The 144179-nt window shown below is 36.7% G+C and overlaps 6 protein-coding genes, 1 non-coding gene and 1 pseudogene across 7 annotated transcripts in view; 5 read left to right on the forward strand and 3 right to left on the reverse strand.

Annotated features, from left to right (window-relative positions):
• Positions 1-390: 390 nt before the first annotated feature.
• LOC115417511 (fibronectin type III domain-containing protein 7-like) lies at positions 391-14332 on the reverse strand. Its single transcript, XM_030131468.1, has 14 exons — positions 14212-14332; positions 14049-14064; positions 13642-13902; positions 12769-13029; positions 10863-11123; positions 10505-10768; positions 9010-9264; positions 8663-8920; positions 5072-5326; positions 3450-3704; positions 2150-2410; positions 1910-1939; positions 1423-1460; positions 391-1139 (listed from the first exon to the last, which is right to left on the reverse strand). Exons 1-13 carry the CDS (start codon positions 14263-14265, stop codon positions 1429-1431), a joined length of 2463 nt encoding a protein of 820 aa, XP_029987328.1. The 5' UTR covers positions 14266-14332; the 3' UTR covers positions 391-1139; positions 1423-1428.
• Positions 14333-16069: 1737 nt separating this feature from the next.
• Positions 16070-31777, forward strand: stxbp3 (syntaxin binding protein 3). Its single transcript, XM_030132672.1, has 19 exons — positions 16070-16163; positions 17555-17604; positions 17764-17845; positions 17957-18033; positions 18143-18215; positions 18338-18438; positions 19677-19822; positions 20312-20405; positions 21480-21604; positions 22427-22525; positions 22614-22671; positions 22752-22817; positions 24043-24123; positions 24242-24377; positions 25585-25691; positions 25896-25994; positions 27502-27587; positions 29678-29826; positions 30792-31777. Exons 1-19 carry the CDS (start codon positions 16118-16120, stop codon positions 30893-30895), a joined length of 1779 nt encoding a protein of 592 aa, XP_029988532.1. The 5' UTR covers positions 16070-16117; the 3' UTR covers positions 30896-31777.
• A 4003-nt stretch (positions 31778-35780) lies between these two features.
• LOC115418301 (ankyrin repeat and MYND domain-containing protein 1-like) lies at positions 35781-48177 on the forward strand. Its single transcript, XM_030132718.1, is given in 20 exon segments — positions 35781-36008; positions 37408-37554; positions 37845-38039; positions 38281-38325; positions 39488-39720; positions 39813-40029; positions 40268-40429; positions 40516-40649; positions 41485-41950; positions 42037-42215; positions 42333-42504; positions 44000-44196; positions 44267-44321; positions 44433-44540; positions 44947-45069; positions 45183-45284; positions 45718-45868; positions 45993-46032; positions 46136-46413; positions 47984-48177. Coding segments are annotated over 20 exon segments (3426 nt in total).
• A 3851-nt stretch (positions 48178-52028) lies between these two features.
• On the forward strand, positions 52029-60389 carry LOC115418264 (E3 ubiquitin-protein ligase RNF14-like). The gene is made up of 7 exons (XM_030132673.1): positions 52029-52354; positions 53097-53227; positions 53355-54155; positions 55958-56036; positions 56445-56657; positions 57995-58167; positions 59182-60389. Exons 1-7 carry the CDS (start codon positions 52201-52203, stop codon positions 59320-59322), a joined length of 1692 nt encoding a protein of 563 aa, XP_029988533.1. The 5' UTR covers positions 52029-52200; the 3' UTR covers positions 59323-60389.
• A 13060-nt stretch (positions 60390-73449) lies between these two features.
• On the reverse strand, positions 73450-96226 carry LOC115418346 (zinc finger matrin-type protein 3-like). Its single transcript, XM_030132772.1, has 6 exons — positions 96057-96226; positions 83619-84361; positions 82450-82590; positions 78656-78822; positions 77330-77433; positions 73450-74108 (listed from the first exon to the last, which is right to left on the reverse strand). Exons 1-6 carry the CDS (start codon positions 96178-96180, stop codon positions 73900-73902), a joined length of 1488 nt encoding a protein of 495 aa, XP_029988632.1. The 5' UTR covers positions 96181-96226; the 3' UTR covers positions 73450-73899.
• trnak-cuu (transfer RNA lysine (anticodon CUU)) lies at positions 91750-91822 on the forward strand. Its single transcript has one exon. It is a non-coding gene; the product is annotated as a tRNA-Lys (tRNA).
• A 6478-nt stretch (positions 96227-102704) lies between the features above and the next one.
• Positions 102705-126708, forward strand: LOC115418423 (phosphatidylinositol 4,5-bisphosphate 3-kinase catalytic subunit alpha isoform-like; annotated as a pseudogene).
• A 151-nt stretch (positions 126709-126859) lies between these two features.
• The window catches only part of LOC115418302 (kininogen-1-like), a 20307-nt gene continuing 2987 nt past the window's right edge, over positions 126860-144179 (reverse strand). The window contains exons 3-9 of the mRNA XM_030132719.1: positions 142343-142456; positions 140917-140992; positions 139955-140124; positions 138622-138732; positions 138433-138528; positions 131357-131680; positions 126860-126997 (exon numbers count right to left, since the gene is read on the reverse strand). Of these exons, the coding sequence (XP_029988579.1) occupies positions 126860-126997; positions 131357-131680; positions 138433-138528; positions 138622-138732; positions 139955-140124; positions 140917-140992; positions 142343-142456 (1029 nt within the window). The remainder of the gene's footprint in view (positions 126998-131356; positions 131681-138432; positions 138529-138621; positions 138733-139954; positions 140125-140916; positions 140993-142342; positions 142457-144179) is intronic.

A 144179-nucleotide genomic window follows, 5' to 3' on the forward strand; every position in this document is an offset into this window, starting at 1 on the left:
CACATGAGAATGTATATATGGCTCACACTGGGTTGAAAAACTGTAAATCTGAGAAGTAAATGAAGTTGTCAGACAAATGTTGAAGAGTAAAAAGTAATATTTGCCTCTGGGGTGTACTGGAAAATTTGTACTTAACTGTATTCATGTGCAACACTTGAAACTACTTAGTTACATCCTATCACTATCAGAGTCTACAGGGAGTGAACTGTGTTTTTTTCCACTCATTTCTTTTACTCTGTGTTATCCTGTATTATCATTATTATTATTATTATTATTATTATTATTATTATTATTATTATTTTCACTTTATTTCATCATTACAAAATGATAATAACAATTGTAACTAATCAGTGAATATTCATGTGCAAGAGGAATCACACCACACAAACATGATGCTGGGAAGTCTTTAATAGAGAAATATGTGTGAGGTTTACACAACCACAGTGACATATATTCCAATCATATTTAACATCATCCTGAAATTACAGCAACAGGAAACTGTATGACTGCCATTTATTTTCAGGAGGTTTCTAACTTGGGGAAGAGCTACATAAGTCATTTTACTTTAGCACTTGTCAATTTAATATTTCAAGTAAAGGGGCAAAATGTTTCACAATGAATTTAAAGTTACTGTTATTGAATTAGTTGCCAATCAGGTTTAATTTGTCCAATAACTCAGGCAGCTAATTCTGTAATTAGACAGCCACAACAATTTATTTATGTTTTTAGTCTTTTTGTGAATCATATATTTTATCATATGAGGCCTCTCAAATCTATAGAGTTTATTTTTTGTTTGAGAGGAGTGAACACTGAAAATACTCGTGTTGTTAATGTGCTTAATCACAGCTCGTAGATGGCTTTGTGCAGCCGTGTTACACAAGCACGAGTTAAACCAGGTTTAACACAATTTCTTATACATTATTTTTCTCTTTTGTCACACATTTTTCATACTGTGATCATCTCGCAAGAATGTTAGACATAAGTTAACAATTTATTTCCAACTGGAAGGCATTTTGGTTACGTGATGTTCTTGTATTTATTAAAGATTATGAAGTTTCATTCCGGTAGAGCAGAGGTGATGAAAGTAGAAGAGGAAGACGTTGATGAAGAATCTTTCTGGTGCATCTGTGAAGAGGACGCTGTGAAAGAAAGATATCACAGGTTTATTCAGAGTCAAGGTTTTTCTGGTCATTTTCAGCAGACCTTCCGTTTAAGATGACAATAATATTCTATTCAGAACAAAAAGAGGGAGATGTGGTTTTTTTGGGGAAATACAGCCATGTTTACCCAGACTAAGAAATCAAAAGTCTATGATGTATTCATGTCAAAACCTCTTACTCTGTGTTTCATCAGTTTCTCTCAAAGGGATTTAGATAAACTTCTTAACACTTCTCTTTCATTAAATACAACATATTTACTCACCAGATGCTACTCCACACTTCTCTTTCCTCTGTAAATCACTGGAAAACAATGAAAATTTGGACATTAGAGAAATGATCCATTACCTGTGTGTTAATTAAATAACAAGTATGTGTGTATGTGTGTGCAAAGGGTCTTAACTATGGATTTTAATGTATGTTTTAGCGACTCTCTGATTTCATTGGATGTTAGTTTTTTCTAGATGTTTGTTTTTATTGGATATTCTGATTTTATTGGATGTTTTAATTCTATTGTCTTATTTATTGTAATTCATCATTTTAATTTGTGGCACTGAAGAGGGTAAGCTCTACCCAGTTTTGTTGTATAGCCATTGTACAATGACATACACTTATTCTGTTCTATTACTCTTCTACAGGGTTTGCATAATTTTCTTTAGGAAAAGTTAATGCTGCAGGTTTCAGTTATGATCATTTAATCACAATAGTGTATGTAATAAGATGGAAAACTCCGGGTGTAAACGTGTACTCACCTGAACCAACAACGCTATCTAAACAAGTGACTGAAAGAAAAGAAAGACACAGTCAGACGTCATATTTTCCCAACACATTTCTCAACATTCTGCTTCTTAAATTCTCCAATGAGGTTCCAAAAAATGACTGAAATAGAAGTAATAGTGCACAACTGCTGCGAACAGTTTCACTTTTACACCATGCATTATTAAACAAAGGAACACCTGAAAGGAAAATTACATAAGATCTGTCTGTGATACCTGAATACATTCTCTGAGCACAGAATGGGACTACGGTGCCCTCTGGTGTGACCGGAGCCACAACTACACGATAAACGTCCCCACACTGGACGATGTCGATGTCACAGCTGCTGTGTCCTGCATTTGCTTGGCAGGTGTAGTTGCGGTTGGCGCCCATCAACTCGACATTGTAGTTATGCATGCTGCCGGAAGAGCGCCAGAAAACCCGCAGAGAGTTATTGGACAATTTGTAGAGCCTCACACCTGATGGACAGCAGATACCTACAAGACAGACAGAAATACAATGAGTTGGCATTTTATTATGTAATAAAAACAAAAAGTCATGATAAGACAGGACATCCCAACAAATATAAAGTCATTGAACTACGACAGCTACTTTATTAATATATTGCACTGGTCTTCTCAGAAACTGTTGTTTAACCCTGTAAAGCCTGAATCATTAAATCATTGGCAGAAAATTCCAGTTCTTTGAAACTAGAGCCTTTTTTGGTCTTTCTAAACAACCAAAAAAAAAAATAAAAAATTAAATATCAATTTCTATGTATGAGTTTCAGTTTTGTATCATATTTGATACATCGTATCATACCTGAGACAGTAATAAAATAAGACAAAAATATATATGAAATAATAAAACAAATTGTCCTCAATTCTTCTGAAACATCGTATTTAATTGTTGACCCATCTGAATTAGCAGTGAGAATATGTTGTATTCAAAATAAATACGGAAATAAAAGAACTACATCTGATATGATTTTTAACCCATTGCATAATATATTGTCCTTTTTTCTCACTTGTGTATTTACTTATACTTCTATTATTTTGTTACCTGCCAAGATGCTATGGGTGTAAATTAGCAATCTCTGGTCTAATTCAACTTGTTTACATCTTCTACTGCTCTAATATAGATGTTTATTAGTCTGAAATGTCTCTATTAAATTAACAAATGAAGTAAATATTAGGAATTTGGAAGACCTGAATGGATTCGGATGCATTTAAGGAGTACAGCCTAAACTGTTTGGGTAGATACTAATACTATTAATTGGGACTGATACTGGATTTTTTTCATAAACCTATAAAAACAAATCTTTCAGACAGTAGAGGAAGTGGAAAACATGGACCATTACTTCATTTTGTAGATGAAAATAAAAGCTGTCAGTGCCCTCTAGTGGGAAATATATGGAACAACACTTTTGTATAACAATGTCTTTTATGTCTGACGTAATTATGTTTTGATTGTTTGTGTGTCAGGGGAGAATTAAACACTGTAAAATGAACTATAGGCAACTCTGGCCTCACTCACTGGATGAAAAGCCCTGGTAGGTGCAGTTGGACATGCGCCCACTCTGGCTGTACGCCTTCATGGTGACAGTATAATTGGTGCCACATGTGATGCATCCCATGAGGCAGTGGGAGTCCTCTGTGTGGCAGCGGGCGTGGCCACGCGACGATGTGAGCGATGTGATGAATGAATAAGCCCCTTTGGCGTGAGACCAGGACACGTTGGTCATGGCCTGAGTTACCTGGTCCACACTGAGACTGTCTGGACAGCAGGGTTCTGGGAAGAAAAGGTCACAGCTGCATGAAAGAGAGGAACCACCAGCAAGATTACATGTTCAGTTATCATTTAAATCATACATATGTTTAGAGTTTCAGCAAGGAAAAAAACACATTAACGCTGAGGGTTTTAGTACATATTGCATATGAGGATGCTTTTCTACATTAACCCTCAAAGATGTAAACATCAACCCAAAACATCTACTAATCAAACAGTTCAATAACTTTCCAGCCACTAATACTATTGATAAATTTGAAACTAGAAAAGCACTCGGAGAGCGCAGACTTCCACCAAGGCAGATCAGTGCCACCCCTGATCACCACCAAAACTTTATAATTTTTTCCTTGTGCCAGAATCAACATTTCCTGAAATTTTCATCCAAATCTGCCCATAACTTTTTGAGTTATCTTGCACACGAACACACAGACAAATCAGCGCTGGCAAAAACATAACCTCCTTGGCGGAGGTAATAATTCAGTTAAAATGCAATTTCTCAGCTTTTCACTAACATTACATATAACCCATTTGGACATTCAGAGGCTCCATAGTGAACGTGGAAACATCACTATCTTCTGCAGCATTGATTCACCAATAAAACTCATGTAATCTGACAATTTGACCAAAAAAAGTGTGTATAGACATTTTTGAGCTCAATAAATGGTAAATAGTTAATGATTAAGAGGCAAGAGACAGAGTCAGATGGAAGCAGATGTTTGCAGTGGTGACCCCTAATGGCAGCAGCCGAAAGTAGTGGTAGTAGTAGTAGTAGTAGTGTATGATTTTATTGGTCTGTTTTGATTCTTTGAAAGGCACCATCAAATAAAATATTGTTATTATTAGTAGTAGTAGTAGAAGTAGTATTGTTGTTGTTTTTAGTATTACTTTTTAACATAACTTAGGCAAAGAATGATTATATAACAACTTAAAAAAACACTTGAAACACTTTTGGAGATGTACAGGATGATGAATTGTGGTTTCAAATAGGACAGTGATCTTATGTTACTGATGTTATTATTATTTTTGAAATTTTGTTAGTTGTTGGAGAGTCACCTGCATGTAATGTAACTGTATAAAAAAAGGATTAACATAAAGGCATTCATTTGAATTATTTAGTATCATATAGGTTTATTTCTCTTCTTTCTTCCTTTAGGACATGGAATATTATGGGTAGATAGAGAGATTAAAAAACAAGGTAAGCTAAATCATTAATGGAAGTGTTAACAACTCCTACATGTCTGAATTGTGAGCAGATTACAAACTGGTTTATTCTTAACATAAAGTGACTGAAGCTGTCGAATGTAATGTAATAAGAAAACACTATATTTCCCTGTGGAGCTGTTTTTCTCTGACTTTGTCTGTTTTCTCACCTGTTTCCACTGAATGAGAGAAGCTGGGTAAGCTTTGTCCTGCTGTGCTGTTTGCCTTGACGCTGACCTCGAAGGTGCATCCGCAGGGAAGGCCAGTGATGTCACAGCTGCTTCCAGGGTCACTGCAGGTGTAAACATCACCATCTCCAACTGCACTCACTGTGTAAGTAGCTGCACGGTTGGTCCCTGTCCAGCTGACAGTGAGTGAGGAATCGCTTTGTTGATTCACTGTCACATCTTCTGGTGTACAGGGCGCTGCAGAGAAGAAGGAACAGAATTAGTCATTTATCTGTTACTGTATAATGTACATTCATATTGACGTGTGTCGCTTTGATTATGATGTAGTATTATTTTTACAGGAATATAATAATAAACATATAGTAAAGTATAATAGTAATATACAGTAATAGAAAAAAGTTTTCGGATATCCTTATTATGTTATACAATCTTATATATTATCGTGAAATATTTGTGGAAAAATCTGTTTTGTGTTCATTTATACAGGAATATAATAATAAAAAACATATAATAAAATATAATAATAATATATAGTAATGGAAAAAAGTTTTCGGATACCCTTATTATGTTACACAATCTTATATATTATCGTGAAATATTTGTGGAAAAATCTGTTTTGTGTTTATTTATACAGGAATATAATAATAAACATATAATAAAATATAATAATATATAGTAATGGAAAAAAGTTCTTGGATACCCTTATTATGTTATACAATCTTATATATTATCATGAAATATTTGTGGAAAAAGCTGTTTTGTGTTTATTTATACAGGAATATAATAATAAACATATAATAAAATATAATAATAAATATAGTAATGGAAAAAAGTTTTCGGATACCCTTATTATGTTATACAATGTTATATATTATCATGAAATATTTGTGGAAAAATCTGTTTTGTGTTTATTTATACAGGAATATAATAATAAAGCATATAATAAAATATAATAATAATATATAGTAATGGAAAAGTTTTCAGATACCCTTATTATGTTACACAATCTTATATATTATCATGAAATATTTGCGGAAAAATCTGTTTTGTGTTTATTTATTCAGGAATATAATAATAAACATATAATAAAATATAATAATAATTTATAGTAATGGAAAAAAGTTTTCGGATACCCTTATTATGTTATACAATCTTATATATTATTGTGAAATATTTGTGGAAAAATCTGTTTTGTGTTTATTTATACAGGAATATAATAATAAAACATATAATAAAATATAATAGTAATATATAGTAATGGAAAAAAGTTTTTGGGCCTCTTTGTTATGTTACACAATCTCATATTTTATCATGAAATATTTGTCGAATATTTGGTTTGTTTTTCAAAAGTTGTGGCTGCATCAGATGGGCACAAAAACAAATGCAAATGGCTTTCTTGTGTGCATGTGTGTTTATCGTTAACAAGAAAAAAATAACGACTAAATTCTTGACCGTCATGCCCTGGATGTGTTTCAAGAAGCATTATCTTACTGAAACATCCAGTTTTGACCTCAAACGGACTAATGCATGTGCGGAAGGGTTTGGAGTTCAGTGACTTAAGAGTGATTCTAAACGCAAATGCATGGGGTATCCAAAAACTTTTTTCCACCACTGTACATTTAGACTGACTCCGGGTTCACTCTGCTGTCAAAGGCCACTTTCACTCACACTGTTACATGTGATAACAATGTAAGATGAAATTAAAGTAATCCTAAATACAGAGATGGAAAGTAACGAAATACATCTACTCACATTACTGTAATTGAATAGCTTTTTTGTGTACTTTGTAATTTTTGAAGTACTTTTTGAAAGTGGTAATTTTACTTTTACTCAATACATTCAGAAATAAGCATTGTATTTCACTACATTTGAAATCCCTCCTATTACTGAATAAAACATGAAATAAAATAAAATAAAATGATGTGACCTAAAATGATATGAACGAAAGGAAATTGTGTGCGGATTCCCACTGCCGCATTGGATGATGAACTTAAGGCAGGCTGCAGGAGATGGATAGAGGAGTGTGTGTCAAGGGACGATTTGAGTCTTGGGATGATGTGAGTCACGCATGCGTAGAAGCATTTATCTCTGTCGGCCATCGTTTATGACAGTGGTGTCAAACTCCGGTCCTCGAGGGCCGGTATCCTGCATGTTTTAGAAATTTCCTTCTTCCAGCACACCTGGTTCAATTAATGATCAGCTCATCATCATGCTCTGCAGAAGCCTGATAATGACGTAATGGCTTCCAGGTGTGATGGAAGGGTATGGGATGGGAAATATCTAAACATGCAGGACACCGGCCCTCGAGGACTGGAGTTTGACACCCCTGGTTTACAAGTATCAGCAAGATCGCTAGGACAAATCATACCCTCCACCGCTCCCTAGATCCCCTAGATTTAAATTACGTTTGTCAGATGGATAGGCTCTCAGCTGTGAAAGAAACCGAAAGTAGGCATATACATTGATTCTCCAAATCACTTCTGATTGCTACAAAACTACTCCTTGAAGCCAAATTCTCTGTACTTTTACATTACTTGACTCATATTACAGTGATTTGTCCAACCGAGGTTGCCGTAGAGAGCCGTAAAAGATGGCCGACAGAGATGCTTGCTTCTACGCATGCGCAACTCAACCATTCAGAGACAAATCGTCTGTAGACATATTTCACCAGATTAGTGTCGGTGATGATGATGACATGGAAGCAGAGGCATCGACCTCTCGGCAAGTCGAAAGTAAAGCAAACCCTTGGCCACATATTAACAAGCGTTTTGCTTTCAAATATAAAAGAGGTAATAGCTTTATTATGTATTGTAAGCTCTGCCTGTCTCGCCGAACAGAACTTTCTGCTTTTAAAAAACTTAAAATCTGCAAAAGTATGTGAAGGTAAGTAGAGCCTTCGCAAATGCACCTCAAACTATGTAGTCTAATTAAAACTGTCTTTCATAAAGCAAAATGTGTCTTTAAGGATATCATAATGTTGGCTAGTAGCCTACTAGCACCTACCCTGCACCTATAGACGGTTTGAATCTCCTAACCCCACATTTACGTATTGGTTTTTATCAGAGGATAATAAAATGTTTTAAAAAAATCGTTTTTTTGTTTTTTTTTTTTACATAACCTTCATTAAGTTGCTAAAAGTAACTAAGTAAATTTTACTTTAAGTACATTTTAAATCAACTTTTTAATTTTACTTCAAATTTTTAGGTGGGTAGCTTTACTTGTACTTAAAATATAATTTAATAAAAGTAAAGGATTTACTTTAGTTGCATATTTCAGTACTTTTTCCACCTGCCTAAATATTTACTCAATTTAAGCCAGGGGTCAGCAACCCTGGTCCTAGAGAGCCACTATCCTGCATGTATCCCTCTTCCAACACACCTGATTCAAATGATAAGCCTATCATCAAGCTCTGCAGAAGCCTGATAATGACCATCAGGTGTGCTGGAAGAGGGAAACATCTAAAACATGCAGGATAGGGGCTCTTTAGGACCAGGGTTGCTGACCCCTGGTTTAAGGAATCAAACACAGTATGTACTCTGTAGTGATCTACAATACCCAGGGTGCATTTTCTACCTGTGTCTTTGGTGTGAGCTCCACAATTATGGTTGCAGCCGCTGACGTCATTGCAGGGTATCACCACCACGCTGTATGACCTGTCACAGGTGAGGTCAGAGAGAGCGCAGACAGGTGCTGTGTCGTTACACCGGATGTCCTCTAAATTATCTGCAGCCCGAGTCTCATAGAGGTCAGCCCCACGTGAGGCCTCCCACATGATCTCCAAAGTGTCGGTGCTCACCAGGGAGACACTGACATCCTCTGGACAACAGGGTACTGCAGGACAAAAAGAGAACCAAATGTAAGAAACAATCACAACAAGAACAACAGTTTATCATCCTCCCCTGTCATCTGCTGCGTCTTACCGGTGGTGTAGTTGAGGGTCATTCCTTTGGGACTTTCTCCAGCCTGGTTGATTGCTGTGACCATCATCAGGTATTGGTAGCCACATTCACAGTGGAAGGTACAGTTGTTGCCGGTGGTGTTGCATATCTCCTCCTCTCCAGCACCATTTTTGAAGTAGGCCCTGTAGCTGTCAGCATATTCCACTGAGTCCCATGACAGAGTGCAGTTTTCTGGTGCAGTCTCCTGTATGGCCAGAGACTCTGGTGGACAAGGGACTGCAAAAAGAAGACAGAAACCATCTTAATACTATCACATTGTGGCAGTTTAGTGCTTTCAGAGACAGAAAATGACAAAAGCACCTTGTAATTAAAGTATTTAGTGGCTGCAAAACATCAGTAGGTAGAAAAAACAGATGTTATGCACAAAAAGACAAACACTTAAACATTCAAAAGCCCAGTCATTGTAAAGTTATTGTGAAATTCATCACTGTAAATGAGAATTGGTTCTCAATTGACTTGCCTGATCAAATAAAGATCAAATACAATGAAAAAAATATATTATAATTGATATATGTGTTAGATGTACCTCATGTAAGAGATTAAATAATCCAGAGCTGCTTTTTTTTTTTTTTCTACCAAAGTAGAGCCTGATAAAGTAATAGGAATAATTTGCTCTAAATTCTTTTAATATTAAAACTGAAGTGGAGGATCTATGGAGCATATAATATTCATAATTGTTTTTTAATTTTTATTTAAGCACCTAAAAATAGTTGGGTTTTTTTGTGATTGATGCTGCCGCTAATAGGAACCCTTTATGCTTCCCTCCTTGGAAGGGTAGTAGTTGGTTGGTTGTAATGTATAAATTCACCACTAGATGGTGCTAATTACTATACAAGCCAGCATTAGCTTAAAAAAACCATGGCTGATTGTGCCCACTGTTTCAGTCAATTCGACTCAGTTTTCTTGAGAGGAAAACTTGAACTTTCAGGCATTTTTTTTTTTTTTTTACAGTGTATAAAAAGTAATCTTTATGAATAATGTCACTTTGTAATAACTCTACAAACCTTTAAATAAATAACTGATAATCAGTTTTTTGCTTTATATTTCCAAAACGTTATATTTTCTTTACACATATCCTCTTCTTTGTAAGTTAGCCTGTTTTTAAGACTTCTTTTATTACCAAATGAAGGCTTTAGCTGTTAATTAGAATACAATTTAGGCTTACAATAAACCGGTCTTTACTTCTGTGATCTAATTTGTGTTAGATTTCTCTAAGTGCAAAACTGTTTGTGGTATAATACTATGAATCTGTCTAAAACACCTGTATGAAACCTGTCTCTCATTGATTTTCCACAATGGCCCAGCACATCAAGAAAAAAATAGAGAAATATTTTTAACAGAAATTTTATGAGCCTTATCATCTTTGTGCTGTGTCTATTTTTTTGTCATGTTTCAACTCTATTTGATTCAACTTTAGCATTTATAGACTGATCCTAGGTGAGGGTCTTATACTCACAGGTGATAAACACAGTTGGGCTGGATGGGTAGCTGGGCCCAGCATCATTTGAGGCAGTGACCTGAATGCTGTGAACCTCTCCACAGCCCACTGGAGACAGGATGCAGGAGTCAGATGAGGAGTTACACATTAGGTTGTGGTCACTCATCACATGGTAGTCGATGACTCCATAAACCTCCCGATCAAGACTCCAGGACACCAAGAGTCCAGCCTGACCCTGGTTGTGTGTGACAGATACGGTGACATCGACCGGTGTTGGAGGTCCTGTTGAAATAAAAAGACAAGTTGTAAGACATAAAACCTACTGCCACTGTAACTGCACACATTTATATATTAAAATGTTAAAGAAATTCCTCACGTGTTGTCTGGTTGACGTATGAACTGGGCTCTCCCTTTCTGTCCTCAGGGTCCCAGGCACAACCTTTTATCATATAGAGTGAACCAGGCTCCAGGTCGTAGACAGTCAGGTTGGTGTTTGAAGTGTTGCGTTTGATGATCTCGTCTGAGCCCAACAGGTGTAAGTACACACTGTACTGGACAGCATGGGGAATTGGGTCCCAGGAAACAATGATGCTGCTATTACTGGGAGAGGAGGTTTCGAGCACAGGAGGAGGCAACACTGTCGAGGAAAGAAAACATTTGAAGGATTGTTAACCACCTGAGGGATGAACAGTCCACCTGGATAACAACAGACCAACGAGGCCTCACGTTGAAATTTTCATAGTCCAGGATGCAGTTTTGTAAAACACAGATATATAGTTAAATTACAAAACAAATGCAACTGTAATCCATAGTTAAATCACAATTACTGGTCAAAATTTGGTGATTAAAAGGGTTCAGCTGAGTGCACAGGCTGTGGCCACATCCTTGGACAAGAGCAACTTCCAATTCTGCAAATTCAGTAATATTTTTTTTTTTTTTTTTTTTAATGAGAAAATTCCTCTACCAGCTCTGTTCAGTGTTGTGAATTTATGTTCTCGGGACTTTCAGATTAATTGAGCAACATTTCTAAGAAAAATAATATGAAAGTAAGTAAATACTATAGTATATTAAACTGTACTATGCTATACTATACTGTACTGAGTTGCATTACTTTTGTTTGAATAATATTTTTTACATTTTACACAGAGTAATTTAGTAATCTGTAATATGCTATGCTGAAAAAATAACCACCCCATTTCTGTGTATTATAGCAGGTAAGATATCTAAATCAAAGAAGTATTTTGTTTTCACAATTTACAGTTGTCTAAAGTTTGACTGGGAATGTTTTACCTGCATTTTACCTCCGCACAGTCCAATTTCCTCTTAGTGTAACTTTTAGGTACAACTAACTGTTTTAATGTCACAGTCTCCTTCACCACTTATAATCACAACAGCTTCTGTTTATCATATAAGACAGTTATGTATTAATTTTTTGTCACTATTTATCATTTAGTGATTATTTATTATACAATTTTCATATTTGTGGAACATAAGTAGGATATTGACAAGTAAAATTTGCATCTATCACCTCACCTTACCTCACCTCACTTCCACATATTTGTCAAAGTAAGAAGATAAAGGCTTGGAAAAATGTTGTGTTTTTGCAACTATATAGACACATCGAAAATTATGCCTGTGATTGGAAGATAACCTGTTTATAGTTTTACATATATAAAAAAATTTGTTTTTATAAAAATGCGTATAAGACTTAAGCAATTTTTTTTTTTTAAATGTCAGCATCTTATTATGAGTCCATATCAAATCTAACAAAAAATGTGCCAAATTGTAACAAAATAGGTGTGATTCTGTCTTTTGGATCACTGGGGTTAGATTTTACCCTGGAGGTCAGGGTGGGGGTGACAGGTGACAGTTCTGTTCTCAGGGTAAGGTCAACTCTTTGTGTTTTACAAAGAAGGATCAGATACAATTACCACTGTGTCAGCAGAGGTCCTTAGGGGTGCTGATAGATTTCTGAGGTAAAACAAACCTGGATTTACACAAACACTGAAACTGGGTTCTGAATGTGGATTATACAGTATATAATATCTGCAATAATGGGACAATGAGATAGATCAAGTGACTTCTGCAGGGCACAAGGATTAATCAGAATAGTGCTTGGTCTCCCTGGGGGAACGTGACTCATTTCTAGACATAAACCATTCCTCAGAAGTATTCCCCTATGAATTCATCACTTTGGTAGTGTGTTAGGATCTGTTTAACAGTTCTTTTAGTGGAAATAAATCTAATGTGTCGCATAAAGTACAATCATTGCATTACAGTACCTGTCTTTCCTGTAACAGAAAGTGAAGGCTGGCTGCGACCACCGCTGTTCACGGCCATGATGCTGAAACTGTAGCTGGTGAATGGAGTCAGGTTCTCGATCTCAGCAGGGCTCATGAGCACTGTGTCTTCCCTGAAGAAGCCGTCATTGTTCTGGACTCGCACAATGTATTCAGATGCTCCGGTGCTTGGGGTGAACTCCACAATCATGGTTGTGCTGTCCTTTGGCTTCACATTCTCAATGGGGTCCATCACCTCAGGGGCTAAAACAGTCACAGTTAATTCAGATCAAATGACAATGCTGTAATAAAAATAAGTTTTACTTTTGGTAGGATAATTTTTGCTTTGGGTGCAACAGGCAGTGTAATTTCCCAGTTTGGGATCAATAAAATACATCCATCATAACTGACTGGCAGAAACAAATCTTTGCAAATATAAAATAGTTGCATCGGTCCATTATGAACTAAATAGATGTCATAACACCCACTAATGTATGTATCATTCACTCACTCTCAGCAAAGTTTAAGTTTTGATTCTTGTGACTGATTTTCTTTCAGTTGATAAAAATACTAATGACCACATTTTCAGGAGTAAGATTACAGATTTCCCCTCAGTCACATAATGCATTTATTTAACATTCCATGCAATGTTTTCATTACAAATATATTTTTTAACAACTTGAAGTGGAACACTGACTTTCTTATGGTTTTCTGCTCAGTTTATCTTGGCATCTTCTCAAGCAAAAATTTCATGCATTGTACATTCACAACTGATGAACTTCAATCTAAAAGTCTAAAACAACCAAACAAATCACTGAAGAGATTTTGATGATCAAATTTGAACTGCCAAAAAGGAGGGACAAAAATGAACCTCACCTGTTGTATGTTGTCCGGTTCCACTGTCCACCACTGTCATGCTACCGTCCAGCGCTTCAACTGTGTAGACATAGATGTTGTTTGGGGAGAGACCGTTGAGAGAGCCCATCACTGTGTTCTCACCAAAGGTGGCAAAAGAAACAGCGGTGCTTGGTGAGCTTTGGAGGGCGATGGTGACCTTGTATGAACTGGCTCCGGTGACTCTTTGCCATCTCACAATGATAGTCTTGGACGTTGCAGAGAACACACTCACTGGGATACCTGATGAAAAATCGTTATACCACATTTATTAATCTGAAGCATGGATTTGTAGGTTGCACAATAATTTATCTGTAAATGGTTGGGTGATCCTTGACCCCTTTTGATTACACAAAAGTTATAAGTGTGGAAAAAAGTAATCACAGTACCTGATGCGTCTGCTGTCTGCAAATGGAAAAGGGGAAAAAATAATTAAGTGTGATTTTATAAAATCCATTTAGTATTGACTCTAATCCACCAATATAATTGACAAATAAGTTAATATTTGTCTTGCCTGTTCACATAATAGCAAATTTTATTTTATTACTTTACCTGTGAACCTATGTCCAGTAAGAAGAAAATCACGAGCCACTTCATCACACCCATTTTTACGTATGTCTCATGAAACACTTTTCTTGCTCTTTGTAACTCTCAGCTTAAGTTTAGATTTTTCTCTGACTGGTTTTCCTTTTCTTCTGCTAGTCCGTGTGGGTAAAAATACTTGCATCTGATCCCACCCCCTTTGAACAATGATCCAATCACAGCCAAGCCAGGAACACACCTTTAGGTAGGTACAAGCTGAGCAGCAGGAGAAGGAAACACCTGAGTAGCTATAGGCGAGATATTCTATATTCAAGGATGCAGTTGCTCAAGACACTGAAATGGAGCTTCAGGGTTTTGGTAAAAAGATGGGTTTTCCCGAAACTAGAAGCATTACATTTCTTTTGTGGTAGGATTAATACCTTTACATATTTCTGTATATGATATTAAACAGACATACAAAGTGATAGAGGTTAATAAGCTATAGGTTACAAAACCTGGAAAATAACATAATAGTTATAACAGAGGCCTGATTCAGAGTAAGTAATGGATAAATTTGATATTTCTTCCATCACAGCAGTGATGGAAGCAAAAATGTCAATTTACAATTGTACAATTCCTACATGTTTCCGAACCTGATAATTACTTCCTGTCTATAAACAAGTATTGTCCGTAAGATTATGCAATACAGTTATGTAATATTCTTATATGACTCATAATTTGTAATTGTAATTGATCATCCTTACAAAAACGTATCATATTAACACTAACGGTGTTTTATTTTGAGATGAGGATTTTCTTCAACACTATGAGATACCTGATAATACTGAAAAGTGTGTCACATTGTCTTCAATGCTGCAATCTAGTGTGTCAATGCTATTTAATATATTAATTTCAAAATGTACTGATTTAGTTGAGTGACTCACCATGTAGAAAAGTATGTTTTAGCCCATGTAGCTATAAGAACAACTTTAAAGCCATACTCTTGCTGCATTTTCATTACATGGAACCTGCTCACTTTGACTGCTGGGATATTGTGTTTGTTGTACCTGAAATTACCTTTGGTGATGTTTTTTTTTTTTTTAATGATTTAGATTTCAGCTTTGCCTCCTGTGATGAGATTGGTTGGAATGGTTTTGTCATTTTCTTGTCAAGTAAAACCTTGACTGAGTTGAGATAATTGTCAAAAGCAAAACAAACACACACACACACACACACACACACACACAAGCTGAAAGGAAATGAGACTGTACTCCCATTTTAATGTTTTCACATCATAGCTTTCACTTCAAGTTACTTTCTCTTTGTGTTGACATCTGGCATCTTTATTTGTTTGTTTGTTTAGGACAGGTCTCCATAACTTGTGCAATAACATAAGAGACTCACAATCATATGCCTCCTTCAAATCACAACTTAAACATTGGATGAAGGAAAACCAAGCCTGTGACCATCAGTAGATCATCCTCACTGTGTTGTTCTGTGTGTTTTTAGGATGTTTTGCATTTCTGTCTACTGTCTTTTTATGATGTCTTTTACAATATTTTGCCTTTTTTGTCAACTGTCTTTCTCGTCACCTGCCAAGGGACTACAGATGGAAATTAGCACTGCTGCTACAATCTGGCATATTTACAGCTGCAGTTGTTGTAAATGTTCATTAATATGCACTGTCCCTATTAAATTAAATAAATAAAAATAATTTCTATTATTATATACACAAGCATATATGTCATTTTATAGTTCAAAATGTACATTTTCAAATAAAAAGGAAACAAAAGTCAAACGTTAAAATAAATGCAAAAATAAATAATTAAAAAAAAAAAAAACTACAACAAATTTCAGTCGCACACTTGTTGACGCAGATGACGTCAGAGTCCAGGGACACGGGACCGGAAGAGGCGCAGAAGAAAAAAGAAACAAGATGGCAACGGGTTCCGAACACGGACTGAAAAAATTAGTTTGGAAAAGTAAGTTTAACCCACTGGTGAATGATAACTATAAGAGTAGAGCAGTGTAGTGTACCCCATTCGTAACTGAGACTCTTTTCGCCGTTGTTATTAATATGTGTGTTTTCTGGTGTGACTCTTCATCTTGTAATGTCAGTGAACTTTAAGTTTCACTCTGTTATTTCTGCATAGTTTATGATAGATCGATATAAAAATAAGAGGGTCCTAAAGCTGGACTAACTAACTGCCACTGTTTTGGCCGTAATTTTGGCAAGTTCGTCTTTTCTAGTCACTTTTTTTGAATGAGTAGTCGGGACGAGGTCACTTTATTTCCCTTCAGCCCCGCCTTATGTCTGACTTGAGAATTATTAACGTCAACAAAATAATGACAGTGTTTACATAACAATAAGTTCAACTAGTTTGATGGTTTGAAACCCGAAGACACAAAAGATAGAAAAACACTTAAAAACAATGTCTAAGTCTTCTTACCCTTCGTCTAATGTTACTGTTTCCTGTCGCGTTGCTCTGTGGTTGAGGATAAGTTGTCGTTGAAATGTAGACATCCTGTTGTGGTAGTGAATATAGTTAAATGAAGTAAAATAAAGTGTTAAGATAGCAAATAATATCAATTACAAAGAGAATGTTTCGTTTTACTAACTCACATAAGTTGGAAGCCGTTGATCATCACATTTATAATGCTCCGACTTTAAATATAGGTTTGAAATGGAAAAAAAATTATCATGTGATTTTTGTTGTCATGTATGTTGTAACACTTATTTCTTTAACATGGATAAGGTATATTGCTTATATTGCCATTTCATTTTTTTTTAAAGTTAGTTTGTTAGTTTTTCAGTTGTTTGCAATAGTTGAGACTGCCAGCTTATGAGACAGATGTGTTGCCAGTGCCGCCTGAGGTTTCTCGGACTGAATATCTGTTAAATATCCAACTTCATACTGGCTTCACAACAGTGATTGTGGTTAAGAGTTTGTGTTGTGACTTAAAATAAGAGGAAATGATTTTACTATCATTGAAGGTTTCAGGGGTGCATTGTGAAATTTGACATGTTAATTCAACTTTATGCAAAAGTGGTTTAATGTAACAAACATCACATAGAAGTAAGGAAAAATAAGGCTTGAAAATAAGGATTAAAGTTATAATCAGTTGATTCTCTGTCTTATTCTCTTTCTTCAGCTCTAAAATCATAAGATGTGACTCCTCAGTCAGCCTTACACAAACCATTAAACAATTTAGCCAGAACTTAAGAACCTTAACCCTTTCAAGATAGGTTTCCAGACCCTTTCACCAAAGAAAGTGATCAAAGACAAACAATGTTTCAAAAATTTAATCCTGAATTCTAACTTTTTTCTGGATGTATTCATGTTCATTATGGTATTTTCTGTGTCTTTTGCAGGAATAAAAGAAACAATTATTACAGACTGCAGAAAGTCTGAAGTATGGAAGGTATGTCAGTCATCATTTACCCAACACAGCTACAAACCTTGATCACATATACGACAACTTCGAAATGACAGCTGTGCTCCTGGTCATGTAAAGCTGCAAAGCATTATGCAAGTTTAATGTGTCATTTGATTGACAGCTACACATCTGTTTTGCTCACAGATATTAATTCTGGACCCGTTCACCACCAAACTCCTGTCATCATGCTGCAAAATGTCAGATCTGATGTCAGAGAAAATAACAAGTAGGCTTTATTTCCGCAACAGTAATGACTACCAGAAACTATGCTGATTTTAATTAACTTGAGTCAGTATGTTTGTAGCCAATCTTCACATCAATATCTTTGCTTTTGTAGTTGTGGAGGATCTTTACAAAAGCCGAGAGCCTGTTCTAGAAATGAAGGCCATCTACTTCATGTCACCAACATCTAAGGTTTGTCATGATGACTCTATATCTATCATTGTACATTTGACAATGAATTATTGCTTCATTCAGATGTTTTTTTTTTCTGCTGAAATTAAAGTTCTGTTTTATATAACAGTGTGTGGATGCCTTCATCGCTGACTTTAAGCCTAAACCCAAGTACAAAGCAGCATATGTTTATTTTACAGACTGTAAGTAACATAAATCACTGCTGAAATACACTGAACCAGCAGAATGAGTCTTGTTTATTTTTTTATTTCATTTTTTTTTACATTGTTGTAATTGTCAAACTAAAAGCTTTTTGTTCCCACAGACTGCCCTGATGAGCTGTTCAACAAAATGAAGCTGTATTGTGCAAAGTACATACGAGTCTGTAAAGAAATAAACATGTCCTTTATGCCACAAGAGGCACAAGTAAGTTTTTGCAGAGTTTGTAAATGTATGGGTTATATGTAATGTCCACTTCCTCTTTTTATGCAGACTACAGACAGGTTTTTTTGTGCACTCGAAGTTATTTTTCTGCTCTGACGATGAAAAGGAAAAGTGTATATTTTATGATTAAAGTTTTTAGCCATGATGCAGTCATTTGTTTTAATAGTGTTAGTTACTGGTTGTCTTAGGAAAGAGTAAACCGTTATAGTTTACTTAAATGTTTGATTTAAAAACTAAGAACACAGTTTTATTCTAGATTTAGCTCTACTTTAGGAATGTTATGTGAATTTGCTAAACTACCTTTTTAAATGTTACATGAAGTCATACATAATTGCTCCTTGATGTTATAGTAATTGTCATTAAAGCAATAGTGTTATAATAATAAAGCTATGATGTGATGATTATTTTTCGCCTTGTGCTTATCCAATTGAATAAATAACCATAATATTAGCTGCTGCCCCTAAACATTAGAATTCTGCAGCAAAAGAGAAGATTAAATAAAATAATTCTAGGCTAAGGGCCAGATTGACTAATGCTTTGTGCCAGCGCAAATCCCCATTTGGTGCCAAAAACTACTGTCAAAATTTACTACAGGGGTGCTGCGCAAAATTAGAGCTGGCAAGACATGGGCACAGGTACTTTTTGCATGTGCATTGCATATATATTTGTGGGTGTTCCTGTTTCAAAGCACACATTTTGGGGAAGAGAGTATTAAAATGAGTCACACAATGTGATTTACTGAGGTTTGTGGCTGTTGATTTACTGTTGAAGAGAAAAAGGTTTCTCTACTTGTTTTGATTTATTTGGAAAGACAGTGGAAGACCTAGTTAGAATACATCGACTACATACAGTTTCATTTGAGTTGTTTCTGAGATCATTATTGGAGTGCTATGATAAAACGCTACCTAATTAACAGGAGGCTCAACAAGTCAAATAGGGGTTTTCAGACGAAATACTGAAATATAATGAACTATTCAGCTTGATAACTGTCTCATTTCTACATGTATCTGGCTGTGTCTGTGTTCACCATTTTGCCAGTTAGTAGTAAATGGCCTCTCCCATAGATGCTTTTTTTTTTGATTGCGCCCATGCTATTTTGGACTGCGTCATTAAATCTGGCCGATAAAGTCTTTCCGTCCCATGTTGTGCTGTATTCTCTGAACCTAAGTTTAATGCACAAGAAATACACAAATTTCAAGCTTTTTTCCGCTGGTTTTCAGGTCTTCACATGTGATAATCCAGGAGCCTTCAAGAGCATCTACAGCCCCAACAGTCCGGATAAAAAGGCAACGATGGATACACTCGCAGATCAGCTCGTCACCCTATGTGCCACGTTGGACGAGTATCCAGGGGTCCGATACAAGAAGTAAGTCAGAGAGGAGCTGTGTTCTCAGCTTACAGGATACATCAGCCCCCCAAGCACTGACCTGTTTAAGACAGGATCCTGAAGTGACACCATTGAATGTGAATGTGTTACTTAACTGTGACCCATATTGCAGCTCGAATTCTCACTTTTCCAACAGATGACTGACATACAATGGTTACGTGTGTCACTGTGTTTTACTGCATAACAGTTTTTAAAAATGCGAAACAATACACTTTTTAGTTTTCTATCTTTTCTTTTCTTCCCCTGAATGATGTGAATTTCCCCTCAGGGATTAAAACAGTTTATCTGTGTCTGTATTGTACTCTAGCTGTACATAACGTCGCAGATTTGACATAACACTTTTTCAGTTGGAATCTACTAAAACAGAACATTTAAGTCACTGATATATGAAGGTACTGATTTGTTCTCCTCTGTTTCTGTGTACCTGATCGCAGAAGATGTAATGTTGGTTTGATCAAACTCTTTTAGAGACAGCAACATGGAGAATGCCAAGATCCTTGCAGAGCTGGTGGACGCCAAGCTGGCCAAGCACTACGAGATGGACGACAGCGGAAAGAAAAAGGTCAGGAACAAAGAATGTTGATACAGTAAACACAGCAACATGGTATTATCCCCAGGAGTTAAAGGGATCTCAAAAAGACTGGTATTTACTTCAACAGCTGAAGACATAACATGTGGTATATCATAAACCTCTGCTAATTTAAGCTCATGGTTGCCCCCGATCACATTTTTAATATTACCTGATCATGCACAAAGTGTCCACCCCTAACATGGGAGTAGATGCTCGGTTTTTATTGTAATTCAATCAAAAAATGTAGCTTCTTTAAGAGTAGAGGTGGCAAAAGTCCACACATTTTTTACTCTAGTAGCCAGACAGACACAGGTAAAGTTCACTGATTCAGCTTCTTTACTGCTTTGTATTCAAATTATAAATGTAAAATGTAGATCTTTGAAGATATTTCTACTGGTTGTTTGTGCAAATACAACTGAGCCTCATGTCATGTTAATATATAATGCACAATGAAACTATTTTGTAACTTTAAATCGAATAAAAAATATAATTGACTTAAAATATTGAGCTTTAAATTCACTCCAATATGCAAAAGGAATTTTCATTAGCTTTTAAATCAGTGTTGGACTTTTTGAAGGTGGACAGTAATGCTACATAAAAGTAAACCATAATTTCCCTCAAATGCATTAAAAGTAGTGAACTTGATTTAAAAATATAAGTAGAATGTAGAAGTGTTTGAAGAAGAAGTCAGTAGAGTAAGTAAATACTGAAGTAAAGTACAGATCCCTTATAAAAGTTTTTTTAATCACCCACCTTTGCTTTACAAAAAAAGTTCAAAAGCTTCTTTTTTTGTAATTCAGAACTAAAACAAATCAACATAAGTGAGGGACATTTTACTAAAACATGCATTTATTACAAATATCATTTCATATACATTATCAACAATACAGTGAAACAAAAAAAAAATGGAGTTTAGTCTTAATTTCAGTCTGTCCCCTCCCTTTAGATAACATTGAAATAATGTCAGAGATCCACAAATATATCGCTCTATGACAGTAACATTTCTGTTTTTACTTTAATGTTGTGTTACATTTGTGTTCTCTCTGTTTCCCACTCCGTCACTAGGGAAAGACCCAGGCCCAGCTGTTGATAGTTGAACGAGGCTTTGACCCCGTCAGCCCCATTCTGCATGAGCTGACCTACCAGGCCATGGCCTACGACCTAATCGATGTCCAGAACGACACCTACAAGTAACACACACATTCATTATTATATTTTCCTTTTTCATATTTATTTCTCAGACCAGAATTATTAAAGGTTTTGAAATTTTCATTTGTTTTCATTCATAGTTTTTGTTTTTTTATTTCATTATAGTTTATTTGTATTTGTTGTTTTATTTTTGAAGAATTAGCTTTACTAAAGCTATTTCTTCCTTCTAGTTAGTTTTAAAGTGTAATGAGGAAAGCTTTGATTTATAGAAGCTGAAAAAATTAGACTGAAAGAATGCATATCATCAAAAATGTTAAGAGAGAACTGTTTTTGTTAAAGATCTGATATTGTGCAAAGCCATTTTATTAAAATTATATAATGTTTTTCTATATTTTATTGAATTATTTAAAAAAGCCTTTTTATCACTATAACAACTGCAAGGGAAACAAATCTGCTTTTGCCCTCAGTTACATTTTGTTTTGGGTGTTTGTTTTTTCATTGTAAATTTCAATTGGTTTCCATATTTTTAAATTTTAGTCTATAAAACAATTTTTTCACCCATATATTTAGTTTTAGTCATCTGATGATGTAGAGTTATTGTCAACTATACCGTTGCTCGTAAAGTTTGGAATAAAATATTTGTACCTTTTGTCATAAAATGATTGTGATTCTTGGTAGATAAATTGTAATTGGCACTCAGTATGTAATCATTGCATTTGGTCAAAGTTGATTACTGATGTGTGTAAATAAGAATAAAAAGATTGTGTCTTAAAACTAAATAATTTCAACTTTATGAGCGTAAGATGTACCTGAAACAGAGCATTTTCAGCTGAAACAAGTAGCTGGGTTGTGTTTTGTGACAGGTACAAGTCTAAAGATGGTTCAGAGAAACAGGCTCAGCTGAATGAAGATGATATGCTCTGGGTCAAACTGAGGCACAAGCACATTGCAGAGGTTTCAGAGTAAGTTTTCAAGCACCTCAAAGTTACTAAAACCTGTAATGTCTGTATTTTCTCTTGTTTTACCTCATGCATTTTTTTCTTGCAACAGACAAATCCCAAAGATGGTCAAGGAAATATCTGCCAGCAAGAAACAGCCAGATGGAAAGGTGCAGTGTTGTGGTTTCTGCTTTTGTGCTACCTTGGAACCATGAACTCTGATCTGAATATTGACCCTTTTTATTAACAGATCACTATTAGCAATTTGGCCCAAATGATGAAGAAGATGCCTTCCTTCCGCAAACAGCTGACTGAGGTGGGTCTGTTTAAACTCTTTGTGGTGTGTTGGGTCTTGAGGTGACAATAAGGAAATAAAACACATAATTACGGTTATTTTAGACTTTTATTTTTTTCTTTTTATCAGTATCCTCAATTGGCACTTGCTTAAGTCTTTGCTATACTTCAGGGGATCCTCCACCTTCTTGTAAATACATGTGCACACCAGGGTTCCCACAGGGTCTTAAAAAGTCTTAAAAGTCTTGAATTTACAAATCTGCATTTAATACCTTAAAAAAAATCTTTAAAATGTATTAAATTTAATATGGTAGGTCTTAAGTTCTGTTGTCATAAACTTGTTGGCTGTATTGTGTTTAAATGTGTCTGGGAAATGTCCAAACTAGAAAGAAAGTAACGTTAGTCGACTCAGTTCCGCTCGTTCCAACACAACAATTTATAGTGAAATTAGGAGTCAGTTATCACTAACTTTGCAGCCTCCGGTGAAAAATGATCACAGAACATTCAGTCCATCATAGGTGCAGCCAATCGTTGCTCACGTCACCTGAGAAAGCTGACTTTGGGAAGTTTAAGGGACGCGACCCAAGTGAAAAGTAACCATGGGGAAGTGAAAATTTAATAATGCATGGTCGGAGAAAAGATCATTCTAGACCTGGTTGACATAAGTGGAGCAGAAAGGCTGTGAAAGAGCATTAAATTTAGTTATAAGTAGTCTTAAAGAGTCTTATATTTAACTTATAGAAACCTGTAGGAACCCTGACACATTTGTACATTTAACACATTAACATAACAAACAAGCATACACACATAATTCATACTGAAGTTCAAACAGAAGAGAATGAATACAGCAAGATTACATTTAAACCAACACATTAAATTAAAAAAAAAAATTCATATGAAACCTACATACACTATATAATCACTTTTACTAAATACCTTCATTATTTTCTCATTTTTCTTTTTCTTATGACATTATCAATGCTTAATGTGTAGGGCCTTTTTAGTGCTCAAAACCTTCCTATTTGCCTTCTAAATGTAGAGCTGAGTTGTTATTATGTTGTGGTTGGGTGTGGTGCCTCTGAAACCTGGCATCATGTGTGGATGACATCATTTTGTTAGAGGGAAGGCAGAATGGAAAGTCATCATTTGCAGCTTCTGGGATAAACTGTAACTTTGTAAATAATATGATCGATACTACGTTGCTACATTTGTGTCACTTTTGCTTTTTCTGTGTGTCTGAATCCTAGAAAACAGTTCATCTGCAGTTGGCCGAGGACTGTATGCAACATTTCTCCAACAACGTGGAGAGACTCTGCAAAGCTGAGCAGGTGTGTTCGTGCTGCCAAACATGTTTATCATGTACTATTGCGTGAACATGTCAAGGGGCGGGACAACAGGGACAAACATTCTGGATCTTCATCTAATAACACATCTGTTGCTATGTAGGACCTTGCTGTGGGGTCTGATGTGGAGGGAGTGAAGGTGAAAGACCCGATGAGGACACTGCTTCCTGTGCTGCTCCACCCATACAGCACCTATGACAAGATCAGAGCGGTGTTACTGTACATTTTCAGCCTTAATGGTACTAAAACTTCATCATCATCTCTATTTACTGTGAGATCATCGTCTGGGAAGTAGCTGCTTTCAGACTTTTATCGAAGTATTGCCATTTTTATGCTCACCTGTTTCCATTCAACACAGCTGGATGACTATATTAGAAATGTCACATTTCTGTTACTGTTTCTTTTCCATTGTTTTTGTCCCCCTCATCTGAAAATGGTTAACTTCAGCTATCAATAATTTCTTAGTACATTATTTGGCCCTTATAAACCCAATCAAAATTAGAAAAGTAATTGGATATTATATATTCTTATAGGTAGAATATTATGGAATTTCAGCTCATTTATTGGTATTTTTAAAATTTTTGTTCTGCTACACTATACCAAAAAAGTCAGATTTATTGCAGGGTCAGTATTGAAATCTTCCTGTGCTAAAGTGAACATTTTAGATATTGACAACATCTTCCCTCTGAGGAAAAACACTTCATTCATGCATGATGTGCATATCTGCAATTGTATTTAATTGTACTAATTAATTCTCAGTAGAAATAACTCTTTGAGAGCAGATTTTCCAAATGAAAATCATTCCAGGTGTCCGTAATGTAATGTCAGCAGAATTCTTCAAATGGATCTTTTTGTGGATATGACATTGCTCTTTTTCTTCATTGTAATTCCTGTTGCACTATTTACAATATATTTCAGATAATCAAACTTACATTAAGGACATCTGGATTTTTTTTAATGTACTGGTGAATTATGACTTTGAAGAAGTTGATGGTAGACATGTTAAATACATGTTAAATGGGTCTTTAGTAGTAAGAAATCTGATGTTATATCCCAAGTGAAACTAAATACACATTAATGGCAGAAGTGATATCAACTTAACCAGGAACAATTGAATCAAATTAAATGTTAAAATGGCCACAGTCAGCCAACATACGAACTGAGCATGCATTATCTTCTACTTAGAAATCCTGGCCAAATATGTTTTCTTTAGTTTTTGGCTTTAGAAAAGTGTCTTTTTTTTTTTGTTTTTGTTTTTTTGATGCCACCAAGAACGTAGAAATCAGTACGAATGATAACAGATAAAAGCTACAATAGCAAAAGCTATAATTCTACAATATGTAATCTCATTAGTTTATAGAGTGATTATAATTGCTTTGTAGATTAGTTGAGATGCATTGTCATTGGGATATATGGCCTTGATTTGTCTGTTTTTTTGGTTTGTAGGAACAACAGATGAAAATTTAAGCAAACTCATCCAACATGTAAAGATTGAGGATGACCGAGAGTTTATTCTGAACTGGAAAGAACTGGGGGTCCCTATAATCACTTCGGTAAGTGGTTAAAAACAAAACAAAACTCTCATTATATCATTTTACACCAGTTAAATGCACTAAAGTAAGTGCATTCACTGTTAACTAAAATAAAGAATTCAAAACACTAACTTGTACTTTCACTGGGCAGGTGTAGCTCATGTCACTTAGTGTATTTTACGTTTAAAATCCTATGTGTGTCGTGTCTTGTTTTGTTGTTTCCAGCCCAGTTTCTTCTCTCGTAAACCGACCAGACGGGATCGTTCCCAGGAACAGACCTACAACCTGTCCAGGTGGACTCCTGTCATAAAAGATGTTATGGAGGTCAGTGAGATGAAAAGTTCACGCTGTATCGTGTTTTCCATCAGCCCTCCTTCCATTTGTCTGTCACCATAATGTTTTCTCACTTTCACACTTCTGACAACTCTCTTTGCCTATGTTTGTTTCGTCTTAGTTTTACCTAACAGGAAAAACTGGGTGTTAGAGTGTCTGAATTATGTGGCATACCTTCACAGCAAAGCATGTAAGTGCAGCCAGGAGGCAGTGATTTCAAAGTAGGTCTCGATAGGAAGTAGGATAGGAAGAAAGACTAAAAGATGTGCCATTAACATAAATAATCAATCTGGGTTAGTGTGTTGCCCCAGTCCCAGTGAATGAACATTGTGGGAAAAATAATAAACGCAACTGTAGAGGAACGACAAAAGCAGGTTATCAGATTCAGGTCATAGGTGTCGTATATGTTTTTTTTCCATGGGGCTTTATCTGTTTGTGAATGGCATCATGTTAGCATCTATAATGCATCACATCTTCCCTGAGGCTTTTTACAGCATTTGTTTCTGGGCTTTAGAAATATAAGAAAAGATGGGCCCATGTGTGATCTCTAAATGCTTTTTTTGTTCATTTACTGTGGAGATTATAATAGTGAAGTGAGAGTACATGTGTTTTTTCATACTTTCTTGCTGTTCAGTTTAGGTGAGGATGTTTTCTTCCATCCTGTAAGCCACCAGAGAATTAAGGCATTAGGTCTGACAGTTTCTCAGATCTAATGCCTTAATCATCTGCTGTTGAGTTCAGTTCTCAGAAACCAACGGGGACGTAACAAGAGTAGTGTCTTTGCTGTAACTTAATTGAATACCAGTTCTGTAATTTTGCACTTTGACTAAATATGGCCCGAAATCTGGTAAACATGCAAAAACAGACTTTTCACAGATTCTGGTCATTATGTTTTTCACTTTTATTTTGTACCTGTTTCCTGTAAATAGTTGATAACTGTTTCCTCTCATAGTAGGATACAGAACAATGTGTGTAGGAAAACAATATGTAGTTGAAACTAGTTTACTACTTCAAAAATTGAGTGTCTACACTTCACATAGATGTGATTTTTTTTCAGTGGGGGTTGGCAATGACATTATGGAGGTCAGTGAGTTGTCACTGAGTACTTGATGTTGAAATTAAGTTAGTTTTAGTTTTTTTATGTTTCATCTAGTAAAATTCATATCATATAAATTCAGAGTAGATTCAAGTAGGTTTTAAAGTCAAGTTACACGAAGTTTGTAGCATTAGTTACACCAAGTTAGTTCTAGAGTGTTTTTTCTCCTACGTGTTCAGGTTTGGCCACATTTAAAGGTGATATGTTAAAATGGTTTCCTCTTGGAGGAGCATGCTCATGGACCCCCCAATCTTCCCCATCTTTTAACATTCCTGTGTAGTCTCCTCTGTTACTTCTGTATCTTTAACTGTTTACGATTTAGTCACAATTTACAGCTCCTTCAACAGATGGACAAATATTTGACCAGGGCTTTTGTAACACAACACAAACATGTCCTTTCAGGATGCCGTAGAGAACAAACTGGACACCAGAGAATGGCCACATCAGTCTGAGTGTCCTGCAGCCTGGAACGGCTCTGGGGCCGTCAGGTGGGTCATCAGAATGTCTTTTAACATACTGTACTTTGCAGATCACATACACATATTGCACAGATTCTTATGTCTAAATGCAGAATGAAAGGTCTCCCTCTAGTGCTGATTTTGACTCACTGCAGTCTCATCCAGTCTGTGATGCAGTTTTTTTCTTTTTGCAAGAGACTGTTGAAGACTTTACTTAAATATTTCCTCATCCTAGCCAAGATAAGTCCCCGTCTGCATTTAACCTAGCAAATCAGTAAGAGCCTTCCAATAACTGCAGTGATTAATATGTTGCAGCTGCAGCAACGTTTTTAACCCTAAGTGATGCAGTGAGTACCTTCTCATTTCATAAACAACCATCAGTTTAATAGAGAGGATATAGATTAGGCCGTTTCAACATGGTCATAAGATCTTTAACCAAAACTGATCTGGTGAATGATTTTTAAGCTTGTTTGATAAACAACTGTCAGTTTTGCTTAACACTTTCAGTGCCATGGGCCGATTAAATCGGCTTTACGAAAACAACCTGTAAAGTGCCACGGGCCGATCAGATCGGCTTTGGAGAACACGCCATATTTGTGTACAAACAAACCATCCACCCCCATTTCTTTCTCACATTTCGATGACATTCTTTCTGTGTCCCCCTTTTGAGACCAAGCAGACGGGAATTTGAGGTCACGCGACCAAATAATATTTTTATATCTTTTTAATGTTTCTAATTCTCCGGTGTTTCATCAGAGGGAGCCCTCCATGCCGGGGGGCGGCTGTGGACTCCGGGGGCTGTGGCGCCTTCTCTCACTGGGGTCCGCTCCTTTCTGGTGGGTGGGGGTCCCAGTTGGCCCTCTCCCACTAGTTGGGATGCGGGGCTGTGTTGCTGGTGCCTGGTCGCCGGGGTCGGCGGCTGCCTCCTGGTGCGGATGGCTCCCTGAGACAGCGCCTCCTAAATTGATGTTTTACTTTTACTTGTACATTTTTGTTCTGGTCTACCCGTGCTCAGTCAGTCTTCTTAAGTATGTGTGAGCTTGTGGGTTTGCATGTATATGTGTGTGTGTGTGTGTGTGTGTGTGTGTGTGTGTGTGTGCGTGTGCGGGTGAGTGGGTGGGTGTGGGTGTGGGGCGGTACTGATTTTTAAACTGATATGTAAAGCACTTTGTGCTACAGTTTTTAATGTATGAAAAGTGCTATATAAATAAAGATTATTATTATTATTATTATTATTATTATTATTATTATTATTATAAATTATGCAAATTACGATCAATAATGAATCGGCTGCGTCCGGTGCGTTTTGACTCTAATCAGCAATCGGTCGGATGTTACCGAGCGGTTTCCTGCAGGATTCTTCAAATATTATATAATATAAAAACGACACGAAATACTGAAAAACGGCCAAATTCTGTGGCACTTTTAAGGGTTATTAGCCCCTTAACTGTCTGGCACTTAAAGAGTTAAAACATAAAGACTGTACGATGGATTCAGGATTCATCAGGATTTTGAAATAATGGTCTAGGGAGCATGAGACATCATTTTCACACATAGATTGGACACCACAGAGTCCAGACCTGAACCCCATTGAGAATATTTATGATGTGATAAAGATGACTTCACGCAACATTACCAATACAAGATCTCAGCAAAAACATGATGTAACTATGGATGTAAAAAGGGCTGTAACATTTATTGTGATTCTTTATAAGTGTTGTGGACATAAGAATGCCATGGTGAATGTGTCCTGTAATCAAAGCTAAAGAGGTCCAATGAAATATTGCATATGGGACTTTATTTTTGGCAGTGTGAATTTTTTTTGTTTTAATTTTTGTCTGTACTGCCGTAAGTAAAGTGCAGTAAAGGAGGAATGTCACTGTTTTTCTTGATGCCATTATGGTTGAATAGTTGTTATTGTGTTTTATTGTTAATTGTGTGTCATGTATGTGTTTTATGTTGTTTGGACTTTGTATGGCAGCTACCTTGGCCAGGTCTCCCTTGCAAAAGAGATTCCTAATCTCAATGGGACTTCCTGGTTAAATAAAGATTAAAATAAATAAATAAATAAATAAATAAATAAAATGTTATGTTTCCATGATTTTCCATCTCCCCCACAGCGCTCGTCAAAAACACAAACCCAGCGCTCAGGATGAACGGCGGTCTGGCTCCCGCCTCATCATCTTTGTCATAGGAGGAATCAGCTACTCAGAGATGCGCTGCGCCTACGAGGTCACCCAGGCCGTCAAATCCTGTGAAGTCATCATCGGTGGGTATTAACACAGCAGTAACGCAGTATTAAATATGATCAGTTTACAGTTCAACATGTTAGAGGATGGCTAAAGACGTGTTTAAAAGCTTTCAAATCAGGCATAAAGTGGATAAAAATCATTTAATGTCAACACATTTGATTCTGCATGAATGGAGGTTTGTTTAGGACTTGTAAAATGGCGTATTAGTCACATGTTGTCTTACTTAGACTTGTTGTCATTTCAGCTCATATAAAAAGTGCTCTTTTAATTCATAAATTTAAAAAGACATCACTATGTAGGTATTAAATCACTTCTATCATAAGGACTCAAGGACTTTTATTTGTCAGTGTTTTGCAATGAAACTTCATGCGCAACTCTCATAGCAATACACATACATGAAAAAGCTACAAGACTGAAGTTCAAGTATAAAAATATGAATGGAAAAATATACTCAAGGTGATTTAAAAAATGTACACAAGATGAATAAAGCATTTAAATAGAATTCATGTTTCTATGAGCCTGAAAAAGTATTTACAAAAGAAATAGAAACGCCTGGTAAACCTGTAGAAACAGACTCTTCACAGACTCTGATGGTTAACATAATTAAAATTATTTTACACCAACCACTTGAACGTATTTTTTGCGCTGTTGTACCTGTTTCATGCACATGTTATCTTACTGCACATCTAATTGCATGCATAGCTGCCATTATTGATCTAACACTTTGATTTCACAGTATTATACATGAGATATATCAGTGTATTCAAAGTTTTTCCATCTCTCTCTCTCCAAATCAGTTTTTTAGGAGATTTTCTGAGGTTCTTTGTAAATCCTTTTTGGAATTAAAATGTTTCTGTCAACTCTGTCGCTGCCTGTCTTTAAACCTTGTCAGTGTACTCCCCCTGCTGGAGCCAGTAAAAACTGAAGAATGGGTTCAATGCTTTGATTTGAGATCTTACTGTTCTTTGTACTTGGCTTCCAGGGTCTTCCCACATTTTGACCCCCACCAGTCTCCTCAATGACATCAAGGCCCTGAGCAAAGGCCCCATGGAGACTTTTACAATCGACGAGAGGAGCAACGCTTAATAAGTCTGGCCTTTCAACTAACAACCTCCCCAAACTGCCTTTATCTCATCTCACCAAGCACAGTGCACTCAACTCCTGTATGGAAACAAAGACCGAAGGGAATTGACCTTTTGCTCTTCTTTATGTTCTAGTACTATTTTAAAACATTCAAACAAGGATCACATTCACAGTAAGGTATGAGGGAAAATTTACTCTAGCTCGGACATTTCAAGAAGCAACATTTATTCTTGGAATGGGTTTCAATTAAGAATAATGCATTGTCGTAGCATTTATAGTTCAATTCTGATATTTGATCTTGTATAGCATTTTAAAGATCCAGTGTGTAAGATTTAGGGGAATTACTGAGAATCTAATTTCAGAAACGGAATATTAATTATACTGTTATTACATTATTGTGACATCATGTTTCTACAGGGGCTCTTAACCGACTTGCTTTGTCTCCCTTCTTCCATTTTATTGCAGATGATGCAACGTTTGAGTGTGCACTAGAGTGATTATTCTCACAACAGTAATAGGAAAGACTATAAATAGGGTTTTTAGTTTCTATGGCTACCATTGATAAGAAAAGGGAGTAACTTCACTGCTCAATGTGACTAAATATCACACACTGAACCTTTAAAAGTCATTTGACCTCAGCCTTATCCATAGCTCTGTAGGAAAAGTTGTCTAACTCACCTGTATGTGTTTACTTGTATCTTTAAAAAAAAAACCAAATAATCCCCTATAATAATTCATGAGTCAGAATGGTGGGGCTAATGTATATACTGTATGTAAGCACTGAATTCTTGTTTGGTCACTTTATATAATTTTGATGTGTGTTTCTAACCCAGTATTTACTTTTCTTGAGTTGAATTATTGACCAATAAAGTTGATGAAGTAATTGTAAATTTGCACGAGTTACATTTCCCAGCAACAACTAGAAGATCCCCACTGGGGTCGATAATAGTCTGTGAACTTTGCATATGTCTACAGGCCACTCTTGACTGTTCCCATGACAACGAAGGTCTTTACCCTGGTTTGTCAGTTAGCATTATCAATCAAATTTTATTTATATAGTGCCAAATCATAACAAAAGTTATCTTATGACACTTTACATATAGAGTTGGTCAAAACCAGACCCTAAGCTAATTTACAGAAACCCAACAGAATCCTCCAGGAGCAAACACTTATGAGTGGTGACAGTGGAAGGAAAAACTTCCCTTTAACAGGCAGAAACCTCGAGCAGACCCAGACTCCTGAAGGATGGCCGTCTGCCTTGACCAGCTGGGGTTAAAGAGAGAGAGTAAAGGAGCAGAAAAGAGATAAGAGAGAGACTGGGGGAGAGGGGGGAGGTAGGGGGAGACACATGGATGCAGTTGATGCACAGATAGCTGAACTAGAACATCTATGGAACTATATAATAAACACTATCATAACTATATGGATAAGTGAGTGATGACGATGAAGGAGGAGAGAGGCAGGACCACAGCAGCAGGTCCAGAGATGATCCAGGGAAAACCTGTGATGATCCACGGAAAACCTGTGAGGCGATAAAGCACAGAGACTCCAGCGAAGAAGTCAAGTCAGTAACATAGCATTACAGCATTACTGGTTGTTTTAAAGGGGTTATATTTGGCTAAACCCACTTTTATTAGTCTTTGGTACATTTATTTGTATTTTTGAGGACCGTAACAGTTCATAAAGTTGGCTTAATTTGTTACGTTTTATAACTTGTTACATCACGACATTTGCACATATAAGGTCAAGACTTCTGATGAACATTTCTCAGAGTACGCCATAATTGTTTGTCGGCCGCAGTAGCGGTTGTAGTAAACACTAAAAATATGTCCGAACTTAAAGCCAATTACCTAAAATGTTAAGTTGTTGGTTGTATTAACGAACACAAGTGGCTGAACGGGACAGAGCTGCACAACCAACAACCTGGAGGGGGCGGGGCATGAAGTGGCTCATTTGGATTTAAAGGGCCAGCGCTCAAAACAACCTTTCTCATATCATTAGTCAGAAATAGGGTTGAAGATGGACCTGTGGAGTTTAATTAATGACGAATTCAGACCCAAGCATAGCTTTACAGTTTATGTAGACCACAGGGAAATGTTTTGAAACGCATAATTCCATTTATAAAAGCTTTAAATGAACCCAAGTTGGGAAAAAAGCGCTTTTTTATGGAAATTTAACAGGTTCATCCTTAGTACATATCCTTCACTAAGTTACATAAAAATCAGTGCATTTGGCTTTTGTGCAAACCAAATGACAGACAAACAAACATGAACGATCATATAACCTCTGTGGTGAAGGTGCTGCCTTGTTTGTGCACAGGAGTGACGTTTGTTAGATACAATCACTTGTGCATCTTTGTGTCTAAACAATATAAAAATACAGTAAACAACAATATACTGTGAGGATATTGTTTCATGAATGTACAGGTTTCTGAGCAGATACCCAGTAAATAGCTGAAAAAGTGATATGAAAGCTCTTAAACGCCTTGTCCCTTCACAACGCCAGTAACTTAATATACCTCAGGACAAAACTCACCTGCACCCGGGGTCCATTGAGGCTGCACTTGTACCTTCTGGAACAGACAATAGATGAACAGAACAGAAGATATGAGGCGTCTGTCATAATATAGATCACATCTGCCCCATTTTTCTTCAGGTATTATACTTTAGTTACATAGCATTTACATAGTTAACTCCATATCCAAGACTGTGCACAATACACAAATGCATTCATCCAGTGTTTCCTGTATTTTTCGCAAGAGAAAATATGAGAAGGGTGTTGAATGATGATGAGGCTTTGTTGTGGAAGTTGATGGATCAAGACGTATAATAGGCTTTAATCCATCCAATTTAAAGAAAGTGAATAGACAGAATGAGATGTTAACACAAATCTTTGTAAACAACATTACTCGGTACTTAAAAGGTTCAATGAAACATGTGAAACTTATCTAAACACTGCTATTCATTATACCGGTTGTTTATGACAATGTAGGTAGTCTGCATGTCTAGAGCTGCATATCAGTTTAATCTGATTGGTGTCAAGTAAGAATAGATTTAAATTAAAACATATGATGTATATGGGTGCTTCTATGAAACTGGTCCCTAAAAATAGGACTTGGGAGCTAAAAATTCAAACCATTTGTAGACTAATGTTATGAAGCAAGTTTGGAAGCACTTTGGGTCTATTTTAAAAAATAAATACTTACTGAGATAAAAGACAAGCTATTTTTCAGATAAAACACATTTTATATTATTCTACATTATATTTGGTACAAAAATCTGTCTGTAACACGGTCAAAAGGACACAAAAAATATGTGCTACTATTTTTTTTAATATCTCTTTATTCTCTCACAGGTACATTTGGGGAATTGAACTAATCATGCCAGGCAGAGTGTTTCACAAAAATGATCGCTGTTGCAAAATCATTTGTGATTTATGTGTGTTTAAATGGGCAGGAACTACATGTAATGTGAGTGGACACGATGGGTTACATACAAAACCTGGAATGAAAAACCACTGAGATCATCAAATTTAACACAGTATCTTTATTTGTAGCGGTATATAAGAGCATTTCAAGTCATATGGTCCAGATCAAATACACTGACACCTATGTAGTTTTTTGTGTCTCAATTTTGGTCCTATTTTTGACCCCAGTATTTTATTAAAAAATCATTAATTTTGGGATGGCTCAGAGCAACAGTATAATTATTTAGCATTTATCTGAGGTCATCATTAGGTACATCCTGGGGGGAAATATGTCTAAATTTCTCTTTTATTATTGGGTCTAAAAAGCTGGCAAAGTGCCAGGTAACAAAATGTTTCCAGTTTCATAGAAGCACCCATATGTGTATATATTATAAAACCTGGCCTCTTTACATGTAGGTCCTTTCATTCATTCTGATCCCGTCGTTCAGTCATGCACTTGTGTTCTCAACATGGATGTAACTCAAGTGTTACAGGGTCAGTTACATGAAAAAGTGTCAGGTGACATGAACGGACATGCTCACAGGGTCGTCCTGCTTCATTACTCCTGTAGAGAGGGACACTTGCACTAATCAAAGATCATAATAGTGTGTGACAATGACCTACTTTCAGTTTCCATGCTCCTGTATATTTGAATAACCTACACTGTCCCCAGCCTGTTGAAGTAGGATGAAGGTTCTTGTCATGGTTCCATTAGAAGCCCCTCTCTTCATGCTATCCATAACTATGACCACCTCTAATTTGATCATAAATATAACTTATCCAAAACATTTAGTTTATCAATGTTTCTTTCCACAAAATACCAAAAGTCTGATTTACTGGAACATACCATTCAGGCTAATGTGAAACTTATCTACAACCAAGAATGAAATGTATATATTTAACCGTTCCTGTGTGGAATGACTGATTTCATTTAGATTGGAATGAATTAATAAAACGGGAGAAAAAAAAAGAAAATTCACCTTAATATGCAGTAAAACACAAAATGAAATTAATAATTCAGTACATGAATTGGTTTATTATTATTATTATTATTATTATTATTATTATTATTATTATACATGAATGTTATTCTGATCATGAGTATGTTGAGGTGAAGGCCTCACTTTAAAGGCCGGCAAATACATCTATACAATATAAAATACTGTCACAATAAATAGATGAAACATTATAAATTAATAATTGCAGCTGGAACTTATTTACTCCTCATGTCGTGTGTCTACGCATGCGTGAACCGCACGTTCACTTTCTATTGTTTCCATGACAACGGACTCTTAACAGGGAAGTAAAAACCCAAATCTGTTGCTAAAGTTTTATCTTCTAAATGAGGAGCTTTTTATTTTCCGTAAAGCACTCGGTTTTGACTGACATGTAATGGGTTTAGGTCGAGTGTCGCCGCGGGTAAATGTTGTCGACCTGCGAAGGAGCTGGGGAGGCGGAGGTGGAGGCGGAGGTCCCGGGGCGTGGAGCGGAGTCAGGGAGTCACGGTAACGGCCTCAGAGGTGCTCAGGTCGGCGCAGAGAGACGGCAGCAGCACGGCGTCCAGCAGTGGTCCGACGGATCCACATATGACGGAGAACTTTTAAATGGGCTTAAACACGGCAAAGGAAGGTACACCTGGAGCAACGGAGAGGTGAGAGCAGAATAAAGCCCAAAAAACAGCCTTTTCCAGGTCAGGTTAATTGTGTTTTGCTCTATTTGAGATAAAAATAAAGGGTTCATCTCACAAAATGTTTGTTTTGTTTTCCTCTCAGTTTATCAGAGAGTGGGATAAAACTGATAACCAACAGTGGAGTAGAGACTAAGTACATTTATTCAACAGCTGTGTTTAGTTACTTGTAATTCCAAGATTTACTGTAGCCTACATTTTAGACAACTTTATACTTATACTCCATTCCCACTCACAGGCAAATACGAGTGGGGGCTGAAAAGTTCACAGCCTGACTAAGAAGGAGTTATTCCACAGCAATGAAACTTGTCATACATTAAATTCAACCTCTCCTGATACTAACTGCATGGTTTCCTTCCAGATAAACCCACACTGAATAAATAATTTAGGACTTAGAAAAGTAGTACTACTGACATTTCATGAAAATGTTTGCTTTTCACCCCTCCCTCATTCTCCCTACCCCTCTTGAATTCAGCTTCCCAGTTTTGCACAGTTGATAAAGCTGGAGCAACATCCCCTATAGCAACCATGTCAGCATGAATGTCCTTGGGGGCTAACCCCTTTTTCTGCAGACATTTGATAAGACCACGGAGCCACGGATGGTTCACAAAATGTCTCTGGTACTACTTTTCAAAGTCCTAAATTATTTATCCAATGTGGGTTTATCTGGAAGGAAACCATCCAATTAATCAGGAGAGGTTGAATTTAATGTATGCCAAGTTTCATTGCTGTGGAATAACTCCTTCTTAGTCAGGCTATGAACTTTTCAGCCCCCCCTCGTATATTTATTTAAGCTCCATTTATACACAACTTTAATTAACTGACAACAGTAGTAGCCTATACTTGCTTGTCTCATTTTGTCTTTATTTTGTTTTATTTTATTCTATTTACAGCTTAATTTCTTTTACAGGATCACCAAACTTCATTTCATCTAATTTTTTGTATTAAGTACACTGTTGCCATGACATTGGAATAAAACATTTTTTACCTAGTCTCATGAAACATGTAACTGGGACTTAGTATGTAATCATTTCACCTGTTCAAGGGTGATTACTGATGTATATGAATAGGAATAAAAAGAGGAATGTGTCTGAAACCACAATTATTCCAACTTTATGGGTAACAGTAAATATAGTTTTGAAATGGGTGATTCTGTACTTTAACTTTTGTGGTTTTACTTTAGAAAAGTTTTGAATTCAGGACCTTACTTGTATTTTTATTGTATACTCTAGTGTTTTACATGGTGCTATCGGTGATTTTATTTAAGAAAAAAGAAATGTGTACATCCTTCACAACAGAGGAAGGATGGACAAGAGAAGACAGCATAACTGTCCTCTCTTAATCTCTGTTTTGCTGCATTTAGTACTATGAAGGCTCGTTCTACAAAGACTACAGGCATGGTGATGGAATGTACAGCTGGCCAACTGGCCATAAGTTTATTGGCAAGTTCTACCTCAACAGGAAAGAAGGGTATGGACGACAGCTGTTCCCTAATGGAGCTGACTTTCAGGTAACCTGGAAAGATGGATAGAATTTTCACTTTGCATATTTGGAAGTTCATGAAGTGAATGAATTTGATTTTATCATTTTACTCATGGCATTGTTGTAGTTTTATGTATTTATTTATTTATTGTTTTTAGTGTATTTCTTTTAATTATTAATTGTTTTATGATGTGCAGCACTTCGGAAACATTCTTGTTGTTTAAATGTGCTATATAAATAAAGTGGATTGGATTGGATCGGATTGGATTGGATTGGATGAATCTGTCTAAATCCACTGACATCTGCTCTCCTTTGTAGGGTCTGTACCATGCAGACCAGAGGCTTGGGCCTGGGGTAGTTACGTATCCTGATGGGCGTCAAGATGTGGGTCTGTGGCACAGGGAGCAACTAATAAAGCTCTGTACCACTGTTGAAGATGGTTTTAGCCTGGAGAATTTTCCTGAGTATGCTGCTTATGTGGACCCTGCTGCCAATGCAGATGATCTGACTCAGGTACATGAGGACCACTGTCTGAGGTCTTCATAAAACAAATCCTTACTGTAAGCTACAGTAATGGTCATCACAGTTGTGTTGGATTAACAAGTGTACCTTTACTTACAGCATAAATCTTTGGGGACATTGCTCAGACCTTAACAAATGTAGATTTACACAGATTAGTCATTCATACATCAATATATGACAAGGTTTGCATGTATTTTTCCTGTCCTCCTTCCACATTTCCTTTCTATTCCAGCCTCCTTCCTATCCAAGTGGCCTACAGACTGTAAAATCCTCTGAGGTAAATTATTTCCATATAAACTAGTGAATCACAATATCTTACTGATCAAATGCCATGAAAAATCTAAGCAGAAAATCCTCATTATTCATTTTCCAAACTGTTTAATTCTCTGAAGGGTTATTTGGGAGGCTGGAGCCTATCCCAGCTACCATCAGGTGAAGGCAGGGTGGATGGGGTTGACATATAAAGATGAATAACCATTTACTCTAACAGTTGCAGCTATGGCCAACAGTGACTAAAATGATCTAAAATGGATTTTTAAGAGACACTCAAATATACAGTGTCCTGGTAAAAATCAATCATTTCAGTATCAGATGTAAAGGTACATAAGTGATACAGGTAATAAAAAAATGAATAATATTTATTGTATTTACTTATTTCACTGTGTTACACCCTGGCCTAGGGGTTTATCAGGGCGAACATAATATGCTCTACTTTTGTCCCCTCCCAGCTCCCAAGCACACACGTCAGTCAAAAAAACTAAAGTTCACAGTATTTATTTTTTACAACTAAAGGAGGGTTAAGGGAAGGCGCGTCTAAAACAACAAACAAAATATCTTCTTCACTGTTCAAAACTAAACTACCTAATCCAAAATAAATTCAAGAAATAAAATACAGAAAACTAACCTAAACTCCCTAACCAAAAAAAGGAGAAAAGGTGAAAATAAAAGAGCCGACCTCCCCTACCAGAAAAAGGATAAAATTTACAAAAATACTATTTACAGCTATATACAATCTCGAATAAACACACGAAGACTGACAGTCACACACGCAGGAACACAGTTGGAAGCTGGCAGGAGGCAAGGGAGAGTGAACAGCTGAATCCAGGGCCATTTAAAGGGGCCGGGCAATCACGCTCCACCAATCAGCTTCCTGCAAAACAAACAGACACAAAAAGGGCACAGCACACCTACAGGACGGGGGAGAACGCACACACTAAACAGAAGCATATACATAAACACAAATAGCCAAATTATGACCCAGGGTCATAACACTTATTTCACTGAGGATAGGATCTATCTATCATTGGCATTGGAAGTGTCAGTATTTCATTATTAATCTGTACATCACTAATAGGAGCTGATTTTACTCAAAACAGAGCATGTTTTAGTTTTGATGACTTGTATTCTCCTGTGTTATTCTCTGTGCTCATTGCTCACAGGTGGATACTGTCCTGTTGTCAGATGACAATTTTATCCTTCCCCCTGGAATTGAGGGTTACTCAACTGATGGCGACCACTTGCCGCTGCCTCCTGGACGTAGAAAAGAATTGGATCGACTATTTTATGGCGATCTGTGGGAGCCAGATATTTCTCCTTACCAAGGGTTTGAGAGGGACCCATTGTCCACTCTGCCCCTACAGGCTCGCATGCAGGCTCTCATACACAAGCACAGGTCAGTCAGTAATCAAAAAATCTACTGTTTGCAAGTGAGACTCAATAATATGTATGTGCTAATATGCATGTTTTTACCTCTGTGTTACTTAGACTGCAGGTTTGCAGTGTGGGCTGGGATGTGGCAGCTGTTCTGTCTCTGAACCGCGACGGCTTCAGTCCTAAAGGGCCTTTGGAAATCAGCTCAGAGCTCTTGATCCAGCAGGCCTCTAGAGGAGAACAACCGGCTGTTTTGCAGATCTTACAGAGCGGTTTGGTGCACCCTGATGTAGCAGATTCCCAGGGACACACAGCACTGATTGCTGCCACAGTAACTCAGTTTTTTTGTCTATTATTTGTTGATGTACATTCTTACTTTTTTGCATTTTTTTAATGCAGCAAGCACTTTTTAAATCTACAGAGAGATGAAACATTGACCAATTGATCTAACATATGAGAAGGACAGGAAAATGGAAGGGGTTATCTTTTAGTTTTTAGTTTTCTTGATGATCGGTGCTTAATTGAATGTTCGTGTTTCACTGTCTTTTTGTGTTGCCTTTGCTTGTCAGGTTAATTGCCATGATGATGTAATCCAGCTGCTGTTGGATATGGGTGCAGACATTGACCAGCTGAACTGTGATGGCATGTCTGCCCTGGCTGTGTGCCACCTTCTTTACTACCCTTTTCAGTCTCTTCACACCACTCTGGTTGAGCCACTAGCCAAAACACAAGTAAGGTTCAAAAGTGTGTTTATTCGAAGACTATTGATATCATATATTGTACCATATGTTCATGTTTATGCGTCATGTGTTATCAGCTCTTGAGGTCACAGGTAATGTGTACGAGCAGTCCCCATATTGGCTCAATGGACTTCACTCCAGACACACCAAGACCTCAGACCAATGACACAGTCCTGAGCAGCCAGAACAACCACAACCACCTCTCTAATGGGTAGGAATCTAAACAATACTGTGCACTTAATGTGAAAAATGAAAATCTGAAAATACTGTGTAACATGTTCTGAAAGCTTGTCTTATATTTCGTATTTACTTAAAATTGTTTTCAACAAAGCAAACCCACCTCTAACAGTGATATAGTGATATATATGAGTAGTTTAGCATTTTTCAGTTTTTATTTCTAATTTGTTTTACCATTAACCATTTAGGCTTTAAATGACTTTTAAAGCAGATTTAAAAACCTTTAAAAACTTAAAAGAACTAAAAACCTGGAAAAACAAATCTCTGTTTATTTGAATGTGTTGTTTTTGTTCTTAGATTCAGTTTTGTTTTTCTCGTCTTAATTTCAATTAATTTTTAAAGGTTTTTGTAATATGGGGTATTTGTCAGGGATGAGTTTGAAAAAAGGTTTGTTTAGTAATCCCAAAGGAGCATCTTACTTTTGCTATTATTATGAAAGGCATAGACGAGCCATCTGCAGGTGAATAAGTGGCAACTCTGAAAAACTGAAAGGCCTGATATCCACCTAAAATGCTGAGCTCATGTTTGAAAAAATTACAATAATGCAAACTGGAGACATTTTCTTAAAATATAGTCTATTTTAGTTGTAAATACAACAAACAGTTTTGTTGTAAAGCCTTATTTTTGTTTCTGTCTCTGTTAATAAGAATGAATTTTCACACCTAGGTTTTGTTATGTCAATCTGTTTTAATACTAATAATCATATTAGCTACAGATTTGCCAAATGCAGATTACGTGAAGTGGATATCTACAAGAAGCCGGTGAATTTCATTTAGTTTCCTTGGGGTGTCCTGTTTGCACTTTTTCAGGACAACAGAAGATCTTACAGAACAAAGGTCACATCACAGCGGTAAAGTGTCCCGTAACAGTGAGCTCATTACTGAGCAGCAGGGCACCGACCTGAATGAACCTGAGACCCCAGTGGACACTAAACACCTTAAACAGCAGGAAACTGAGGAGAAAGGACGAGAAGACGAAGCGAGAGGCTGCAAGAAAAGTGATAGCAATGGAAACATTGGAAAGAATGAAGAAAGTAGCTGTAAGAAGAATATGGAGAACAAAGGGGAGGGATTACAGATGAAAGAGGGGTTTCAGTTTAGTGAAGAAGCTGAGAAAGATGTAGAGGAGATACCTGAAGATTTTCATGAGAGGGATGTAGGGCAGAAAGAGGAGGGCAGTAGGAGACAGAAAATTGGTGGGGTTGAGCGCTCCATTCAGGTGATGGATGGTCACATTCCATTGGGCAGCGTGCAGTGGAAGGAGTATGGTGTTAAGGTATGATAGTAAGGACTGAGAAATAAAAAGCACAGAGGAACCATAGTTTAAGTGGTTTGAGTAACACTTTTTTATGTTTCTTTCAGGTAAAAAACAAAGAATCTCAAAAGGCAGGCTTTGGCTCTGCACGGTCCATCAACAGTTACAATATTCATGTCACAGAGGAAGTGCTGCAGCGCTCAGCAGAAGCCTTGAGTCACACAGGGATTCTTCAGCACTCCGACACACAAGAGACTGCACGCAAAATGGCTGCCATGAAAATTGAGTCAGTTTTGATTGTCCTACCTTTTGTTCCAGTTCTGCTTTGACAATATTGATGCTGTTTGTGTACATATATTGCTCTGTGTCTGTGTGTATTTGATGTGTGTGGGTGTGTGGACAGGCATCGTATTCGGTTGACAACGCTGCATCTCTTATTATCACGGGGAGCTGACCCTAACGTATCCAGGATCCCAATGCCTGTGATCTTTTTGGCCATCATGGCGGCCGACGCTGAGGCCGTCCGCAGGCTTCTGCTGTGTGGAGCACGCACTGACATCCCTCTTCTGCACAAGGTATAAATTCAGTTTTGGACCATAGTTTTACATTTATTAAAGCCTTTTTTCTGTACATATTGATTAGTAGGCCTTGTATCACTGTATTGTAGGATTTACAGATAATTAAGAATATTTGAACAACAACAAACATGCAGTTACTTAGTCTGTATTCAGTGACTTGGCATCCTTCCATTTACATCATCCTACATGCACCATAGACCATTTTCAATAAAGACAGATGTATGGCAACATAGATGTAAATTAACACATCCTGTAAGCCATTTAAATGAAAAAAATATAATAATGATAATAGCTATTAACAAAAATGGTGAGGTCAAGAAACATTTTCCTTATGTAATAAAATGTGTTACAGATTAAAAAAAACTGAATGGATGGATGGGATGATGGTCATTATTTTCATGGATGGATGGATATTCTTTTTTTTTTTTTAACATAATTTTATATTTTACATATACTGTACAGGGTGGGGAAGCAAAATTTACAATATTTTGAGGCAGGGATTGAAAGACAGTGTATGACCAATTAGTTTATTGAAAGTCATGAGAATTTATTTGCCACAAGAAAATTGACATAATAGAAAATGTTTTTATTCTACAGTATGTGTCCTCATTCTTTCTCAGTAACTGCCTTCACACGCTTCCTGAAACTTGCGCAAGTGTTCCTCAAATATTCAGGTGACAACTTCTCCCATTCTTCTTTAATTATATCTTCCAGACTTTCTTGTAATAGTTTTGCTCATAGTCATTCTCTTCTTTCCATTATAAACAGTCTTTATGGACACTCCAACTATTTTTGAAATCTCCTTTGGTGTGACGAGTGCATTCAGCAAATCACACACTCTTTGACGTTTGCTTTCCTGATTACTCATATGGGCAAAAGTTTCTGAAAAGGTATGGATAATAGTGTTAGGTATGATTATGACATCAATATATGTTTAGTTTCAAAACAATTGACGTAGTGCCTGCTGAGAAAAAAACAACTAAATGTTCATTGTAAATTTTGCTTCCCCACCCTGTATATCCATACATATATATCAGCCAAAGACCTATTAATTTAACTCCATAAAATGGTGCTATTGTGACCTTATTTTTTTATATGGTTGTGTAAAATAATCACAATGACCAGCGAATAATTGTTTCATTTAGTTTTGATGAATGTCACACAAGAGTCCAGGCTGTAATTCTTTCTTTCAGAGGGTGAACTTTCTGCTGAGAGCCTTTGTTAAGAGTATTATGAACTTGCCAAAAGATTATTGAAGGAGGTCTAAATGTTTGAATTTTTGTGTAGTTACCATATGGGGATCGTTGTAGTGATCCTAACCCCATTGCTACAAATGTCATCAAAAGTCAATTTACTGAAAACTGGGCCTTCTGTATGAAAGCCGGTGGTGGTCTGCCTTAATAAATAGTTTTGTTGTTTTGCCAACACATCCGTCCACCAAACACCTGTCCACTGCTGATGCAGCCATTGTATCTGTGTGACGTTTTTGCAGATGAAAGGTGTGTATCCTTTGCATGTAGCTGCAGCTCTTCCAGGTCCAGTAGGTCCCAGAATCACAGAGCTGCTGCTGCACGCGCTCGCTGATCCAGATGCACGGGCATGTGACCAGGATGAGATCTATGAGCAGGATAAGGTGCATGTTTTCTCTGACAAATAATTACAGTTCATTTTAGTATTTGGAACTGGAAAGTCTGATTCTTTCACTGATTTTCCAGGAGGCCATTGAACTACAAAACACCAGTGGAAGATCAGATCCCAGAGAGGGAGGCAGAACAGCCCTGCATGTGGCCTCCCAGAGGGACGGCGACTACCTTGTCAGTACATAACATAGCCTAAGACTGTAGAAACTACTGTTTATTTCACAAAAAATACAAATCTGTGCAGACATATGTTTATAGATTTTGTCTGCATGTTGATGTTTCCAGAATGCAGGTAAAGTCACAGCCCTCCTTGTGTCACACAGAGCCAGGACAGATCTCCTCTGGAGTGGACACTCACCGCTCTCCCTGGCTATAGCAAGTGGAAATGAACTGGTAACTAGTTAATTAATCAAGTAGCTACTGAATTTTAAATTAATCAATAACTATTTAAATTAACAATAATCAGTTTAAGTGATTTTTAGGAAAAAATGTTCATATTTTCTGATTTGAGTAAATTACTTCTGGTTCAGTTTCTTCCTCTTTGACAATAAACTGAGTATCTTTGAGTTACACATCAAACAAGACATATGAAAACATCAAGCTGGATTTTGGGAAACACTGATTAACTTTTTTTTTTTAATTAAGATTTAATAAAGATTAATAACCAGATTAATGAACAATGAAAATAATCATTAGTAGCAGCCCCACTGGTGACCCAGTAGTCCATACATACTCCAAGATAGAGTGTGAAAACCTCTATTTATCCTTCATCTGTCATCGGTTCCTTTTCCCTCCTCAGGCAGTGGAGGAGCTGTTGAAAGGAGGTGCAGATCCCAACATCCTCCTGGGTAACACAGTGGGCTCCGCACTCTGTGCTCTTGCCAATATCAACTACCATTTATGTGGCGACAGAGTTAAACTGGTACAAACACACACATCCATAAAATGAAATATGTGTGTAAAGGATATCAAGTCTTCATAAAATGCTGGTTTTCATATGTATGAAACTGGTGTTCATGTGTGTGTCTTTGATAGTTGGACATGTTAGCCAAAGCTGGTGCCGATATCACGATGCCAGTTACTGTGGGAGATTTTGAGGGAACTGCAGTCGACTACGCACATTATTCCTTCAATCAGGTAACCAACAAAAGAGCACATGCATTCTATGTATTTACTGAATTAATGGTTTATTATTCTTCCTGTGCTCTTCATTGTGCAGTCTAAAATCCCTGAACAAAGTCATTATATTATTGAATTAGTTTGTTTTTCTGCACCATGTTGATCTGACCTTGGTGTTATATATTATATATTATATTTTGTACCTGACGTTTGCAAATATACGTGAATTCAATATACAACAACTTTAGACAAAATATGTTCATTATTCCCACATGCTCTTAATATTCTTGTCTTACAGTTCATTTACATTTTCATATATTTTTTGTTAAAATGCATTTCTTTGCGTCATTACTGCATACATTACTTTTAATTTTGTTGTACATATGTATAATGACAATAAAGGCATTCTATTCTATTCTATATATCTGTATGTTTTTACGTTGAAATGCAGGACTCACATATTGCCAACACGCCCTTCCATGCTCTGAACATGCGGGAGAGAGAAACATTCAAAACACGGCGCAAACTCCTTGGCATGATGGGAAATTTACTGAGACAAACAGCCATTCAGCGGGAGAGAGGAAAACACCTTACAGCTGATAGTCAGTGCAATGCTTGGGTTTGAGATTTAGTCTTTTCAAATGTTTGTCTTAATTCTATGATTTTTTTTAAAGTATTTTTATATATCAGAAAGAGGAACATGTTTCAATTGTGTTTTTTTCCAAGGTGCCAGTTCCCAAAAAGGACCCATACACAGTGATGAGAGGTACTAAACATGTAGACTGAACAAATATCCTGAAGATTAATCATGAGAAGAACAACAACGGGGGCACATTTTTAACCCTCCTTGATGTGCATCTCTTACCCAGGATGCACCAGTTTAAGTTCTGCTACCACTGTGGTCGTTCTGTATCTGTGAAGCTGACTGAATGCAGCCGCTGCCACAAGGTCTTCTTCTGCTCCAGGACTTGTAAACTGAAGGCTTGGAATGGAGGACACAAAGAGGAGTGTTCCCAGGTGTCAGGTAGGACTCAGGACTTCTCGTTTGAACAGTTACTATCCAGCAAACCCAACAAGCACCAGCCCCCCCAAACCCCACCCCACGAACAAGGAAGGTCAGACCAGATGAAGCACTTCAGTGTTGTGAGTGCGTGTTGTTTACAGAATGAAGAGGAATAATGGATTCGATTTCAATAGCGCTTTTCAAGGCACCCAAAGCGCTTTACATTATTGATCCATTATTCATTCGCTCTCACATTTGGGGCAGTCGGACAGAAGCGTGGCTGCCAGTCCATGGCAAACGGCCCCTTTGACCACCACCAAATATTCACACACATTCACACATTCATACACCAGTGTGAGTGACACCCTAGGCAAGGTGGGTGAAGTGGACACAACAGCACATGACTAGGACAGAGCAGGATTCAAACCGCCAACCCTTCAGTTATTGAACGACCCGCTCTACCTGCTGAGCCATGGCCGTCCTGAATGAAGTTAAGTTATAAGTGATGTTATATAAAGTAATAGGTAGTATTAATTAATTATTTTGCAAATAGTCAAATGGCAAAATTACAATTTACATCTATGTCCACACAAAAAATGTTTTATTTTATACTATATATAATAATAATCATACATCACACTTATATAGCACTTTTTGGACACCCAAAGACATATATATATATATATATATTGTACATCACTGTTGTCTCTACAGTGATGAGTGAATTAATCCACATCTGGATTCTCTGGAGTCTTCTAAACAGGAAATTGGGGTTTGATTTCCACATTTATTTTCAATCTTTTTTTTTTTTTTTAATTTAAGGATCAGAACTATTTATTCTAGCTGTGTCTGCGTGGGTTCTTTCTGGATACCTTAATAGGTTACCTGTTCAATCTAAATCATCTATAGGTGTGAATATTCAGCTGGTGAAATGTCCAGAGTGAGTGTACCCTGTCTTCACCCTTTTTTTAGCCAAGGCAGGTTTCATCATACCTGCCACCCTCCTGAGGATAAAGCAGTTCAGAAAATAAATGCATATTTGTTCTGTAGTTGCTCTTTTTTGACAAGCCCATTATATAACTATAAGGATAACTGTAACATCCTCATCAAGCAGCCTAAATATTCTGATAAGCTGCGTTACGTGTTGAAATGTAATGTATTTTCTTTTTTCCATCACTTGCCGATTCACCTCATTTTGCATTTTAAATGTATAAGTGCTTTGGATGAACTGTTTTTATTTTCGTCATCTCTCTTTTTGTTGAATGTATTCAGATTTATATAAACCATGAGATATAGATTTCTACTGATGGATATTAACAGACCTGTTCAGTGATAGTCGGGTGGGAGGGGTTTACATGTCAGGTAGAAGGGTTTGTGTAGGGCTATATCTTTTTGTATGTATGCAAACCATGAAACATGAAAAATTATTTGTTCTGGTTGAGGCACCAAAACTACTTGGTTAGGTTTAGGTACCAAAATATCTTTGGTCTGGGGTAAGAGTTCGGTTAATATACCATGTTTAAATAGACCATTTCACAAGCTTAACTACGTTTCCACTCAAGTTCAAATATCAGCAGTAACCTCAGAGTGTACAGTAAAGACCAAGTTTGGCCACGAGCCTAAATTGGTACAACATTATTATCAGTTGAAGGTTTTGGCCAAATGTTATGAATAGACTATGAAAATACTTCTGAATCTGTTTCTCTCAATACAGACACTGCTGATGGCATCCAGAAGAGAGTTGTGTTTAAATCCCAAAAGCCCTTGGGTGTCCTGTTAAAACCCAAAACAGTCCCTGAGCTTCTGAGTGTCAAGATGAAACCTCATATGGATCCCAAGCTCTTAAACGTGGCAGAGAACGTCTTGGAGAGCCAAGTCAACACGAAGGAAAACTACAGCTTCATCTGACAGATCCTGATATATCGCATGTTTAATAATTACAACACCTGAAGTACAATTTACCTACCTAATACTAAAATGCACCTGTTTTTATCACTTCTGTCTGAGTCCGAGTCTTTATATACGCTATTTGTGCTTAATAATGGTGGTAATGTTTTTTGTGCCATAGTAACAAACTTTATAAACTGTAAAATCCTGATACATACTGTATGTAAGTTTCCAGTCTACATCAATTACTCATGAATGTCTTTGTCTTGCTGTGGTGCCAAGAAAACACAGCCAGTTAATCCTGAGGTGACATATAAAGTAACATATGACTTCTTTGATATCTAATATCATGACTGACACTGTTACTGTTGTTTATACTTATTATCAAATTACAGACTTTTTTAAAAACCCAAATAAATTTTTCTTTTGCTTTTATCTTTCATAGAATTACTTAGAATGATGTCTTTCTGGCCTATAGTTACTGTTGTCCTGAGGATATACTATGAATTATGTCATAGAAAATAATATAAAGACTATTGGTCTAATTTACTTCGTTATTACTCTCGGTTTGTAAATAAACTCCTTATGACTGCAGTAACTTTGAGTTGCTCAACACATCAACTGAGCAGTGGTGGAATGTAACTAAGTACTTGTACTCAAAGACTGTACAAACTGACAACTGGATTTACTTTGCTGCTTTATTCTGTATTTCTACCCTTGACAAATGTTTCACATTATTCCACAACATTTACTGCAAGGAACGTATTACTCACCCTCAACTCTTAGCAGATTTATATTAATATAGAATAAATATTAGCCACTAAATTATTATGTAATAGTACTGAATGATAATTCATAGTATATTAGATCACACTACATAAGAATATATAGACTATAGTAAGCTGTTAGTTGTTTTTTTTTGCAGAACTCTAGTTGCAGCCTTCACTTACCACATGAACACAAGTGGCTGAATGGGACAGAGCAGCACAGCCAACAACCTGGAGGAAGTGGGGTGTGAAGTGGCTCATTTGCATGTAAAGGGCCAGTGCTCAAAATGACCTTTCTGGTGTCATTAGAAGTATTGTTGAAGATGGATGTGTGGAGTTGAATTAATGACGAATTCAGACCCAAACATAGCATTTACAGTTTATGTAGACCACAGGGAAATGTTTTAAAATGCATAATTCCATTTATAAAAGCAAAATATCACTCCTTTAACAGGCACATTCAGCTGCTTTCATATTTTTATGTGTGTTTTATCATTAGTTTTAGACCTTTTTATTCACCTTGTGTTTTATGTCATGTTATTTTTAGGTTTTGTGACTGGGATTTTCATTTCATTTGTTTTGTTCATGGTTGTGCATTTCATCAGCAAACATTCAATAATCATCAAGTAAACAAACATGTACACACCCATGCTCGAAAAGGAGCAGGATGAAGAAAATCTTATAATTTTCTGCCCCCTTCTAAATAATAATAACCTTAATGGTAAGCCATACACAACTAGCTATAAAATCATACTGTATAAAGTCAGATAAACCAAACTAAAAACATCCAAAACCAAGTGCAAAACCACATGTCCAGAAAGTACAAAACATAGGTAAATATATACCTGATGAAATGATGCAAAAAACATTATACCAGACTAAAATAAGTAAATAAATATGTCACAAGATGCAGTACAAATACAAAGCAAAATGTAAGTGAGGTTAACACCCACCACTGATGCACACATCTGCTTCAAAGTTGTCCGTGCACACTGGTGTTTGAAATGACCTTTCCTTCTATGCTCTTCATTCTCTGAAGTGAAGACAAACATTTCTTGTAATTTAGCTGGTAGTACTTTACTTTTGACCTTGTACATAGCAAGTAATGTCTGTATCTTAACTAACTCCTGCCATTTCAATAATCCAAAATTAATAAATAATGTATTAGTGTGTTCCTGATAATCTCCTTTATGGATAATCCTGATAGCTCTCTTCTGTAGGAGATACAATGGCTTTGTGTTACGTTTATATGTATTACCCCAGACTTCTACACAGTAGCTGATATATGGCAATATAAGTGCGCAATACAGTGTTTGCATTGCCCTGTAATCTAACAAATACTTTACCTTATTTAGAATGAAAATACTTTTAGACATCTTTTTCCTCACATGTGCAATATGGGATTTCCATGTCAGACCTTCATCCAGTATTACTCCCAAAAAGCGAAGTTCAGAGACCCTTTCAGTATTAATTACATCTATAGACAGTACTACATTTTCCTCCCTTCTTTTCTTACAAAAATCATAAACTTCTACTGCATAGACTTATGGGGCAATAGCTATAAAACTACTCTACACCCTCTCTTCATATTACAAAAACGTGCAATCAGAGTCTTACATAAAGTCGGCCATTTGGATTGTACTCCTTTATTATTCTTGCAGTCAAAACTATTAAAACTCAATGATTTGGTAAATTTGTACATAGCTCAACTTCTATATAAAGCCAATAAAAATCAACTACCAGCCAACATACAAAAACTATTTGCCCATAGAGAGAGGGGCTATAACCTGAGGGGATGTGGGAATTTCAAAGTCCCAGCAGTCAGGACATCCAGGAAAAGTTTGTGTGTATCAGTGTGTGGGGTCAAGCTTTGGAATGGGTTGGGGGTGGACCTCAAGCAGTGTCCAAATATTCAAAAATTCAAGAAAATGTACAAAGAAATGTTATTTTCACAATATCTGGCTCAAGGAAGGGTATGATCCTTATTTGGATTGTCAGGTTTATCTATTGTATGGTGTGTGTGTATATAAACATGGGGGTGCAGACGTGTGTGTACAGCGGTAGACAATAAACTGGTGTGTATGTAGATGTGCATGTGACTGTATGAGTGTATGTAGAAGTGTATGTAGATAATCCCAATCTTATGTTGTATATCAAGTGATTTTGCACTAACAGTCTGAGGACTGGAATTAGGGGGTAGGACTGGATAAGCAGTGGCTTCTTCCTACTCCCTTTCAGGCACAACAGTTGTTCTTTTTTTTTCTATTATTTGATTTTTTGTGTATTGTTTATCATTATTATTATTATTATTATTATTATTATTATTATTATTATTATTATTATTATTATTATATTGTTTGATTTTTTTGTTTGTGTATTGTGTATTGTTTATTATTTTTATTTTTGTTGCATATGTTTTGTATTATGTCTGTGTCTGAAATAAACTAAGCTAAACCTAAAACCTAAACCTAAACTTTGTTTATTTACATTTAGTGATAATTTATTGGCATCAAATCATCTCTTAAGTTTAACCATATCTTCTTCAATAATATTAACTAAAGCTTTTAAGTCATATCCGAAACTGTAAAAATTGGTATCATCCGCAAATAATACAAATTTCAATAACTTTGACACTTCACAGATATCGTTAACATATATGATAAACAATTTAGGTCCCAGCACCAAACCTTGTGGAATTCCACATTCAGTCCACATGCGTTCAGATGTATTGCCCCAATAGTCCACAAACTGTTCTCTGTTATTCAAATAGAATTTCTTTAACGGTCCTAAACTACTGGTATGTCCTTTCTTCTGTTTTTTTGTTTTTTTTTTTGTTTTAATGATAGTCTTTTAATAATGTATAAATGACTCAGCAGACTAATGTCTAGCACTGTGCAGCCTTTACCTTTATTGTTTTTGCAGGATTATAATGGGTGTGTGTCTTTATCTGTAACACACGCCCTTTGCAGCCCTGTAAACACACCAAAGCTGGACTGTAGTTGTTCCTGTTCTGTTTATTGCTGCACTACTGTGAGCCTGTGGTTGCTGTTTGGATCTGACGTTTTGCATCAGTCACAGATGAGTCAACAGAGGGACGGACCTGCCACAGAGGAGGAGCACATAAACACACTTCAGTCTTTATTTACACTGACTGAGCAAAAAAAAAAACACTGTGGAAACTACAAAACCGGAGACTGAAACTGCAAGCGTTTACAAAAAATACAGAAATAAACCTTTAAGTCCTGCGCAGAGAGAGCCGGGAAGGAGTTTTCCAGGTATGAATTCAGATTCGGAGGAACAGGAAGACGAACTGTTGGCTCTGTGCAGTATCTACGATTCAGACGAGTTCATCCGGAATGAGTCGAAGGCTGCCGGAGAATTCCGAGTGTCTGTGGAGTTGAGGAAAGACTTCACTGTGACTCTGACAGAAGGTACAAGAAAATAAGATGAAACACTCATACTGTAATGTACAGTAAAGGAACTGTTAGGATAATAGATAATAATGACACAGACAAACTTTGTTTTAACCGTTATTTTCTTACTTTTTTTTTTTTTTTTTTGCTAGTGTTTTTCCAGAGTGTTTTTGTATGCAACTGAGCTGTTGTGACCAAGTAATTTCCCCTGTGGATCAATAAAGTTTGTCTAAGTTTATTAATTTATTTATATTTAAGTGAAGCTAGTAATCCATACTGATGACAAACTAACTCAAGAATGACTAAAAATTAAATTAGCTAAAATTTCTGTTATTAATAAAACTAAATTAAGCTATCAACAAAAATTAACCAAATATTTAAAATTCACTAAAATAATTGTACTAATCTAAAAGGAAATATATGATCAAATATGCTGTATAAATAACCTAAGCAGTGACATATTAGAACTTTATGGTTAAATGAATACAGAATGGTATAAAATACTATTTTTCACATACATAATATAAGCTAACATAACATGACGTATTTTTCTTTTTGTTTTTGTGTGTATCATTATTTTATGCTTCCTTGGATTTTCATTTCTATGTTATGTTTTGCAAAGAAGTCAGTTGGTGGCAATCAGGAAGCTTGTATCATTTCTATATTCAAAATAAATCAATAAAAAATAATAATAACATAACATAAATTAACACAACACCGTATTCTGCTCATTCTATCTCCATTGTTTTTTCCTTCTCAGGTGAAACACTGACACAGTATGATCTGTCATTCCTACCGCCTCTACATCTGACCTTTGAACTCCCTGAGGACTATCCCTCCACCTCCCCGCCCTCTTTCACCCTCACCTGCTGCTGGCTAACACAAGCCCAGGTAGGCTATAAAAACCATGTGGCTCAGTTAAACACAGTGACATTTACAACGCTGCGACAGTGTGCTACATATGCTTGCACAGGCTGATTATAGATTACATCAGTCTCTGTGCTTCCTCATCTTTCAGCTTTCTGCACTGGGTACTCAGCTCATTGACCTGTACCAGAGCACAGGGGGCGCCGTGGTACTTTTCTCATGGGTGCAGTTTCTCAAAGAGGAGGCTCTCGGGTTCTTGGACATCCAAACTCGGCTGGAAATCCCTTCGATTGAACACAGTGCCCTATTCTCCAATAAGGAAAACCAAACTGCTGCACTCTCAGAACCAGAAACTAACCTGATGTCAGATTCCCCTGGTGTCCAAAATGAGGTGTCACATAAAAACAAGGACCTTACAATCAATGGGGATTATCAAAAGACTCCATGTTCAACAGAAACTGCACAAGTCTCAGGTGAAATCGATCAAATCCCAGAAAACAAAAATGACCTGGAGGCAAACAAAGCAGGATGTGTTCCCTCTGTCAACATGGATGAAACTGGTTTGGAAGGGTTCCCCAGTTCACCTCCCTCACAATCCTTGGGTCAAAGTGAAGAAGGAGCCACGTCTTTGGCAGAACAGCCCACAAACTCTGCCCAAAATAAAACCCAGAACCTCTCCACTCTTATCTTAACCCCAGCACAAGCCCTCCTGTCCCAGCTGTTGATTCATGACGCAACTCAGAAGGAGAAAGTATTTTACACCACCGTGTTCGACTGCGGTGTGTGTTTCATGTGCTGGCTCGGTTCAGAGTGTGTGCAGATCCCCCAGTGTGGTCACGTCTTCTGCAGGTCCTGCCTCACTGAGTTCTGCAGGCTTCAGATAACAGAGGGGAATGTCCGAGACATCACCTGTCCTCAGGCGGACTGCGACGCCACCCCGACACCTGCTCAGGTACGGGCCACATCTGGTCCTACTCAACTTCACTTGTTTTAAGGCTGTTGGATGCATAACAGAGCATCAGATACTGTTTTTAGTGGTACTCCTTATTTTATTCACATAGTTTATGGTATGTATGTTGCAAAATTTAATTATATTTTACTCTATTACTCTAATTTACAGAATGATTTTTATGGTTTTTAACATCCCTTGGTATCTGAAATATATACAGAGCTGTACTATTAAATTATAACTAGTGAATGATATAGTTAAGTCTATTTTATCTTATTTATTTCATAGTTTATATTTTTGAGAGCGATTAATGGGCTGTATTTTTAAAAATGCTCTTCCTCAGACATTAAATGCGCTAAATCTAGATAAAGTCTAAATAAAGTGCTATTACACACACACACACACACACACACACACACACACACACATATATATATATATATATATATATATATATATATATATATATATATATATATATATATATATATATATATATGTATATTAGTTTTTGTTTTTTTTTTGTTTTTTTTTTTTCTTTAATTGGGCTCAGCTGGCTGACAGGCAGCTGTCTGTACCGATAAGGCAGCAGCCGACACCAACTGTACTCCCAGTCATCATTGCCCATTTTTCTAACACCTTTGCTTGTGTATCCTCTTTTATTTGGACATTTTACCAGGGAGTATCTCACACGACTTTTTTTTTTTTCCTACTTGTCTTGTCCAGCGTTCTAACAGTAGAATGGTAGTCTAGTTCCTTTTGGTGCTGAACAAATTTGCTTTGCTAAGGGTAACTTCCTAAAGTATATGAAGCGCCCTTTGATATTCTACTGTGTTTATTATGAGTTTTGTTGAACCACATTTCGATGCCGGACCTGACATGGGGGGTGGGGGTGGGGGGGTTGAAGAAGGGGAGAGAACAGTTTAGTTTATGTATATTTATACAATAGATTTAAAAATCTTCCAGTATAAAGAACCTGTAAAGTGAATGTATTGTGATGTGCAAACAATGTTTTGAAGTAGAACTGGTAGCTCTGAGACAATCAGTCCTTTTGAATAAAACCTATTCACTCAACAATTCTCAGAATTTCACATTTTGACCCAAGACTTTTGACTTTGGTAAGGTTTCACTCTTTTTATTCTTTAGGCATTTTACTTGTAGACCAGTGTTATCAGATCCAGTATTTAGCATTTTCACAGTTGTCAGTACTGTTCGTTTTTTGTTTTGTTTTATTGTTTTATAGTATATGATAAATCAATTTTAGAATGTATTTTGTCTCTGATGCTGCCACGTCTATTGATCTGTAACCTATAAACCTCAGAAAGGAACAGTTTTTGAGCTAATACTTGCTACTGTCATTCTCCCTATTTTTACTCACTTTGACCATATATATTATTATTAATTTCATTTAACATTCACCTTAACATCAGTATTTCAGCAGTTTTTTCTTCTGCAATTAATTTTTTATACAAAATTACTTTGGTTCCAATGTGTATTTGCTGATAATAATGTCTTGGTAATTTGTATCAGTATCAGTCCTGACAGAACCATATCAATTTAGTCCAAATTTTGGATCTACATTAGTTTATGTAACTTTTTTTTTTCTAATTTCAACTCAACCTTATTATTGAACCAGATGCTCTACAAATAAAGTTTGATTGACTGTTGAAACCCTGATTGTTTACAGAAAATCTTACTGTTCTTACAATTGTTCCAGTCTCGTGTTGTTTACAGACTCTAGTAATCTGTTCTGGGTTAAGGCAGACACATTTTTCATTGGCCTCTTCCTACATTTTTCTTCATAGGTCAGGAGTCTGGTTGGTGAGGAACTGTTCAATCGCTTCGATCGACTCCTGCTCCAGTCCACTCTTGACTATATGTCTGGTGTGTTTTATTTCATTCATGTGTTCAGACCTGTTCCCCATAGAAATAACAGAGGATGTAGTAGCGTTAAAGGGAATGCATTTTTATTTTATTGTTTACATGTTTTAGTACATATTTATAGTAATAATAATATTTTTTTAATTCAAAACATATGCCACTTTATTTGATTAAATATACCAAAAGCATAGTTATTTTATATATTTCTATTTTTAGCTTATTTTACCTTGACTTCTATGGAAGCCTGTATGATTTTTTATTTTGTGAAATTCAATTTCTGTTTTATTGAGACTTTAAATATTGCTGTGTGTGGTACATGAAATGGCAAAACAGACATTATGTTTCTGATTCTGATATTTGCTGGATATTTCCATTGCTGATGCTTATGTCTCTGCTCCGTCCTCCTCTCAGATGTGAGTTACTGTCCACGGCGTTCCTGTGGTTCAGTTGTCATTGTGGAGAAGAGCGGCAGCATGGCGATGTGTTCGGTGTGCAGCTACGCCTTCTGCGTTCTCTGCAAAAAGACCTACCATGGAACAGAAGACTGTCAGAAAATGAAGCCCCCAAGACAGAAGACAAACAAAGATGATGAACAAGGTTTTGCAGACTTTCCACAAACAAAAGGTACATGGTTTTTTATTTGTCTATAGCAGGGGTCTCAAACTCATTTTCTTTCAGGGGCCACATTCAGCCCAACTTGATCTCCAGTGGGCCCGACCAGTAAAATAATAGCGTAATAACCTATAAATAATGACAACTCCAAATTTTCGTCTTTCATTCATTCATTCATTTTCTGAACCCGCTTTATCCTCACTGGGGTCACGGGGGTTGCTTGGAGCCTATCCCAGCTACACAGGGGCGAAGGCGGGGTACACTCTGGACAAGTTGCCAGTTCATCGCAGGGCAATTTTCGTCTTTGTTTTAGTGCAAAAAACCCCCCATTAAATAATGAAAATACTTACTTTTATAAACTATCCAAACAAAAAAGATGTGAATAACCTGAAAAAACTGAAATTTCTTAAGAAAAATAAGTGCAATTTTAACAATATTATGCCTCAACTTACCATTTATACATGTGCATTATGGACTGGATCTACAAAGACACCAAACACTTAGCAACAGACAGAAAATAGTTACAATTGTGCTTAATTTTATTCAGTGATTTCAGGTTGTTCATATTTGTTCAGGTTATTCACATTTCATTGTTACAGGATATTTTCTTAATGTAAATATTTTCATAATTTAATGTTATTTTTTGCACTAAAACAAAGACAAAAATTTGAAGTTGTCACTATTTATAGGCATAGTGTAATATTTTTTTCACATCACACCAAGAAGAAAATATGAAGTCATTATTTTTTGTCGGTTATTATGCTATTATTTTACTGTAGATCATATTGGTCTGTATGTGGAACCTGAACTAAAATGAGTTCGACAGCCTTGACTGTGGAATTTTTGCACTTTGCAAATTCATCCCACGGGCAGATTGGAACCATTGGCGGGCCGCATGTTTGAGACCCCTGGTCTATAGTTCATAAACTCTATAAACTATAGGGGTTATTTAAAGTATTGATATTCATAACTATCAGCAGGGTGAAGGCTGTTTCAGTCACTGAATACAGTTCGCTCACTGTTCACACATAATAATAATAATAATGGATTAGATTTCTATAGCGCTTTTCAAGGCACCCAAAGCACTTTACATTATTGATCCATTATTCATTCACTCTCACATTCTCACTCTGGTGGTGGTAAACTACATTTGTAGCTACAGCTGCCCTGAGGCAGGCTGAGGGAAGTGTGCCAAACTGCGCCAAATGGCCCCTCCAACCACCACAGAACATTCATATGCATTTATACACCAGTGTGAGTGACACTAGAGGCAAGGTGGGGGAAGTGCCTTGGTTTTGTGGACAGTGATGTGTCAGTGTGAACATTAATCACTGCTGTGTGTATCTCAGAGGGAATGAATGCTCTGTGGGATGACTACTCCAGCGGCAGTAAGGACAGACGGCGCCTCCTGGAGAGCAGGTACGGCCGCTGTAACCTGGTGGTTACCATGGAGAGCCGCCTCAGTCAGGAATGGATTGCCGTCACCTGCAAGAACTGTCCTTACTGTTTCTCCAGGATAGAGGTATTTTCTATTTATTTGCATTCATCTGATCATATGTGCAGCACCTCATGAGTACAAACAATTATTATACAGACAAAATGACAAGTTTACTGTGAAACAACAGAAAAAAACAAAGCAGAGACAGGTCCTGACAAGTACACACTGAGTGGCCACAGTTCAGTCATAAAGAAACGACAACATATGAACAGAGGAAAGAGGAAGACAATTGCACTAAATTGCCATAAATTTAATAATATCAGAGTGGAAATCTGGTACTTTAACTAGTGTTAATCCCAAAGATCACACAGCTACATGACAATGAACAATATACATTCAATAGTGGAATTTAAATACTTCACTTTATTGTTTTCTGTAACATCCACTTCCACTCCACCACATCTCAGACTGTACTTTTACTTTTTACTCGACTACATTCAGTTACATTCTGGTAGGTTTAGTTACTTTTCAGATTGAGACTTTCCCTCCAGTTCCTGTCCACAATAATTTCGCCAAATGAGTTGATTTTTAAAGTTGTACACAAAAAGATGAAGTACTCCTTTACGGCTTTAGGTTAAAATTCTCCTTTTTCTTAAGCTAAATAAACTCTTAAAAAGTGACTTTTAACTGGGAAATGCCATCACAAAGCTAAAAACAGTATAGCTTTTCTGACTTTTTTGATCTACATAGTTTTCATAGAACACCAATACTACTGATGAAGGCAAGGCAAGTTTATTTCTATTGCACTATTCATACACAGGGTAACTCAAAGTGCTTTACAAAGGCATAAAAAAAAATCAGGACAAAAGCCAAAGCTAGACATTTAAATTACATTAAAATCAAAAAAAGGGAAAAAAAAAAAAAAAAAAAAAGACATTAAAATCATCAGAGATAAAATGAGGAAAACATGAGGAAAACATAAATAAATTGTGCTAGAAATGAGAAAGTATTAAGGTTTAGTGTAAACTACTGTTGTTTTCTGACAGAAATATGCCCCACTAGCTCATTTATAGCACATGTTTCTGTTTTGTGTTGCAGAAAAATGGTGGATGCAACCGAATGACATGCTCTCGGTGTAGCCGGCAATTCTGCTGGGCCTGTCTCACCAAACTAACCTATGAGAATAATCATCAACACTTCAGTCATGACAGTCCCTGCACTATATGGGCATGGAGCTAGAAAAATTTTGGTATAATGTTTTATTTTGCCTGTTGTGTTGTATTCCAAACAGTTCAAATATATCATCAACGCTAATTTCATCAGAAGTTTACAAACTTGAGAAGTGCCTGAAAGTTCGGTGTGTGGTATTTAGTGACATCTAGTGGTGAAGCTGCAGAATGCAATCAACTGAACACCCCCTCCATCCTCACCTTCAGTGGCTGCAAACATCCAGGGTTCATCTGAAACCCCAAACTATGTATGATATCACACAGCATCATTACTAACATTTTACATACTTTCATATTAAAAAAATAAAGAAGAAAACAGTAGAATGTATATCTCCAGCTCCTCAGGGTGGAATAAATGTCACTTCCTGAAAGCTTCCTTACCGGTTCAGAACACGTAACCACGGTAACCATCAAATCTTACTTCTACTATGATGTGTGCAATACTACAGACTGTATTAAGAATTTCTATTTATTTGTATATTATACATGTGGACATGCATGACACCTAAATTGACCCTCTGCATTTAACCTATTACAAGCTTAACATGATAGATAGATAGATAGATAGATAGATAGATAGATAGATAGATAGATAGATAGATAGATAGATAGATAGATAGATAGATAGATAGATAGATAGATAGATAGATAGATAGATAGATAGATATTATATTCCATTATTGCACTTAGATCCCCCTAAACCCTCATAAATCTCACACATTGAACCTTTTATTTGTGTGTTTTTTATTTTTTTATTTTAGATTTACTCTCTGGAAGCGTCTTTTATTTGAACCTCTGCTGTGCTCTTTTAGTCATGCAACAAAACACACCCTCTGTCTTAATGGGAATGGCCAGTAGAGGGTGATATATGACTAAACTCAGAGTTTTAGAGCGATATCTTTACAAGATTTTTTTTAAAATTTTAAGATAAGTGTGGGGTTTTTTTGTTTTGTTTTTTTTTTTAATAAAAAATACTTTTGGCCTGCACTATTAAATTTTTATGCTGCAGAAAGCTTTCAATGACAAGTGCACTGTAAAATTATTATATTTACAATAAACTAAGAAAATTACTTTGCAGTGTTTGCAGTGTTTTTATCCTTTGCATCAGTTTTTGACTTTTATTTATCAGGATAAGTTAATTAATTTGTGTAACCTTTGTCACAAACAGCAAACCCTGTTACCTCGTCTGCACTTTAACATGTTATGAGTCCATATTTAGCCCCTATTTTGCTCAACTATGTCTTATAAACACATTTTCATTCTTTTCAGAGGGGAGCTGTTAGGTGTTTTGCGTTCGCTTTCCAACTGGTGTTTTGTTTTTGAATGGCCCCTCTTCCTTCCTTCACTGTACTGTCATAACAGTGGAACAAAGACCACAGTTGCATGTCCCCAGGCTGCCTGAAATCAGACTGGAAACCTACAGCTGCCTCTTATATGAAGCCAAGAAATACTGGCTCTCTGTCTTGTTCTCTATCTGTGTCTCTCCCTGGAAAAATTGAGTTTCCCCACAAGGGTCATCATTTCCTCATAAATGCCTAAACAACTGTTTGCCTTACTAAGCTGAAGCCCTCTATCAGGGCTCGGAGGACTAGTGTTAGTAGCTGTCAAACCTAATGTAAAACACAAAATAATAATTAAATAATGCATCGATATCAGGTCATTTTAAAATCTTTAAAATAAAAAGGGCTGTTTACTGTGTTTATGTTATTACAAAGCAGGATAAGAACACAAAGCAGAGTTGTCTCAAATGTGGATGCAGCGCTGTTGGCTTTCCTCGACTGTTTCTCCTGCCTTTTGGTGCCTCATTCCAGATGTTTGGATGTGGATCTACCTCCGTTCTTGGCTTCCTCTCTACCAGTGTACATGTCTTTGCCTTTTCATTCACCTTTTGTTTGTTTTTCTCTCTTTTCTGTGTGAATGTTGTATATGCAGATGTATTCGCAGCCATTAGATTAGATTAGATTAGATTAGATTAGATTAGATTAGGTTAGATTAGATTAGATTAGGTTAGATTCGATTTGATTTGATTTGATTCGATTCTTCCCTTGGAACACTGAGGTTCCAAAAGTAGCATAACACAGAATACACACAAGAAATACCACAAGAAAAAAGCAATACAATAACTATATAAAAAATTTAAAAAAAAACAGTAGTGAAAAATTGTGGTAGTTATGATAAAATAAGGTTAGTTACCAATAAAACAAGTTATATTAATGTATTATTATTATATTTAAACTGCATTATCTACTTTAATTCAGCCACACTACATTAGTGCATCAGTGAACTGTTTCATAGATATATAAATATATTTTATATTACTGGTGACACATGTACTGCACCATCTTTGTGGTATAGTGGCGTAATTTTGACCTGTAAATAATATGCAGTTCACATACTATGGTGCTACACATAGTAAAGAAAACTTACATATTGCTTTAGTTTAATAATTATTAGGACGGTGTGGAGTTTCAGTCATCACACAGTGTTTGTTTTGCCCATTCAGGTGTTGCAGCTCTTGTTCACATTCAGATATAGTAGGTCACAGTAAAGCACCTTAACACTGGAAAAAACACTGGAAAAATTGCAGTTGCACATTGGAAAGTACTTGGAGAAACAAGTGGTAAAGTAGTAGTAGTAATAATAATAATAATTAAAGCCACAAGCGGCATCTAAAGGCCCTCGCCAAGGGCACGTCCAGTAGAAGTATGGCCATCGTTCAGCAGGTGGCGCTCTAGCACCAAATTTCAATGTCTTCTGATGAATGGCTGTAGGCCTGGGAGATTGACAATTGACTCAAATTTGAGACAAATCAGTGTTCGTATGTCCGAACTGAACAAATTTTTGTATAAATAAATCTGTAGGGGGCGTTATGGAGCCAAAATTCAATTTGTTCCATTGAATGGGTGTAGGCCTGCGAGATGTACCACTGAGTCAAATTTGAGCCAAATTGGTATTTGTATGTCTGAAGTAAAGTAATTTTCGTAAAGGTAAAATTGTAGGGGGCGCTATAGTGCCAAATTACAATTTTTTCTGATATATGGGTGTAGGCCTGAGAGATCGACATCTGAGTCAAATTTGAGCCAAATTGGTGTTCGTATGTCCAAACTGAAGCAATGTTACTAAAAAATTTTTTTTAAAAACTTGTAGGGGGCGCTGTATTGCGAAATTTCAGTTTCTTTTGACAAATAGGTGTAGGCCTGGGAGACAGATGTCTGAGTCAAATGTGAGCCAAATTGGTGTTCGTATCTCCGAACTGATGTCATTTTTTTAAATGTACACTTGTAGGAGGCGCTATAGTGCGAAATTTCAATTTTTTTAATAAAATGGGTGTAGGCCTTGGAGATGGACGTCTGAGTCAAATTTGAGCCAAATCGGTGTTTGTATGTCTGAGCTGAAGCAATTTTTGTAATGGTAAATTCGCGAAGAAACTTTGCAAAGTTTGCGACGTCGTCACACAAAAACGGTGACACCAATCCAAAAAATAACTTTTGATGCCCCACTTCTCTAGATACTGATTCTGATGAATGGGCGTAGGCCTGGAAGATTGACAATTGATTCAAATTTGAGACAAATCAGTGTTCGTATGTCCAAACTAGAGAAATTGTTGAATAAGTAAATCTGTAGGGGGCGCTATGCAGCTAAAATTAAATTTCTTCCGTTGAATGGTTGTAGGCCTGCGAGATGTACCACTGAGTCAAATTAGAGCCAAATCGGTGTTCATATATCTGAATTAATGCAATTTTCGTGAAGGTAAATTTGTAGGGGGCGCTACTGAGCGACATGGCAATTTCTTCTGATAAATGGGTTTAGGCCTGGGAGATTGACAACTGATTCAAATTTGAGCCAAATTGGTGTTCGTACATCTGAAGTGAAGTAATTTTCGTAAAGGTAAATTTGTATGGGGCGCTATGGCACCAAATTTAAAATTTTTCTGATAAATGGGTGTAGGCCTGGGAGATAGACATCTGAGTCAAATCTGAGCCAAATCGGTGTTCGTATGTCCGAACTGAAGCAATTTTAATAAAAAAATATAAAAAATTTTTGTAGGGGGCGCTGTAGTGCAAAATTTCAGTTTCTTTTGACAAATAGGTGTAGGCCTGGGAGACAGATGTCTGAGTCAAATTTCAGCCAAATCAGTGTTCGTATGTCCGAACTGATGTCATTTTTGTAAATGTACATTTGTAGGGGGCGCTATAGTGTGAAATTTCAATTTCTTTTAATAAATGGGTGTAGGCCTGGGAGATGGACGTCTGAGTCAAATTTCAGCCAAATCGGTGTTTGTATGTCTGAGCTGAAGCAATTTTTGTGATGGTAAATTTTTGAAAAAACTTCGCAAAGTTTGCAACCTTGTCGCACAAAAACGGTGACACCGATTCAAAAAATTCAGCTAACTTTTGATGCCCCACTTGTCTAGATACTGCACACCGATTTTGAGCTCATTTGGCCAAACAGCTTAGTAGGAGATAGTTAAAATACAACGTCAGCGAAAACGCTGACTCAGCATTTTGGAAATTTCAATCCAATATGGCCGACTAAGGGTGGGTTTAGGGGTGTGGCCATAATAATATTTTTTGTTTGTCTCCTCATGCTGAATCTGTGTACCGATTTTCGTGGCTCTATGACAAACTTTATGTTGGACATGCTCCCATTGGCGCAATGCATTTTCACTTTTCAAGGGGGTGCTGCAGCAACATTTCTTTACCGACATCTACGAAACCTATATGTAAATTCAATTTCTCGCACTCCTGAATTTTCGGCAAAATTTGGTGAGTTTTCATAAATGTTCAGGGGGTCAAAATTGAGCTCAAAGAGTAGGAGAAGAAAAATAAATAAAATAAATAAATAAAGAAAGAAAGAAAGAAAGAAAAATAATAAGAATCTGAGCAAGAACAATATAGCCGTTTCTATGGCAACCACGTATTTGGCCTTATGTCAAAGCTCTCGAGGTCCCCCACATGTCTGTGGGGTCAGATGTCACGTGTCGTGCACTTACACCCACATGACTGACCGCGACTGGGCGTGTCCCATTGACTCCCATTCATTCTGAGCAGGTGTAAATATGCGATTTGTGCACATGTCATGTACATCGTCGGAAAGGTCTCAGTGCTGTGAATGTGAATATGTGTGAGAGTGGCGACAGTGGCGAAAGGCGACCGCGTCACTGGCGATTTCGTCCCCATGCGCCCACTGCAGTCTCAATAGGCCCTGCGCCGGCTTTACTCGGCTCGGGCCTAATAACAACAACAATACTACTACTACTACTACTACTAATAATAATAATAATAATAATAATAATAATAATAATAATGATAATAATAAGTATCTTAAATGTTATAATATATTATTGTAGTCCCTTGCCCATGTTTCTGATTACAGATTTTGGATTTCAGACTCTGCAAATATTACTTTTGATCTATATCCTGAGTCATGCATCTTGAGTCCAGTTCTCAAAACCCTTGACAGCCTTTTTATATCACGTCTGTTACAGTGGTCTTCAGGAAATTACCAATCACTGGCTTTGACTACAAATCCCACATGTTTCTAACTGGCTTGGAAAAAACTGCTTTTATAGTTTTTGTGCTTCTACTAAATGAAACTTTTTACAGAGCAATTTAAACTCTTTGATCCCATTGATCACAATCATTCATCTTCTGTCTGCAAGTGCTTCACATGATTGGTGTTTCTCCTTCATCTTTTTACATGTTTTATGTACTTTTAATTTATTTTAGTCTGTATCTCTTACTTGTGTTTTAAGTCATCATCACTCAGTCATTGGAAGTGAGGATCAACCTTGAAAGATTTTTGAGTTTCAATAAAGTATACTATTATTAGTAGTAATTGCAGTAGTATGCCTTTGTTATTCTAAATAGCCATAGTGTGCTTTAAATGTCTGTGTTTCTGTTGAGAATGTGAAGGCTTTGTTTTATTTGGTTTCTTTCATATTTTTTTTCTTTGAGGAGCCTAGATTCTACTGCTGCTTCAGGCGCATTTGTGATCTGTGATAGTGAGCTATTTAAATGTAACTGGGATAAGTAGGATTAGAAGAATAGCTTATTAATGGCCAAACTTTGCATTTACATGAACCAGCGCTCCCTACTCATATTGCATCAAAGAGTAATGGTGTTCAGTGCTTTGCAGGGATTTAAAATCTTGTCAGCATATTATATTATAAGCTGCTACACCACCATAAAACCCTCCTATTATTTTATACAAAACTGCACTTCAAGAGAAAACAATACAGAAAGTACAACTTGAAGCTAACACACCATATTTCTGGCAGTGTGTTTGTAAGATATCCTGCTGACAGCCAAACAAACTACCAGGGGCAAAAAAACTGCCTTCTTGGCAGAAGTAATAACAGGAATAATGAGTAAAGCTTCATTATCAGTGCAGTGGAAAGTAGGCTATGGAGAGCATCTTCCTCCTGTGAGCCAATAACAGCATCCACTAACAGAATGGATATTCTCCCTGCAGCGGTAAGAGCTGAGAAGACCAAGAAAAGACTTTGACTGTAATAATCATCAAGTCAGCCTGGTTATTAATATCATCTGAACGTTTATTCATCTGCCAGAAAACACACACACAACCTCAGAATATATCAGTATCGTCATCCAGACATCCATTCAGTAAGTCAGTGGTTTGTTGGCAACATAGTCCAGAGGCACTGAAAGTGTGCTGAGGTCATCACAGAGTGTACAGGAGTATATATTTATCTATATGTGTTTGTGTGTGTCAGCGGGGCCGATGCTAGGAGGTTTGAAGCCCCTGATAGCAGATGGAGGTGGAGGGATCCTGAATTGTGTCAGTGTTCATGACTGACTCTGTCTGCAGACCGAAGCCTTGTTTACACTAATACGGACATTTTCCCTTTCCATTCAAAAAGAAAAATATGTCAAAAAAATAACTACAAATAGAGAAGATACAGAAGTGTATGATGAAAAAGACACAATAAATAATATGAAAAAGATCAAGAGACAAATACTCTGGCCACATGAAGACATGAAGTGATTTAATTCCCCTGTAGCAAATAGAAGTCAATAATTTATTCATTTATATCTATTTAACGTCTGTCTCTTCACTTTTAATTCTAACACTTGGCCCAATGTGCTATGGATAAAACAAAATGGTATTCAAATGTGTGCGTGGATGATGAAGTGGCATTGCTATTGAGAACAATAGACAGATATTTTTTTAAATCTACATTTTGCTTTTGTGTGAAGTTAAATGCTGATTTGTGTATGAATGCAGTATTGTCAGATATACAGTAACTATCCTATGTGTACAGTGTTGTTGACCACCGTACAAAGTATAATAAATAAAGCCAAATGCACAGTCATTAGTTCTTTTCAACACTTATGTCAGTCATCTATTTTGGCAGTGTCACTTTAATTCATTTTTGGACATAATCAGGACTTTCATTGAGTTTATGTATATTAGTGTGGATGTATGGCTGTGATTTCCATTTTGTGTAACTTCTGCTGCTCCTGCTGTCTTGGCCAGGACACTCTTGAAAAAGAGATTTTTAATTTCATTGAGTTTTTTTTTTTCCTGGTTAAATAAAGGTTATAATAAAAAATAAATAAATAAATAAAAATAATAATAATAAAATAAACCACTGTCTCTTTTCATGTGGCATCTTTTCCACCACATTTTGCTTGCTGTGATCTTAACATTAATTAAAACCTCATAAAAAATGAACAAATTAGGTGTTTATATCACAATAGTTACAGACCAGGACTACATTTGCTCAGTGTATATCTCAGTTAATGATAATTTCCTTCAAGATGCAGTAGTTTTAAGCCTTTGATAAAATATGTTTCCCATGCTGTGATGTTATGTGGATGAGAGGCCATGAAGAAGAGGATGTTCATTATGTAAAATATCCGTATTCGTGTCGACAAGGTGAGATAGGTAGGCTTTACGTGAGGTAAGCATCACCACATTAGACACCCAGTGTTCAGGCAAATGCAGAAATCCAGACAGTTGAGAAACCAAGGCCATACTTACTTAGCCTAAAACATCTACAGTTGCGGAAAATATTATTAGACCATCAAAAGTCATCAAAAACAATGGTTATGCAATCAAGTACTAACTCCTGTGTGTATCATGTGACTAAAACAGACAGAAAAGAAAACATAGAATGTCTAAAAGCACTGTTTTTGGCAGTACAATGTCATAGCAATTGATGTAAAAACTGAAGTGATTTTGGTTATTATCAAGAAAAGCATGGAAAATGGTTAGATATCAGCTCTTATACTGCAAAAATCAAAATCTTACCAAGTGGATTTTTCCTCATTTCTAGTCAAAATATCTCATCACACTTAAAATAAGACAAAATCACCTAAAGAGTAACTTACAAGTGAGATATAAGAACTTATTTTTAGACAATAGATCTTGAAAATCTTATTTCAAGAAATCTTACCAAGATAATTTTCACTTGCTCCATTGGCAGATATATATATATTTTTTTTTGCTTAATTCAAGATTTTTTTTGCTTAATTCAAGCAAAAAAAATCTGCCAATGGAGCAAGCGAAAATTATCTTGGTAATATTTCTTGAAATAAGATTTTCAAGATCTATTGTCTAAAAATAAGTTCTTATATCTCACTTGTAAGTTACTCTTTAGGGTGATTTTGTCTTATTTTAATTGTGATGAGATATTCTGACTAGAAATGAGAAAAATACACTTGGTAAGATTTTGATTTTTGCAGTGTAAATTAAACTCTCATGAGCTATTTTTGTTGTTATCATTATATTTGTCCAAAAACAACAAAACAAGGGTGATCTAATAATTTTTTCCATGACTGTCGCTTGGTTCTCTATATGTAAAGAATATCTCACTGTTTTTACTGCTTGACCACACTTTGTGCTCACCTATATCATGGTCCGATCGTTCCAACAGTGCAACACATGGATAAACACACAGAATTACATTACAACTTCAGATTCTTACCTTGTAAACATTAGGATAAAACATACTGAGAGGCAAATAATGACAATAATAACAAAGTCTCCACTTAAAGTAAACATGTGGTAGCATAAATGTCATTATAAACACTAAGGTCTTTTTATATTAAGTGCAAAATAATGATTCGTTCCAATGCCCTTTTTAGACTTAGCAAACATTCTCAACCGTTGAATTACTGTACGCTTTAAAAAAACATTCTCAGCATCCTCACTGTCATTTTCAGTTTTCTCTCTATAGTAGCAACATTTTGACAGTTATTAAATTTGACATGCACAAAATAAACCGGATACATTTTATACAGTGCAATATAACACTTCTCTGTAACTTACACTGAAGCAAACTCAACTGGTGCTGCAACACATCAGCACGGGTCAACAGAGAAACCGATAATTATCTGTATATTTACCAACCATTACAGGCTCTAACAAGCGAACACAATTAGAAGAAACAAACAGAAACAGCACCCCAGGTTTCCTAATATTTCAGTATATTATTAACAGACAAAGGAACTTCATAAAAAAGCTTTGTTTATGAGCATTAATGAGACAAAGTAGATCTCAGTGAACACAGAGCCAATAGGAGTTTTATATCAGTAAATTATTTATCTTGGTAATAACTGTATGAGATAATGTCTTTCCTGCAGTTTATTGATTTTGTCAGATTTCAGCTGCTTAAAACACTGATCTAACAAACGGAGACACTTGGATGCACTAATATCCATCTAAAAATAGACTGCTACTAAAAGAGCAGTTTACCAATGATTTGGCTTGTTTTAGTCCATTAACTACAAATTGTGTGGACTATATTATTGCAGACAATTACATCTCTTTCCATTTAGAGCCTTCTGGTTAATTCCCCATTTCCTTTTCCTCTTTTCTACTTATAGATACCAGTTTCCAAATGAGGGCAGTTGTAATTGAAACAATACAAATGCTATCACTCTGTTTTTCACTTGTTAATGTTGGCATTTCCTGCTACAGTGTTTCTTGTGAAGCCTCAGTTAAGGAAGAAAGATACTTTGGTTAAAACTGCAGTCATTAAAAATTCATGTAAATTTAATTGTATGCAAGTTTTCTAGTGGTCTGTGCTGCCCTGACTCATATTCTGTACCCATATGCAAATGTAATAATGTAACACATACATTTCAATTCATGAAATACATGTATATAATATATGAAGCCTATTTTTTTATTGACATAAATGCAAGGTTTTCCTGAGGTTTTCAGGGGGGTCTTAGGTGTGATGTAGGGTCTAATGTTTGTCTTGATTTGTGAAAGACTTCGGTGTACAGGAGGTGGTTTTGTGGCAAGAACATGCTTTAATAAAAATATATATCACATCATTTTGACTGGCTGTTTTTACTTCTTTATGTACAAAAGTTTAGAAAAGCTAGAGCTGAAAAAGAAAAAGCTGCCCAAAATGACAAGAAAATGGGCAAAAAATCTTAAAGGGGCTATGTGTAACACTTCTTTTTTTTTTTTTTTTAATATAAAAAAATGACCTGAAGTTATCATTACAGTATTGAGAATAAAAAAACTCTGGAGTTACACTGAAGATGCTAGTGTACTGGCTTATAGAAATATGAACTGAATTTATTTACACCAATGGGCTGGGGGAATTATGTGACCACTAGAGGGAGTAGTGAGTCACTGTGCCAGTCACCCATGGGGGGAAAACTTGTAGTCCTAAGTGTAAAAATCAATACTCCATATAACCGCTTTAAAAAAACATTTGCTAAATAATTCAACTGTGGACCCCCTGTATGTATAAGATCTAGAAAAGTCATTTTAGATTTGGTAGTTTTGATGAGATGGTATTCAATATGGCGTAGGTGCTGCTCCTTAAAGGGGTCATATTTTACTAAATCAATTTTTATTAGTCTTTGGTACATTTATTTGTGTATTTGGACCCTAACAGTTCATAAAGTTTAAATTTGAACCCTCCAGGTGCTGCAAAGCTATCTTAACTCCAGCAAAAATTGAGTGGATTTCTACAACCCATTTCAATTCCTGCTTAATTTGTTATGTTTTTATAGTTACATCATAACATTTGCACAAATAATATCAAGACTTCCAACAAACATTTCTCCAAATACCCCATAATTGTTTATCAGTAGGAACAGTTGGAATAAAAATTCGAGCCAATTACCTAAAATGTTCAGTTGTTGGTTGTATTAACGAACACAAGTGGCTGAACAGGACAGAGCAGCACGGCCAATAACCTGGAGGGGGTGGGGCTCATTTGCATTTAAAGGGCCAGCGCTCAAAATGACCTTTCTGGTGTCATTAGTCAGTTATAGGGTTGAAGATGGACCTGTGGAGTTGCATTAATGAAGAATTCAGACCCAAACATAGCATTTACAGTTTATGTGGACCACAGGGAAATGTTTTAAAATGCATAATTCCATTTAAAAAAGCAAAATATCACTCCTTTAAACCTTATAATGGTAGAGAAAACCCTGTATATATGTATATGTATTCAAACTTTAAATATTTTACTATGGGTTGTTCATCTAGATCCTACAGGTTGTATAGTCAGAGGATGCGTATGAGACGATAATCACCTTATATATTACATTAACATATGGGTAGTAAATCTTCAACCATGATGGACAGTGGTTTTCAACTTGGGGTTTAAATCACAGGGGATTATTTATGCAATAACAGAGAATAAATGGTTTAAATCACACAAAATCATGCTTATTTACAAAGCTTTTTTCTCATTTTTAATGTTTTAATTTTGAAACATTAAAAACACCCATTTCTTTTGGATATCTAAATTTTCTTCAAATTAAACCTGAAAAAAAAAAAAAAAAAACTTTTTAGCTGAAATGCTCCTTCATGTTGACTCTGAGGCGTCACCTGTGACTGAGGGGTCTGAAGTATTCATCCATCGCTTCATTTTAATTAGAAGCCACTGGTTTCGAAGGTTCTTATATGACTCTGTATGGAGTCTGTTTCTTGCATTCTCATTATTTCCTCCATTCCTTTGCTTGTTTCATTTCTTGTACATACTGAAGATGTCTGTTCAGTGGTTGCATTAATGTGTGGCTCTTTTTTTTAATCCCAGAGCCTGTCAACATAATAAAAGGTTATGCTACCGATCCTTTCATGCAAGACAAAGCATGTTATTTCTAGGAGGATGCGGAGTGCTATTAACGGACGGCAACTCGGCGAGCTGTCTCACCTACAGCTTTCGTTAGAGTGCCCTGCCTTCATCAGCTCCCCTTCGTTCTTTTTTGATTAAACCATACGGCACAGTGGGCTTCTTAAAAAAAAAAAAAAAAAAAAACACTCCTGCATTTCGTTTTCTGCCTTTCACTCCCCTACTCCCCACGTTTGGATCCCTAAATACCACAGTACTCTGTCCTCACAGTGCTATTCTCCTGAGTGTCCTCGTGTGTTTGATCAGGTGTGTGTTTGTGCTCTAGAGACCTGTACAAGATGTGAACAGCTGCCTCTAAATAAACCAAGCAGAGAAAAGGCCAGAATGCTGCCTTCAATTCACTTGATGACACATAAAATGACATGACCTAAATTGGGATTCTGACTGACTGAATGATTCGGGAGTGTGTGTGTATGTGTGTGTGTGCGCACTGTTATTGTGCATGAAATCTGGAAATGTGACAAGATGTATAAAAGGTCAACCACAAAATGTCTAAATGACACTGAAAAGGTTGGATAAATCTGCCTTTCATCAACTGATGTGCCGTAGTCTCACTATGAAAATCAAACTTTTGCTTCAAACAATATGTATGCTGATATTTTTGACCCTGACACTGCTACCTCTGAATGACACGGGGACCATATTAATAGCTAAAGGCACAGCACTCGCTTTTTAGCCTTTCAAACAATGATAGTGTGACTGTAAATGCCGTGTGACTGTGCTGTGTTCAGCTCAGCAGCACTGCAGGACTAGGAAATCAAATAAATAGAAACAGGAAAATCAAATTTGGTACCAATTATATAACTGATCTTTTCTGGGATGAGCCAAACATTGGAAAACAGCTGGACCTGGGTCATACAGGGTAAAACAAAAAACAAAAAACAAAAAAAAAAAAGAGGCTGTCTGCAAATCCAGATAAAAATCTGCGTAGCTTCACTGCAGCTGATTTATGCTGCAGTAAAACCTCTTTAAGTCCCCTTTGGGAATCAAAATTAAGTGGGAGAATTAAATGATATGTCCTATAAACAGAAACATACACAAGCTCTTTCACTTGCACTCTCATTTGCAGTTTGCAATCTAATTAGAAGTTTGGAGTTAAATGCTTTCAGTTGCATGCATCCCTTGTGAATTTCCGATGCATCCTCCTGACAATGCTAGTTTGGCTGGCTGTCAAAACAACATTCACTTTGTTCTCTGCCTCAAAAGCGGTCGAAACTTTAGAGACAACTCCGGCATGTCGTCCACCAGCGAAGATGGGATGATGACACAAGCAGTTTTTAACACATCACTGGTACCAAAGTTACCGATAAAAGAAAGGAGATGTAGGGCCCACGGTAAAATCCAGACACAGATATACAGTGCTGATAGGTAGACATTCAGTCAGTGCACACATTTTTGTACAAGATTCCTGATAATTATTAAATAGATTATGAATATTTACAATATGCAATAGGCTTACATTAACTTAACTTTGTGTGTATTATTCAATATTTACATCTACGTTGTAATTTTTTGGACATTTACATAATATTTCTGAGGAAAGATGGCATGGTGATGGTTTCTACTAAACTGCCAAAATGGCTCGCCAAAGCTTATTCTTTAGCCTAATTCCCATCAAAGGCACAAACAAGGCTAGCCAGAGCAAAGCCTTTCGCCTGATACATGCCAAAGAGCTGGTCGGAGTTGGCTGAGGCTATCAGACTCAAGTAACACTGTTTGTACTGGATGATCTGTTGGTTGTGCTTTGTTTTCAAATCAGCAAATAGTGATTTGGGTTGTGGTAGTATTTAAAGTTTGGAAGATGTTACCTCCATAGACTGTAAAAATACCTGTAGGACTGATTTACACACAAGGCCTTAAACTAAAACCTCGTCGCTATTATGATTGTTTTCATTTTGATCTGCTTTTCACTTCTTTACCAGCAGTTTCCATCTCATTTCTGTTCTTTCACTGGGCTCAGACCTTCTGTTTATCCTGTTTTCTCTCTGTACAAAACTAGTTAACTAACTACCTGCAGCCTGAACAAGATTTCATTGCAGTTCATTTGCATTTACAGTAACCTGAGTCAGGATGCTGCATTCAAGCCCTAAAGGAAAGTTTGGCCAAAAGAAGTTTGAAATTCAAGACGTTTTATGTTGTGTAAACTCACTTAATAGCAACGTTTCTGTGTTTCATGTTCATGTTGCACCCTGTTTTTGTTCCTCAGACTGAATTTCAACATGAGGATAACAGCCGGGTCACATAAACCTATTAAATCCAATTACATTGTCACTTGAGGATTTGAGAGGTTGATCCATATATCAAATGAATTGCAACAAAATCTTACAGCCATTTGGGATAATCCCTTCACTAAATATACTCCTTAAAAGCAATACTTTGGCCTTGAACTGTCTCTTCACACTCTCTCACTTTCTATAATCTTTTACACTTAATCTTTTTTCTTGCTCTTGTCTTTTAGCTGTAGCCCAGGTTTTCCATCTCATTACGGTATCGTAACTCAGACACTTTAGCTTTGTGCTGCTTGCTCTCCAGATGCTGCCTGAAGTCTGTCTCCTGTTCGGCTCCACAGTTGCACATGGAGCAGTAGAACTGTCCACTGGGAGTCACACACATGGCTAAATCCCTGGGGATGCGTTGCCTCGGTCTGGGGTTGTAGTAGGGTCCTGGAGGAAGTGACAGACATGATGGATACGATTAATGGTGGCAGATGAACACTTTAATGCTCATTCATGCAAGATCAGTGTCAACAAGGGACCTTTTATGCTATAGGTTTAGCTTATATAGTTGATAAATTAACTTGATACAAGTATTGCAAGTAATGTAATTAATTACTTTATCAATGTACACTACATTAAAAATTAGAAAAGCACTCGGAGAGCACAGACCTCCGCCAAGGCAGATCATCCCCCTGATCACCACCAAAATGTAATCATTTGTTCCTTGTGCCAGTATCAACATTTCCTGAAAATTTCTTCAAAATCCATCCATAACTTTTTGAGTTATCTCACCAACAGACAAACAAACAAACAAATAGACAAACCCAGATGAAAACATAACCTCCGCTGTTCCATGGTGGAGGTAAATACATTTGAGTTTTGTTTTATTCTTCACTATAGAGCTGGGCTATATGGAAAACAAATACATCTAGATTTTTTTCAATGTTATAGCTAATTTATGATTTTAATTTAATGTTTTCTGGCTACATGAATATAATACTACATTAAAAAATTATCTTTCTTTACTAAAATTATACACCATATATGACTGGACAAACACATTCACAATTAATATATTGCAAGATGCAAAAAGGCTGCACTTTCAAAGACATAAAAATGCTGCACTTTGAATTTTTGTTGAGCAAAAAAGGGAAGAGGAATAATCTAAGTTTTGTCATTTAGGCATTTTCATAAAGAAAAACTTCAATTAACTGAATTAATTTGATATATTGCCCATCCCAACTGTACTAAATGTTTGTCTTAAAGAAATGTAAAGAGGTACTCCATACTGAAATATTTTTTGAGCTGCAAACTGCATTATGTGACCATATTGATAATGATGAAACCATCATGGCTATGTGGATCCTTTGGAACCAGAAGTGACCATACTTTTAACAGAAAAGTGGAGCTGGGATAATGAGTGAACAAGACTAAATGCCAGCTTACTGTCGTAGTAAAACATCACCATTAAGATTTTATAGTCTTTCTAGTGTAACTTAATAACCACAACTCCAGCTGAACTGTCTGCCAGGAAAAAAACATAGGATTTACTCAGTGAACAGTGTCTCTGAAAGACAGATTCAGCAGGTGATCTGCAAATGAGAGCAGAATTACTCCTGGAAAACAAGAATAGCTTTTGGAGAGAAGTTCAGTGCTAGGTTTATGGGTGTCAGAGGGTTTTAGAGCCACGATCTAGTGGCCGTCAATGACACTACACTGAGTTAAGCCATGGCTCCACTTTGGTCCTCACCACTTGAATAAAATACACCAATCCTGCTGTTGACATTTATACAAATAAGTACATTTATAATATAATATATACAGGAATCTATAAACAAAATTTATAACAACAGACATTATATGGATTAAAAATGGCTCAACAAACCCTAATCCTATGGTCTGATGTTTGGGAATACTCTACATCATAATCTACATACATCTACATTCAGTGTTTATGTTCCCTATTTAAAGGTTTGCTCCCAAACTGTCTATAGCTACATTTTATATTTTACATCCCTTCGTTCAATGACACTAGATTTCCTTGTCAAAAACAGCAGTTTTACCACTGCATGATCAGTTAGACTGTATCTAGCTGGGGTCTATGTGGTTAAGAGAGTCCATTTGTTTTTGTCAAAAGGGTCTGGTGGTTTTGAGAAGTCCTTCATACTTATGTCAGGTGGATCAAATACAATTTGCTGCTGATCTGTTCACAAAAAAACCCTGAATAATCCCTTCCAGGCCCCTCTTATTTGGGCTCTAAAGAAAGATGACTTTTATTTTTCATAGTTAAACAAATAGTTAAATTATTTTTTGAGACTAATCTGTTCTCAGATCATTGCCAAGTGATTGTTTAGTCTGTAAAAACACCCTGCAGTTACCTGGAACAGACGTTCATAAACACAAGCTGTCTTCAAAATTCTTGTATTATCAAACTAAAGTAGAGACAAAGCTCAAATCCTCAGAGTTGAGATGCTGGAAAAGAAGAACTTTTGCGTTTTCTTATTTTTTATGTGCAACACATACACAGACACACAAAAAGTCCTCTAGGATTACATCTAGGTGTATCACTGAAAAAAGAGCATAGCTTGTTTGTGTGTGTGTGTGTTAACACAGCAGAAAAATGAGAAGGAGATAAGGAGAGAGATAAAAAGACAACGAGAAGGGAACTGCAGGAGAGAGTGCAGCTATTTTGGGGTTTGTCCATCAAGAAAACTGATTAAATCAGCAGGACGTTGTAGTGTGAATGTATGAGGCTAAGAGTGGGAGAAGAAAAAGTGAATTGACTCTGGCTTCTGATTTGTCCTGTTTTATCCTGAGCTGAGGTGCTGTTTTTTTTGTCTGTGAAGAGATAATGTGAAAGACGACAAGAATGAGATGGTTGTTTGACGTCAGCAGACAGTCTGACGTTACCCTCTGTGTATCTGTTTTCACAAACACACAAAGGTGAGTATAGAGACACATGCACACAGGACAGAAACAGCCTGGAGTGAAAAGAAGGATTCAGCCAAAAACGCCGTCCTTAACTGCACAGCCTGAGTTGCAACACTGGAAAAATGCACGTTATGTAAAGTGAGCTTTTCCAAAACACCTACAGAGTAAAAATGGCTTTTTGTTTTTCAAAATGCTGGGAAACAAAACAAATCTTAGAATAGCCTGTACATGTGCAATTTTTGGATTAAAAATAAAAATTATGAAGATTCAACTAGAAATACCCCAGAAAAGTTAAGGTGCCAAGTAAATATCAAAATGTGACTTAAACATGCCAGAATGTGACGGTTATCTCCAACACAATGAAACTGTTAAAAATATTATGTTTACTCTTTCTTCGCCGTATCTCTTGAGGCAGCTGCAGCCAAATACTTGGACTCTTCTGCCTCCAGGGAGTCCTCTAAAGCGCAGTCAGCTATCAGAATGGAAAATGATGTTCTGACTCTCAGTACGTTTATGTGAAGAGAACATTATAGATTATGTCACACTTTATAAACCATACTCAGACTCATTATGTTCCCCACTAGGCTGCAATGTGAAGATAATTCAACAGAAACAATGGGCGCCATCAGGAACAAAGACTATTAACATAATTGATGCTGTGTACATGAGACTCTGGATGGTAATTTTAGTTTATGCTGCTATTGTAGGTTTCTATTTTTTTATTTTTACATTTTTACCTGGCATGCCGGTGGGTAGCTGTGGGCTGCGGCGGTTTTTCACCAGTCTGTACTCATTTCCATCTTTCCTGTTTCTTCTTTGGGTAGTCTCGTTGTTGCCTTCCCTGAAATAGAAATGGCATTTGGTCATTTTGGGGCATATTTTTGATTTGTCACCAGTCACAGCAATTTGCTTCAGCCATCATTTTTTTGACAGTTTTTATTAGTTATTTCTCATTTTGTCATACAGAACATAACAAACAACAAACAGATAATAGTCACAATCTGATAGTAATGATAATTTAGGTTACAGTTATGAAATAGCAAACAAGTTGAATTAATTTAACTTTTAGAGCAGCAGTTTATAAAGCATTTCACAGGATTAAGAGACAAACCACACATTAATTGTATTTAAAGAGTCTAATCCATTTGCCCTATCAGCCATCATTTTCATAGCAGATTTTCATTTTGTTTTGATATATTAGCATAAACATACAGAACAAAGCATGTGACAAATGGACCAAATATCCAGATCAAATTGATAGTACTGAAAGAAAATCCAGCATTAACTGAAATTATGCACAAAAATCTGTACTTTTTCACTTTTCACACATCAGTGGACTACTTTACTTGATGTTTGCAGTTTTTTTTTTTTAATTTACAACAATGGGGGTGTAGAAAATAAGTTTGTGGGACTGGAAGTTATGGGTATTTGGAGGAAATGATTACACTAATTCTGGTCTGTTCCGAAGTTAAGTTACCAAACAAAGACACCTAAAACAACAACAAAAAAAAGAAACATGTGATGAATTGCCATAGATGTATATTTTTTACTGACTCTTCCACTGTCAAAACAGTCTCTGAAAGTCTCATTTTTATGTCATTTTATGTCCTTTTGTATCTTTTTAGTCACTATAATCTTTTTACATCTTTTACATTACAGTTTACGTTACAGCCGTTCCTCTGCATTTCACATTGGTGAGGTCAATTTTTATAAACTCTTCTGCAAAACTCATTTCCTCCATTTTAATTAGGAAAATAAATTCACATATCATTTCCTTTGCCAGTAAGTGATCCAGTAAAAAAAAAACATTGCAACCCATGTTGGGTCCTGGCTGTAAGACTGAGAAACAGACTTCTATACAATGTACACTTACAATTACAATGTAATTTAATGTAATTTAGTGCAACATTAACATTGTAATATTGTAAAGTACCAAATCTACAGTAAGCACGGGTCATGAAGTACACAATGGCTATAAGGAAACTTTCAAAAGAATTCCCCAACATGTGTAAAGCTAAATGGAGCCTTTGTTTTAGGAAAAAGAAGTCTTTACCCAAACCTACATGTTGTTATTGTTCTGCTGAGCCTCAGCGAGCCGTAGTTTCTTGGCGTGGTTCTTGCCCTGGTAGTGGGCCTGTGCGACCGCCGGTGAACTGAAGGATGCATCGCACAGCTTACAATAGTCGTTCTCTGTGGCCAAAATGACCCGGGTAGCTCCCTTATACAACGCCTGCACACACAGGACAAAGCAGTACAGTGTTTGTAGTGAAAGGAGTTTTGGAGTAAACAGTGAGACAGAGGAGAAAGGAATTTGGAGATAAGGAAGGAGTAGAGATGGAGGGATAGAAGTCCTTGAACAACCTTTGATTAAGAAGGGAATATACACAGATGAAAGTTATTTATTCACAAAACAAATATCATGCAATTGAATTCGGCGCAACTGATAAGACTGCAATAAAAGCTAGGTCGAGAATCTTTGTTTAGCAGCCTAATTTTTTTCCAACTACAGGGGTTGGACAAAATAATGGAAACACCTTAAAAAATCAACAAAATATAATTTAATATGGTGTAGGTCCGCCTTTTGCAGCAATTACAGCCTCAATTCTCCGAGGTATTGATTCATACAACTTGTGAATTGTTTCCAAAGGAATTTTAAGCCATTCTTCAGTTAGAATACCCTCCAACTCTTTTAGAGACGATGGCGGTGGAAATCGACGTCTTACTTGAATCTCTAAAACTGACCATAAATGCTCAATAATGTTGAGGTCTGGGGACTGTGCCGGCCATACGAGATGCTCAACTTCATTAGAATGTTCCTCATGCTATTCTTTAACAATTCTAGCTGTATGGATTGGGGCATTATCATCTTGAGGTGAAGGTGTTTCCATTATTTTGTCCAACCCCTGTATATTAATTGAACATTTTCAATGAACACAACAGAGGTTATATCAATTTGTAACAGTCAATGCGCAATCAAGAATGACATATCTGACTGTCAACACCCATCCCTTCCCACCCACCCAACCCACAGGCCAATAAATAAATAAATAAATAAATAAATAAGGAAAAACATAAAAGAAAATCAAAAACAGAAACCATAAATAATGATAAAGGAACTCAAATCATAAAAGTAAAAACAAACATAAAAAAAAAGGTAGTATAGCACACAGAAATAAGAGAAGAAAGGAAAAGACTACACATAATTTCTCATTCCCTCCTTTCCTCTCCTTTCCCCTCTTTCTCAATGATGTTTAATCATCTATATTCTGAGGAAAATTTAAAGAATCGAAATACCGTAAAAATGGATCCCAAGTAGTATGAAATGATTTAATTGAGCCTCTAAGAGAGAATCTCAACTTTTCAACCTTAAGACTGTAAAGCACCTCACGTACCCACCGGACAGATGAAGGGGGATGGGAGACCTTCCAATTAAGTAGAATCAACCTTTAGGCTAAGAGTGTGGTAAATGCTATAGCCAGCAGCCTAAATTTTTTTATAAATCACAATGGCTGAGCGGTCTACGGTGCTGTGTTCAGGTCGCAGTCTCTAACTAGAGGTGTGGGTTCATATCCCACTTTTGACAGTGGCTTCATGCTTCTGTGGGGTCAGTAATGTGTGGCCTGGACGGTTGGAGAATAGGCTTGTGATCAGTTCAATTCCCAGGACCAGCAGAGAAATTACTGGTTGTTGTACTGTTGAGCAAGGCACTTAACCTCCCATTTGCTCCCCAGGTGCCTGACATAGAAACCCACTGCTCCTAGTTTGCAGTGTGTGGTGTTCGAGAAAGTGACGAGATAAATGCAATGGGTGAATTTCAGTCTGTGTTGCATGTAAATTATATACTGACAAATAAAGACTCTAAATTGAACTCCAAATAAGACTAGGAGAACATTTACATCAGTGAAAGGGATTTTTGTTCTTTAAAGTAAAGATAGTGACAGTGCATGATTAAGTAGTACTCGCTGGCTATTTTACTTGTCAGCTTCAGATGAACATGTGCAATAAATGCAGTGCAACAGACTGATTACACTGCAATGCATGGTAAAAATAATTTTTTTTACATACCAAAGTAAAATATATATCACCTGATGACATTTCATAACAATAAGGAAAAGTGAGGCCATATTATCTCAGTTATGGGAACTTACATGTTGCTTCTATGTATAACAGAAGAGTCACATCTCACAGAATCCAATTAAAGATGTCAATCCAACATTAAATCCCTCCCTGTCTGAAAGTTGTTTATTTATTACAAATCATATCATCATTGCAGTATTTAAAGATTAGGGATCTAAGTCTGTAAGTTTATCAGCAACCACAAAGTAACATGGATCTAGTAAACCTGGATGGAAGAAGTGATTTTCCAGAGGCACACTGATAAATAAACTCCATAAGTTGTTTGTTTGTTATTTGGATATCAATTTTGTAATGTGTTGTTGAATGTGTTGTAATATGGATGAGTGACTAAATGTACATCTTTCAAAATTGCTGATAAATTTGGGACAGTGTTGTTTTCAGTAAGCATGGAAAGGTTTGAAGGGGTAGGATTAGATAAGTTTATAATTCTTCCTACTCCTTTTTGCTCATGTAAATTTTGAGGCTTAAGACGTTTCAGTTTTAAGTTATCATTTTGTTTCGTTCTCATTTTCTTGATTAACATTTATTTGCATTTCTGTTTTTAAATCATCATTTACATGATCGAAATAAAGATCAATGGAACATCTATACAGATTGTGTGATGATTTTTGAATCCCAGACTACAATCTACAGAAGGTAACGGTAAAGAACAAAATACCATCAGTGCACATCGACATGGGCCGCTTTAGTTGTAAACGATGCAAACATATTCAGTAAAACCTCCAAACTTGTGAGGGAATAGAAGAATGCATAAAAGCATCCAGTTGCAACTGTGGTAAAGAGGCCAATATGGGATGACAACTGTACAAAGACTGTTCAGGTTAGTAGCCTTTTTTAGCTACATTTAGCATTTAGCTAAATTTAGATGTGCTGATCTATGCATCATTTCATGCTGAGTTCCTAATGGTTGTTACGTAGATGAAGGTCATCGCTGCAGTTACACTGGTATACGGGCAAACTAAAATATCTGTGTGATGTAGGACCAACTTTTTTTTTCACAACCAAAGGCGTTACTACGTTTTGTCCTTGTTGTCTGGGATGGTACAAAATAGCAGTGTATACTTGGCTTGAGATTGTATTTATATGATGTGGGCATAGCAGTAAGTTTACGGTCACTCAGGGTAGTGTTGTAGTGGTCAGCAATTCTGTCTCACAGCTGGAAGGTTCCATGTTTGATTCCCAGTTGCACTGGGGTGTTTCTGTCTTGGATTTTCTTGATTTCTCCAGTTCCACTGGTTTCGTCAGCCATCACAAACAGGTTATAAATAGGTTGATTCTCCTGTCAGCAAGTTCCCTGGACCAAGGTAGTGTTGAAGAACTGTACTTGGTCCCAGAGTACATTCAGTGGAAGCTCACTGCGCCTAATGTGCTCGGTACTAATGCCAGTGCTGAGTGCTTCGTGTATTGGGATAGATACAGATTGAATTTCCCCATGGGGATAATAACGTCCCTCTATCGGCAATAGAGGAAACAGCATTTTAGGTTTTTTTTTTTTTTTTTTTAATTTCACATGAATGACTAAGGAGAGGAAATTATTCTAAGGACGACACACATTTACACTGAACAAATGAAGCAGAGTGACTCTGCAGTTCCTTTCCACCTCCTCAGAGGTATATAATGTCTAATAGCAGATTGCTCACTTCAGCAGCAGCACTTCCACCCCCTCAACCAACACTGTGCTGCTTATTAGTCTGCTGCTGATGCTGAGTTTAAGTCTGACCTGTCTGCCTGTGTCACTGTCGCTGGATCCTGAGTTGAGAGCTGTCTGGCCATTTGCTTCAAGGGCTTCTGGGATCCTGATGGCTGGTGGCTGCTGACTGCCTGCGTAGAAATTCCTCAGCTTTTTACTGTGGTTCTTCCCCTACATAGACACATAGATAAGGATATTATATGTCAGGGCTTTTAATTAACTCATTTTCCAGGATAAAATGTTGCCACTGTATGTTTTTGTAAACCTCATGTATGTATTATCTCCACTGACTTGGCTGAAATATATATATATATATATATATATATATATATATATATATATATATATATATATATATATATATATACACACACACACACACACACACACACATATATATATATAAATATATATATACACACACACACACACACACACATATACATATATATATATATATATATATATATATATATATATATATATATATATATATATATATATATATATATATATATATATATATATATATATATAAAATGTGACTAGGGGTGGGGGTCACGGTTATCATGACAGTATCGTGGTAAAGCAATTAGGAGACACTTGATACATTGCAAGACAGTCATCTTAGACACATCATGACGTCTGAGGAAAAAAAACACCAAGGGTGAAAAAAGCAGTAATTATACATTTATCCACTGCACTGTGGTATCTGTTTCACATTTTACAACTGAGATGAAATGATGGATACTCACACTGCAACGTGTGCTATCATTTCAAGGAGTGACTCTAGAGCTGTAGAACACCTGCATATTTTAATAAAAATACTGATATCTGATCTGGTGGAAGTACAATGCAATATATCTTCTATGCCTCATGATACATTCCTGTATTGATATTTTGGCCCATCCCTAATAGTGAGTCATTGATGTCACACCTTTGTGAAGTTTCTTCTGGATTAAACCAAGCTTTGATATCTTTCTTTTATGCTTTCAGTACAGAAACCTAACTATCAAATGTTTAATGATGTCTTTTCTGAGAAACATGGTTGTTATTATAACCTGATTCTGTTCCAGAAGCAACACTAGCAGCTAAAATACAATAAAAATGTTATACACGTGTATATGAAATGTATTTTTTATTCAGAAATGTTGAAACCATCCATAGTTTATGTTAAAACACATGCATGTTTAACTGACCTGGTAGTGAGCCTGAGCCTGCTGGGCCGAGTTGAGGGTAACATTGCAGAGTTTACAGTACAATGGTTTACACAGTTCTTCCAGCCCCAGAGAGTCTTCCTGCTCCTCCATCCCCAGTGGAGAGCCTTCCTCCTGGGGCTGCTCACTGGCTGGGGCTGCCTGGTCTGGGACAGGACCAGGGATGAGGCCTGGCACTGGGGCAGGGATGAGGGCCGGTCCTGGTGGTCTTGGCAGAAGCTGTGAGGGGTCTGGACCTGGAGCGGGAGGTGAGGACAGGGGGCTGGGAGGGAGGGGGAAGTGCCCAGCTCCGGGCGCCACAACAGGTGGGGGCACCAGTGCTTGTGCAGGGTTTAGATGTGGAGGTCCCAGTGGCTGTGTGAGGTCCATGGATGGAGGTACCATTGTTTTTGTGTGGTCAACATGGGGGGGTCCCAAGGTGTGTGCCATTGGAGGAGGTCCCAGAGGCTGAGCAGGCACCATTGGAGGAGGGCCTAATGTGTGCGCTGGGGTTATGGGTGGAGGTCTTAAAGTGTGTGTAGCAGTTATCGGAGGCGGCCCAAGAGTCTGGGTGGGGGCCATAGTTGGAGGTCCAATTGCCTGAGCAGGGGCTATGGGTGGGGGACAGAGAGGCTGGGTCGGTGCCATAGGTGGTGGTCCGAGCTGATGCAGAGAGTCGATGTGATGGAAGGGCTGCTGGGGATGGGTGAAGAGGCTCAGGGGAGGCTTTAACATGGTCTCTGGCACTGGGGAGAGGAGGGTACACATCAGACTTTCAGCAGAGGAGTGCACCCATTAACTTTAAATACATACTTTAACCCTTTAGGCGCCTGTGTTTTATTTTTTATTTTTTTATATTCAGCTATGATATCAACATTTCAAAAAGCTGTGACTTTGATGCTTATAGGGTTAATTGCATGTAATGTATTCTAGTATTTTACACTACTTTATACTTGTACTCAACTACATCTGAAAGGCAAATATTGCACATTTTACTGAACAGTTTTAGTTTAGTTTAGTTTTATCTATCAGATTACAGTTTTTCATTCTCTTCATGTCCAATCAGAGATATGTACCACCTTTGTTACAAACATAAGGATGAATGCTTACAAAACAGGAAAATACACCATCAAAAAGCTGAAAAAGGGTGTTTTTTTTTGAGCTCATTAAAAGTTGACTTTTTACAGACATGTGATTCTTTGATGCTCCAAACATATGATGATCCTATATCTTTCAGATCTTTTTTATTTTATTTACACCTGTTTTTTGCACAATCAGGGCCTGTCGCAGCTCCCATTTCACTGTCTTCATCATTGTCATGTGACAAATAAAGATTCTATTCTATTCTATTCTATTCTATTCTATTCTATTATTGGGGTGTCAAACACAGCCCATGGGCCAAAACCAGTCCATCAAAGGGTCTAGTTCAGCCCATGGATGAACTTGTGAAAATAACCTGAACAAATACAAACCTGAAACGATAAGCCAAGACATAATATTGTTAAAGTTGCACTTATTTTTCTAGTTCTACATGACTGTTCAGGTTATTCAGCTTTTATTGCGAAAGAATAGTTTGTAAATGTTAAAATGTTCATAATGTAATTTAACTTTTCCACACTAAAACAAGAGAAAAAGCTGGAGTTGTCATCGTTAATAGGTTATTATGCTATTATTTCACTAGTCCACCTGCTTGAGATCAAATTGGGCTGAATGTGGCCCCTGAAGTAAAATGAGTTTGACACCTCGTTATAGAATATGACGCACTGGTTCAAATGAGCTCAATCATCAACACGTACAGCAATAAAATGTGACACACACTTCAGGCAGTAATATGAATAAAAAAAAACATCATATGTAATGATAAAACAGTGACACTGCACTTTGCTGATAATAGTTATTTACTCTTACTTGCCTTTGAGTGTAGAACCTTGACTTGCAGGTATGTTTCCAGTTTAGTGTTACTAATTCGACTTAATTAAAGGATCACAGTGTTACTTCCGGCACTGCAGACTTTAAGGCAATTAAAGGTAGGGAACACGCACATGATTTCATAACCACAGCCAGTCATGACGAATTAAATGCATTCCTTTCACAAAGAGTCAATAGCATTAATGAGAAAGTCAGTGTTGATTAAAAAAGACACGGCTACAGTAATACCCAAAAAAGAACTCTTCATTTGCAGCTTGTGGCATTTCAGACTTAAAAGAGCACAGAGTTTATAGTGGGACTTAATAGTGCTGTAAACATTACTGTATGAGCTGTATCCAGATAAGATCATGAGAAATATACAAGGATGAATTAGTGAGAACGATTACTTTTTCAGCCTCATGTACTTAAGAGTGTACAAAATTTATATTAATTAAGGGTTGAGTTGTTATCAGCCTGGGACATTTTCATATCAGATATTCAGTGTTTTTATAGTTTACCGCATTCATCTGATATTAAAAGATCTGTGCTGTTTTGCTATAGTGCAGCTGCCTGTCTGTGTCTGTAGAGAGGCCTGGCCCACGGCACTATCTCATTGATTACATCGTGAGTAATAGCCGATGGACGCTGAAATGAGAAAAGAATATCTTGTTATTGACTTGTGCTTATCCCTCAAATTCAATGCAAAAACACAGTAAATATTGCTGCAATCTGCTTTCCTTACTTGATGACGATTAGCCGAAAGGCATTTCAACAAAGTTTGGTATTGGAAGCTTTGTTACTCGAGATTTTTTTTTTTTTTTCACCGCAAATGTATATATCAGTTCCAAGCATCCTGGCTGATCCCTTGTAAGAATGTGTTCAAATGTGTAGGAGTGCAGAAAAGCTGTTTAGGTTAAAATGAATGTTTCCTATTCGAACAGAACTATCTGGAAACAGTGAAACCACGATGATTAAAATTCTTGAGATGCATAAAAAAAATGGTTTATCTTTCCACTGAATGCTTCTGAAAGTTCATCCTCCCTGTTCAAATAAACAGTTCGATCCCTTCATTTAATTCTTTTACTTAAAATGGTAAAAGTCATATCAAGTCTTTCGGATGTTTAATACATTTTTGTAAATGAGGTCTTGCCAATTTGTCCTTAAAAGGAGAAACAGAAGGACTAACTGCAGCATATAAAATCAGTTTAAATATACATATGAACACCAAACTATTGAACCTCTTCACGGTCTTTACTTAAATTCTTGGAATATGCTGAGACAAACAAACATGACTTATGTGATTTTCATGTCACGCTATTGATAAATCCGTCTGATTTGTACTGCAGACTGAAGTGGATATTGTCTGTTGTTGCGAGCTCATCAAACTGACATTACACACTATGTATAGGCATTTATTTTGGCGTCCTGAGGCAGATGAGATGTAAAGAGACGGACCAATGGAAACATATTCTGAGACAGAGGAGCTTCACACTCCAGTGGGCATCACTAAGATTAGGCTGAGCCTGCAGCGCCTGCGGTCATGCATTCGGGAAGTTACATATGCACACACAGAGGGCGACAGTAAAATCCTGTAGCCTCTCTGATCAGAAGAGATTACAGCCTGAGGTGTGACTGAGTGGGCGATATGATATTGAGTGTGTATGCGGCTGTGTGACTGTGTATATGTGTGTTCATATGTATACATCGAAGGCATTAGTGTGTGTTTGTATGCACACTGAAAACAGAAAAAACTGCCTCATTTGTGGATTGAAGTTGTTTGTGCATCATTTGTGCTGCTCAGATGCTCCTTTTCAATGACAAACTGTGTGAATATATGTGGATGGCCAAGTTTTACTCATGTTATGGGGACAAAATCTGTTTCCAGAGTCACTGATGAGAACAATGCAAAAGTCATTATAATAAAATTGAAGGTTGAAGCTGCAGGGGCTGAAATCAGGGGGAAAAAATGCCAGAATCTGAAAATACAGACGTTCCTTCTGCTGTTCTCTCCTCTCTGTTCAAGACCAAGAACCAAATATAAAGATACACTGCAAATTATTTGGTTCTTATCATGATAAAAAAAACAAATAAAACTTTAGATTTAGATGCTTATTTCTAGATCTAACCATCTTAATTCAAGAAATCTTGTCAAGTGAAATTATCTTGCTGCATGCACAGATATTTCACTTGTTTTGAGAACCTTTTTCCTCAGATTTAGTGTTTTTATCTTGTTTGTAGACACCTTTTTTGCTGTGTAGAAATTCTTATGAAAAAGTGAAGCCATTTTCCCAATCTTCTGTGTTGGCATATGGAGTATAGCAGTTGTGTGGCATCTGACTGAATTGCAACTGTGGAAATTACAACTTTTAGTCAAATATTTACCCCCATTTCTCTGAAAACATCTATGAGTGATCAAAACATACTGACAGATTCTCTTCAGCTAAAAAATAGTTCAGAAAAGAGGACAGTGTCCTTATTTCCTCTAGGATGACTTAAATTGTTATATAGTAAAATGCAATTTTGAAATTTCTGTCCAATGGTGCCACACACTGAAGCTTTATGAGTTACTTCAAAGTTAGAATTAGACTAGACTAGAGGATTTTCCCATCAAAACTGGTCTGGAAAAAACATTTTAATCACAAGTACTATCTTTCTCAAACTTAGGGTCAGGACCAAAAATAGATCATGGAACTATTTTTATTGGGACAGTTGTCAAACTTGTAAAATGCATAACAATAATATGGTATGTGAGTCCGTTTGCATGGTTAAAATAGATTTAAAATGTTCTCTGTAAGAATTTAGATAAAAGAAAAACATAAAAATGATCAAAAGGTGATGTAAAAGATACAAGACATAAAGGACACAGCCACAGTGTATTGACAATGGAAAAGTTAGTCATGTGTTTCCGTACATTAGCATTGGAATGTTTTTTTCATATGTTTCTTCATTGGTGGCAGTGTGTTAGTATTGGAAGCGATTTTCAACATTATGTTTTTATCGGTGATATCTATATGATCTAACTTTCATTATAATTCAACATTGTTTTGATGATGGAAGAGTCACAGAAAATGCAGATATCATAGCAATTCATTCATCAAGACATAAAAAAAATAAATGTAGGAACCACTTTTCTTGGTACAGGTATGCTGTTATAGTGAGGATAAATTGGCAGGAAATTAATACACATCAATGTTACGTCCTCCAAAGTGATGTGGGTGTGTGTGTATGTGTTAAATATATTATCGGGTCAGTAATAAGCCAACAGCTGTGTCAAAACTCAGTGCTGGAAGCTTTCATCTGGAATCCAATTGGACGCCTGATGGCACTGATTCACAGACCCAAAATAACACCCTGAGGTGTTTGTGTTTCCGACTGCTGCTCGCTGTCATTCTGTCTGTCCACCCTGTTTAGCTGTCTATCTGTCACCTGGCCTGTCTGACCTCAGGAGAAAGGTATGCTGCACAAGAAGCTGACCTTACTATAGTCCTCTCAAGTGCAAAACGAGACAGCATGCGAGTGTGTCAACAGAGCTGGATGTGTTCACTCTTCAGCGGTAAAATATTAATGGCTGACTTCTGTGTGAATATATATCATTTGCACATCTGATCGGTGTTTCGTTAAAACGTTAATATAAGATGTGTTTGAAACATCCCCTACAGAGATAGCAGTGACATTCCAAATTTGTAAAACAGAACTTGAAAAATGTTTCTGAATGTCAAACTCTGAATATTCGTAAAAGGAAAACCTGAAAAGACACCCTGGCAGACTGTTGGAAACGGTGCAGCAACAGCATAATAATGTAATGATCAGTCATGCGTAAAGACAGGAAGAGACTGTTTCCTGAAAATCCACAGTAGTTGTTTACATTTGGATGAAATGATGAGGATCACAGAAGGAAAATTATCTTAAAAAAAAAAAAGGCAGTAACACAATGAAGCAGATGTGTATTTCAGGACATAGAGTGAAACTGAAATGCTCATGACTGTGGCTTAAAATATTGGTTAACCTTCATTCACGAAAGGTTACAGGACATAGAGAAAATAATAGGACATAATGAATTTACTGAGGGAAATTCCAGACAGGATGACTTCTGTAACTGTTCTGTAGTGGATATTGCTGATGTTTTATGTGACCTGTAATGAGAAATAAGCCATCCGTAGTTATGTCATTAAAAAAAAGGCCATATGTCACATGAGTAATGCTTTGTATACAGTGTATTATTTTTCACTATGTTTTTTTTTTTTATATTTCTTGAATGGATTGAACTAAATCTGAATTTAGCATCAAATATGAGTAAAAGAAAAAGCAAGTATGTAATGACTGCGATAAGCATCTATAATTGGAGCAAACTGATTCTCTGTAGACCCCATTAAAAGATAATGGCAGGACTGAAAGGTGCAAGAACTTCCTTTATGAAATAATATTTCAGAAAGCCGACCTTTCTGCTGCTGTTTTATCAGACTAATAAGACCTGTAGTTCATTACTCATCTCCTCAGTGCTTAACAATCAATATCATGAAGTCCAGAAGGAGGCATGTTCCACATACGTTGCAGATCATCAATCTTAGCAGTAGTGGCTCTGGGGGACACTTCCGACCTGATTGTAACCAACAGCGTTCAGCTCAGAAAGCTCACAGCAATTATCAGCACAAAAGACCATTGACCTTTTTAGGCTTTAAATGCCCCATTAAACAAACACACAGCAGCAGCAGCACTCAATAGGCTATGGCTGTGTAACGGCACATACAAGCCTCATTTAATTCAGTATTTACATCCTACTCTTCTTCTCCCTTTTATTAGCATTTTACAAACATTATACACGTGTTATTTACTATCCTTTTACTTAACAAGTAATCAATGGAAATGCATCACAATTGAGGATATTGCTGTGTTGAAAAAAAAACAGAAAAAAACACTAATAACCTTTCATACTGATATACAAAAGGACCCCATGTCCTTGATCCTGGGTCTTCCAAGTAAATATGTGAAAACAGCAGCCGGCAAAGACTGTATAATATTGTAATGTTTGCAGCTAGGAAAAATATTCTTTTGCAGTGGGTCAGTGACAAGATTCCTTCGGTCTGTGGTTGGCGCAAAATAATTTTTGAACTGATCCCCCTAGAACAGGGTTTTTCAACCTCGGGGTGGGACCCCACATGGGGTCACCTGGAATTCAAATGGGGTCACCTGAAATTTCTAGTAATTGATGAAAATAAAATCAAAACTTACTAATAAAAAAAAATATATGGCGAGTTGAGAGAGACAATCACAATACATAAAGACATAACAAACTGTGAAGCTGAAACTGAAACTCTGTGGTTCTGTTTATCTGTCAAATGTTCAATGTGGTCGGTTTCAGATGCTGCAGCTCTTTCATAATTCATAGTTTGAGTTATTGTTTGTTCAGTATTAGTGTGCAGCCTTGTAAATACAAGCTGAACTGACTGTACATATCCTGACCAAGGAAAATAAAATTCTCACTTTGTGCAGTAATCTACACCTGACTTTTCTGCCTCTGTCCTTATATAATATGCATTATAGAAACTAAATGTTGTCTAAAATTAATGCTTATTTGGAACATAGTATGGCAAACTATTACATGATCAAAAACAAATTGATTTTAGCAAAAAAAAAAAAAAAAAAAAAAAGTCTCTGTTTTGAATGTCTGGGGTCGCCAGAAATTTGTGATGTTAAAATAGGGTCAGGAGCCAAAAAAGGTTGGGAACCACTGCCCTAGAATATCTTACCGATATTATACATGACAGTGTAGATCAGTTCTACAGTGTGGTGCCCATTTTTGGACTATATCAGATCGGACCTCTCTTCCACTCTGTTAAAAGGACTGTTGTACACTTGAATGTTATGCATAAATGTGACTCTTGTACACTGTAAGTCTGACCTACCACCTTCTGTATTATACTGTTTTCATTTCTTATGTAAGAGCTGTCATGTATGTTTTGTTGTGTGTCTAGTTTTGAAGACACTGCTTGTTCTATTGAATGAAAAACAAAATTGCAATAAAAACAAAGAAAAAAAAAAACCCTCCTAGTACCCTACAGGCGACAATTGGGCTGTTTACACAATACAACCTAATAAAAAACATAGTCCTTAAAATAGCTGAGACATAGAGTCTGTGACTGATCATTACTCTTAAGTGCCTACAGGGTCTCAGTCAAGGGTCATGACATATGATCTGACACATGAGACCCTTTTTAGAGGATCACCAGCCCGGCTAGCTCAGTCGGTAGAGCATGAGACTCTTAATCTCAGGGTCGTGGGTTCGAGCCCCACGTTGGGCGGTAGTTGCTTTTGAAGTCATCAGCAGAAGATTACCCGAAACTCGTTGCTATCAAGACATCTATGGTATAATGACTTCAGCAACACATCTGACAGCCATAGGAATAGATACACACAGTTACCAACAGAAGACTGTCTTGTACACTGGGTACTGAAATTTAAGGTTTGGGGTGATAATAATCCAATCCAACTTTATTATAAGCCCTTTAGAAATAACCACAGTGGGCCAAAGTGCTGTACAGAAGACTAAAAGCACAGCGAATAAAATAATCAAAGCATTAAGAAAGAATAAAATCAAATAAATAAAACAGTTAAAATATAACAACATAAGCAAAAATGGCAACATTGCAAGAATGTCAAAAAGCCACAGAGAACAGGTGGGACAATAAATCCTATTTATGCAGCAACAAAGTACAAGAAGGGCTGTGTAATATCCATCCATCCATCTTTCTGAACCACTCAGTTCTCATTAAGGTAATATTTATTAAGGACAGATAAGGTCAGTGCACATTAATGAACATCTGTGTTGAACAACATCAGATGCAAGTATGCTGGATTACAGCAAAATACTCATTTTCATCTGTAGTCCCAAGGCAGGTAACAAAACATCACAATTAAAATGTACAAATAGCCACATGTCACCAGTTCATTAGTGAGATGACATACAAACAACCATTCACACTCACATTCACACTTGCAGATGATTTAGATTCACCATTTAACCTATTAAGGTGCAATGTCTTTGGACAGTGGGAGGAAACCAGAGTGAGCCCACGCAGATACACAGAGAACATGCAAACTCTACACAGAAGGTGTTGCTGTGCTGTGAGGGGATAGTGCTAACCACTGCACCACCGTACCACCGACTGTGGAATATGACTGTAAGTGCTGTCAAACGATACATGTTTTTTTTTTTTTTAATATCTTGTTATTTCACAGAAGAAAATCATCCAGATACAGTATAAACTTAGTGATACTGGGTCTTACATTTTGCAATTCTCCTTTGTGCACTCTTCCCACCCCCCAACCCCTAAAGGGACAACTGAAATTTTTAATCAGATTAATCACATGGTTGCTGTGGATTAATTTTGATTAATCACGATTAAATATCATTCATTTTCAATCTATATTAGCAGGAGCAAACAGACTCAAGAAAGACGGGAATATATATGCATTAATGTGTTTGTCACAAGCTGGGCAATACGTTAGCCGAAGTGCTAGCAGAATCCCTGACTGATGTACAAACTGCCTGAATTGCGTTGCCAGAGACATTCAGAGTCATTTTGTGCTACAGATGGGTTAATGGCGTTAAAATTTTAATCATATTCATCATGACGATGGATTAATCCACATTAATGCATTAATTTTGACAGCCCCAGTGACTATAGGTGTTCATCAGTGTCATTATTTTGTTGTAATTATACACTGTACAAAAGTATTTTTTATATATTTGAATTTTTTTATTCTTTGGATGACAGTTTGGGGAGTGGATCTGTTTCAGTGCAAAGTCTTGTTTAATTGCATGAAAACAAAATCAAGTCCAGAAAATCAATGTTGAAAATTACAGTGCAAAAAAAAAACCCTCTTCTAGCAATTACGTAAAAAAATTGTGTCAAACATTACAGATATTGTATTTGTTGGTTAAACTGTTGTTAAATTTACTCAAATGTACTATATTACGATCAATAGGAGTAATACTATGGATATGAGATTTCATCATATCACACAGCCCTTCTTCCACGTAATTGAGGTACTTTTTGAGGGTACAGGGTAAAGTCATTTTTGGTTTGTCCCCGGCGTTTGTCCCAGTGTAGCAGCTGCTCTTATTTTCATACCCTGTAATGTTCCTGGCATGTTACAGATTCATGTTTTATTCTGAGGGAATTCAGACTTAATTATGATGCTCTTTTACGAACACTAGCTTTTACTAGGAGGGATGTAAATTTCACAGTGATGGCCCATAATTACCTCAAATCTTTGCATGTACAATGTAGAAGAGCAACACATGTTCTTCCTATCCACGGGAAAAAAGATATTCTGATTATCGTCTTGATCCAAGAACATCACAACAGAGAATGGAGCAGCTTTGATTATACGTCTGAACATCTAATACAGGCAAGATCAATGCTTCACTTTTTACTGAGAATCTTTCCAATGCTGTCTTCTGTTCTGACATAACCAGGACAATAATCTTTTCTTTGCGTTGTTTTAATATAAGCTGCACTAAATGTACACAAATGGGTCAAGGTCAGTTTTGTGTATTTCCTTTGAGACCAGGCCTACAAAATGAAGGCTATATCGCTGAATCATGTGTAAAACTACTGACAAGCAGTGGCCCTTGTCAGTAGGCAAAAAACATCTTTTGCATATGAGGTTATGAAGAGAATGCAATCAACTTTACAAGTCAAAATCATGGCTAATATTGCAGTGACGCAGGAAGCGGCTGCTGATCCGAGGACTGACAGCACAGAGATGTTTAAGAGAGAAAACTTAAGTCCCACTTGGTTTTACTTGAAACTACCTCAGAAATCAAACTTATGTCCTGAAGCTCGATAATCTAACAGCCTCCACTGAGAATCTCTTAAATAGGCCAAGTGTTCATTTTCTCTAGAGTTTCTCCTGCCGTACTGCGTTGTGTTGTGTCACATCAATTATGGAGCGATGAGAAGCACATGCCTCTTGCACTTATTCCATCTGCTTCACTGGGCAATGGTCGTCTAAATGTCCTGTACTTTCAACCTCATGTACTGGACTTTTATCTCTTTGTGGCACCAAAATCTGAATTTCATGAAATCTCACTACAACAAAAGAGAATTCATGTCAATGGAAGTGCCTTAACTTTAATTATTTACATAAACTGAGTGGTCTTCCACTCTGAGGATTCACTGCATCACACCACTATCGATTAATATATTGTCTGTTCCTTCATATAGAAAACAAATTGCAAGACAAGGAAATATCCCATCTCTCATGGCCAAACATATCCAGCCACTTAAACATTAGTTATTTTTTTGATTCTTTTTAAGAATAACTGCACAGTCTGCAAAAAGACAAAAGCAATTCTCAAGGAATATGAAGTTTTTAATATGTATCCAATCAATCTCATAGAAATGCAAAGAAACTGAACAGCATAGAGATACATTTTTCATCATTCCTTCCTAAAAGTTAATTGGAGAATTTTTTTGTTTTTTATAATGAATCCTTATCTGGTCTATTTGAGCATTAAATGAATAGACTTGCATTTTTTTGAACATGTGATCACAGAATGTATATTTCCACTTGCAACTATTTTGTGATAAATGATAAAATGAGTAACTTGCGACAACAGATAAAAACTGGATAAACGTGCTGCTGTGGCTTCATACTTTGACCAAATTGAACATTTTAAATGAATTTGAATTAATTTAATAATTAGCTGCTTTCCAGTACTATTAAATTTCAAGCACTTACAGTAACCTTTGCCTTGAATTCAGAGTCTGATTTCAGTGCATGTCGCATAGGTCAAGAATCGAAATGTGAAATGTGAGTGATGACGACAGCTGCCAGTTTGATCATATGGATATTACAAAGTGATCATTCTACAAATCTAATCAACTTCCTAATGACAATGCCACACACACACACGCACACACACACACACACACACACACACACATATATATATATATATATATATATATATATATATATATATATATATATATATAATATATATATATATATAGCTACTGTGCACTGGCTGTAACAAGAAAACCAGCTTTTGCAGTGAATGTGCAGGTGTCCATAAATGAACCCTCAGTGTAAAACTGCCACATGTCCCAATCAGCTGTGCAAAAAGGGGAGCATTCAGTGTCTTCACCTGCTAGAATGAAATGACTCCAGACATGAAAGTGACCATTGCATTGGAGCTCAAAGCATTGGTCAAACATCCGCTCCAACCTGAAGTCACCCCGGAGCATGAGCTTTAATCTTCCTAGAAACCACTGGTATTCTCGACAGCCTCAGATTTTTTGCATCAGCAGCATCCATACTCTTACAGAATGGTGGCTGGTGCACCTTCATGACATTATGATGATGACAGCAGGAACAACCGGTTTCAACACCCACCTCCCTCTGTGGGCTACATCTGCAAATACCTCTGGTTAGATTTCCTCCCATCCATCCCTGTGCGTTTAGCGCATTAATGCTGCTGCCAGTCAGAGGGGAGACCCTACAAGGCAAGCCCTCAGTCCTTACCTGGTAAGCGGGCAAGATAATGGCTGCTGTCACCGTAGTTGACAGGAGGCGAAGTGAAATTTCTGCAATATTCTGCACTCTGGTAGTACCCTGCATCCCCGTTCTTCAGCTGCAGCGCCATCATCGCAGTCACATCCCTTTGCCAACTTCTCCTCTCCAAAAAACCGGGCGGTGAGGCAGGATGACAGCCCCAGCCAGCCAGCCACACGCCGAAACACTACGGCTTCCACAGGAGGGGGGATCTGCACAGAGGGGGTGCCACACACACACACTCCCATCACCTATTAAACCCACTCATCCGGAGCTGTTTAAGGCGTGGACAGAGGATTTCCACGTCAAATGTCGAAAAAGACCAAATTTAATTTGTAAGAGCTTAAGACTGTCGATATTTTCAGCGCGTCTCCCTCTGTCCTAGTTGGTACGGTCCATTTCCGAAGCCACCGCTTTGCATGGGTGGCAATCATGACACATTGTATAAATATGTTACACCTCTGTGATACACACAGATCAGCCGTACCGGCTATTTATGAGTCCCAAACCTGCTGGGAAAACAGCCGGTCTGATAAACTGATGCAAATGATGAAAAAAAATATGGGCAAGAAGAATTAAATGGACATATGAGTCTGTTGAGACATTTATAGGATATGGCATAATAAGCTACTAATTATTAACCCCTTTCATGCATACTGGTCACTACAGTGGACAGTTATTCTACAGCTGTTCTCTTGTATATTCATGGATATTTTTTTTTGATTTTTTTTTAAATATTTTATTTTGGTTTTCAAATTTTTATTTTACAAATGAAGAAAGAGAATAATGGAACAAACAAATGTGACAATTACTACCCCCCTCCCTCCCTTGCTCACTCGAAAAAAAAAAAAAAGAAAAAAAAAGGCTCCTGCTCTTACTTTTTGTTCCAAAGGACACATGGCATGACACAATAAGACCAGTTAAATTACAATTGCACCTATATGGTCTAAGTAAGGTTGCCAAATTCTGACAAAAGTTTTATATGACTTTCTTAGGCTATATGTTATTTTTTCTAAAGGGACACAACTGTTCATCTCTGTGTACCATTTGGTTAAAGGAATGGTGAGAATCAGACTTCTATGTAACAGCAATAATTTTTCTAGCCACTGCTAAGGCTATTTCGAGGAATTTTGTTTGATATGTGTTTAGTGGTTCATTAATCTTCATAAATTTCCAGTTAGACAAATTTCAGGATCCAGGGGTATTGGACTCTTGGTGACATTAAACAAAATATCACACAAGCCCAGCCAAAAATCTCTGACTTTCATACATGACCAAGTACAATGTAAGAATGGATTTTGTTGTTTTACTTGCATATCAACCAACACAGTGGATACTTATGCACCATCCCATCATACACTGCTTACTGTAACATTCCTGTTGTTGATAAACCTGATCTGTAGCAACATATTTGACTGTAAATCAATTGCTAATTGTTATTAGACTGTAATTAACAGTTGGGTTTTTTTTTTAAGTTGTTGTGTTTTGTTGTTTTTTGCATATTATTTGAGTGAGTAATAACTACTGTTATAGTATGTTAAAATGTGAGAAACATGAGATTAGCAACATTAAAAAAAACATTTATTTCATAGTTTTCACACAGTATGACAGTAAATGCATGTTTCTTTGCTTCAAAAATTAAACGCATGGTGTCCAGCTGAGTGGAAATTTTTGTAACTCCATGAAAAATAGGTTCATAAAAAAAAAAAAAAAAAAAAAAAATCACATTGTTTTTTTATGCCTAAAGAGGAATAAAAACACTCAGGAAAAAAATCTTGATTAAGGTTTGAATAATTCATGCATGAAAGGGTTAATAATAACACCAGCAACGTAAATAATAGAAGTGAAATCTATTATTGCTTATTGCTTTATATTATTTATAATGCGTGTTTTACATTACATAATACACAATACTCACTCCTTTTCTGTAAGTATATTAGGGCTGTTATCCACTTCTGGTGATATATACATTTTAAGTAAGTAATTAAGTAAGTAAGTAAGTAAGTAAAGCTTTATTTATATAGCACTTTTTAAAACAACATGTTACAAAGTGCTTGACATAAAGGGGAGATAGATCAATCAAATCAAACTGAATCAAATCAAATCAAATCAAATGTTAAGCCAATTTACAGAAACCCAACAGAATCCTCAGGAGCAAACACTTATGACTGGTGACAGTGGCGAGGAAAAACTTCCCTTTAACAGGCAGAAACCTCGAGCAGACCCAGATTCCTGAAGGATGGCCGTCTGCCTTGACCAGTTGGGGTTAGAGTGAGAAAGTAAAGGAGGAGAAAAAGAGAGAGCGATAGAGATAGAGAGAGACTGGGGGAGAAGGGGGAGGTAGGGGGAGACACATGCACAGATAACTGAACCAGAACATGTATAGAACAGTATAATAAACACTATCGTAACTATATGGATAAGTGAGTGATGACAATAAAGGTGGAGAGAGGCAGGACCACAGCAGCAGGTCCAGAGATGATCTTAGGAAAACCTGTGAAGATCCAGGGAAAACCGGTGATGATCCTGGGAAAACCTGTGAGGTGATAAAGCGCAGAGACTCCGGGGAAGAAGTCAAGTCGTAACATGAATTCACTGGGGCGTAAACAGAAGAGATTGAATGAAATGCTTGTTTATAAAGTGAGTTTTAAGAGTCCGCTTGAAGGTGTCTATAGAATCTGATGATCTGATGTAATGGGGAAGACTTTATAACCTAAAAGATTTTATAACATAAAAGTAGACAGAGAAACTTTCACCTGGTTAGAAAAGGTAACTAGATAGAAATACTTTCAAATTTTTCTGCATCATGTACAGTAAGTGTTTTTCAGGGCTGAAATAATGGGTTAAATTGCAGGTTTATTTACAGGTGACAACATCTGGGTATTAATTAAAAAAAAAAAAAAAAAAAAGTCAATACTGGTATAAATGAAGGTTAATTTGGATTGAGTTCTGGTCCTAAACAGCACAAATTTTCCAGTTTAACAAGAAGAAAATTAATCCATGGTATAATCTTGTACAATATGTAAATAATCTTGTTTTTCTGCTCATCACTACTTTTAGCACATTTAATGGTTAGAAATATAAACCTGTTAGCCATAATCGCATTTCAGTTAATTTGTCTGTTTCTGCTCTTCAGTTTCGTAGTTCAGCATCTTAGTAGTTTCCACTAAAATCAGTTTTATAACACTAAAAATGAGCCAACTACAACATGATGCGGTCTGTTGGTATAATATCATTAATAAACTGAAGTAGTACACTGAGATTTACTCCATAGGTGTTGATATTTGGTATGAAACAACAAGAAACTTGGCACTTCTCTATTGAAAGTGTCGAGCCTGACTCTGTCTTAAGGTGGGTGCTTTTAAGGTCAGTTTTTATGCTGCATATTCTGTTATAAATGTCCTTTTTCTTGCAGCTGACATGATAATGACACTAATTTACTGATGTGATGAAAAGCACTTTGAACAACGTAATTACATTCCCATTATCACAGGTCCTAAAAGACTGACTATTCGTTCTCAGGGTGTTTTCTGTAACAATGTCTGAAGCTGTATTTGATAAGAATAAAACATCTAAGAGGTGCCAGATTGAATGTTATACTTTTTAGCTTCCATCCTGTTTTCTTATGTACCACTGTGATAAGTGTGTTTTCCGTCCTTGAGGACTGAATAACAAATGCTTGTCTTATCTAACTGTGGGCTGCTTTGTAAACAAGCGTCACACCCACCATGGTATCTTTGTGTATGTCCAAATACAACAGACCTATGATCAGGTGTGATTTTTAACTGAGGTGATATGTTTTGATATATAGTGTTGAGGATGGGTGAGTACTGCTTCCTCACTATTGCATATACAGTATAAATAGGGTATGGATGGGGGGAGGGGCTTGCCAGGATGTCAAAGCCCCTTCCACATGGCAGGAGAGTTCACTGTGTGGTTTAATTATCTGTGGGCTTTAAGTGAACAGAACAAAACTGAACATCTATTAGAGATTTTAGACTGATTTGTTAAACACCACTCTCCACCACCATCCTATCAGGTGCACTGAAGCAGTTCTTGATGAATGTCACCACCTTATTTTAGCTAATTGAATTATTTTATTGGTCGTAATTGTTATATTGAAATCTTGTATTGTTACAGATTGCCCATGTTCTTAGAGTAATACTCTACTTTTATTTTATGCTGTTTCCAGAATCAGCTGTTTCTATCATCACTATTCTCCTGTTTTCTTGGTTTTATTGTAAATGAAATCTACAACTTAATATAGTCAGAGATTAAATCCAGTGTTATGTGTTATGTTATATTAAAGCACCATGTTGTGTTTTAACAACTAATTCACAAAATCTCACTTGTACACAGCACTGGAGAAGCTGCTTTAACTATGTGACTTCACACTAGACTATTTAACTATAGACAATCTAGACAAGACACCATAAGTGACAACAAACAATATGGGCACAGTCAGTATAGTCCGTGAAGACAATACATTCACAAACAACAACTGATAGTATGGAGAGCAGAGCCAAAGCCATACAAGGTCCATTTGTTACATGATTTAAAAAGCCATACATTACTGGATCTACCTTGTCTTTGTTAAAAATTCTGAATCCCTTGGGGGCGGGGGGTGTTCTCAGTCAATCATCATTCCAGTTTTCTGCCTCTTATGACTGGAATTCTTTGCAATGATCCTTAAAACTCACCTCATTCATACCGCTCTCGTCATTGAAAAGATCACTGATAGATACACTTCTGGACCACTGCACCAGTTTTTAGCCTTTCTATGTGTTATATGTTGTTGTGATCAGGTCTGCCTGTCCATCCTGTTTGTTTGTTCGTTTGTTTGTTTGTTTGTTTGTTGCATTTTTTAATCTGTTCTGTCGTTGTACATGCAACCTGTGCTGCTACTCATTCTGTTCGTGTGCTGCCTCTTGGCCAGGTTGTTATTGTAAATGAAAATCAGTTTTCACTTGCTTACCTGGTTAAATAATGTTAAATAAATAAATAAATAATCTTCACAGTCACTCAATAGAACATTGAAGTATCACTTGTGGAAGAGCTTCAAAACACAAACCTATTTTTGACTTAGATTACATCTTGGCTTCATGTGACTTAGTGAGGCTACATAGATAAAGTAGTTCAAGTCAGCACAAAACATTTACTCAGTCAGCTCCTTGAATTCTGACTAACCATAGACGCAGCTCCAGTGGATGGTTCACCTCACTGCACTGCAGGACGGAATGAATCAGACTGTACAACAACTTTGTTGATGAAAGACACTGAATACTTGAGTGGACAACTGCTCTGACAACTGCAAACTTACTATGACTTGACACAAGTATGACTAACTGCTACAGTTTCACAAATAATGAATCACTGTCTTCTTATGTATTTTACCTTTCACCAATGGGCAAATGAAATTCCTCATTGCATCGTAAACATGTATGTCACACACATGTATGTACACATAAAGATACATGCACATATTTGTGGACTTTTGCACAGCATTTGCATATTTTCACATGTACTTTCTGCTCTGGTTTCTTGCAATATGTACATATAAGAGTTTATTCACCTTTTCAGAGTAGCCTACCAACCATAAGTTTTACTCTCCATTTACAGCTTCATTTCTATATATAGTAATTATTCTTTTATCTATTTGTTTACTTCTTTGTATTTTATGCATTGTCTGTTTTATGTTGTTGTACAGTGTCCTTGGGTGTCTTGAAAGGAATAAAATATATTATTATTACTATTATTATTATTATTATTATTATTATTATTATTATTATTATTATTATTTGCTGTCCTATAGTATTTTTCTGTTACTTTAATATGTATATTATATTAACATTTATGTGACTTCAATCCTTAAGAGTAAGTCTTTGTAGGTGTTACAAATTTTATTGCATGGCATTGTGGACAGTTTTTGCATTTCACCCTCCATACCATTACAAAGAAGATCTTGAATCTTTAATCTTGAAATTAATCTCATTTTATCTCATGTCATCTCATTCCATGTAGGCGTTAAATGATGCAACAACAGCATCAGTCATATGTCAAAAAAATGCTTTCTGGTAAAATATTAAATTATAGTTGCAGTATGAATGATGGGGTTCAGTTAGAGTAAAGATGCAACGGGGAAGTAAAAATATAAGTCCTTTCTTTCCATGGTCCAGAATGTTACAGTTGAATTCACACTGTCCACTTTACTACTAGTACTGCGTAAATATAAATGTAGCTGATCTGCCAATAAGCTGCGGTTAAATGTAGTGATGTGCTGGTTGAATATGTGTTTGGTTTACTACAGTGTGTCTGTGTTTGTGTCGGAGGAAGGGAGGAGGGCCCAGACAGACAGACAGACAGACAGCGTGGCTGCTTTGTCGCATCAGACAGCTTGTCCAGTCGACATGAAGCTCAGCTGCTCAGAACATCCTCAGGTTGAGCCCCTTCGACTGGACATGCGGCTCTGTCTTCATTTTGCGTAAGGGAACAGTATATAACCATACGGCCAACAGGGATTTACTGTGGACGTGGAGTAACGGCTTCTGTTACGGATAGCTGGCACTGAGGCTGACAGACGACAGATAACATCCTGCTTCGGCCGGCGCCGGTAGCCACCAAACCGGCCGCTGGGAACGGAGGGGTTGGCTAGCTGGAGAGGCTAGCTAACTGGGATTAGCCGAGGAGGAGAGGAGAGGACCATCACCCTTAAACATTTGGCTGTGTCGACGCACACTATGAAAGGTTAGCTGTTATTTTACATCCCCACACCAATAGCTTGTCTTGAATGTTGTTAATATTATTTTCATCTGTATCAATAAGGGATGACAGACAGGCTCACCCTTAGCCGTTAGCTAGTGTACAAGACAGCTAGCTAGCGTGAACCAATTTATAAATGGTGTAAGGAGATGTCTGTGATGACACAGAATATAAATGATTGTTGAGTAATTGCCTAAGCTGTATCATTATTCTTTTTCAGTGTCTTTAATGCGGCCATTGAGTATTTTATAGCTGTCATCTCTGAGCTGTCATTCCCAACCGCCTATACTTAGCTAGCCTGTTGTTATTAGCCAGTGTGATTCACTCGAACTGCAACAGATGCAGACTGTGTGTTGTTGTTGTTTTAATTCCTTTCCTCCCAACACATATTTCAGTGACAGCGTGAAGATGGATTGAAACATGAAGGGTGGAACTGTCCCATCATCAAAATAGGAGGGCTGCTCTCTTAGGTATGCTTCACAAATCTCTCTCCTACCATCTGATTCACACGTCCTCTGTGACTGTTTAGCCAAACATGTTACCAACATTGTTATCGTCTTTCTTCTTGGAGATAGTTGAAATTGCTGTGGTTGTTTAATGGAGAAAATGAAACTGAAATCGATCAAAGGATTTTATTTCAACCACACTGTTGTGTAATGTGGTACAACTGGTAAAACCTTCTGTTAACCACATATGTATTATGCGTTGTGTACTATGAGTGTATGTGTTGTGCAGATCCAGCATATGTATGATCTTGGGATCTGCATTGCTGGCCTTTGCAGCCATTTGTGTTCCAGTATTCAAAGTGAGCTTGTGCCTAAGCCAATGTTTCCCCACTCCCCACATCCTGTGTTGTGAGGAAGCTTCCTCTTTTGTCCTAAAGTGTGTATCTGCATCCTGATCAGGGTCACTGATCGCAGAAGTGCTCAATGGGTGGTTTGTTCTAACTCAGGCTTTAGTACTTTAGGTTGTTTTTGTACAAATTCAACCTGTTTTTCTTTGTGATGAAAGCTCCCTGTTCTTCCTCATTACCTTTGCAGTTCCTCAAATTTTGAAAATGAAATCTTAGACTATGTTTTAATCACCGGGTTAAACAGCCAATTATTGTCCATTATTTCACATGAGTTGCAATGCTCTCTTAAAATTTTTGATACTCCTTGTGCGTCATGCTGCCACTTTTCCTGGTCTGGGACAATAGGGAAGATAAAGGTGCACAGTTATTTTTCTGTTTCTCAGCTGCTGCTGCTGCTGCTGCTGCTGCTGCTGCTGCTGCTGCTTCTGCTTCTGCTTCTGCTGCTTCCTCCTCCTCGCTGGATACCTAACTACTTCTAGCCCTATAGTAATTGTCACTTACTAAACGTAATAAGCTTAACAGGCATGGCTGATGACAAGATCCAATATTCGGCCACTTTGCCTCTGTCTGTAGTCCACACACGGTAGTTTGCGCGTCATGACTGACACTAACATAGAAAAAAAGACAGAATAGTATTGGGTTTGACCTATTCATAATTTCTTCAGTTCAGTGGGATAACTGAAATTTATTAGATTTTACAGTCATCTTAATTGCATTTCAGGGAATTTTTGTGATGGTGTAGGCCTATGTTATATTCATAACAATTTATGTCAGAATTTTTCATTTTTGCTGCAAGTAAGTGACATCAGTAACAGCCCTGGAAAAAATAAATTATTCAATCCTTGCAATATGGTTTTAGTGTAAGTTTCAGCAGGGTTTTCACAGATTGTACTCAGGAGTGTCTAAGCTGGCTGAGTCAAACCTGTAAACATGTAGCTTTGTTGTGTTTATTTTCCTGGCCCTGTTGTAGGAAAGATGACTTTCCAGTTCCTAATCTCAGCTAAAAGGCTTTAACATTTGCACTTGTTGTTTGGCATTTGGGCAAACAGATATAACTGTGTGCTTTTATCATAGATGCGGAAAGAATGAAGATATTTGCATAGTCTGGAAGAGATTAGTTATCAACTAAAGTTATCTAAAGGCCAGAAATGAGATTTAAACATATCACGATCCTAGTATTATTGGCCTTCTAGTTAATAAATTGAGGGATTGGTACATCATTGTTTTCCACCTTAACTGATCAGAGACACTTCAAACAGTACTGTTTGGAACCCAGGTTTTTATTGAGTTTGTGAATGTTGGTATTTCAGTTGAGAGTTTGTATATGGTGCAGTGCGAGTTTCATACAATAAGATATTACATTTGATCGTAATTATTTTAATATTAGGCTAATTAATAATATTCCAGTTATGTCCTTCAGACAGATAATAGAAACTAATCTAAACAAAATTGAATCCACAATTGAACCATTTATGTCTTTATGATGTTCTACAAAGCACAATAAAAGTCACCAATGATGGATATTGAATTCATGATGAGCACTAAAATGATTATTATTATTATTTTCTCATAATCTTATTTTTAGTTACAAGACCTGTTTATTGTTGTAAACTGGCTTATGTTGAAAATGATGCATTGTGTTGTAATTTTGCCACAAAAACACACATTTACCATGATGTGTCACAATGAGCAGTTGAGTCACTGTTGTTTTTGTGTTGATTGCTGGACCTGAGCAGTCTGTTGAAAATAGTTGTGTCACTGTGGTCCCCAAGGACCCTCCTATTTCCAGCACTCAGTGACAGAAGGTTGAATGAGCTAATCATGAATGTGTTGCAGCAAGCGAGCGCTGTGCCTTGGTTACTTTTACTTAGTGGGAAATTGTACTCCCAAGAGAAATGATATCTCTTATAATGAGTGGAAGTTTCGGAAAAAAAGACATACACATGCTGTTTGGTGTGACTAAAAATAGCCATGTAAGAATTTAATTGGATTTCAAATGGATCGTAGAACTAAAATTTCATTCATTGTGAAAGTGGCTGAAGAGATGAATGAGAGGGGACTTTGGGCACAGGGTGTTGGGTCATGTGACTAATTTGGAGTGGGAAAGCTTTGGATGGGAATGAGCTTAAAAAGGGGTCAAAATAGCTTATACAGACCTTCCATTAAACACATTTTATCCTTCATCTGTCAATGCAATGGAGCCTTTCTTTCTCTTACATGTTCAAAGGGTAGGGAGATTGCTCAGCACCAGTGATGCAAGCACTAGAAAAATGATATGATTTGACCTCAACTGGAAATTGGGGCCAATAATAAGTTCAGTAGGACAATAAGATTGTGGTACCATGGAGACATTATTTCCTGAGTGGATTAAATGTATTTTTCCTACCATCTCTGTATGAAATGTTAGAGTGGCGTAGAAAATACAAATGAAAAAGTATGAATGTTTTGTCGAGTCAGTTTCAGCTTTATCTTAGGGTTCTTTAAAAACATTACAAGACTTTCTGCACCCCGTCACTTATGCACATTCTAATAAAGTTATTGCTTTCCTTTTAGTTTTAAGTACATGGGTGAAATGTAAACCATCTCCATGTTGCTTTGAACCCCCCCTCAACAGTACAGGTAGAAATGCCGTTCAGCCAGGTTGGTAACTGCACATGCACAGACATGCATTTACTTTTTTGAGGACAGGCATCATGTAAAGATTTTTTTTTACCTGAAGACATACATACACTATTAAGTAATTAAAGTAAATTTGGTGATACCAGCTACTAATTATTTAAACTCTGATACAAACTCTATTTCAATTATAGTCTGGGCAATCGCGATAATATGGCTCTAGATAATTATCATGATAATTTCAAATCCATATTTCTTTTACTTGAAGGCTGGTTTTTTGCACGTGTGTGGAAGTTGAAGAAATCGGATTGTTAACTGTGCCTGTGAATTCTTGTTCTTCTTTTTTTCAACTTTTATTTATTTAGTGACAAACAGACCACAAAAAAAAAGTTCATAAGACATGGGACATTAGGCAAAACAAGATGGGTGCAAACAGAGGGCTATTTACAGGTGTGTTTGTGAGTGTGCGTGTACATGTGTGTGTGTGGTGTGTGTGTGTGTGTGTGTGTGCCTGTGAATTATTCTTAACATCAGAACATGGACATTTGCCTAACAGCAGAACATTTCACACAACTGACATAGAACAATCAGCCGATATATCTTCTTCCTCTTTGTGGTTTAATCAGACGAGTCATTCTAATGGCACTGGACATCCATGTTATGGACCAGGCTTTCACGTGTTTCGAAACATTGCAGTTACATCAAGCATTTGTTATTGATATTGAGGAAAACTGTGTTGCATACATTGTCATTATTGTTTTATTGCCGATCTGTTTTTGCCAAATAGTTCATATTGTTGCAGTCGGCAGAAACCTCCTAAGTCCATTCCTTGGTCTTTTTTTTTTTTTTTTTTTTGTAAATGATTCTCTTGGTAGGTCTTCACATTGGCCTGTGAAGACTGTGAATACTTAACCAATGAAAACTAAGTGTCGAAAACGGCTTGTGACTATATCTCTTAACTCCATTCATTTCATTAGATATACATTGTTTTTTCCAGTTTCCTGAAAAATAACCATATTGGACATAAGAGGTTTCTGCCCGACAGCAACGATATACATGATTACGCATGCACATTAAAGAAGTTTCCTGCTTCATCAGTATCTTAGTCTGTATTGTATTAAAATAACACACAATGCAGCTACTACCCAGCATACAGCACATAATAGGCTACGTTGTTAAGCATCATAAGCACTATGTGATTATATTATTATTTTTTTAATTAGAAACCTACTCATGTTGTTAAAATATTACCACTAATATTGTTTGAACAGAAACAATGTAGAATGTCGTGGCACAACTTCATCTAATTCCATTGTTCAAAGAGAAGGAAAAACAAGGATCTCGGGTCAAGAACTCCAACAGAACTTGTAGGATAGGACAACTTTAAAAAGACATAGACCAGCTGAACAGGTCGTACATGGCTCTTTTTTGTTATGATAATCAGAACTTGACTGAAAGTGTTGTTACCTTCCAGGTTGTGCTCTGCAGCTAATCTGTGAGTGAGCTGGGAGATAGAAAGGAAGATGCCTCCCAGGCCGTCCTCAGGGGAGCTATGGGGCATCCACCTGATGCCCCCCAGGTATAACATGTTAAATTCTCTTTTGAATAAAATTGACTTAATTTTGGTAGTTAAATGTAATTTTTCATGAGTTACATCACCTTTTTGCATATTTTTTAATCATACATACTCATAGATTAATACGTCTTTAAAAAGACAAAGACAAATGTTTCAGAAGCTCTTTGTATAACATGTTAAGCTACATTAATTAAAGTTCTATCTCTGCTTTGAGTATTATTTAGTATTTTTGCATACGATACATCTAACAAAATTACAGTTCTAAGCATTAACCAAATGTAATATATCTTCATTTAAGCGATAATAACTGTAAAACTACAAAAATTTAGGTATGTAAAAACTAACTTTAAATGGAGTTTACATAATAAGGTTTTACTTATAGGTATCTTTATTTGTCAGTGTATTTTTTAGCTACGGGAATGCATTACACACAGTGAAAGACCCTCTGCATTTAACCCATCACCAGCTGAACATGCGGGAACACCACACACTGCAAACTAGGAGGTGTGGGCTGCCATGTCAGACAGACCCTTAGGTCTCAGGATCCCTCCAACCTTCTAGGCCATTGCTCCTTGGTTAGTTTTGTCTTTACTGTTGTGTAATGAGTGAGTGTCCTTGCAGGATCCTGGTGGACTGTCTGCTTCCCAATGGCATGATCCTGACTCTGGAGTGTCTCCGTGAAGCCACACTAATCACCATCAAACATGAGCTGTTCAAGGAAGCCAGGAAATATCCTCTCCATCATCTCCTACAGGAGGAGACATCCTACATCTTTGTCAGTGTTACACAGGTACGAACTGTCCCTTTGAATTTCTAGTTTGCAGGTTGTCCAAATCATTGAGTCAAAAAATAATTCAGGAGATCTTTTACTGCACTTGTTGTGAGTACAAGATTTCCACATCATTGCTGCCTTTGAACACGGTTGAACACATCTGAGATTTTACTGCTATGGGCTGAAAAAAGCACCAAACTTTTCCATAACATTAATTCAGTGCCTCTGGAGAGACGAAAGAATAAGTAGAATATTATAAAGTCAGCAACTGTTTTTTTTCCCTGCCTGCAGGAAGCAGAGCCGAGAGGAGTTTTATGATGAGACCCGGAGGCTGTGTGACCTGCGACTCTTCCAGCCCTTCCTTAAAGTCAATTGAACCAGTTGGCAACAGAGAGGAAAATATCCTCAACAGAGAATTGGTGAGAGGTTATGTCTTGATTTACATTAGTGGTGCAGATTTTGTTGACTGAGAAAAATCTGTAGAAGGAAGAAAATGTATACAACTGACTGTAAAGGTGAAATCCTGACTTATTACTGCCTTTTTCAAATCAGTTACTGGAGTAGATCCAATAAGATTATGCATTGCAAATATTCGATATAAACTCAGTATAATATTAAGTATAATATTAATATCAGTATAATATTAATATACTCGGACAGCATCTTACGAAAACATCTTATTTCTTTACTTTTTAAAATTTTTTAATTTATTTAATGTGTAACGTTTACCAAATGTCTAAATTGTAGTGCATGTGAGTTTATAAATAATTTACTAGCTGGTTAATTGTACTAAGTTTTCTTGACAATTTTTTATATTATTGCTGTAATGCAATAATTTGTAGCGCTGTGTACATAAATTCAAAATGAACAACAAACTCTCGCCATTTTTTGATAGCATTGTTCTCCTGTGGTCAAGCTGTGTTTTTATCATGGCTGTAACTTCTCTGAATTTTGTTAAGAGTTGATGAAAAAAACTTAGTGACAGTATTTGCATTTCAGTAGACATAACTACATGAGACATACTAGGTTATGTTTTCCAAGGATCATACAGGACTAATTTCAGTCCTATCTTAATTGAATGATTGAGCCAAACCTTCTCTCTTTTTGTGTTTTTTAGGTTTTGCCATTGGTATGCCAGTGTGTGAATTTGACCTGGTGAAGGATCCGAGGTTCAAGACTTTAGGAGAAACATCCTGAATGTTTGTAAAGACTCTGTGAGTTGAGAGATGCCAGCGGTCCCACAGTAGAGCATTGTATGTTTACCCACCCAATGTAGAATCGACACAAGAATTACCCAAACACATCTACAGCAAACTAGATAAAGGTAGGCAACAGTCTGAGAAAACACAGTGAAAACAGGGTTTGTAGGTGTGCTTGAAATCTTTGAAAGTGCTTGAATTTCAATGTTGTGTTTTCAAGGTCTGAAAAGTACTTGAAAATGCTTGCAATTATAATTCTGTGATGTGATTTATTTATTTATTTTTAATATTAACTCTGCCAGGTTAGATGTCATGCCAAAGCTACTTACAGAGAGGTGATACATTTTGGAAATAAAACTTTATGTCAAAAAAGAAAATTATCGGGTGCTCCCCAGGTAAATTTTTCTCTTAATCTTTGTCTCGGTGCAAGTGTGCCCGAAGAACGCCAAGTGGCTTCCCTCTTTCTGGATAAACTTTGTGTTCTCCTTTAATTCTAAACTTTTTGCTATTATGAAACATAATTTTAGATGTTTGTAGCATAATACAATGTAAGTCATTGTTATAAAAAGTGAAAAATAATCATGATTCAATCAATTAATCAGTCAATTTTATTTATATAGCGCCAAATTGTAACAAAAGTACCTCATGGCACTTTTCATATCGAGTTGATCGAAACCAGACTCTAAGCCAATTTACAGAACCCAACAGAATCCTTTATATGATTATGTATTTCTGTAGATATGTGTTTATGTCAGTGATAAGGTGCTGTGCTGGAAAAGTTTAAAAACGACCCTTAGAAGTGCTTGAAAAGTGCTTAAATTTGACCTTGAAAATGTGTACAAACACTGGAAAAGAAAAACTAGATGCTTTGATATTGTAGGTAATAGAAATGTCTTTTTTAGGTTTATTTGTTTGTCTAATCCAGTTTATGTCAATTCACTGGGAAATCACAAATAAAGCACTCAGAGACAACAGAAGGTCAACCAGCAGCTGTAAACATTTGGGCTGCCGTCAATACTGCATTAACATTAGTCACCCAGCCTTTAAAACGGATAGGTACTACAACAGTGATTCAGGCAATCAATGAATTGATTGATGTGCTACTAGTGTGAAGCTTTTGTCTGGAAACAATACCTAGAAAATAAACAGCGTGCTCAATAAGAACAGACCTTTCAATAATTAAAGTTATTGTTTCTGAGATGCTTCTGGGCAGAATTTGATTTATTGATTGTTTTTCTCCACCTCCTTATTTGTATGCTCTTCTGTGTCTGGTTTTGTAGGTCAGATCATTGTTGTGATATGGGTGATTGTCTCTCCAAACAATGAATAAACAGAAATATACATGAAGATCAACCATGATTGTGTACCTGAACAGGTGAGGTGAAAATGTACAGTGACTAAAACCTTACTGTGTATCATGTTAATTGTAGATCATTATAGATCTATGCACTGCAATAACACTGTCCACTTAAATGCAGGCACACACAGAGCTAGTAATGGGATGAACTGCTTTATGACCTCTAATGTAGACTGTCTTAATGCATTTCTTCCAATAGGTGATTGCAGAGGCCATTCGCAAGACGACACGCAGCATGCTGCTGTCTCCAGAGCAGCTAAAAATGTGTGTTCAAGAATATCAGGGTAAATACATCCTCAAAGTTTGTGGCTGTGATGAGTACCTGCTGGAAAAGTACCCCATCAGCCAGTATAAGGTAGAAACATACATGAAAATATGTATAAACAGGAATTGCAGTGGAAATTACAGACTGAATGGCTCTAGAGATATGAAATGCCATTTTTATATGTAGGTTTTTTCGACTGATTCTGTCTTGATTCATGATTGAGCATTAAAGTGCATATGCAAAAAAACAGTGGTTAACGCTTATCAAGTACAGTTGTAGATCATCTTCACTCCCCAATCTGTGGGTGGACAAGTGAAATGACAAACCTGTTCCATCTTTCCAGGATGACTTGGTTTGGTGCCTCTTTTTGACACAAAAAGTGGCTTTTCCTGTCATCTTTTTACTCTTAAAGTGAAAGCTGATTGATTAAATCTTCCTGGAGGAAACTCTTTACGTTACAACAAAGTGAATCACTCTTCTGAAATAAATTGAAATCCCCAAAAAATACACACTTCTGAAGTTTCAGAACCACTGTAAATGCTGAGGAGAGACATGAGTGTGTTTTATGGTGGAAATTCTCTGTAATGAATGCTCAAAAATGAAAAATTGGACAGAAATTTCCAAAAGCATTTTCAGTTTTGGAACAAGTCAAAAAATCCTTCATGTCCAAAAAAGAGGTTTTCAGAGGTATCATTTTGAAAGTGAAATATGTGTCATTTTGTGTTTTGTTTGTGCACATTTGTACATTAGTTTGTAGATATGTCATGCTAGTTGAGGACATTGTTTAGCTGCCTAGCTTATTTACTCATTAGAAGTGATCTTTAATGACAATAATGCAATAATAATATAATAATGATAATAATAGTAATAATGGTAAATGCAAGTAAATAATGTTTTTGTAATCTATTGTATTTCTAGAGTCTTTTGCAATGCCTTTATCATACATGCTCATTTTTGGAAGACACGGTAATATAGTTTTTAGCTTACCGGCTGACAGGCCGTAAGCTATTGTCGTCATGCGGCGTCCAGGGGTGGCGTCTGTCGTCCATAACAAAAATTTCAATCTTCGTCTTCTCTGAAACTACAATTCCGATTGACTTCAAACTTGGCATACAGCTTCTTTATGATGATGTCAACACAAGTTAGTGAAATTATTTGGATCCGTATCTGATTCTGGATTTGGTGCGACTTTGAAAAATTTCCCCATTATAAGAGATAGGTAGTGGATCCATGCAATAACTCAGTAAATATAGATGATATCAAGTGTAAATTTCTACAGTCCAGCCCTGATGGGGAGATGACCAAAACATAATGGCCACATGCTGATCAGGATCTTCTTCTGGATTTGGGAACTTATGGAAAATTTAACATGGGCTCTAATGGGGAAAAACTTTCAATCGTCTTCTTTTCCGAAACTCCAGTTCTGATTGACTTCAGACTTGGCATACAGCTTCTTTATAATCATGCCAACACAAGGTATTGAAATTTTTTCGATCCGGATCTGATTCTGGATTTGGTGCGACTTTGAAAAATGTTCCCATTATAAGAGATAGGAAGTGGATTGATACTATAAATCAGTAAGTATCAATGATATCAAGTTGGAATTTGAATTTTTACAGATCTGCTTGGAATATGACCAAAACATGGGCTATTTCTGCAATTAATAAATACACATAACTGGATGATAAGAAATGGCATCTGGATACATTTCTCAAAGCTTTTAATTTGGCCGGTAAGCTACAGGGCCATTGGTATTTTTAAAATATATTATTATGTTTATGCTGAACCCTTCTTCTAAAGCACAGGAACCATTCTCTTATATGCCATTTGAGTTCATAGTGAGAGTCTGGAGAACTCCCCATGTGCCAAATTAGAATGGGAGTTTCTTACAACGTCACTGTTTCCCTAAAGTCACTTGGCAGCTGCAGGAAAATGACCAACTGAGATCATTTGGTTACACTTACGCACAGTGTAACTCTAGCAGGTCTGTGTAGACTTTCGTTCTAACCAACCTCCTCTGTGTCATTCTTTGTGTGTCTCTACCTTCAGTATATCCGCAGTTGCATCATGCTGGGCAGGATGCCTAACCTGATGTTAATGGCTAAGGACAGCCTGTACACCCAGTTGCCTACAGATAACTTTGTCATGCCGTCATACTCCCGCCGCATCTCCACAGCAACATCCTATATGAATGGAGAGGCAGCTGCCAAGTCGCTGTGGACCATCAACGGGACTCTGCGAATACGAATCCTCTGTGCCACCTATGTTAATGTCAACATAAGGGACATAGACAAGGTGGGGGTCCCGTGCCTATAGAAATATACCAGTGTCTGAGTTGATTCATCACATTAATATAGGTCCGTTGTTCTACAGCTGCATGTGTGGACAGTGTCCAGAGTCAGAGTTTAAAAAAAAAGTGCTATTTATTGTAATTTTACACATTCATTAACAAAACTGTGATTTCATATAATCTGCATATTAAATGTAGGTTAAAGACATGGAAATATAGTTCATAATAGCTTTCTAACTATTTGAAAAGTATTGAAGTATTGTCATTTAAAGGTTGGACCTTGGTGTGGAATATTTTGTTGCATCTAGTGGTGAAATTGCAGGTTAGCATTCACTGATTACAGTTCTTTCTTATTGGCTTCCATTGGCTGCAAAAATGCACAAAAATTCTTATTATAAAATTCTGTTTCTTTTACTATTTCACAAGTCATCGTTTCTGTAAGTTTCATCTTTTCATGTCCAATTCAGTGGGCACAAGCTAATAGGGGAATCTCAGTTAAAGTTTCATGTGTAAGCAAAGTGTTCTGCTCAGGAATAATATATCTATAGCAAACCTAAAATGACTAGCAAAATTGAAACTGATATATTTTTTTAAGAAACGGCCTCTGGTTCATCCCATTTCAGAATAGGATGACTAAGGGCCAAACAATGCTGAACTGTTCCTTGTGTTATTGCTGTGTGAGACTCTTCTCATGAGAGATTGTTTGACATTGGCAGAGCCAGGGAGATGTCAGTCAAAACATCATCTGCCACACTTCTTGAGAATGGTCTAAACTGCAGAACTGACCATTTTTCAATTAGTTTTCTAATTTTTTTTTAATACATATTTTCAGTCAGGTTTGTGTGGACACTTTTTGATACTCAATGAGATACTCAACCTTACCTTAATATGCATTTTTACTGTTTTAACCAAATTTTCCAGAGCCTCTAAGATTCCTTTGGAACTGTTTTGGAGGACTGTGTTTTCCTAACTGTGCACACTGTCCCATCACCCAACTCTTTCACTTCCTGTGGAAACAAACAGTCCTTGTCCAAGTTTCATGTGAACAGAATCCTTTATTCAGGGAAAATGGTTTTGTAAGCTCATGTTGGTGTGCTGTCATGAATAATTTCTTTAAATGCAACAACTCTTGACAGAACTGCCACACTGCATGCAATTTGAGAGTACAGACTGTTTACCTTCAGGGCTTTAAAGGTTGACAAATCGTGCACTGCAGGCCAGTCTTTCATTTGCTGGGAAAATCTATCATAATTTTTCATTATTGCTGTCATTTCATTCTATAGTCTTAGTTATATTTTGCTTTTATTTGCTCATAGATTTACGTGAGGACTGGCATTTACCATGGAGGAGAACAGATGTGTGACAATGTCAACACACAAAGAGTACCCTGTTCTAATCCCAGGTACAGTAGCCTTTGGTTCACTTTGGTTCTTTAATTACCTCTTAATTTATTTTCCTACTACTTCTTCATTTCACTTTCACTCTATTTAGCCAAAATAGTTCTTCAGACAGTATACACTGCTAATTTACTTAAAGCAGGCCAAGACAGGAGGGTAAGTTAACAGTTTAGCACTGGCTAGTAACACTAAACTGCTATATTGCATTACTGTTAAACCTTACCCCTCGTGCTGTCTTGTACATCAGGATAGGCAAAAGGTGTAGAGTTTTGATAAAACCTGGTTAAGTCCATCATATTGAAATAAGTGTTCCTCTAAAACATTTTTACTTTAGCTCATTTTAATTGTCTGGAATAAATTGTGTTTAAAAGTATAGCCTTAACTGTGTGTAATAACTGTGTAAAGTTTTTGGGGATTCGGTTTCCTAGGAATTGAGAACAGTTTGTCAGGTGTCAGAGAATTAAGTTACTCTGGTCTGTTGGATTTCACTTTTGGTGACGGTAACTTCACTTCTCAATGTTGTTTTTCATGCACTTGTTCTGGTTCATAAATGTTTTTTTCTTTCTTCCTTCCACTACAGGTGGAATGAGTGGCTCACCTATGACATGTACATCCCAGACATCCCTCGCGCTGCCAGACTCTGTCTGTCTATCTGCTCTGTCAAGGGTAGGAAGGGAGCCAAGGAGGTACGACAAAAGAACTGCTGAGAGCCAGTTACATTTATGGATGAATTCTAAATATGGTATATTTGTTATTTTGAAGAAAAAAGAGAAAATTGAATACATGTTCACTCTTTAATATCACTCTCCCTACACAGTATTGTACTAGATTTTCATAATTTCCCAATTTGATTAACTATGGAAAAATGTAAAAGTATGGCAAGCAAGCTATCGAAAACATAAAATTCAGAGTGAGTAAAAATAAATGGATCATGCAAGCAGATTGTTTTTCTTGACATTTGGAGCCAACGTAGCCTGAGCAGTTATTACTCTTGGCGAGAGCTCTGGCCATATTGAAACTGATGATGTCAAAAACATGGCAAGAAATATGACATGTGACTGAAATGGCACTCCTACACAGAGCTGCCTCTATGCCTGAAATGTCATCCACTGTTTCCTGTTAATTAGTTTGAGCTACAGTACATAACGACAGTTTTCCTGGAATTATTACAATAGCATACATATCATAATGTAACATTCATTTATTACCGTTCATTTATATATGCGATAGCTATTTTACTCCAGGGTCAAATATGAATAAATGAATCGACCAAGAAGTCAGAAAATTTGTGTGGGGAAAAATGATGTTTTGAAATGTGAAGGAGCTCTGATCACTGTCTGATTATCCAACTCAACTTCTTTCTATAATGTGCTTATACAGAGTGGCTGTTCATGCCTGCCACTATGTGGGAAGTTTCAGTTGGCTACATTACATGACATCTGCATATCTATATCCTTATTTTAACGCGGTCATGCCAAACCAATTCAGTGTGCCGTGCTTGCACGTGTGTTTGCTATTGCCAGTATTGAACTACTGACACTACTCAAGTGTGTCAGTTTGTCTGGGTATATGTGTCCAAGGTGAATGGGAGCTGTGGTATCATCTTTGGTTCTGTTTAATTACTAATCAGATACGGGCACAGTGGTGGCAGAAAACATCAACAGAAACACTATCAGCAGTAGGGACTTTTCCATTCATGATCCACAACAAAATAATACAATGACCTATTGTGTAAAGGGTTTTTTTTGACAGCGTAATTAATGAACATTTTCAACAGAAGTTCAGACAGTAAAGATACTATTGCTGTTTGAAATACAAAGGGGCATTTAATCAAACAGTAACATGCTGATGATCACAGAGTTGCTAAAAAAGATGTCTCCATGCCTTTAAGTAAGTCTTTAGTGACTGTGATGTGTAAAACTGTCGGACGGTGTCTGTGTTTGAGGTCTGATACTTGTAACAAACACCCACACTGATTGATTTTTCTTCTATCTCTGTGGTGGAAAAGCTGTAAGAGAAAGATATGTGTGTGGGTGAAGTGTATCAATGAATGCCAGACATGGATATTGTAACAGACACCTGGGGTGAGTCCCGTCCCCTGCTGTGCCTTGCGAGGTTGAGGTCAGGTTAGCGGATGCTCTTTCATGCCCCACCTGAATTAAAGATAAACACCTCTCTGCACCAGCCTTTTGTTCCAGTGCTTACTATAAATAGGTGCATTTTGACTAGCTGTCTGCATGTAACTCTATCTATGTCACCATGTTGCCCTTTCACACCTGGTTTCATTGCTACTCTTTAGTGAAAACTCATCCTGAATATCAAGATGTTATCTCAACCATTTCCCTAGGCTTTTGGGAGACTCACAGGGTTGCACTGTTATGAGTAATGCAGTTAAAAAAATTGCACAGTAATATTAAAAATTGATTGAACTTTTACACAGTTACATTAACTTTGATGACACTTTCAAGTATCTTTTTGGGAAAGATCTGAATAGTTCACACTGATAAATTGAGATATGCCATACCATGTGCCTTAAAGAAAAGGAAAAAACATAATATTCAATTTGTACTCATGTTTGATGAGAGTCATAAAACATGCACCTGGATTTTGAATTGTGAGTGTTGAAACTTTCAGAAACTCTAAAAATCATGTGTTGTGTGTGTCTTAATTTCCATGACATCCTACGTTGAAACTAAATCAAGTGGGATTCTTTTTGTTTCTGACTCTGAACAGGAGCACTGTCCACTAGCATGGGGTAATATCAATTTGTTTGACTACACTCACACTCTGGTGGCCAACAAGATGGCACTGAACCTTTGGCCTGTCCCTCATGGCCTTGAAGATCTCCTCAATCCCATAGGAGTCACTGGATCTAACCCCAATAAGGTTTTTATCCTTTCTAGTTATTGTAACACTGTTTGTTGTTTGTGTGGGTGAAACGGATTCATACAGTGTGATTGTATTCAATGTATTTTTGTTGCACAGGAAACCCCATGTTTGGAGCTGGAGTTTGACCACTTCAGTAGCCCAGTCAAATACCCAGACATGAATGCTGTGGAGGATCATGCAAATTGGACCATCTCAAGGGAACTGGGGTTCAACTACAACCTCTCTGGACAGGTGATAACCATGTTACCCAGGCACTCACCAATGCACCAAAGCCATTATTTATGCATTTTAAAACAGCATTTATTTTTGCTTGAGCATACACCCCTTGGTTGTCTTTTTAGGTCTATAGATCCCATTTCTACCCAGCCCCACAATGAGCTCTAATTAGTTGGTTCCACCTACTGTACTTCTCTGATGTCGCGCATATTATGTTTATTTCCGGTCAGTCGTTTCATAAAATTTGTGGTGTGCGTTATCTTTCGTTAGTTAAATACTATAGTTACTGTGATTAATTTACACCATTCATCATCACTGACAATGTTTCACAACTAATTTGATTCCAATGATTTATAAGCCTCAGTAGTGCCAATCTAAGTCACTGTGTTCTATTATTTATAGGGGTGTCAGTGATGCCCTGTCTTATCAGATTTCTAGATGATGCATGGCATGAGAACCATGGACTCTGATGTGATAATATGACATGTGGTTAGAGTTTCAGCAGCAAATGAGAGGATGTGAACAGTGTGAGATGATGTGTTAAGTTATTCATGATGTGTTACAAATGCGAGGAGTGCCCAACTCATCTTGTGTTGTGATAATGTCATCTGACTTGTTCATGACCAGAAATGTGTTTGATCTTGTCTTGAGTAATTTATATAGTTACATTAAACCACTTCACAGGCTGAAATCCACAGCCAACAGCCACACGTACTGAGAGAATAAGATACCTTAAAAGAGTTTACTGTGGATCACATGACTTTAGTTTAGTTCAGGCTCCTCCTCTTATTGTATGTTAATTTCAATATGAAACAACTCATCTACAAAAGGAATAATATAAGCTGTCATAACTGACATGAATGAAAACAGTGATTTTTAATAATAATTGACAGACAAGATCATGCAATATATCTCTAATTTTTTTCCTGAATGAATCTGTGTGCAAGGACTAGATACAGTATGATTTGTAATGTTTTGGTGTGCCAGCAGTCATGATACTATTAGTAATACAGTAATGTACAGTTTTAATAAGTTTCTTTCTGTGGTTCTGCAGAGTAATCGTGTGGCTAGAGATCATGCCCTGACAGACAGCGACACTGAACAGCTTAGACAGCTGAGCAACAGAGACCCTCTGTCAGAAATTACTGAGCAGGAGAAAGACTTCCTCTGGAGACACAGGTAATTACAAGTGTATTTTATAACACAGCATTTGAAGCACTACTATATATACAGTAATACATCCCGTAACATAAGACTCACTGCTGATGTCATTTGACCTCCAGGTTTTGTCATTTTTACAGACGCCCTATGTACTCTGAACTATATGGCATGTATTGACTCAGACTATATAAAGTGTATTTTCCCATCATCCTGCTCTTTTGAGATGCAAATGTCACCTTGCCACAAATGTAGCAGAAGTTATCTGCCTTGTTTGTAAATCTTGAGTTCTGGGGGGAAATATCACTTGACTGTTCCTCGGAAATGTTAGGCAATGACACTTTCACAAGCCACCAGATGTAATTGTATAATGCGTAGATCTTGCCAAGACACATGTATTTTGCAATAAAAGAACAAGAAATTACAGTTACGTAATAATCAAAGCGAAGATAAATTTGTAAATGCCCATGTGGTACCATTTTCATTGTTCTACTGTACTTCATCTTAACTTTATCAAAATTTGTAGACCAGCATTGACTTCTCACTATGTTCTACCAGGCACTACTGCATGAACATCCCAGAGATTCCCAAGATCCTTCTTGCTGTCAAGTGGAACTCCAGAGATGAAGTAGCACAGGTAGTGCCATGCCACTTTACATCTACTTATTGTATTACAACACATGTCAGTTATCAAAAAAGAAGCCACAGAGTTAAGGAGAGAATCACAAGAGACAAAAAGTGGTATTTGCATTATTATTATTATTATTATTTTTTTTTTTTTAATAAAATTTGTGTCTCTTCAGGAATAATTCTGTTGTTAATATATAATGTTTCAGATCATATTTTGTTTTGTCTCCTAGATGTACTGCTTGTTAAAGGAATGGCCATCCATCCGTCCTGAGCAGGCCATGGAGCTGCTGGACTGTAATTATCCAGACCCCATGGTCAGACACTTTGCGGTTCGCTGTCTTGACAAATACTTGACAGATGACAAACTCTCCCAGTACCTCATCCAGCTCGTACAGGTATGTCTAACTGAGGGAAAACAGACAGGGATAAAGGGGTAGAAATCAATAACTGCCAGTGCTGAAAATGGTGTGGAATGTGGAGAACCACTTTTGAGTGTGAACACCCTTGTCAGTGGTATTTCTGATCTAAAAGAGTCTTTGTCCAGTGTGTTTCTGTGGTGAAAGGCTTGTTATTCTGCAGCGCCTTAGGTTGTGTTGGATTTTCTGCTAACTGAGAGTGTAAAAAATCTGTGAGGTTTTATGGTTAGAGAGATGATCCAGTCTGAATCTACTGTCTTGTAGATTTAGGTTTGTCTTCTCTGGTTCTAGGTTTTAAAATATGAGCAGTACCTTGACAATCCCCTGGCCCGTTTCCTCCTCAAAAAAGCGCTGACCAATCAACGGATCGGTCATTTCTTTTTCTGGCATCTGAAGTAAGTCACCATATGGTACAGGGTGTCTTTTCTATTTATGTGTCTCTATTTTTGGTTAAAAAAAAAAAAAAAAAAAAAACTTATGTGTTCTCCTCATAGGTCAGAAATGCACAATAAAACAGTGAGCCAGAGGTTTGGTCTGCTGCTAGAGGCTTACTGCAGGGCTTGTGGTATGTACCTCAAACATCTGAGCAGGCAAGTGGAGGCCATGGAGAAGCTCATTAACCTCACTGACATCCTCAAACAGGAGAAGAAGGATGAGACACAGAAGGTATGATTATTACTCACTTACCTCCTCATTCAAATCCAGCAGACTTGCTCTCATTGTAGTAAAATCATAAGCCCCTTTTCCACCAACATTCCTGGGAATTTTTATCACCATTTATTTACCTAGGTGAAAGAATACTGGTAATCTGTGTGGTTTGTATTTCCACTGCACCCCAATGTTCCAGGAAATTTAATCAGACTTGGTTGTTTTATGTTTGCAACTCAAAGGCCTGTTCAATTTTTTTTAGCGTAATATGTTCGCCAAGGCTCAGGCTCTTTGAAGCGTATTAGTATGCTCTTTAGTGTATTTGGATGGATTATTGCAATGTAGGAGCAATAAATAGACCTCATCATCCATTCATGTCTGGTAGCTCCTCTTCTTTTGCAAATGGAATAAACAAGTTTGCAGCCGCACACTGGTTTGAACATTGTAGGTGAACATAAGTGTGAAATTCTGCTAGTTTGTTCCACCAATCGGCATTCTTCAGCACACAGCCCACCCCTCAAGAATTTTTGGGAATGTGAGAAGTCCCACCCCCCCGCTAGGAACTTTTTCAGGCAAAGTTTGGGGTTGAGGGGAAAGTTTTTTTACAGGTTAATTTTGGTGGAAGTGCAACCAGGTTTTTCAAAATCCTGGGTAAGGTTCAAGTTCCTGGTAAAGTTCCTGCGGTGAAAAAGGGGCTATAGAAAGTCAGGTAGTTGTATAGAGACTAGTTTGTGCATGTGTGCTTATGTGGTTGTGTGTGTCTGTTGTGGAGGTCCAGATGCGGTTTCTCGTAGACCAGATGAAGAGACCAGATTACATGGATGCCCTGCAGAACTTCACCTCTCCTCTAAACCCTGCACACCAACTGGGAAACCTAAGGTTAGGAACAACTTCAGATGCATATCTTTATGTATGCAGTAGTGTAGGTGGATGCAAGAAAGGGATGGATATTATTAATTAATAATACTTTGGAATTATTTCTCTGCAGGTTAGATGAATGCAGAATCATGTCATCAGCAAAGAGGCCTCTGTGGTTGAACTGGGAGAACCCTGACATAATGTCTGAGCTGCTCTTTCAGAACAACGAGATCATCTTCAAAAATGGAGATGGTAACACAAAAACAGACACACACATGCATAAGAGCTTTGACTCTCATATTGTTTTTTTGTTTGTTTTTTTTTTTTAAGATTTCTGCAGAAACAAGAAACATGCAAAGAGACTTCTGTATGCATTTAAAGAATCTGTGGCAAACCCTCAAATAATAAATCAAAATAAGGTGCAGTGCAAGATTAAAAAATTGTGAATTAGTCTCTGTTCATTTATTTGTGTTCCCCCATTGTCTTAACAGAACAAAAACCTGGATGCTAAAATGGATCAGTTATGACTTCAGAAAACATAGAGACAATTAAAATGAGTAATCTAACCCCCTGAGGACCAGGTGGTGAAGACATGGGAATTCTTTGATTTACTTAGTCCACGCTGCTCATAAATTGTGTTGCTCTGTGTTGTGAAGTATTGGCTTTGCTAGATAGGATTAACATATTGGATTGTTTTGTCTCTCACTCCTACTGCCATATGTGACTGTAAGAGTTTTAAACTGTTTACTTGGGAGAAGAACTTCACTCCCTCTGATTTGTGCTCTCAGATTGTACAAACATTTCCAGTTAATCTGTAAAATTTGGACAGACTGGGTAATGGTGTCCTCTGTTAATGGTAATCTTATTCTTCCATGTGTTTTGCATATTCGTGGACTGTCAGCGCTGTGCTGTGTCATTTGCTGTAACCGTCTGTTGTGTGTCTGTGTTGCAGACTTGCGCCAGGACATGCTGACTCTGCAGATTATTAAAATCATGGAGAACATTTGGCAGAATCAGGGGCTGGATTTACGGTACAGCCTTTTCATTGTCTTTAATTACCTCTTGTATTTCTGTGTCGTTGTTCAGTTCCTCTTCTTTTTGTCTTCTCTAGTTCAGTGTGTGGGGCTGAGAAATCTTGTTTTTTTGTGTGTGTGTTTCCAGGATGCTGCCCTACGGCTGTCTGTCATTAGGAGATTGTGTGGGACTCATTGAGGTGGTTCGCAGCTCCCACACAATCATGCAAATTCAGTGTAAAGGAGGCTTGAAGGGAGCCCTGCAGTTTAATTCAAACACTCTGCATCAGTGGCTCAAGGACAAGAACAAGGGCGAAATGTGAGCAGACATTAGTTTCATAGCATCTCTGCATCATTAGATGGAGTAAAAATACAGCCCATTAGAGAACTGCATCTGTGAGGCCTGAAACATGTCTAGTAGTCAGACAGTGAAAAATCTTTTTCAATATATAAAAAAAAAATCAATGCCCTAATTGCTTGTGTGTCTGTATGTTTGCAGGTATGACATGGCTGTGGATCTCTTTACAAGGTCCTGTGCTGGCTACTGTGTAGCTACGTTTATCCTTGGCATTGGAGACAGGCACAATAGCAACATTATGGTCAAAGATGATGGACAGGTGACTATGGAAACAAATACAGAGCAGTTGATGTTATTGTCTGGGCAACTTTTTAACCCTTTAGGCACCAGAATTTAGTTGTTTTTTTTTTTGACATATTCAATTTTGATATCAAGATTTCACAAAGCTGTCTGTTTTATACAATTATGTTGCTTGTCACAATATTGCAACTTTGGTGCTTAAAGGGTTAATATGACATGGGCACGTAACAGGGATTTCTTCTGTTTTCTGGAGGGACTTTTGTGCATAATTTGGATTCAAAACAAAAAATATGCTGTTAAGAAATAAGTCATACAGGTATGTGTGTAAAGAAGCAAGATGCTAAATTTTTTTTGCTCTTTTCTAGCTGTTTCATATAGATTTTGGTCATTTCCTGGATCATAAGAAGAAGAAATTTGGCTATAAGAGAGAGCGAGTGCCCTTTGTACTGACACAAGACTTCCTCATCGTTATCAGCAAGGGTTCCCAGGAGTGCGCAAAGACCAAAGAGTTTGAGAGGTTCTGTAGCATCTTACAATATTTTCATTTTCTGCCTTTATGTCTCATTAGCATCCATCCAAGCAGCAATGAAAGCCATCCCATATGCACAACAGATGGTCCAGAAGCAAGTGCAATTGGTCAACAGCGTCTGTTTTCTTTCTTAGTTTTCATTTTCCTTCTCGTTCCAGGTTCCAGGAAATGTGCTACAAAGCGTATCTAGCGATACGACAACATGCTAACCTGTTCATCAACCTGTTCTCCATGATGCTGGGCTCTGGCATGCCTGAGCTGCAGTCATTTGATGACATTGCCTACATTAGGAAGACACTGGCCCTGGAGAAAACTGAGCAGGTCCTCTTATCCTCACCTTTTCTATGTTGTAATTTTGTTGTTTTGTATTAGTGACATAATGTGTCAGGGCGTTTTAATGCCTGCATCCATCCCAACTGAGCTCAACAGAATATGCCATCCACATTCAACTCCCATCAACCAGAATGGGCCACAGACCGGCTGCTTTATCCTCAGTTTACACACAGATTGAGGCCGTCTGTTCACATGTCAGTTGTGATGCCAATTCCATGTTCCAGCCTTTTGTTGTAATTGGCAGAGCCTAACTTTTTAGTTTTCTTCTCTGCTCTTTTAATCTGTCACAGATGGTCTATGAATGTTGATAAGGGTGCACTACAGTGGCTCATATTTGGTTTTGTAACACTGCATTATGTTAAAATATTATGTCATATAATAACACAAAAATAGTCAAAATAACACCACTCTAATATTTTGACTACGTTTTAAGTTTTGTTACAGCATGCAACCTCAGATTATAAAACTGCCCCACATGCATGGACTAAAGGCACTAGGCATGATGGGTAATCACTTCATCCACCTCTCTTTTCACCCTCATGCACCATCACTCCGGGACAGGGCTATTCTAGACTCATCTGACTACATGACCTTTTTTACATTAAACACAGTCCAATCTTTATGCTCTCTATCAAACTGATGTTTTTTTTAAGAAATGAGAGGCTACTCAATGCATCAGTTTAGCTTAAAGAACATGTTTCCAGCTAAAACATCTTAATCACTGCAATAATTATCTAATGGAAGGATCTTACTTATAAGTTTAATTAAATCCAGGAGTGAAATTTTTTTGTCCAGGGAGCGTATTTTCTAATGCTCTTATGTTTGAACACTGTCGACTTCCCTGGATTGTATAGATACATTTACCAATCGTTATTACAAAACAGGGAGTTGAACTTCATGATGAAAAGCTAATCTAAAGCAGCGCATCATGCAACAACCAGCAGAAAAGGATGTATTCTTTAGTATTTGTAATACTTTTAATAATTCAGTTAAATTGTACTCCTCAAGCAGTAAGATAGACTAGTATAATAGTTGACTGTTAGTTGTGATAGTTGACTGAATAGCCACATAGAAACAATAACAAGATGAGCTTTGCGTCATATTTATCTGACAAGTACAACTAGCGTCTGGGAGATCATGTTAAAAGTCTATCCGTGCTTTTGTATCTAACAGGATTCAATACAGCAGTGGTCCTGTGTCAAAACTGTGTAAAAAGTTCAACAAAAAGCTTCATTTTATTTCAAGTGCGGCTGTTAGAACTGCCAACCGCACAAGAACCAAATAATAATGATATATTTAAAAATATTAGAAAATTCATTACACATTACATTCAGGCTGTTTATTGTTGTAAAATACAAGAGTCATTACACAAAAGAGTGAGAATATATTATGTTTTGTTACGTTATTATTAAATGTCTCTACTTTTTGACAGTACAAGTTCAGTTTACTGTGCATCAGTTGCATCCATCTGTCTCCCCCTACTACTCCCCCCTTCTCCCCAGTCCCTTACTCTTTTTCTTTTCCCTTACCCTCTCTCTTTAACCCCAACTGGTCAAGGCAGACGGCCATCCTCCAGGAGTCAGGGTCTGCTCGAGGTTTCTGCCTGTTAAAAGGAAGTTTTTCCTCACCGCTGTCACAAAGTGTTTGCTCCTGGAGGATTCTGTTGGGGTTCTGTAAATTGACTTGGGAGTGTGGTTTCAACCAGCTCTATATGTAAAGTGTCATGAGATAACTTTTGTTACGATTTGGCACTATATAAATAAAATTTGATTGATGTGAATTTTTGGATCTTTTACTTCCATCTTGTAATATTTCTGTTGTGTCGTTGTACTCCATTTGCAGGAGGCGTTGGACTACTTTATGAAGCAGATGAACGATGCTCATCATGGAGGATGGACCACCAAGATGGACTGGATATTCCACACAATTAGACAGCATGCACTAAACTGATCTACTGCACATGAACAAATACACCACCCGTCGCACCCTGGAGTCTTTGTTACTCTGTTCAAGTATCAACCAAGCAGCATTAAGACCATTACATCTTCAGTTCTCAGCAAACACCAAGAACTGCCCAGTGATATTTTTGCATTTTCTTCTCCATCTGCTTATTCAAAATGCTCACGTCCTGATGATGTGCCCTTCTTGGCTGACTACAATGCTTCCCTTGTTTTTTTTTTTTTTTTTCTAAATTCTAACAGGAAATAAAACTGTTCAGCCAAGGAAATCTCACCCCCTTACCCAGCCTGTGATCACTACGGAAAAAACTAATGGACAAAACAGTAAAAAGATATGCTGCTTATAGTGCTGCAATGTGGCTCTTAAGGAGAGGAGACATCTGGAAATGTATTTTCATCGTTTTCTGCTGGAGGACCGAAGGGCACGAGAGGAGCCGTCCAAATTATCTCGCAAACTTGAGCTCGTCTGTACAGAAAATACGTGGACTTCCAACTGCACAGTCTTCCACAATCTTTGTGGTGAAGTTGACCCCATCCGAGCTGCTTGGTGCCGGCTTTCCCAAGTCTCCTCCCATTTTTACCTGTCGCACGGCAATTTCAAGACTCCAAAAGTATCGCATTTGGGTTCTTTCTCACACAGCCATAAAGTCTCCTTCAGCCTCAATAAACAGCACTCCACCTTTGGGAACACTTGTGGTGATGCAGCTTTAGACTCTTGAAAAAACTTCAGGGTGATGATGCCTCTCCATCGAAAACAGCACTTAGAATAATATACAGATTTATTATGACTTTTTAAATTTATTTATGTATCTAGTTCTTTCAGGTTCTACAGTAGCTAAACCCTTAATTCATCCCTCCAGAAACTGTCCATTGTTTATGTAAATTATATTTGAATGATTTTTTTATTTGTGTTTACCTGTTTGCAACTTCTTCTGGACTACAATAAGTGCAACACCTCCCGACATTTCTTCTCGATTTTTGCCTCACATTCGTCAATTTAGAACTGCTGATGCCTTTTTTTTAAACTCACTTTTAAGTCAAACATCTAATTTGACGATAACAGTAGCTGTGTATGTTTTTTAGTGACGAGTTTGCAGACCTACCTAGAAGTTTAATTTGTTTTGGGATGTCAAATTGTAAGAGTGAAAGTGCCATTCTCACACATTATGACTATGGGACCTATTTCAAGCCTCTGTTTGTTTGTCTGTTTTGCCAGCAAGCAGAGGCCCAGGGGAATGTCGCATTTTCCTGTTGAGGAAAATGCCTTGGCATCACAGCACAAGACTCACAATACTGCACATTTCTATGAGAACCATGACAGAACTGTGATGCATTTTAAAAAAAAAAAACAAACTCAATTTGAACTTCATTGTTTATCATGTATATTTCTGACAGTGTTAAGTTGATGATTTATGGCATTTTTTAGTTGTAAAATGTTGACACAGAAGTGTTATGAACCATTCATGAGTATTTTTATCCAAAACACCTTTCACTGCTTTCAGTGCTTAACACCCGGCCGACTTGAGCTATTGTTGTAGCTGCACAGGCACAACACAGCCATTTTCTGCACCATCTCCTTCGAGGCCTGGATGTCTAGGATTTTTACCCAACAGAAACACTTTTTAACAGCTGAAAGCATGATTATAGCTGTCTGGATTCTCAAAATTCAACTTAAAGCTGTATTATTACCCTGCAGGCCCCGTGAATGCATTAGTAATGGATTCACTGTTAACACCACTTGAAACTTGTGCTCTGTTGCAGAGAGATGTATACTTAGAAGAAACGGTGCCTCAGAGCAGCGTCACTCAGAGTTGATATAGTATTTCGATCTGTTCTTACTGCATTAACCAACAGTATAAAACTCCATCTGTCAACAGAAAAGAGGTCGGCACTTTACCCGTTCAGTTGATTGTATTGAAAAAGCCAAAGTGTGGTCTGTTCTGATGTGGTTTGTCCTTAATATCGCAGAATTAATGACTAGAATGTATGTCATTGCTAACGTGGAACCTTACGTGCACCTCACCTTTTTTGTTGCATCAGTTTTGCGTTCTTCGAATGTCAGATGCAGTGTGCGATAAAACGTAGGTCTTTATTCTTTTTTTTTTCTACACGTGCCAAGTCAAAAAGCTAACGCTGGAGTTGGCATCATTGCAGTAAAACCAATCAGCTACAGAGTTTAAAAAAAAAAAAAAAAAGAAATAAACAAAGGGGTCGGTGTATGCACTTCAAAAAAAAAAAAAAAAGAATCTAGTTTCTCAATGCCTTTTTGTCCCGAAGGACGCTGTAAGAAGAAAGTTAGCCTAGTGTGCATGTTTCTCAAGCAGCATAACCAGTACAAATGTACAGTTGGAAGCAGCATTAAAGCAGTATGTATGTACAGTTACAGTCTTTAACCTCTTTTTCTATGGTAGGCTTCATGTGTGACCAAACCTGTAGTGTTGTTAGCTTTATCTTTAATATCCTTTCTCATGTATCCTCCTCCTTGAGCTGATGATGTGCGTGTCTGTGGTGACCATATGCATTTCTTGTCTTCTGTACAGGTTGCAGACATTCATTGCAGGCCCAATGAAAAGCCACATTATGTATGTTCATGTGTCTGTGTGTGATGACACTCCAACTGTTGCAGTGATGTGTCTCTAAATGTTTTGTAAGCCTTTTTTGTTTTTTGGTTTTTTTTCAACTGGCCAATCTGTGCCAGAGAAGAAAAAAATATGCTGAAGTTTTGCAACATTTGTAAGACGACCTAAATGAGAGGAAATGGAAACCTTGTTTCATACATCAGTGTAAATGTTTTACTTGAAATGTCCTAAATTGGAACCAACGGTGTATTTTGGTGGTTTAAAAACTGAGTGCAGTGTCGATTTAATACTGAGGTTATATGTGTATGTGTGTGTGTGAGTTTGTGTGTTGAATTGTTTGAATCGAGCGGTAGATTTTCATGATGCCACAGTCCTACATTTCAGAGTGAAGACAAATACTTCTTAAAGTAGTGAAGGACTGAAGTTGTGCTTGTGGCCAAATCTCTTAGAATCAGCTGCCGTGAGAGCTGGAGTATCACAATCTAAACTCTTGAATGATGAATGTTTTGTGATTTAGCAGAATCATACCAATACAGCCAGCAACTAAGCGTCAGTTCTCACACATTTCTTCACAGCTTTTCTGGCCCACATCATTGGCGCTGGTGCAGAAACGCTGCAGTAGACGATGTTTTTCTTTCTCTGGGTCCTCCGTTGGTACCCATTGCTTTCATGATAGAAACTGCTTAAAAAAAACCTGCTCATCAGAGGATATGTTAACCATTTCTTAAACAAGCTGGTCTGGCTGTATGCAATGAATGAGCCTCAACTTAATCCCATATCTGTGAAAAGAAAGAAATACTGATTGATTTCCAGAATGAGAAAGAACAAGTTTTTCTAATACAATCATAACATGAGCTATCATCTTTTTTTAAATTATTATTATAATTCTTTTAGAGACAGTGGACACAATAACAAAACACCCAATGCAATATCCATGCAGAAAATACTACCTTTGTAAAGTGTGTAATATTCATGTATTTGTCACTGTTTGTTTGTTCACTGGCTCCGTTCATTCAGGTGTTTCTTGCGTCCGGCTCATGTGTGATAATTCTTTCTTTCTCCTGGAAGCATTTAGAAATGTTGTCAAACAACAGCCAATTTGTTTTCTTAGCCTTTACAGGGGCTTTAAATAGACCTGAATGTGAGGAAAAATTCACAAATCAAACTAATTATTGATCCTTCAGTGATCAGAGACAGTGTCAGGCTGACCAGTCTGTGCTTTCATCTTCTTTTCTATATGCACTACATCATCTCTCTTCCATATTTCCTCAACATGCTGTTTCAGTTTTAAACTATATGAATGTACAACGGGCCAATGTATGTTTTTCACAGCCTACCTGCATGAGATTGGGTAAAGATGAATATTATTCTTCTTGCTACCTTGTTTTGTGTTGTTTTTTTTTTTTTACTTAGTCTGCTAAGCAGCCATACAGATGTTTATAAATTAATGCCTTAAGTTTGCTCCCTGTAGGAACACTTTCTCAGATAAACTTGTCATCATAACCTATGTTTTTATTTATAAAATGTATATTGTGTTTCATTCCGGCTCCTTTTGGTGACAGAGTAAAAGTTGTAGCCTGACTGACTGACTGGTCCTCGAGTGTTCTGTGAAGATGTTACAAATAAATTTGTTAAACATTCACCTTTGTTTGCTCTTGCACCAACAGCAGTTGCACTGACAATACAGCAGGCCTGGGTTTTATTGTTTTTTGCAGACTTTTTATCGACATCTCTCTAAATCGATCTAAATTTGACTCTGTGGATTCCTGAGAGGGGGATTCTTTCTTTTCCTGGACTTTGTGTGTCAGTAATAGTTTTCAGGTCATCTGTTAAGGGAATATGATTTATTTTGTTCAAGACCAAATTAATAGGCTTGAAAAAGTAGCTGCGGTTACAAAGTATTCACCAGAAGTCATAGGATACTGTCATGGGAAATCCTCATCTGTCTTCTGATTACAGTTGGAATATTCTTTGCTGAAAGAAAACACTTGAGTCATCATTTGTCAGCTTAATTTATTTTCAGGCGTAAAACCAGGATGTACAGCAAGAACTTTATTTTACTGTAGTGTCTGATCTTTAACTAAGATCTCAGATTTACACTGAGAGCTCTTTCCTAAATGAAACTGACTCTGCTAACAAGCAATAAATTTTAGCGCTGGCTCACAGTCCCTTTTTCAGTGCTTTCGGTAGGACGTACATGCCCTCAAAAATGGGCCGTTTTCACTTTCCATCCCCTTCAACCCGATTATGTCATTAACTAAACCCTGCTTGTATGACTTTAACTCAAAGCTTTCAATGTGACCCAGTACGATGACAAGCTAAACAATCTGTCAGGTTAGAGCTGATAAAATGTGGTTTAACCCAGCAGGTCCGTATCGGTGAAAACCCATCAGGCTGGGCGGTGGACTCCTCTGGTGCTTTAGTAGGGGCTTTGGGCTCAGAGTGCACCGGGTTGAAGGGTTTCCAGGGTTTGGACGGGCAGTGGAAGGGGGAGTCTGAGGAGGCGGTGGGTTTGGGGGTTCCTGTGTCCTCCTCAGATGACTCCTCCTTCACTGTACCCTGGGAGGGGTTTGGTGAAGGTGGGGGTGAGGGTGAGGATGAGGGTGAAGGCGAAGTGGACGGGATGCACTTAAACAGAAGGTTTCTGAGTGGAGACCAGCCAGGAGGACGGCGTCTAGTGAACATCTGAAAGCAGGAGGATAGAGAGATCAATTAAATTAACCCGTAAGAACCCAGTGGGACTTTTGTGGCAGTTCACAAATGAATGTTTCTCTCTATTTAACTTTTCCTAAGTGATTTATTTCCATTTATTATATTATCCTTTGAATTTTGCCTTTTTGTTTGTTTTTTTTGTTTGTGTTTTTTGCAGTGAAATCATCTATTTTCCTATTTTTCATTGACTGATTACAAAGATGTTGATAAATCTCACTATTTAACTTTTCCTACGTGATTTATCTCCATTTATTATATTATCCTTTGAATTTTGCCTTTTTTTCTTTTTTTTCTTTTTTTTACAGTGAAATCATCTACTTTCCTATTTTTCATTGACTGATTATGAAGATGTTGATAAATCTCAGAACAAAGTCAAAGGTTATTGTATCAAAACAGAAAAAACTGAAGAAAAGGTGACTTTTTCAGCGAAATATAGCATTAACTAAACATAGTAATACTTTCCATTATTGATCCATTATTCATTCACTCTCACATGGTGCTAAACTATATTTGTAGCCACAGCTGCCCTGGGGCAGACTGACAGAAGCTTTGCTGCCAATTCGCTCCAAACAGCCCCTCCGTCCACCACCAAACACTGATACACCAGTGTGAGAGACACTGAAGGCAAGGTGGGTTAAATGTCTTGCCCAAGGACACAACGGCCTAGGACAGAGTGGGGTTTGAATCACCGACCTTTCGGTTATTAGACAACTCGCTCTACCTCCTGAGCCATGGCCACCCCAGACAACATAAACCCAGTGTGTCCATCTACTGTCATTGATCCGACTCCGTGGGTTTTACTGGTGAATCAATGTTGTAGAAGATGACGGTGTTTCTACCTTCATTACGGAGCCTCTGAACATCTAAATGGGTCATATCTGATGACCACGAAAAGATGACAAACTGTATTTTACACCAATTACACTGGTCTACAAGGAAAATGCTTCCAGAATAAAAGTAATGAAATTTTACCACATGAGAGTCACTGATAAAGAAAAATCAAGTAAAAAATGCTGGTTGGCTGAACTTTCCAAGATACAGCCTTGGGTCAAAATGTGAAACTCAGGAATTAACGAGAGAATGGGTTTGACTCAAAAGGAATATTTGTCTCAGAGCTACAAGATCTACTTCAAAACACTGTCTGCACATTAGAATACATTCACTTTACAGGTTCTATTTAGTGGAAGATTTATAAAACTATTATATAAATGTACATAAACCAATATATATGTGCAATAACACTTAATCATATACCTTGAAAACATCAGCAAACCGGCACTTTTGTCATTTATTTTCCAATTAATCTTATTAAAATACGTAACATTTAGCACATTTAATATCTGAAGCAAATCATTTCTAAAAAATTGTAGACCTGTGTTATTTATATGTATTGATAAGATTAGTGGATGAACAGTTTAGATCAGTAGATGCTTTTGGTCGACAGTGGATGTTTGGGTCTTTATGGGTTAAGTATTCAGTTTACTTGTACAGTAGTGGAATAATGTTTTTGGACACCCAATACAATTGTGATATCATCACCTTCCTAAACCACCTTCAAATGCTCAATTTCTGCTTAAGTTTTTTGTATTTCCCAAAAATTCTGTAAAAATGAAGGCAATTATTTTAGAAAGGTGACGTTATATTGCATTGAGAATCACCCTTAAGTCGCTGAACTCTTCCAAGTATTGTTCCATTCTCTGTTCCATCGAGGTCAAAACTGGATGTTTCAGTAAAATAATGAAAAACATCCAAGGTATGACATGTTGAAACAGTCAAGAATATAGTTTATTTTTTCTTGTTAACAAAAAAACAAACACAAAAATAAATTTTATTTATTTGTGTCTGTCTGATGCAGCCACACCTTTTGAAACACAAAATCAGACTTTTACAGAAATATTTCATGACAATATTTGAGATTATGTGAAGTTTTGAGGGTATCCAAATACTTTTTTCCATCACTGTATAGTACCAATCACAATACATGGGTATTTCAATCCTTATAAGAGTAAACTGGAAAAAAAACAACACAACAACAACAAATCCACCTGGAGCAAATCAATAAGTGGTCTCACTGGGGAAAAATGCTAAAAAATTATTTAACAAATAACATGTAACATTTTGGTTGTAGTAAAAGTTCAGGGATAAACCAATTAGCACAGCAGGTATTCACATTTTTAAGATTACTGTTATTATTACTATCATCAATGTATTTTCTCAAACATCTGATAATAGATGAAATAAATGAACTTTAAGTATGTGCCTCTGCCACATCAGGAATCAAAACAGTGTCTATTTAGTCATAACCCCTCAGTATTAAAACTGACAATAAATATTTTTGAAACAATGCTATTCTTCTATTATTTTAATTTCATTTATCTGTAAAGTTTTCTGACACAGCCAGAAAACTTTGGTGTTGGATATATATAAAATTTAAGATATAATTTTTATTTGTACTGCAGATGTCCTGTATATTGATTCCAAATATTGTTAGTCTAATAGGTATAAGATATGATGATATAAAGGCTGAAAACTAATAGATTATCCCTAAAATCTTTTGTCCAAAATCTCTTAATGGCTTAGAAAAAATGCACTAAAGAGGCGTCTTTGTGCTGTTCTGACTCAGATTGATGCACACTGCTACGCTTCATTTGTTGTTATTAAATTCTTTTAATGTCACTAATGCTTTTTACCACTTATAAATATTGCTAAAGTGCAGTACTTTCCCAGACAGACACTGAAAGGCTTATGCATCTGCTTTTATCGCCAGCAGGCTTCATAACTCTAATGCTTTCTTCTCTGTTCTACCAAAGGAAGATATAAACAAGCTACAGATCACTGACAACAGCGCACGGACTGACCAGAACCACAAGGAGAACACACATCCTATCTAAAGATGTCCGTTTTAGATCAGTGTTTGAGATCCTTTTATTTTATTTTATTCAAGTATCTGTCAGATGTGTGTTTCTCTTTTTTTTTTTAAACCCATAAAGAGCCAGTGTTACTTTTGTGGCAGTTCCCAAATTAATTTTTCTCTCTATTTAACCTTTCCTAAGTGATTTATCACCATTTATTATTCTATTTTCCTCTATATTTTGCAGTTTTTCGTGATAATCAAGTATTTTCCTATATATAATTTGCTGGTCATGTAGATGTTCATAAAACCTCAGATTAAAGTTGAGGGTTATTACATCAAAAACAGAGAAAACTGAAGTAAAAGTGACCTTTTCAACAAATATACAGGGTGGGGAAGCAACATTTACAATATTTTGAGGCAGGGATTGAAAGACAGTGTATGACCAATTAGTTTATTGAAAGTCATGAGAATTTATTTGCCACAAGAAAACTGACATAATAGAAAATGTTTTTATTCTATGTGTCCTCCTTCTTTCTCAATAACTGCCTTCACACGCTTCCTGAAACTTCAAGTGTTCCTCAAATATTCGGGTGACAACTTCTCCCATTCTTCTTTAATAGTATCTTCCAGACTTTCTCGTAATAGTTTTGCTCATAGTCATTCTCTTCTTTCCATTATAAACAGTCTTTATGGACACTCCAACTATTTTTGAAATCTCCTTTGGTGTGACGAGTGCATTCAGCAAATCACACACTCTTTGACGTTTGCTTTCCTGATTACTCATATGGGCAAAAGTTTCTGAAAAGGTATGGATAATAGTGTTAGGTATGATTATGACATCAATATATGTTTGGTTTCAAAACAATTGACCTAGTGCCTGCTGAGAAAAAACAACTAAATGTTCATTGTAAATTTTGCTTCTCCACCCTGTATCAGTAACTGAACAAAAACCAAGTGCCTCCATCCATTGTCATTGATCAAACTCCATGGGTTTTACTGGTGAATCAATGTTTCCATGGTAACTACGGAGTCTCTGAACGTCCAAATGGGTCATATATGATGATGGTTTAAAGATGACAAACTGCATTTTACCCCAATTATTTACATGTGGATCAACAGGTATTACACAGTTTATTTCTGTCGATGGTTTGTGTCACCAGTGGCTGTAAATGTAATATTTGATCAAGTAAATGTAATTATCATTTCCTCCTATTCTTGAATTCTTACTGTGTTTGTTCTGTGGATGGATGGACGGATGGATGGATGGATGGATGGATTTCAATATAATATTAAAGACATGAAAACTGTTAGGACAACCATCACAGTGTTAACTTTGAACTAGTGCTGAGGGTCAGATGCTGTTCCTATTCACCACATATTGTATATTTATTCAAAGTATATATATATATATATATATATATATATATATATATATATATATATATATATATATATATATATATATATGTATATATAGTAGAATGCCACCTTTAGGTTTGATATTATTCTGCCTTGATCGTCCTTTATCCATTGAGTGCAGTGCCTTTCCTTTGGCCTAACAGATGTGAAGAGACTTCCGATTTAAGCTTTTGTTTGTTTGTTTCAGGTGGAACTTGATTGCTTACAGCTTAACCTGTTTAACCCTGACCATATTTTCAGGGGAAAAACGCCTAAAAAGACATACCCAAAGTAAATGAAGAATTACTTCACAACAATAAGGTTCATATGGATGTTCTTGGTGTCTATGGACATTTAGAGACCTCACAGAATCTATTCCCATTGTCTAAAATATTGTATCTATTACTGTGCCAGAGTAAACGGTAACAAACTAAAGAGAAATTAGAATTTTTTATCCTCGCCTGTTTTTTTTTTTTTTCGGCTGGACTGACGATGATATGCACAAATTAATTGTTAGTGTCGGAGATTTTTAATAGCATATGTTTCACCCCACAAAGATTAAAAATCATGTTTGAACATTAAAGTTTGCACTAAAATACACTTTTGATGTACTTTTATTAACATTAGGGTCTAAACTTTGAGCAAAAGTTGAACAAAAACATCCATTGTCCTGATTTATTATATTTTTATAGTAGATGAATATTAATATAATTTTTTTAAGCCCGCGGGCTAAAGGGATTTTAATGGGTTAAATAATCACCAGGTCACACTATTTTCTTGTGATAAACATGGGAAGTGTTATTTTGAGCCAACCCTCTGGTCAGTAGTTGGTGAAAATATTCCTCTGCAGTGAATGAAAACTTTCACTACTATTCAACAAACGTTTTAGAGTGTAAGTTGTTCCTGTAAAAACCAGATGACACTGGTCTGCAACGAAAATGCCTCTAGAATAAATGTAATGAACCTCTACCAAGTTTGAGTTACTAATAAAGAAAATTAAGTCAAAAATGCTGGTTGGCTATATTTTCATGGAAACACCGTCATCTTCTATATCATTGATTCACCAGTAAAACCCATGGAGTTGGATCAATGACAGTGGATGGACACACTGGGTTTATGTTCAGTTAATGGTAGATTTTACCGAAAATGTCACTTTTTCTTCTGTTTTCTCTGTTTTTTTTTATATAAAACCCCTCAACTTTGATTTGAACTTCAATAAACATCTACATGATCACTAAATTAAATACACTAAAATACCTGATTTTCACTTAAAAAATGCAAAAGACAGAGCATAATATTAGAGTAAATGGTGGTAAATCACAAAAGAAAAGTTAATTATTTACAAAAAACTATTTTGGAATTGCGGCAAATGTAGCACTGGGTCTTTATAGGTTAAACAAAGCTAACCAATTCAGTGGAATGATATTTATCCTAAAATAAAACCATATAATGAAATTTGTCATTATTGTTTTGTATCCCAGACCACTGTCAGAAAAAAAAACACCTGAATTCAACGTGTCCCAATACTTTTGTCCATGTAGTGTATGACTTAAAAAATTATGCCATGAGGCTAACAATTTGCTTTCAATTTAACCCTTTCATGCATTAATTCTGAGAACCTTAGTCAATATTTTTTTCTTGAGTGATTTTTTTTTTTTTTTGCTCTTTAGGCTTGAAAAAAACAATGCAATTGAAATTTTTTATGACCCTATTTTTCATGAAGTTACAAAAATGTCCACTCAGCTGGATACCATGTGTTTAATTTTTGAAGCAAAGAAAAATGTATTTAAAACCCATCATCAGAAGTGATATACCGTGTAAAAACTATGAAATAAAAACATTTTTAAATGGTGCTAATGCTGTTTTCTCACATTTTAACATACTCTAATACTAGTTCTTACTCAATTCATGGAGATAATATGTAAAAACCAAAACCTTTTTGTGCAAAAAAACCCTCTGTTAATTACAGTCTAATAGCAATTAGCAACTGATTCACACTAAAACATGTTAGTGCCGATCAGGTTTATCAAAAACAGCAAAGTTACAGTAAAGGTACAAATTGCAGTGTTTGTGATGATGCATAAGTGTCCACTGTGTTGGTTGATGTGGAAATAAAACAACAAAACCCATGAATATACAAGAGAACAGCTGGAGAATAGCTGTCCACTGAAGTGACCACTGTGCATTACAGGGTTAATCTTATTCAAGTATATGGAATTTAGCATATTTAATCCCTGAGGCAGGTAATTTCTAAAAAAAAATAATAATAATAATAATAATTCATTAAAAAAAAAAGAAATAATAATAATAATAATAATTGTAGACCAGTGTTCTAAAATAATAAATTTGAGAGATTTATTGTTTGAATTGAGCTGAAAAAAAATTGAAAAATAAATAAAATAAACGAAAAAATTATTGCCCAAAGTTTGTCTGAAATAACATTTGTTGCTGGTATTTGTTATTTGGGTCCTACCATAGGCAGTCGACCAGGTTCACACTCGAGCTGGGCCTGTGGAGGCTCCAGTCTCCATGGAGCAACATCCACTGTAGTGTTACATCTTGCATATTCCTGCAGAAAACACACATAAATCGACAGACAAATGAGGTCAAACGGGCCTTGAGGGGATCATGCTGCATCAGTGCTGATGTGTTTTATGTTTACCACAGTCTCTTCATCAGGAGCGCAGCAGTCATGAAGGTCTTTGTGTTCGGCCTTGGCACAGTTGGTCCTCCTCATATCAAAGGAAAACTTGTACCTCAAACCTGCGACCACCTGAACACAGAGACACAGGATACAGAAAAATATCAACAGACATATTTGTAGGTGTGAGTAGTTTTACCCATGTGGTGGAAAAAATTATTAGACCGCCCCTTGTTTTCTTCAATTTCTTGTTCGTTTTTATGCCTGGTACAACTAATGGTACATTTGTTTGGACAAATATAATGATAACAACAAAAACAGCTCATAAGAGTTTAATTTCAGAGCTGATATCTACCCATTTTCCATGATTTCTTGATAATAACCAAAATCACTTCAGTTCTTACATCAATATCTATGGCATTGTACTGTAAAAACAGTGCTTTTACATTCCATGTTTTCTTTTCTGTCTGTTTTAGTCACATGATACACATAGAAGTTAGTACTTGATTAAATAACCATTGTTTTCAGTAGTTTTAGTAGTACTTTAGTAGTATATATATTTAATATTTTATCCTGTAGTTTTTTTGCACATGCCTACGTTTTTCAATATTTGTGTGATATTTTGTGACATGCTTTTATACGGTCTTTTTTTTTTTTTTTTAAGTGTCTTTGCGGCTAAACAGAACAGAGCTGCATTGTTCAATCATTGTTCCTGTGACAGTGACAATAAAGATCTATTCTATTCTATTCTATTCTATTCTATTCTATTCTATTCTATTCTATTCTATTCTTTTTTTGTGTGTGTTTGTATTTATCTGTTCTATTCTATTCTATTCTATTCTATTCTATTCTATTCTATTCTATTCTATTCTATTCTATTCTATTCTATTCTATTCTATTCTTTTTTTATGTGTGTGTTTGTATTTATCTGTTCTATTCTATTCTATTCTATTTGTGTGTGTGTGTTTGTATTTATCTGTTCTATTCTATTCTATTCTATTCTATTCTTTTTGTGTGTGTGTTTGTATTTATCTGTTCTATTCTATTCTATTCTATTCTTTTTTGTGTGTGTTTGTATTTATCTGTTTGCTTTTTAACGTGGACCATGAGTCTGAAATAAAGCTTATCTATCTATCTATCTATCTATCTATCTATCTATCTATCTATCTATCTATCTATCTATCTATCTATCTATCTATCTATCTATCTATCTATCTATCTATCTATCTATCTATCTATCTATCTATCTATCTATCTATCTATCTATCTATCTATCTATCTATCTATCTATCTATTCTATTCTATTCTATGCCGGTACTTCTTACATAAAGGATGTTTATGCTCTTCCTCTTACCTGTCTGGTGGCGTGCATGATATCATTCAGACGGAACAGGTGCGTGGAGTCAGACATGGAGTTGTATTTGGAGATGGAAACAGAAACAGGAACCTTCAGGTCCTCGGAGTTCTCCTCTATCTCCTCAGGGCAGCCCATACACTGAGCCCTCCCCTCCTTGACATGATCCTCTACAAAAACAAAAACAAACAATGAAGACAGTGAAGCAGAGATGAGGTAATAAGGAAAGAGCCTTCAGGTTTCAACAGTCCCTTAATAATACTTTTATTTAGAAGGGGGATTTTTCCAGTTGCAAAACATTTCAGATGCAAGGAAGAGAAAACAAGAGGTATTTACTGTGGGCTGAGAGTGGGCTGGTTGGACAAACAGATTAAAGTCTAGACTAAGTCATTGCCTTTTATGGTGGGATAAGTTAATATTGTGCTTTCTCTGTTGTTATATTACACAATCAGACCCACTCTGCATCCTCTGTGCCGACCCGTTGACGCTTTCCTCGATGACTCACTGTTTTCTTAATGAGAAATATTCCCTTTTCCGATAAACAAGGTCATTGTGAACTACACTGACTCCTTCTGTAAGCAAACCCTCTGTATGGATAAAAAAAAAATCTTCTTTATATCGCTTGTCTCTGTGAAGTTTTCTCATTATCTATGTGGGGTTTCAAATGGGTCAGTCCTCCAGCTCGGGACACCACATGACAAGAAAATTAATAAGTAATAATGAGGCTCTCTGACAATGGTTAATGGCTTAAATTAGTTCCCGAAGCAATTGTTTTAGATTTTACTGACGTTCCTTGCAAAGTAGAATTACTTGTCCATTAATTGGCTCAAATTAGGAAGAGCACATGTGACAATGTGAATTTATGGAACCTTTTGCATTCTGTATAAATGATTATGTCGATGACTGTGCTGCTTTCACGTCTGTTATGACTGTAAATTTCATCCATGCTGTGGATCACTCACCGATGTGGCAGTGCACCTCTTTAGTTTCTGTTTCTGTCTCTGTCATGGACACCACAGCATTGCAAGGAATTGGTTTCTGGAAGAATGAAAGCACACAATGTAAGGATATTATCGATGTACAATATTATCAGTAGGTTTGCTCCTCGCTCCTTCTGCTCTCAGATATAAATGATCCATACTCAGGATAAATACAATACCAAAAAACGGTTAAAGACTTAAACAGACGCTGATAACCAAAAGAAAAAATATTTAACTCCTTTTAAACCACTAACCCTATCAATATGTTGTTCAATAATTAAGGTAAAATGCGCTTTCTCAGCTTTTCAGCAACATTAGATGTGTTTTATTTGTATGTGAACGTGGAAACACTGTCATTTTCTACATTGATTGATACATTGATGAACATTGATTCTTCAATAAAATCCAAGTACCAGTAGTTGTAGATGCTTGTTTTTATGTTCAGTACCTCTGCCAAGGAAGTTAGGTTTTCATCAGGGTTTGTCTGTCTGTCTGTTAGCAAGATAACTCGAAAAGTTATGGAAGGATTTGGATGAAATTTTCAGGAAATGTTGATACTGGCACAAGGAACAAATAATTCAATTTTGGTGGTGATTGGGGTGGGGGGTGTGGGGGGGGCGACTGGGAATGATCTGCCTTGGCGGAGGTCTGTGCTCTCCAAGTGCTTTTCTAGTTAATTGATATATTTTGCTGGAAAAGCCACTTTTTCTTTTGAATTTAAGCATAATCAGTAAATTAAATATAGGGAAATACCTGATTTGTACTGAAAAACACAAAATGTGGAGGATATTGTTTTAATGAATGGTGATAAATCACATTGGAAAGGTTATATGTAAAACAAACAAACAAACAATAAAATAATAATAATAATAATAATAATAATAATAATAATAATAATAATAATAATAATAATAATTTAGAAGTCAACACAAAAATACTTCTGGATCAAATAATGTAGCCAGAAGTTCTTTTTAATTTACTGGTGTCATCTTGTGGAATGACCTTCCATTGGATATTAAGCGGTTAAACACAAAAGGAGGTGTTAGAAATTGGGTTACAACTCTTTTTTTTTTTTTTTGGAGTAAGCTATGTCGAAAGATTTTCACTATATTTTGTTTTGTTTTTACTTGTGTCACTGGTTTCTCTTTTTATTTCATGGTAATGTATTTTGGATGAGGATATTATAAATGTATCATATTTAACATCTGGGGACCATGTTGGAAATATACTTTACATGTCTGTTTTGTCTAATAACCCATAAATAACCCCATTCACTCACTCATTCACAATATGTTTTCACGATTTCACGTGCTAATAATCCACGACTGACTTCTTAGTCTGCAGCTTTGTTAAAACATCCACAGGTTAAGTATAGTTTTATAATCATGTCCCATTTCAGTGGTTTTACCCTGTCAATAGGCAGGTAGTCGCAGTCTGTCCAGGGTTTGGGGTCTCCGGCTGGACAATCACTCCTCCTGGTGGTGAACTGCAGCGAGTACAGGGTGTCGGAGCCATTCTCTGACTAAACACAGACACAGGCAGGGGTCAAAGTGCATTCACTTTTTTTTTTTCCTGGAATTTCATCCCAGTTTTGTTCATTTGGCAGCAATAACAGCAACTACACATGAATTTTATAAAAAGAGTAGATACTGTTACAAGCAATTCACATCCTGATGCTTAAATATTTCAGTTTTAAAATGTACTATTTACATCTCATATGTTAGTAATTATGGTGATTCCATCTAAGAAAGCTTTGATTTTTAGTATTTTTTCTGCTCTATATGCTTGAAAGAATAGAGAACATGAATAGTTTTGGGGGTTTTTTTGTACCTCAAGCATTTCTTTGTTAATCATTTGACTGTTGAAACTCTGACTTTCAGCCTAAATGTAACTGTGACTCAGTATGTAATCATTGCACCAGGTCTGATGTCTGATAAATGGGAATTAAAACAGGAATGTGGGCAACAGCGTACAATCATGATAAAAAAAAATGTTCATGCTAGTTGTCAAAAATTATGATAAATGTCAAATGAATTTTATTTATTTATTTATTTGTTTATTTGAGGTTAAAGGCAAATGTTTCTTCCTGAGTGACAGTTTCAGAAACAAGGCAGGCACCTACTTGTGATTAAAATAGATCAGAAAATTCCAAATATTTCAGAAATAGAGAGGTGGAAAAACTTCAAACACTTCCAATGATTAGAAATTCAACAGTTAGTAAAAATGAAGTAAAATAAATAAATATTTTGGAAAAAGACCAGCAGGCCGAGTATTAAGTACTGGCTGAAGCAAATGTTGACAAGTTTTCCTTTGGAGAGACTGACGTACATACGAAAAGGAAGACAGGATATGTTTGAAAAGATATGGGAACCTTTTAAGATGTTTGTTAAAAAGTGTTGATTTAGCAAATGACAGTGAGGAGGAATAAATATTCAGTTGTGTAAACCTTACAATAGGGTTAATGAGTTCAAATACCCATAATTGTAACAGGGCATCCAATTATATACAAATGTTTATGGCTGAGACATTTGTGATATGTATGTGTATTGTTTATTTGTTTTTTGTTTTTTTTGTGGGTTTTTTTTTTTGTTTTGTTTTGTTTTGTTTTTGCTTGTAACACTGGTAATGTTGCAGGTTCCTCTGTTGGTGAGGTCTACATGATTACTGTAGTTGTGTGTATATTTACAAGTATATGTGTGTACATATAAAAAATGTGTTGATAAATATATTGTTTAAAAATAAATAAATAAATAAATAAATAAATAGATAAATAAATAGATAAATAGATAAATAGATAAATAAATAAATGTTTACGTCTGTGTAAGATGATGCTGATTTGGTCCAAGAGAACTTTGATTTTTAATTTTTTTTTTTAATGCTTTATATGCTCTTCAGACCCTGCAGTGCATTTATTTTTCCTTTGTAGGGGACAAGAGTTTCACAGCTTTTCTTAAAAAAAAAAACAAAACAAAACAAAAAACCAATGCTCACTGCAAAGGCCATTCTGTTAAATAAATAAATAATCTGGAAAAAATGTTGTATAAAAATCCAAAACCTTTACTGTCCTGGGTCTCAAGAGGATAGACTTGAAAGAAGAGACAAATTGTCATTTTTATTTTCTACATCAATCATTTCTTTGTTAATCATTTGACTGTTGAAACTGTGAGTAACGGCTACAACTGTGGAAAACAGTTCGGTGCAATGATTATCCATCTTTGTCATAAAAAAATGGAAGTGCCTTGCTG

The sequence above is a fragment of the Sphaeramia orbicularis genome, chromosome 4 (assembly GCF_902148855.1).
Source record: "Sphaeramia orbicularis chromosome 4, fSphaOr1.1, whole genome shotgun sequence".
NCBI classification, from domain to species: domain Eukaryota; kingdom Metazoa; phylum Chordata; class Actinopteri; order Kurtiformes; family Apogonidae; genus Sphaeramia; species Sphaeramia orbicularis.

Bases quoted from the DNA above. Each gene is read 5' to 3' on its own strand.
- LOC115417511 (XM_030131468.1), bottom strand. From the start codon at position 14,265: ATGGGTGTGATGAAGTGGCTCGTGATTTTCTTCTTACTGGACATAGGT. The intron at 8,921-9,009 runs GTAAGACGCAGC...TTTGTCCTGCAG, and splicing joins GACCCTCAACTACACCACCG to TACCCTGTTGTCCAGAGGAT. The intron at 1,461-1,909 runs GTGAGTACACGT...ATTGTTTTCCAG, and splicing joins AGATAGCGTTGTTGGTTCAG to TGATTTACAGAGGAAAGAGA.
- stxbp3 (XM_030132672.1), top strand. From the start codon at position 16,118: ATGGCAACGGGTTCCGAACACGGACTGAAAAAATTAGTTTGGAAAA. The intron at 17,846-17,956 runs GTAGGCTTTATT...TTGCTTTTGTAG, and splicing joins GATGTCAGAGAAAATAACAA to TTGTGGAGGATCTTTACAAA. The intron at 22,818-24,042 runs GTGGGTCTGTTT...TCTGAATCCTAG, and splicing joins TCCGCAAACAGCTGACTGAG to AAAACAGTTCATCTGCAGTT.
- LOC115418264 (XM_030132673.1), top strand. From the start codon at position 52,201: ATGAATTCAGATTCGGAGGAACAGGAAGACGAACTGTTGGCTCTGTGC. The intron at 54,156-55,957 runs GTACGGGCCACA...TTTTCTTCATAG, and splicing joins CCACCCCGACACCTGCTCAG to GTCAGGAGTCTGGTTGGTGA. The intron at 56,658-57,994 runs GTACATGGTTTT...TGTGTATCTCAG, and splicing joins AGACTTTCCACAAACAAAAG to AGGGAATGAATGCTCTGTGG.
- LOC115418346 (XM_030132772.1), bottom strand. From the start codon at position 96,180: ATGATGGCGCTGCAGCTGAAGAACGGGGATGCAGGGTACTACCAGAGT. The intron at 84,362-96,056 runs GTAAGGACTGAG...TCCTCTCCCCAG, and splicing joins TTATCTTGCCCGCTTACCAG to TGCCAGAGACCATGTTAAAG. The intron at 74,109-77,329 runs GTAAAAATGTAA...CACTTCCTCCAG, and splicing joins GCTACCCACCGGCATGCCAG to GACCCTACTACAACCCCAGA.